This window comes from Staurois parvus, unplaced genomic scaffold (genome assembly GCF_062004578.1).
Source record: "Staurois parvus isolate SC_StPar_1 unplaced genomic scaffold, SC_StPar_1.0 ptg000106l, whole genome shotgun sequence".
NCBI classification, from domain to species: domain Eukaryota; kingdom Metazoa; phylum Chordata; class Amphibia; order Anura; family Ranidae; genus Staurois; species Staurois parvus.
In genome coordinates this window covers 9,012,423-9,151,353 of record NW_028317902.1, presented here as the reverse complement: position 1 = coordinate 9,151,353, position 138,931 = coordinate 9,012,423, and the positions used below count along the sequence as shown (strand labels likewise).

General features: G+C 41.7%; 1 protein-coding gene across 1 annotated transcript; it reads left to right on the top strand.

Moving 5' to 3' along the window:
• The first annotated feature begins 24,306 nt into the window (after positions 1 to 24,306).
• VAMP4 (vesicle associated membrane protein 4) lies at positions 24,307 to 103,677 on the top strand. Its single transcript, XM_089671560.1, has 8 exons — positions 24,307 to 24,381; positions 29,806 to 29,950; positions 45,013 to 45,059; positions 62,288 to 62,338; positions 90,204 to 90,304; positions 96,104 to 96,183; positions 97,691 to 97,742; positions 99,700 to 103,677. Exons 2-8 carry the CDS (start codon positions 29,885 to 29,887, stop codon positions 99,726 to 99,728), a joined length of 426 nt encoding a protein of 141 aa, XP_089527686.1. The 5' UTR covers positions 24,307 to 24,381; positions 29,806 to 29,884; the 3' UTR covers positions 99,729 to 103,677.
• Positions 103,678 to 138,931: the final 35,254 nt, after the last annotated feature.

Here is a 138,931-nt window from a genome sequence, read left to right as displayed (position 1 = left end):
AGTCCTAGGGGAGGCAGAGTTGACTAGAGGGAATCTATTACACCTGCAGTCCAATACCCCCCCCTAAAGTTTTTGATGGGCATGGCAGCATGATGAGTAACACAGGTGCCTTCAGATGCATTAGCTGACCTGAAATACTGCTTAGATGCTGGAGAAGTTTGAAACACATGCAATATGCTGGTATGCAGAAGCTGAGTCATAGCACAAGCAGAATGCAGCAAGAGTTGGGCAACAGAGATACCAATTCAGAAAGTAGAAGCACAGCCAGACCAAGTTTGAGATCTTACAGGAAGCAGACTAAAAGTAAGGTGTAAGGACACAATCCAAAATCAGCAACAGAAGATATGGATATAAGAGAAGGCAATGGGGTCAAATACAGGATAGCAAGTCAGGTCATGGGTAACAGGAATTGGCAACTGCTCAGAAGCTTTCCTAGGTTACCTGGAGCATTAAATATTATGATTGGCATCAAAACCAGCGCCAGACTAACATGCTCTTTTTGCACACGCACAGAGCATTTACACATACATGCACAGCTGTGTGACCAGCCAAAACCCTAACCATTGGACCATGGGCTGCAGTATGCATACACGCAGATCTTCAGGCACCGCCACGTGCCCAACCTTCCTGACATTGTTCCCTCTTCTCACGGGGGGCAGTAAAAAAAAAAAGCTTTCAGCAGTTTTGGTACATGCACATTTGCCTCTGGTAACTGGAAATTCTCTTCTGGTCAAAACCTTTCTTTGTATCAATTATTGGATGCAGCCATCCCTCTTCCTGCAATTGATGGTGGTGTTGACTTCATATTCCTCAGAACCATTCATCACAATTGAACTTGAGGTTCTGGATTTTGGTCTGGAAATTTCTGGTTTAGGCAAAGACACCTGAAAGACGGGATATATTTTATAAGAGCAATAAAAACAGTTAATATACTCCAGGTTGATCTTCCTGCTGACTACAAAGCATCCTATATACTGTATCTACTGAAAGTCCCAGCTTCTTGGACAGGGTGGTGATTTTAAATTTAGAATTGACAGCTGTAACTTTTCTCTTGAGTTGAGGTGTAGGTTTCACACCTTCTTTCTGTCAAAGACGCTTTTGTGGTCCTCTTGCGCCTTTGTAACAGTGAATTGTAGTCTCTTGTTAGAGTCTAAAAAACATGCAATCTGTCTTGTACTGTTGAGATTGGAGAATCTGGAACTGTACCTGGCAAACAGGACAGACTGAAACCATAACTAAGAAAACAAAACGGTAAGAGAAATGCCCAATCATTGATGAAATCAGGATGAAAAATATCTGAGGTGTACTGCTCCATAGTTTGATTTTTGTGTGGGGGATGCAGCACACAAATTATATGTGGCGAGGGGCATCTGCAGTATTTTACTGATTCTACAGCATGAAGGTACAGTAAGTATGTATGCTTGTTTTTTTGTATAGCCCAAACTTCTCCCTTTAAACCTAGAAATAAGATTTCTTGTCCTTCAAATTTGCACATTTCTGCTTTGGCATAAAGTCCATGTTCTTTTAACCTACTCAACACCTTCCTGTCGTGGACACAAAGCTTCAGTGAGGGGGACACGATCAGAATATTATCTAAATGCACAACTATAAAGAAGTTATAAAAGGTGCAGAATATTCAAAGTGTTGGAAAGTTGCTGGTGTATTGCATAACTCGAAAGGCATCACAAAACATTCAAAATTTTCAAAACGGTTCATCCCCATCCCTAGTACTGACCAGATAATAGGCCCCTCACAAACTGAACTTGGTTTAAACTTTAGCAGTTGTGAACTTTTGAAAGAGTTCTGGGACCAGATCTGATATTATTATCTTTTTAATTTCTCTGTAATACACATAGGGATAGAAAGTGGTGGTCCTTCTCAACAAAAAATAATCCCGCTACAGCAAGACATATGAACAGGCATATAAAACCCTTGTCCAAGTTCTCTGAAAAGTATGTATGAAGCACTTCCAACTTGGGTTCCGAAATTAGAAAAATCCAACCGTATTTTTGTTGATTGATCAATGACATGAGGTGGTGGGAGAGAGAGGTAGAGTATCACTCTTCTTTTTACCCAAAAAGTCACGATAAGGTGACCAGGGGATGCTGAAGCTAACAGGAAACAATGGGATGGAATTACATCCAACCAAAGGAATTCTTGATGACTGTTGTCAGATGATACAGGACTTAGGCCAGTTTTGAGAGTTACAGGCCCCAGTTTGAGACCTTTTAGTCTTTGGCTGCAAATAGATGAAGATCAGACTTCTTCGCTTGCCATCAGCTTGGCCTCAACCTCTGATGCAACAGGTGTACAGCTGGATACAGGCAGGGCAGTAGAAACTGGAACTCTAGATGGCATCTAAGTTGGAAGGTAATTAGCAGATCTTTCTGTTCGTTGTTCATGCAGCTTGTAATTTAGCTGTATTGACCAGTGAATTCGATTTTCTAGAGAACTGGATATTCCCACCTTGGCCAATTAATCTATAAATAATTCTAATTGGCCAAGAGGAAATTGGTAGTACAAGGCTACATCATTCCAGTCTGTGTCAGCACTCTGCAAAATTCAGAGACCTAGTCCTCCTCCAACCTACAGCCTTGTTGCAGTACATAAAGTGTGGCTTTGGCAGTAGCAGCCTGTTAGGGGGCTATGGCTATAACAAAAGGTTGGCATTGTGGCCTACACTTTACTGTTTTGTTTGAGCATGGATGCTCCAAGAACTGAGACTCTCTCAACATCAAGGAACTGACAAACACCACATTTATTTATTACAGGTACTTATATAGCGCTGTCAATTTATGCAGCACTTTACACACACACACACACATATATATATAGTTAGTAAGTACATTCACATCGGTCCCTAACCTTCAAGGAGCATATAATCTACGATCCCTAACTCGCTTTCATACATACACATACTGGGGCCAATTCAGACAGGAGCCAATTAACCTACCAGCATGTCTTTGGAGTGTGGGAGGAAACCCACACTGGCACAGGGAGAACATGCAAACTCTCGGCAGGTGGTGCCATGGTTGGGATTCAAACCAATGGCCCTAGTGCTGCCAGGCAGAAGTGCCAACCATTTAGCCACTGTGCTACCCAATACATATTGACTGCCTTTAACAACAAAATTCTTGGCTGGAGTGCAAAGTAGATTTATCTTGTGTGCCTGAAGACCTATGATCCCCTGAAAAGCACTGAAAGGTAGGTTCACAAGGCTTTAGAAGTGGAACTTCCATTGTAGGTGTTGGTGTGGAATGTTCAAGTCAGTAACAGCCAGACAGAGATCCTAATTCAGAAAGGAGATGTGAAGTCAGGATTCTGGCCAAGGTTGAGATCAGACATCAGAGGTGCCAAGACAACAGCCATAAACCAAATTACAGTTAAATACAATCTAGTTGTATGTTGAAGCTTCTACTTATAAAAAGCCAATTCCCTTCATGCAATTCTGTCAAGGATATGATAAAGTCTGATATGATTTCTTGTGTGGAAGCCTTTGTGTACTGTATATTGCTGGAATATAACTAGAATATTATATAAAGAAGAAATCAAAGTTGCGATGACATATTTCTCAAAGAATGCGAAGCTGATCTTTCACTTCTGAATTTAAATTAATGTACACTTTTCTGGGAGATATCTAGAGAAAAAGTGTTTTCTAGCAAAAGAGACTTACCACTATGCACGATTTATGTGTTGATTTGCAATATGACAATAATTGAACGTCCTAGTAACTTTCTTGATATATAGTACCTGCATTATGGACCAAGGACACCTTGCACTGGAAACAAAAAGTGCCTTATGAAAAAATCCTTTATACTTGACCTCAGAAAATGTTTATGTTCACTGTTTTCAGCAAGTGTCCTTAAAATAAAAAAGAAAGTTTCAGGACATCCATGTTGTTTACATACAATGTATAACAGCTTTATTGCTTTATGGTTCTACAGTGAAACCAGGGGAGCAATTATAATGCACTTTTAGGTGAAAAGGAGACTGTGTTAAGATTAATTAATTACAAGATGGGTTGAGATTGTGTCTGAAACAATAGTGGTTATTTTCTCAGTTATTGAAGTTGATGTCCTATTGCAGGAGTGTCAAACTCAATTTCATCACGGCCACATCCGCATTATGGCTGTCCTCAGAGGGCCAATTGTCTGTAAGATTAGATATCCAGAGCATTCCAGCCCCCCCTCTTACATCAGATGTCTCCTAGATTGTAAGCTCGAAAGAGCAGGGCCCTCGAACCCCTCGTGTATTGTTTTGTTACTGTATTGTCTCATGTACTGTCCCCCACTATAATGTACAGCACTGAGCAAACCTTTTGGCGCTGTATAAATACTGTATAATAATAATGTCAAGAGCCCCCCCCACCATCAGAATTCAGTTCCCCACCCTCCATTACATCACAGTGCAGCCCCCTTACTTTGTGCTTTTGTTGGGAAGAAGCTGGGAGCAGAGCTGGGAAGCAGAAAGTGTAGGGTCTGGAAGAGGACCAGAGGAGGGCTGCAGTCATCTGAAGAGTCTGCTGAATGCTGAGATCGGGGAAGGTGGAGGCTCGGTGCTGTGGCTGACAGGAGCAGGATCTGTAGGAGGAGTTCTGTCCTCTTCTCTGCTGCTGACTGGTGAGACAAGGTGAGGGTTGAGACGAGGGGGGTGCAGCAGGTGCATGGGAGATGCAAGGGCCTCCTGAAATGGCCTGGCATGCCAGATTCTGTCCATGGATCTTGTGTTTGACTAGTCTCCTATAGTGTGAGTATTTTGTTTTATGTTTTAAAATATACATATTAAAGTTTTTTTTTATTTATTATGCACATCAGGTCTTACATAACCTATTTCCATAGTAGTATCATTGTAATTATAATCTGTAGAAGATCTAACCACGCTATCCACAGCTAAAAAAAAATCTTCAATTTAATTTATTCATTTTAAATAGCTACCAAAGTTTATATATGATCTAAGCTGAATACACATGCATACATGGAAACTCGATTCATGTTACTTCAAGGGGACTGCAGAAAGAGACATAGGACGCCAGTGGTTATTTTAGCTCATCAGAATCCACTAATAAATATCATAATGTTTTGGGTGGACTTGCCTTTTTAGAATGCTTGCTGCTGCACAGAGTGAGATGCAAGTCTTCATTGGGTAACAAAGCCATCAGTGAAAAAACTTATGCAGTACACAGTATATGATATATACAAATAGAATATTTCCATATAAATACAAATCCATAAATTCAACTCTGTACCTGTGGAATACAGCTACAAGTTCTGCATCATGGATCTTGGCTGAAGCATGCACCTGCTTATGTACAAGTACTGACGTGACTTTAGAGCCAGACATATGAACCACCAAATGATGCCTTGATATTTCCTGAGTCGTAAGAGCTACCAGTTAATGTTTCCTATTTACAGTTTTTACTATGGGTACTGAGTCAATAGTTCTCAATAATCCACCCTATAAATTTTTATGATCATGGAGAAAAATTGTTCAGCTACATGTAGCGATCTGTATAAAGTACATTCATGTAAACAAATCAGCTTGGCATTAAGGGTGATAGGCTTGATTTCCAAAGCTGTTTTAAAATAGACTTGTTACTGGGAGTTATGAGAACAAAGCCTTAACAACTTCAAACCTCAACCTCCATACCTTGGGCTCTCTCTGCCACTAAAGGGGTTTTTCTTACACCACCACGGTGCTGGATTTCCCTTCTATGCCATGTCATGGCCCATGTCACAAATGGCTTTTTGGTGTCTGCTCCCACTCAACCATCTGTACTTCAAAGGTTACTTCTTTCCATAAGTGCCTACCACGAAAATAATTTCTAGAACCTTCCTTAGCAATCACTCTTAGCACTGTTGACAGTCTAAATTGGGCACAGACCAGTGGTTCTGGACCTTTTTTCAGTTGGGTACCCTTGGCAGCCAATTACCATAAATTCTACTCCTCCAAGGGGGTGAGTCAGGAGCAGGGCTAACACTATCATGCTGTGCCAAAATGTATTTAGGAAGCACTAATTTCAGTGCTGAGGAGGTGACCCCAATACATTCACAGCTCAAGTAATCCAATTAAAGGAGAACAGGAGGAGACCCCAATACATTCAGAGCCCTGTCAAACCATGAGAAGGACACAGGAAGCAAACCCTTGTTAACCAGTCAGGAGAGGCCAGAAGGTGACTCCACTACATATCCAGATGCCAAGCTTAGGGTCCCTCTCCCATCAATTGCGTGGGGTCACACTCAAATCCCTGGCCAGACCTCTCTGCTCTGATAGTCCCAGGTACTCTTTGATGATCACTGAGACATTGCAAGCTGCTAGGAGTGGCCATTGCCAGTCTGACAGCACCCCTGATCAGAGCATGCAGCTCCCTCCTTTTATCCTCAGCATGACAACTGAAAGATTATCTTAGCGCCAAAGAGTTAGGCCATCACTGTAGGGTTGGGGACAGCCATCAAGTTAGGTGAATGTGTGGCATTGTGTATATTATATAGGGCGCGCTTGTTGGAGCCCAACCTCTGTAGCTGTAAGATAAAGGTGCCAGATGGATATTAGGGATGGATGGATGGGAGCAGTAACACTGAGGCAGCTCTTCTTAGAGTGGAAGCAAGGCTCTAATGCAGTAACAAGAAAAAGAGAGGAAGGTGCCTCTAAGTGCAGTATTAACAATTTATTAGTAGACAATGGAAAATTTGCACTTACAAGGTAAACGGTTAACAAGACTCATCGTGTGGTAATTGGATTCAGGTGGGACATCCAGCCGTCCAGCAGCAAGCTATGCCTATAGAATCAGGAAGTAGAGTCCAGGATATGCCTGTGCATCAAAAATGAAGCTTGGAGAGCAGAGTCAGATGTAGCAGGTGAAAGGGGCGGTAATGCATTTCGGAGCATGCTCAATAGGCTCCTTCTTCATTACCGCCCCTTTCACCTGCTACATCTGACTCTGCTCTCCAAGCTTCATTTTTGATGCACAGGCACATCCTGGACTCTACTTCCTGATCCTATAGGCATAGCTTGCTGCTGGACGGCTGGATGTCCCACCTGGATCCAATTACCACACGATGAGTCTTTTTAACCGTCTATCTTGTAAGTGCAAATTTTCCATTGTCTACTAATAAATTGTTAATACTGCACTTAGAGGCCCCTTCCTCTCTTTTTCTTGAATGTGTGGCATTACCTTGGGATCTTATCACTGCGGGGGGGAGGAGAGTTTGCCGCCATTCTTACATCATAAAGTTCAGGCACATACTCCAGGTTGGGAAACACTGGTCTCCAGACCTTGTATAAAAAGAGTAAGGAATTTCTAAATGGACATTTAAAAGGAAGCAAGTGGCAAAGAAAATAACTTTGTTTATATGGAAAATCCCTTTAGGCAGAAATAATAGAAATACCAGGCTCTCGAATTCAAACACAATTTTAAAGCCAATTCAACAGAAGAAATCAGAACAATTCTAAAACAATAATTAACACTTCAGTATTTTAGAGTTTTTAAAAGGCTGTTTTAAGAAGGATTTTTTAAATACTGTTGTGAATTCTGTAAAGATATGAAGCACTGGGATTCTGTGATATTGATCCCACATAGGTCTCCCTAGTAGATTATAATTTGAATGCAAATCTTAACTTGTCTTCCAATCTCAGAAGCTGAAAAATGTAACAGAGAGGAAATAAAAGGGGAACCACACAATCGTCACAATGCTTGTAGATACAGAGGTGAATGAGGGTTGTTTTACTGCTTGTTCAGAATATTTAAATATTATTAATATATTGCACAATCTGGGAACAGGTTTTATTGAAACACAAAAAAGAATCCACATTTTTAAATATGTGAGTGAACGATAAACACAATACCCTGAATTGTTTTTAGATGAGAGATGATGATGATACCACAAAACCAAACCATATGCAGGAAATAACATGACTTTTATGAGAAAATTCACATCCAAAAAGCTGGGTTTTACATTGAAATCAATTTGTTCCTATAATGTATCGTTTAAGCAGGTGGATTCTTTCACAACAGAATCTGAAAAATCCACAGGAGTGTTGATTTGGATGTTTTTACAGCTAAACAGCATGGAGGTGATGTGCCGGGCAGGATTTAGCTGGCACTGTAACAAGCAGGCGTTATACCTTGAGTTTCCCACTTGGCATTGAGCAATTGGAAGAAGTTTGTCTTGGGAAGCAAATTCCATTTTAGTTTCATTTGGCAGTCCAAGGAATAGAAAGGAATGATAGAACTGCAAAATCTAAAGTGTCCTAACTGAAAGGCACCAATGGAAACAAACATTATGATTTGGTTGATTTTATTGTGAATCTTGCTTTCAAGAAATGTATTGAAGGAGTAATACATAAGGGGTAACAGTATAGGAGACAAGTGTTTCATTGAACAGTAAACATTACACAAAAGATCATACAAATACAGTATAAACATTAGAAACTCTGTGGCCCACAGTTGGTCAATTTCCTGAACACTAGAAAGACCCAGGGCAGGGTGTATTGTGGATGAAGCCCCGTACACACATGCGGAATATTGGGTGGTATCGGCCTGTACAATATAAACAGGCTGACATTTGGCCCATGTATAGCAGCTGGTCCGACAGAAGCTGGCCAAACATATGGCTTCAGTCAAAGGGGCATGACCGAAAAGGTCTGCCGATCGGCATCTGCTCAGCGCTCTCTGTGAGAACACAATAGCTCAGTGAGGAGATTGCTGTACTAACTATTAGTACAGGATCTCCTCCCGAGAGCTTCAATTTTTTTCGTTCAGCCTGCTGTGTTGAAGGAAAATGCGGCCTGCTGCAAGATTTTATAGATGTAAGGGGAAACTCTGGTGGGGAATCTGATTTAAGGTGGCTCTGATGAGATCTCTGATGTAAGGGGGGCTCTGATGTAAGGGGAACTCTGATGTAAGGGGAATCTGATATAAGGGGGATTGTGATGTATGGAGGCTCTGATGGGGACTCTGATGTAAGGGGACACTCTGATGTAAAGAGGCTGTGAAGGGGACTCTGGCATAAGGGGAGATTCTGATGTAAGGCAGCTCTTATGGGGACTATGATATAATGGGAGAGTCTGATGTAATAGGGACTCTGATGTAGGGGGGCTCTGGTGAGGACTTTGATGTAACTGAAGATGGTGATGGGCTCAAGTTTATTTGGAATTTGTTTTGTTTCATTTTACTTGATTTTTTTTTCTGTTCTAAATCATATCATGCTGGCTAGAACAAAAATACTCTACAAGTAGAACTTATCCATTCATTTACCTTTAATTCATTTAAAAATGTTTTGTTTTTTTCTTGGCCCACAAAATATTTGTAAAATATACAATGTAGCCCTCATACTGAATACATTATAAAGAATTGGGAAGGAGGCTGCAGGGGAGCAAAGAGGCAAACACTGGCTGCTCTGGCAAAATGGCTGAAATGGGTTAACAACATCTATGCCCTGTAGAGGAAGACCACACAAAGTAAAACTTCCTGTCTATAACCTCCAGGATCTATAACTTCATTCTTCCAAATGTTGAAGTTGGCACTGTTACCAGGTAGTGGTTGCCTCTTTACTCCTCTGGGCCAGACTGTGTGCAGTTCATGTATTCATGACAGAACTTTGCATTAGTTCTCCCTGAAGAAGCGGGCCTTGTCCCTGTGAAACGCGTTGAAGATATCTGCATGAATATGAACATCTGGGGCTACGTCTATTTGCAAAGTATCAACTATATTTGCTACAGTCTTTTTTGTGATACATATATTGTTGAAATGTTATGCTTTTAGGCATCTTTAACAGAATTTTTGTATAATAAACATGTATTTTTTACATATAATCCTGGTGTGGTACATTTAAAGTCCTATTAGGTATAGATATTAGGGTTTTTTAGGTTTTCTTCAGTGTCTCATACTGAATAGTTTGTAGATCCCTGGTCTACACACACAGGGGAACGATTGGGAATAGGGGGTACATGTCAGGGTGTTGGCCCAAGGTAAAGCTTAGAAAAGGATGGGGGGGGGGTGGCAGTAGTGTATGGAAAGGGAGCAATGGAGAAACTGGGAGAGTAAGGGGGAAATATTTTTTTATTTTTATTATTAGAGAAAGGGTTTTATTGCAAATTTCAGTTGTATCTGCCAATTGTAGTTACAGCTCGCTTTGGCCACTTGCCTGAATTTCCTCTCCACTGATTTGTACTGGGATCACTGAGGAATGCATGTTGGTAAAATAGACCCATATTGGATCACACATGATCAATCGAAGACCATTGGTATATAAAGTGATCATCACCTTTTTACAAAGTGCATAGGAGATTAATACATTTTATAGCATGTTTCCCTAGTTTTGCTTGACTGAAAAATTCTATGGTTGAGATTTTAGGGCTCAGAGTCTCAAAAGCTTATTAGAATTACATTAACCTCTTGCTGACAAATTCTAATTGACATGAACCACTTAAAGTGGATCTTTAGTCAGAAAAATAGGTCTTGCTGGATCACTTCAGGCTGGTCTCTTATGCAGGTATAGCTATGTACAGCAATAAAAATAAGTGTCTATACTGTTTAAAATCCAATAATACACTGTCTCACCTTGCTGTGCACATGCTCAGTTGCTCTCCATTTTTAGGCACTGCTGAATCTGTAGAGGCTAATCTGCTGACAGCCTTAAAGTGGAATTAAACCCTCCTATACTTTACAGTTAAGAAAGCTGCTTCTGTTTGAACTGCAACTACCATTTTGCCACACATGTGATCAGTTATGACACCAGCCACTTGATGGTTTAACAGCTTGGCTGAGAGCACAAGCAAATGTGACAGTTAGGAATCCAGACATTGCAGGAATGTGACTGTTTTTTGAAACCGGTAAATCAGTGGATTTAGTTCCACTTCATGATTTACTTCTGTTCAAGGACTCTGGGCTTCAGAAAAATGGCAGCCTCCAGCAAGAAGAAACAGGAGCAATTCTGGAGGCAATCTACACCACACACTCATTTTGATTGCATAATTAATAATGTGGAATGTACGTTCCTTGCTAAAGAACATCTTTTTTATCAAGTTGTTATGGGCAAAGTTCCACTTCAAGTAACTCTACCACCAAAATGGTACAATAAAGGTCTCCCAGTAAAGAAATTGAACATTCAACTCTCTTTTGCCCACACCATGCCAGTCTCTGCTATGGTTGAGAGAAACTTCTGAGTAAGGATCCTGTGCAATCTGACCCTTCTGACAGTGTTGATTTCCTGGCTCCCCACTGCATGCTATGGTTTCTCCAGCCTTTGCCTGCTTTCTGTGTTTTGATATGTCAGCCCCTACATTATTTCTTTGTCCCAAATGATGGAGGGGCTGGCAGATCAAGCCACTAAGGACATCCATAGACCAGGAATCTGACAATATCAGAAATGTTGGATTTTGCTGGATCTTTGACCAGAAGTTTCTCTTCAGTTCTGCAAAGATAAGTGGAATGGGCAGAGGGAGAGGTGAGTATTTACAGTCTTCTTTGTATGATTGCTTGCCATGAGTTAATGCACTTTGCAAATACTCTACCCTTTAAATGCAAGTAAATGCACTCTAGAGCTTGTTTGATCCAACTAAACTACAAGTATGCTTTGGTATTGTTAGAGGCAACTGAGGCTTCCATAAGAAACCATGGGGTAAACTACAGACTCTATGCAGACAGTACCCCTTCTGGGATTCCAGCCCAGGGTCCTAGAGATAAAAAAAAAAGGTAAATTAGCCAGCAATTATATTACAGAATAAAAGTTGGTGATTTGCTCAGTATACCTCAAACTACACTATATTGCCAAAAGTATTCGGACGCCTGCCTTTACACTCACATGAACTTTAATGGCATCCCAGTCTTCGTCCGTAAGGTTCAATATTGAGTTGGCCCACCCTTTGCAGATTTAACAGCTTCAACTCTTCTGGGAAGGTTGTCCACAAGGTTTAGCAGTGTGTCTATGGGAATGTTTGACCATTCTTCCAGAAGCGCATTTGTGAGGTCAGGCACTGACGTCGGACCAGAAGGCCTGGCTCGCAGTCTACGGTCTAATTCATCCCAAAAGTGTTCTGTTGGATTGAGATCAGGACTTTGTGCAGGCCAGTCAAGTTGCTCCACCCCAAATTCTCTCATCCATGTCTTTATGGACCTTGCTTTGTGCACTGGTGCGCAGCCATGTTGGAAGAGGAAGGGGCCATCCCCAAACTGTCCCTACAAAGTTAGGAGAATTAAATTGTCCGAAATGTCTTAATATGCTGACACCTTAAGAGTTCCCTTCGCTGGAACTAAGGGGCCAAGCCCAACCACTGAAAAACAACCTACACCATCATTTCCCCTCCACCAAACTATACACTTGGCACAATACAGTCAGTCAAGTATTGTTCTCCTGCAAATGGCAAACACAGAAATGTCCATCGGATTGCCAGACAGAGAAGCGTGATTCATCACTCCAGAGAACACTGGAGTCTCCAGTGCTCAAGAGTCCAGTGGTGGGATGCTTTACACCACTGGTATCATTGTTTAAACATTACAAAGAATATAACAGAAAATGTAAAAAGGAAATCAAGGCTGCAAAAAATTGAAAATGACCGAGAGATTGCAAAAGCTAGCAGTACAAACCCCCCAAATTCTTCAAATACATTAATAGTAAAAAGGTCAGGTCCCAGCATGTAGGCCCTTTACAAAATAATCTAGAGTGGGTGACTGGGGACAAAGAGAAGGCAAATATATTAAACACCTTCTTCAGCTCATTAAAATTAAAATAAATACTTGTGAGCCACTAGAAGTATTCTTACACTTTAAATAATTATGTGCTTATATGATAATCATGTGATTATTGTGAATTACTGGGATACTATTCTAATTAATTAATCAAGTGTTTAAATAAATTCTTTATAAAATTAAAATATATTAGATCGCTAGGTACTTATTACACCCTCTCCAGGTGTATGGATGTATATATTAAATGTCAATACTGTACCGCGCTCCAATGTATACAACTCTCAATAATAATACAAATCCAATTTTCTATAATAATGTTATTAAATGACTCCGTGTATCTTCAATATATCAATAATTAAATCAACCAAAAATCATAATTGATAACACCATTAATTCATATATACAAAGTGAAAAAATGAAAAAATATATTGTGCATATAAACCAGAAAAAATATATATGGAAATGACAATTCAGTTCATCAGAGATGCGATGGTATTTAAAGTTCAAACTAATCTATATGATGGATCAGTGTTCACAGCCGTGAACCTCTCCCTCCTTTCTTCTCTCCTCTCTCCCCAACACAGCCTCCTCAATAGAACTTTCTCCACTGGCTGCTTATTCCTCCATGCTCGATACATATAAAGAGAGAAACAGAGACATAGTGTCTTATCCGGGATAAAAGTTATTTATTTAAAGCTATTGGTTTCCCACTCACATGCTCTAAACAAAAGTAGCGCTTTGTGTGCAAATGTATCCAAAAAGTATCCAAATCCTACTATACAACCAGCCTTGCAGGTGTGTCTGCCTTCACTGAATGTGCTTGCCGTTCCTCCGTGGATGCGTGATGACGTCACCGCCCCTCCCCTACGCGTTACGCTACAGGGACTCGTAGCTTCCTCTGGGGGATGTAGTTTATCATGTCATCATGCACTGAGGTAACACCCCCAAAATCCTTTCCTTGGAGTTCATTGAGAGACACAGGATTCAGAGACTATTGGGTTTTTGAAACACTTTCTTCAGAGCTTGTGCATCTCCATGAGCTGGCATCCATCTTCTATCTTCAAGATGGATGCCAGCTCATGGAGATGCACAAGCTCTGAAGAAAGTGTTTCAAAAACCCAATAGTCTCTGAATCCTGTGTCTCTCAATGAACTCCAAGGAAAGGATTTTGGGGGTGTTACCTCAGTGCATGATGACATGATAAACTACATCCCCCAGAGGAAGCTACGAGTCCCTGTAGCGTAACGCGTAGGGGAGGGGCGGTGACGTCATCACGCATCCACGGAGGAACGGCAAGCACATTCAGTGAAGGCAGACACACCTGCAAGGCTGGTTGTATAGTAGGATTTGGATACTTTTTGGATACATTTGCACACAAAGCGCTACTTTTGTTTAGAGCATGTGAGTGGGAAACCAATAGCTTTAAATAAATAACTTTTATCCCGGATAAGACACTATGTCTCTGTTTCTCTCTTTATATGTATCGAGCATGGAGGAATAAGCAGCCAGTGGAGAAAGTTCTATTGAGGAGGCTGTGTTGGGGAGAGAGGAGAGAAGAAAGGAGGGAGAGGTTCACGGCTGTGAACACTGATCCATCATATAGATTAGTTTGAACTTTAAATACCATCGCATCTCTGATGAACTGAATTGTCATTTCCATATATATTTTTTCTGGTTTATATGCACAATATATTTTTTCATTTTTTCACTTTGTATATATGAATTAATGGTGTTATCAATTATGATTTTTGGTTGATTTAATTATTGATATATTGAAGATACACGGAGTCATTTAATAACATTATTATAGAAAATTGGATTTGTATTATTATTGAGAGTTGTATTCATTGGAGCGCGGTACAGTATTGACATTTAATATATACCTTCTTCAGCTCTGTGTATACAAAAGAGCATGGGGGAGCTCTTGTCCACAATGGGCATGGTATTGACACAGCCCCAGATGATCCACATTGGCTCACAACTGATATGATCCAGATATATTTAGACAGAATAAAGGTGAGTAAAGCACCTGAACAGGATGGCATACACCCATGGGTCCTTAACCACTAGCCTACAGGGCACTTATACCTCCTTCCTGACCAGGCCAATTTCCAGCTTTCAGTGCTGTCACACTTTCAATGACAATTGCGTGGTCATGCAACACTGTACCCATATGAAATTTTTATCATTTTTTTGAGACAGAGCTTTCTTTTGGTGGTATTTAATCACCTCTGGGATTTTTATTTTTTCTTAAACAAACCAAAAACCACTGAAAATTGTGAAAAAAAACCCACTTTTTTTTAGTTTTTGTTATACAATTTTGTAAATAAGTGATTTTTCTCCTTCACTGATGTGCACTAAAGAGGCTGCAGTGATGGGCACTGATAGGCTGCACTGATGGACACTGATAGGTGGCACTGATGGGCACTGATGAGGAGGCACTGGTAGGTTGCACTGATGGGCATTGACAGGCATCACTGATGGGCACTGAAAGGCAGCACTGATACTTGACACTGATATATGGCACTGATAGGCGGCACTGACTGGCACTCTTAGGCAGCACTGACTGGAATTGTTAGGCGGCACTGACTGGTACTGATAGGCGGCACTGATGCGCACTGATAGGTGACACTTACTGGCACTGATAGGTGGCACTGATTGGCAGCACTGATAGGTGGCAATGATTGGCATTGATAGGTGGCACTGACTGGCACTGATGGGTGACACTAAAAGGCAGCTCAGATGGGCACTGATATGTGGCATTGATGTGCACTGGTATGCACTGATATGTGGCATTGATGTAGCACTGATGGGCACTGGCACGTGGCACTGACTGCTGGCACTGATGGACACTGACAGGTGGCAATTCTGGGGCCACACTGATCATCAGGGCACACTGATCATCAGTGCACATGTGATAGCTCGAGAGGAGATAAATGCCGATAACCGGCATTTCCGTGTTTACATGTGATCAGCTGTGATTGGACACAGCTGATCACATGACCGAGCCGACATCTTCGGCTCTTTCCGTGATCTGCTGTGTCCGAGGGACACAGCGCACCGACGATCGCCGCGCTGCGTGCTCCCTGTGCCACGCATGTGCGGTGAGAATGGAAGGACGTCATATGACGTCCTATCAGAACGAGAGAACCACCTTGCGCCCATCATTGTACTATATGGCAAGCGGAAGGTGGTTAAAGAATAGAGCTCTGAAATTTCAAAGCCATTGTTTCTCATATTTAGGGACTCTTTAATAACTGGCATAGTACCACTGGATTGATGTAAGACCAATGTGGTGCCTATATTTAAAAATGGATCAAATCTTTACCAAGTAATTACAGACCTGTTAGTTTAACTTCTATAGTTGGGAAGATACTGCAGAGTTTATTAAAAGACCACATAGATGAGTTCTTGTTGGAAAAAATATTTTAAGCAACAGACAGCATGGATTCATGAAAGACCAAAGTTGTCAAACAAATCTGATAAGGCGGTGAGCAAAACCTTGGACAGAGAGGTGGCTGTGAATGTGGTATACTTGGATTTTGCAAAAGCGTTTGACACAGTTCCGCACATAAGGCTAATGTGTAAGGTAAAGTCTACAGGCTTGGAAAATCAGTATGTAAATGGATAGAAAACTGGCTAAAAGATTGTACTCAGAGAGTAGTGGTTAATTATTCATACTCTGAATGGTCTAGGGTCATCGGTGGTGTACCCCAAGGTTGGAACACCCGGATCCAATGATTTGGAGCAATGTTCCAATACTTTTGGCAATATAGTGTGTCTTACCTATTTTATCTTGTGATCCCCACATCTTAGGTCCCTTGCACAAGAAGCCTTCAACTGCAGTGCTGGGCCATTCAGTTGCAGTCTTTCTCACATTGTACCAAGTGGTACCAGCGTTTAGGGTACTGTCTGCTCAGGGATGAGGTTCCAGAATGCAGGTCTTCTGTGTTCTGGAACCTCATCCTTGAACAGGCAGAGTCCTAAATGTTGGCAGCACTCAATACATTGTTTAGCCAGTCCAGATGCAGCGTGACTTTGACAGTAGAGCTGGATGCTACCCCTGTTCCTCCCAGGCACAGTAAAGCGCTGGGGGGGGGGGGGCACTGCAGCCAAATGGCTTTATTCACACTGACACTCTTGCATTTAGCTTTTTGAAGTCATCTGGGAGATATAAATAACTTTTAGACCTTGCAGATCACATTTTCCTGCATTTGGATGTCCGTACTTTAAAGCAGGTTTAGTGGAGTTTAGGTACGTTTAGTTGCATTTAGGGTGTCTAATTGGATCCTGGACGCACAGAATTCTATTTTCTCTAAACTCAGCTAAACTGACAGTAACCACATTGCATGAGGAGCACTATTAAAAAAGCATTACATTGTTTCATATGCTTTAAGAAACATCCTCTACACACATATAATCACAGATTCGACTACCAGTGTGAATGAGGCTTTATGCTTTTCACCTATTTCAGGTAGTGCCCGGATTTGCAAATACTGTATTCCCTGCTATAATTAATAATCGCCACTATCAGAAATTGACTTTTTCTTTGTGGGGGTAGTTGCACTGTTTGCCAATGCATGTGCTTCATGAAATCTGAAGAAATGTAAAAGTTCAGACATTTGCACTCTTAAAAGTCATCATTGTTGAACATATCAATCCATAAAAGCTGTGAACTCACAGAGGGGGTAGAGAGAGAGAGACATGGTTGGTGCGTTTCACGCTGTGCTTGCTCATAAGATTATGAATAAGTGCAGCTTGAAAAGCCTCTTTCTTTTACCCCATTGTCAGTTCACTGCTTTTTTGGATTGATATGTTCTATAAAGATGACTCTTAAGAGGATCTGAGGAGTGCAGCCATCTAGACCTTTATTTTTCACCTGATTCAGTTGAGACCGGGGCTGGCACCCTGTGCATGCAGGATGCAGAGTCCTGTAGTTTTAGTTTAAATCTAATACCGGAGTATAGTTTGGGTTTATTATCTTTCAGCTAAATGTTCAGACAGTGTCTCCTGTCCTTCCTTGTCAGCTCCTGTCACTATTTATTTTCAGGCTTCCTAACAACTGAGACAGTATCAGCCTATTATACAGAACTGAAGACTAATAAAAAACTGGATACTGCCAATGTAAAGAGCTGCTGAAATTACTTGGACCAACTCAGTGTTCGCCATTTATTAATTAAAAGGGGCCTCAAATACAGCCTCTGCATCACCAAAGGGCCACACATAATGTTTAATGCACTGTATGTAATGCTTGGGAGGACAGTCAGAAACTGCAGACCTAATAGAGGAAATGAGGGTCAGATAGTGTGGACATGCTACATTTTCAGCTGAGGTTATGCTGCAGAAAATAGAAAACTCTGAAATGTTACATGAGGCTAATAGAGATCAATGTTATTACCCTAATCAATGTTCCCAATACAGACCGCTGAGGTCTGAGGGCCCCATATCATATACCAAAAGGGCCACGCTGCATGTTGTGCACCAGAGATTTAACTACTTTCCTTGCAGTGCAGAAATAGCTAGGAGATGGTTGGGTTTTTGCACCCCCTTTTCCACTACTTAACACTGAATATAGAAGCAGGACTGGTGATGAGTGAATCAGCATCAATGGAAAATTGGTGGGAAATTGTGGTCTTTTGGGGAGCTGCTGTGCAAGCCATTACCACATAAAACACATGGGTAAAAAACACGCAGAGCTCAATGCCCAAACGGATGCATGAGCTTCTTTGGTGCATTTATCAGGTGTAGGGCAGCCTATTGAATTGAATGGGCTGCCCTATGAGTGTAGTGTAAAAGTGCACACATGCACATTCAAGGGATGCTAGGTATGAAACCTTAAAAGGTGTGCAGGGTGTTCCAGAACCAGCACAGTTTTCCAGGACAGTGTCACTAACAGTATACCTTGACAGCATATTTTTGGCTGGGCAATTACATTTCTGTTCTTTGACAATTTGATTTGCTTACTGACAGCAGCATCACCCCAGTGTGCTTTGATTGATATTAGGGAAAGATAGGCTTTTTCAGGAGGTTTAAAGGATAAATTCACCTTTTGGAATATGTTGAATGTCCCACCCACATTTAGGGTGGAACATGTAACATGTTCCAGCAGCTGCAGCCTCTTCCCCTCTCCGCCTACAATTATTCCATTCTTGGTCATTATTCATACAATTTTAGTACACTGCAATATTGCATGGTAGTGTATAACGTTCACATTTTTGCACTTGTATTAGTGCTGCGCCTTTTGTTTTATGTTCATTCACATGTTCTTTGGATGAATCTTGACAAGGGTTGATTTGTCTGAGAAGGTTCTGAGACTGCTGATTGGCAGAATATATGATCCCTTCACAAGGCGAGTGGAATCAACTCCTTTAGAATCTATTGACCACATGCTCAATGAATCTGATAACTTGTTAGGTGTCAACCTCTTTATCCCTGGCTGCTTGAACCAGCAGGGTTCATACAGACATGCTCATCTGACTTTTTTTGGAAGAGTCTGAAGAGGATCATTTGCCTGGAAGGCAATCTATCCTTGATAGAATAGATAACCTCTTCTCAGTGTGAGTGGAAACACTCCTTTACAGTGTATTAGCCTCATTTGATAACCTGTTAGGTATCATCTTTATCCTTTGTTGCTTGAACAAAGCAGTATTCATGCAGTCATGTCTGTCCACATTGTCCTCTTTGGAATTTATGAAGAGGGATGCTGGGAAGACTAGGCAGCTTCTCATTGCCAAAGCAGATAACCTTTTCAAAGGGTAAGTAGAAACCACTCCTTTAGAGTGTTTTTACAATGTGTTTATTGAATGTGACATCATCTCTATCCCTGGCTGCTTAAGCCAGCAGGATACATAGTCATGCTCGTCTGCATCTTCCTCTTCATAGAATCTGAAGAGGCTGTCTTGCCTGGCACGGCTATGAGATTACTAATTGCCAGAACATATAACTCTTTCACAGGGTGAGTGGAAACAACTCCTTTTCAGTGCACTGGCCACTTGTTTAATGAATGTGATAACATGTTGGGTGTCATCATCCCCATTTCTGGTTGCTTGAACAAAGCAAGATTTATATTGTCATGTTCATCTGTCTCTTCCCCTTTGGAGAGTCTGAAGAGGCTTTTTTGCCTGGGAAGGCTATGAGACTGCTCATTGGAAGAACATTTAGCCTGGGTTTACACTTGTGCGGTGTGGCATATCGCATGTGATTCACACAGGAACTGCACAGCATTCATGTGCAAATCACATGTGAATTCTGTGCGGTGTGATTTGAGCCATACATTCTGTATGGCTCAAATCACACCGCATCCCCACCAAAAAGGTGTAAAACCCTTTTTTTGGTCCGCACTAGAATCGGATCGGATGGGTATTCACACCTATGTGATCCGATTCTGCATATCACAGCACATTTTGTGGACCGATTTCGGGGTGTTAACATACACACCCGCAGTGATTCATATGAACGGGGTGCGATTTTGACACGGCGCAGAATTTGCACAGAAACCGCTGCGAATTCTGCACCACATCAGTGTGAACCCAGGCTTACTCTCATGAGTTGTTCATCTGTGTCTTCTTTTTTGAAAAGTCTGAAGAGGTTTGAAAAGTTTGAAAAGTTGTTTAACTTGGGAAAGCTCTGAGACTGCACATTGCACATTTTCCTTTCACAGGATTTTGCCTGCTGCTTAAAGCAGCTAAAAAAACAATAATAATTTAAGGAAGTAGAAACTAGCTTGCTTATGCCAGCCATAGATGGGTTGAAAATCGGCCGAAAAAAAGAATTGGTCGATTTCTGCACCCTTAGTGGGTTAATTGGTCAGCCGTTTTTCGCGGTTTTTGCACTTTTTTTATCGGGCATGTTAGAAAATTCGCTGCCGATTTTGATGATCGGCCGATTTTCCCAGCAATGGTGGGCAAATCGGCCGATCGTTTTACCGATAAAAAATCTGCGCATGAGCCGTGACCTGCAAGAAGAAGAAAAAGAAGAAGAAGAAGAAAAAGAATAATAATAATTATAATAATAAGAATTCCAGTCCACTATTATATTTTATATAAAAAAAGTCTTGCGGTTGCAACAAATGTATCCATTTGTATCCAAATTAAACCATCTGTATCCAAATAAAAACATTGTAATCCAAATAATGTATTACAATGTTTTTATTTGGATACAGATGTTTTTATTTGGATACAGATGTTTTTATTTGGATACAAATGGATACATTTGTTGCAACCACAAGACTTTTTCATATAAAATTTAATAGCGGACTGTAATTCTTCTTCTTGTGTATTGCTGTCACATTGTATGGTGTGCTTCCCTGTCTCTGCAAGGAACAGAAGTTATGGGGTAAATGCCGCCCATAGAAGGGACGAAAAATTTTTTAACGTTGGTGGTAACGTCAGCTGATCGAACGACCGGTTTTTTTTTTTTTTTTTTTTAGTCGGCCGATGTTCGACCCGTCTATGGCCTGCTTTAGTAACAAACCCTAAAGGGTTAACCACTGCTAGAGGGATGCCGATACTGTCGCTTCCAACCACAGCCCTGAAGTCACAGGTGGCTAGTGAACCTTGCCCTGCCAATAAGACATGATGAAAAGGTTTTGTTAAGAAGAGCAACAAAAAAGGTAGGAATCTGCAACAGAATTACAATAATGATCTGCAATATACACAAACTATCCAAGGGAATTGTTGACATCATGAAGACCTTCTCACTTTTTTTTTTTTGAGAAACTGGACAAACAAATACAAAAGGGATGTCCTGTATTCCAACAGACAATGCTGGCTATGGTAGTCATCTACAGGTGACTCCTCTACCTTCTTTGGGAATGCTGGTTTTTTGAGGGGGTTGGCATAATGGCACAATAGTAAAGCAAACACGAGAAGCCACCAACAAGTTAATGCCATGTGTGAGCAGACAAAGTATTACTTTGTACACCGGTTATGCAGAGTACTATCTGTGGAGGAGCTCAGGGTATGTACAGTGGCTGCAGGGCACAAGGCACAATACCTAGCAATGCAGCATTCATTTGGCTACAAAGCATTTTTAAATTTAGCAAACCCAACCTCTGCCATCCGACTGTAAACACTGGCACTGCTCAGGTGTGCGTGCCTAGAGGAGACTGCTGAAACCATTGCCCCCTTCACATGGACCCAGCGGACCCCAAACAAGGCTTTTAGCTGTGATGAAAGCCACCCCGAGGACCAGCAGCAGGGCTCCCTGGATTATGGGTCATTTAAGCATCACACCAGGGACTGAGTCCATCTGAAACCCACACGCATGGACGGACAGCCAGCCCTTTAGACCAGCCAGGTAGAGGAGCACACCTAGGTACTGCACATGGGAGGAACACTGAGATTGCAGGTTCAAATTTATGAGTTAGGTCCCAGAAGCATGGGGTGCGGGTCCCTTACCCAGCTGTGCTGACATGGAGTTCAATATGAGGATAGGAGTTGCCTAAATTTTCAGTATTAATGTCCAGAACAGCTTTGAAGAACTAAAGGCAAAGCTTTTTTTTTTGCATAGTGTAATGGAGGGTTATAACTCTTGTCAGATTTTTTTTGCCAACTCTGGCCCATTGGGGAGATTTCTCTTCACTTCCAGTTCCATAGCCAAAATACTAAACAAGAGGAAATCCCTACAAAGTGAGGGAATCTCCAGTTGTTACCAGAACTAGCGTCCTTATTGGAATATTTCCTGTGTTCTTGTTCTGGTGATAACCCAAAATTTGGGATTATATTTCACTTTCACGCTCGGTGATAACAGTAAGCATAACAAATAGGGTGACTCTCCTTAACGGGTCACAGACGTCAATAAAAACATGACAGGTGTTCTAATCCTTCTCAACTTTATCCAAAACCAAAAAAAACTTTTGCCTTTAGGCATACTTTAAAAGGTGCTGATATGGAGCTGTCAGGAAAATGTTATTAGTGCTGTGTGCACAAGGAATGCAGTGTGTAATACAAAGGAAAAGCATACAAAATAGAATACAATTTTATACAGAATTTACAAATTTCCTTTACAAAGTGGAACTAAACCCATCAATTCAAAGGTTTGAAAAGACATGGGCAGCACAGTGGCTAAGTGGTTAGCACTTCTGCCTGGCAGTACTCGGGTCATTGGTTCAAATCCCAACCGCAGCACCACCTGCCTGGAGTTTGCATGTTCTCTCTGTGCCTGCGTGGGTTTCCTCTGGGTACTCCGCTTTCCTCCCACACTCCAAAGACATGCTGGTAGGTTAACTGGATCCTGTCTAAATTGTCCCTAGTATGTGTATGTATGAATGTAAGTTAGGGACCTTAGATTGTTCGCCCCTTGAGGGTTAGGGACTGATGTGAATGTACAATATGTATGTAAAGCGCTGCGTACCTGAAATAAAATAAAAAAATAAGACAGTTACATTCCCAGCATGCCGGTAATACTGTCACATTTGCTTGTTCTCGCAACCTACTGTCAAACCATCAAGTGGCTGGTATCATAACTGATCACATATGCCACTCCATGGCAGCTGCAAATCAAACAAAAGATATTTTAGTTCCGTGGAACTTTAGTGAGAAAATGAAATCCTGCTAGATTGCTTCCTGTTGGCTTACTTTTCAGCTACAGCCAGGGGCGGACTGACAACTCATGAGGGCCCGGGGCAATAGGGGATCATGGGGCCCCTGTGTCCTTGCCCAAACTCAAAAAAGCCTATGAAAAAGGTACCAGGGGCATCTCATGGGGCCCCCTACTGACCCTGGGCCTTTGGGCAGTGCCCGAGTTTCCAAATGGTCAGTCTGCCCCTGGCTATAGCTATATAAAACATCTAGGCCTCATTCACACCATGTGCACAGACGTGAGTTTTTCTGCCCGTGTTCTCCAGGGGGACAAAGAAAACAATTGTTCTCTGTGTGTCCTGTTCACCCCAGAACTCTAGTGTCACATGTGGAGTTTTGAATCTGCAACATGTATAAGACTCACTGACATGCGCATGATGTATACTGATGTCTCAGCAAGTAAAATCTGCACATTTTTTCCATCAGTTTTTCTGAGCGTATGGTGTGAACAAGACCTAAAATAAGTGCCTATACTGTTTAAAATCCAGTCATACTTTGCCTCACCCTGCTCTGCATATTCCTAGTTGCTCTTTATTTTTAGTCACTAAGCAGAATTTGGAGAGGCTAATCTGCTGACAACCTAAAGATTTACTGCTGCTCAGGGGCTCTGGGCTTCAGCAAAATGGCAGCCTCCACCAAGAAGAAACAGGAACAATGCTAGAGGCAATTTACAGTACACACTAATTTTGGTAGCATAATTAGAAATGTGGAATATACATTGCCCGCTAAAGAACATTATTTTTTTATCAAGCTGTTCCACTTTGTCATGTTGGATATATTTGTATTTATGGCAGTTATTGTTTTTTGTGAGCATATGAACCTATTTAGAGGAAGCTCCAACATGTTGGGCTTTGGTTTTATGATTTTATATATACATATAATGTCTCTTTCTTCTTCCAGTTGCACAATCATGAACTCTCTCAGTCAGTGCTCTTTCCTCATGCTATGTCACGGCTTCTAAACAATGGCTGCGATATTTCCCGGCTCTTTGGAGCTCTAGCGTTTGGGTCTTGAGCATGCTCAGTTGAGCGCTCGGTGTCCATTTTTCTTTGGCTGCTGTGTCCTGCTGATGACGTCATCCTCGGGCCCGGCAGTGAGTGTTGTATAGAGGCACTGGTATGTTTATTATTTCGGATTATTCCTCTAAATCCTCCTCTCGTCTTTTCTATTCATTGGAAAGGCTCTCTGTCCGCCATAATGGCACACTGTTCTTTGTGTATGTCTGCAATCAGTGGGTGGTGTTGGCTGGCTCATTAATTGTGTACACATGAATTCACATGAAGGGCTGTGATGATGACCTCTCAGTGGGCATTGTGTGATGGGGGGTGGCTTTTGTTGAATGGAGTGTTTTGTAGTTTGGTGTCAGAGATCTGATTAGTGTCTTTATTTTTCATAGATGTCACTAACATTTCATATCATCTTTACCATGTAATTGTCATTTGAATCTCAATTCACTTCTCAGTCTTTCTACATTTGTAGCTTTTGATAAAACAGTACCCAGTGATCCTGCCATTGGTTTTGATTATAGCGTGACAACACTTTGCCTCTGTCTCCCAATTGCTCTCCTGTGTTGTCACCCAGTCACATGTGCTCCTAGAGGAGACTGTGAGTGCCTGTGCTGACTATCATCAATTTATTTATTTCAGGTACTTATATAGCACTGTCAATTTACGCAGCGCTTTTAAATTTTTTATATATTGTACATTCACATCAGTCCCTGAGCCACAAGGGGTGTACAATCTAAGGTCCCTAACTCACATTCATACATACACATACTAGGGACAATTTAGACAGGATCCAATTAACCTACCAGCATGTCTTTGGAGTGTGGGAGGCAGGGGCGGACTGACCATTTGGGCCCGGGGTCAGTAGGGGGCACTATGAGATGCCCCTTGTACCTTTTTCATAGGCTTTTTTTAGTTTGGGCAAGGACACAGGGGCCCCATGATCCCCTATTGCCCGGGGGCCCCATGAGTTGTCAGTCCGCCCCTGGTGGAAGGAAATCGGAGTACTCGAAGGAAACCCCCACAGGCACAGGGAGAACATGAAAACTCCAGGCAGGTAGTGCCGTGGTTGGAATTCGAAGCAACGACCCTAATGCTGCTTGGCAGAAGTGCTAACCACTTAGCCACTGTGCTGCCCAAATTGCTGTGCACATTTCTCATCTCACCCTTCATTATATAAATTAGCTTTGTAGTACTCTCAATGTGACTTTACGCTTCAACTCACCCCCCTTTACATGGATAGTCAGGGAGAAGAATTGCCCTTACATTGGTAGTCAGTGGCATGCTTACCTACATTAGTGGGAGAAGGCCCCCCTTAGGGCATGTGTAGACATACTTTAAACTCAAAAGTTAGTCAAATGCATTATGCCTTCAGATTCTTTTGAGATGTTTTGATTCTCTTTTGAGTTGTTTAGATTGGCCTTTTAAGTTAGTTGCTACAAGCTGCTTCTAAGTTGTATGCAGCTTTTTCTGTGTTGTATCAGACTTCTTTGTAATTGGATGGAGCTGCTTATGGTTTGCTTGGTGGTGCCATGGTTGGGATTTGAACCAATGACCCTAGTACTGCCAAGCGAAAGTGCTAACCATTTAGCCAATGTATTGCCCGTCAATGTCAGTACTCCCATTGCAACATGTTCCTTGTTTAGTCGATAGGCTCAAAGTATATGTAAACCCTCGCCTTGTAAAACAACCTATACAATTTAAAATAGAAATGAAAGGCAAAACATTTGTGTATACAGTGAAGAAAATAAGTATTTGATTCCCTTCTGATTTTGAATGTTTGCCCACTCACAAACAAATGATCAGTCTAAAAATCGAATGGTAGCTGTATTGTAACACTGAGAGACAGAGTAGCAACAAAAAATTCAAAAGAAATGCATGTCTAACAAATCATGCACTGATTTGTACTTATTTCCTTCACTGTAGATATCAAAACAATATAAATACCATGTTTTTTTCTTCTTTTTGTGATCAAGCACTCTGTTCTCAGCTGCATAGAGAGCTACAGGAGCACACTGGTCTTCCCAGTGAATGACAGTGCAGGGGGTGAGGGTGGGAATTTCAAAACAAGCAAGATCATTGGATTAGCTCCCAGCACAGTCAGAAAACTGACCATACTGAGCTCTTCTGCTTAAAAAAATGTGCATTTGTATTTTTTTTTTCATTATTAGGAGCCTGCAGAGCACTGCACCCGCAATCAAGAGATCAGGAGTGCAGTCTCATGCTCCTGCAGACTGTCGGTATATCTGTCTGCTCGTACCTCGTATGAGCAGGCAGTTTCACAGTGACAGGAAGCATCGATGAACACTCGTTCATCAGCACCCTGATAGTTCACTGAACGCTACAAGCGCGGCAGCAGCAATGGCTGACGGTAGCTGTTGTTCTACCATTGACAGAATTCTGTGAATGATGTGGCTGGGTGGGCAGAGCCCAGTACAGCCGTGGCTTTTTTTTAAATTGTGACATCTGGTGCGGGAAGAAGATCCCCTGCCCGCTGTCAAAACGAGGGATCCAGAGGGAGGGGGGGTGCAGAGCTGCTGCAACAGTAACATGTTACACCCTAAATACAGGTGTAACATGTAAGAAAAGGTGAACCTATCCTTTAATAGGAAAGCAGAGGCACTAGCAAGAACACCAGGGAATTCACACAAAGGAAGTAATACAAAGAGAACAGGTTACTTTTTCATACAAGTACATGGTACAGCAGGCACATATCAGGAATATGAAATGTTGGGTTTACATATTCTTTAAGGCAGCCCATACAGGATTCATGACTTCGTACTTGGTGGAGAAACCAAGATGTTTCTTGTAGTTGGTTACTGGGTTTGCACACATCTCAGGATGGACTTTTGTCCACTCTTCTTTACAGATCTTCTCTAAATCTTTAAGGTTTCTCGTCTTTAGCTTGGCAACTTGACGTTTCAGCTCCCTTCATACATTCTATAGGATTAAGGTCTGGAGACTGGCTAGGCCACTCCATAACCTTAATGTGCTTATTCTTTAGCCACTCCTTTGTTGCCTTGACGGTATGTTTTGGATCATTGTCATGCTGGAAGACCCATCCAAGTCCCATCGTCAGTGTTTTGGAAGTGAAGAAGGTTCTCATCAAAGATTTTACAATCCATGGCTCCATCCATTGGCCTCTCAATGTGGCAAAGTCGGACCATACCTTTAGCAGAGAAACAGCCCCAAAGCACAGTGTTTCCACCTTTACTGTAGGAATGGTGTTCCTAGGGTCATAGTCAGCATTTTTCTTCCTCCAAACACGACGAGTCGAGTTAATTCCAAAGAGCTCAATTTTGGTCTCATCTGACCACAGCACTTTCTCCCAATCCTTCTCTGAATCGTTTAGATGTACATGTGCCTTCTTAAGGAGGGGGACCTTGCCAGCACTGCACGATTTCAATCCATGGTGGCGTATTGCATTACCAATGGCTTGTTTGGTGACTTTGGTCCCAACTGCCTTGAGATCATTCACAAGCTCCTCCTGTGTAGTCTGGGCTGGTCCCTCACTTTTCTCATGATCATCCTTGCCTCATGAGGTGAAATCTTGCATGGAGCTCAAGACCGAGGGCAATTGATGGTTATTTTGTATTTCTTCCATTTGCGAATAATTGCTCCAACAGTTGTCTCCATCTCACCAAGCTTCTTGATGATGGTATTGTAGCCCATTCCAGCCTTGTGCAGGTCTACAATCTTTTCCATGATGTCCTTTGACAGCTGTTTGTTCTTGCCCATGATGGTGAGGCTTGAATGGAGGAAAGAGATTCTGTGGACAGGTGTCTTTTATACGCAATATCGAATTGTCGTTAGGAGCATCTTCTTAAATTGACAGGACTAGTCTGTGTACCACATAAGCACATAGCAAGTCTGTGGGAGCCAGAATTATAGTTGGTTGGTAGGGGATCAAATACTTATTTTACTCACTTAACTGCAACTCTGTTTATAACTTTTGTGTCGTGTGTTTTTTTTTCTGGACTATTGGCTGATATTCTGTTTCTAACTTTTAAAATACACCTATGATAAAAATTATAGACCCTTCATTTCTTTGTAAGTGTGCAAAATTACAAAATCTGCAGGGGATCAAATAATTATTTTCGCCACTGTAGATATAAAAAAAATAATTTTTGTATTTTATTTTTTTTCCCCTTAATTTTTTTTTTGTAAGTGATCTTTCTTTTCTCAGCTAAATAGGAGCTGAGGAAGGATAAACAGCAGTACACTGGGCTTCCCAGTGAATGGCTGTGCAAGGGGTGTGTGTCAGGACAACTGATAATTGGAGGAGAGCATACTGAGTTCCCAGCACAGTGAGATAACTGACCATGATGTGTTCTCCTGCTTAGTGTGGTCAGTTTTTAATAGGAAAGCAGAGGGACTGGTGCAAACACCTGGGATTTCACACAAAGGAAGCAATACAAAGAGAACAGGATATTTTTCATGCAAATACATGGTACAGTAGGCACATATCAGGAAAATGAGATGCTGGGTTTACATATTCTTTAACCCATTGATACGACGGTCGCCTGCTCAAGTCCTAAGTCTGCTTCCTGTGTAAGCTGTATGTTAGTCCGTGTTGACACATGCTTTGGGTTACTGGCCTTCTCCCCTCCCCCATCAGGCTTGGTGATAGACTACTAAGGTCCAAGCAATCTATCCAGGGAGGAATAGGTGAAGGTCATATTCTCTTATACTCAAATGTTGTGGGCATTTCCAAGGGTTCCTGCAGACAAATGGAACTATGGGACAGATTGGGAAAGGTGAGCATTAGTGGAAGGAGGGATGGCTTGTGACCTGGACAGGTAAGGTTCTTTTCAATGGCAGCCATACCAGCTGCACACATTCAACTTTCCTTTAATTTCCCCACCTCTTTATTTGGCAACCTGGAGCGAAGGGAAATACTAGATACCCCTAGGTATGTGTTATTGTGACTTCTTTTCTTTCCATGTGACGTTGCTTATGCTTGAGAAAAAATTTATCCATTTCATACACAAGCTTCTTGTCTCCAGGGTACAGGGCTAGCGGTGGCAACAATAGAGACTTGGTATGACGGAAGCCCAGCAATCCATGTAGGATAAAGCTCTTTTAGTGGAATCAACAATCACCAACACACATTATGAGGGCACTTTTTTTTAAGGCCTTGACAAATAGGACCTCTTGCACATTGAAACTGGCTGTTTGCAATAAAAGAGCAATATCTTACATAGAGTACTGGCCTTCCTTCATGCTAAGTGTTTGTGCTTGGCCACTCAAATGCTCCATGCTGTTACATTAGGGTGGAGAAAGCCCTTTGAGAGTTCCACAAGGACCTAAAGCTTACACAGGGCTAACTGTCTTTGCTCCCACCACCCAAATGGTGTGGTGCAGGTCAGAAAGGCAAGTATGTCTAACTTGTGGAGTCGCTGTTAAAGTGAACCTGTTGCCTTATGCTGCTGGTAGGCAGTAGGAGTTGGTAAAATATTGAACTAGCCTTGACTGTTGGCTTGTAGTACCTAAATGTTATTCGTTAATTATTATACTGTAATTTCTGTTTTTACAGGGCCCTATTGCTGGATAATTTATAAGGAAAGCACCTATAAAGCTCCTGTTCCGTTGCTGTGTTTTTGTAATTGAACACAATGCCTCCAAAGTTTAAGCGGCACCTCAAGGATGAAGAAGTTACAGGTTCAGTCAAAAGTGAAAGAGTAAGCTCTTTTTTTCTACTATATATATTCATTTTAAATGTCAACAGGATAAGGGCCAAATAGATTAGGTAACATTTTTAATTGTTGTTATGTATACAGTTCATTCATAAAGTATTCAGTCCTCCTTCACTTTATCCATTTTGTTATGTTCCAGCCTGATACAGTTGTTTAAACTGATTTTTTTTTCTCAATCTACACTCAATACTCCCAAAATGACAAAGTGAAAACAGAATATTAGAAAAGTCTGTGAATTTATTAAAAAGAAAAAAAATTAAATATCACATATACTTAAGACACTTTACTCAGTACTTTGTTGAAGCACGTTTGCAAGCAATTTCAATCTCAAGTCTTTTTGGGTATGATGTGAAAAGCTTTTCACACCTGGATTGGGGGATTTTCTGCCATTCATTTTTGCAAATCCTGTCAAGTTCAGTCAGGTTGGATAGGGACCGATGGTGGACAGCCATTTTCAGGTCTTTGCAGAGATGTTAAATAGGGTTCCAGTCAGGGCTCTGGCTGGGCTACTCTAGGACATTCAAAGAGTTGTCCCTAAGCCTTACCTGTGTTGTCTTGGCTGTGTGCTTAGGATCGTTGTCATGTTGCTGCTGCTGAAAAACACCCCCACAGCATGATTCTCTCATTGTCATGCTTCATTGTTGGGATGGTACTCGGCAGGTGATGAGTGGTGCTTGGTTTCCTCCAGACATAATGTTTAGAATTAAGGCCAAACAGTTTAATCTTGGTTTCATTAGACCAGAGAATCTTGTTCCTTACAGTCTGAGAGTCCTTCAGGTGATTTTTTTGCAAACCGCAAGTGGGCTTTCGTGTGTTTTGCACAGCAGAAGCTTCCGTCTAGCCCAGGGGTCTGCAACCTTTAAGACATAAAGAGCCACTTGGACCCGTTTCCGAGAGGGAAAAAAAGACTGGGAGCCGCAAAACCATTGCAACATTTAAAACAAATCCGACACTGCATATATTGCAAAAAGCGCTCTGGTCATGAAGGGGGTTTAAGGGCCCAGTAAGCAAAGGGTTAATCAGGGCCACAGTGTATCGTCATAATCACAATCATAGCCTTAGGTCAGTGGTGGGCAACCTTTTTTTTCAACTGAGCCAAATCTCGCCAAAACCACGATTGTAATTTATTTTGAGAGCCACATTTTTAAAACTGAAAATACATCCCCCATATAGTAATTCATCCCCCATAGTAATTCATCCCCCATATAGTAATTCATCCCCCATATAGTAATTCATCCCCCATATAGTAATTCATCCCCCATATAGTAATTCATCCCCCATATAGTAATTCATCCCCCCTATAGTAATTCATCCCCCCTATAGTAATTCATCCCCCATAGTAATTCATCCTCCATATAGTAATTCATCCCCCCTATAGTAATTCATCCCCCCTATAGTAATTCATCCCCCCTATAGTAATTCATCCCCCCTATAGTAATTCATCCCCCATATAGTAATTCATCCTCCATATAGTAATTCATCTTCCATATAGTAATTCATCCCCCATATAGTAATTCATCCCCCATATAGTAATTCAACCCCCCTATAGTAATTCATCCCCCATAGTAATTCATCCCCCATATAGTAATTCATTCCCAATATAAATTCATCCCCCATATTAAGTCCCCAAGTCCCCCCTGTGTCAATTCACTTACCTTTCCTCCGCGCGTTCCTCTCGCCGTGTTCCCGCGCCGTTCCGGTGTAGCATGAAAATCTGTCTCCTATGAGGATCTGTCCCCCTCGACGTATCTGCGCATGTGCCAGTTTCAGGCATTAGCAGCCGATCGGCGATCTCCGGCACATGCGCAGATACGTCGAGGGGGACAGATCCTCATAGGAGACAGATTTTCATGCTACACCGGTCTTCAGGGCAGACTGTGAGAGGAGCCTAGCTCCGCGGGCCGGATTAAAAGGTCCGCCTGTCACCTGGTGGGCAGTGTGCTCCGGAGCCGCAGCCAAGGTGAAAAAGAGCCGTGGGTTGCCGACACCCGGTCTAGCCACTCTGCCATAAAGCCCAGATCGGTGGAGGGCTGCAGTGATGGATGTCCTTCTGGAACTTTGTCCCATCTCCATACAGGATCACTGGAACTCAATTAGAGTGACCATCGGGTTCTTGGTCACCTCTCTCACTAAAGTCTTTCTTCCCCGATTGCTCGATTTGGCTGGGTGACCAGCTCTTGGAAGAGTCCTGGCTGTGCCAAATGTCTTCCATTTGAGCATTATGGAGGCCACTGTGCTCTTGGCAACCTTTAGTGCAGCAGAAATTTGTTTGTAGCTTTCCCCAGATCTGTGCCTTGTAATAATCCTGCCTCTGAGCTCTGCAGGTAGTTCCTTTGACCTCATGGCTTTTGGTCTGATACAGTATGCATTGTTGGCTGTGATGCCTTTTATAGAGAGGTTGTGTGCCTTTCCAAATCATGTCCAATCAATTTAATTTACCACAGGTGGACTCCAATCAAAGTGTAGAAACATCTCAGCAACAATCAAGAGAAATATGAGGCACCTGATTTCAAGTGTTGTTGCAAAGGGTCTGAATACTTATGAAAATGTGATATTTCCTTTTTTCATACATTTGCAAATATTTCTAAATTTCTGTTTTCACTTTGTCATTATGGGGTACCAAGTGCAGATTATTGAAAAACATTTTTTTTAACCCCTTCACACTGACTGTACGCAAATATGTGGCCCCACCGGACTGGGCTTTTTTCCATGGGCCCGCAGTCATTGTGAAGCCTGCCCCTCTGTTTTCCCTCTCTAAATGCGGGAGAGATATACATTTTATGTCTCTGTCCTTTCAAAGAGAAAAAAAGTGTGTAAAATAAAATAATTAAAAAACAAAAACATAGATCAACGGTTGATCTAGGTCAGTGCCAGGAGTTAGTGTTTGGGTCAAGGTAAGGGTCAGGGTCAGAATTGTTTTTTGTTTTTCTATTAATTTTAGTATCGGTGTCAGTTAGTGTCAGCGTATTTTAGGCAACAACTGACATAAACATATGTGGTATCGCTGCCTGCGATTGTCAGAAGCAGAATTTATTTTGAATTGTTCTTTGGTGGTAGGTTATGGTAGCAGCCAGAAATATACAAATAAATGTAAAATAATTTTTTTTTTTTTTTTTTACTGTTTTGGACCAGTTTTCCTTTGATAATAAAATCAGAAGATATCCACTACCATTCACCATCAAATGAAAAATAAAAGCCCAATTTGTCCTGAAACAATCCATCTGGATGCACAAAGTATATACAGTTTTACTCACACATGTCAAAGTTGGAAAATTGTGCTTGGGCATTAAGATTTGTTTTACCCTTAGGCTTACTTACTTGCACTTTGGCTGTCTGTTTTTACATCAGATTCTACAAAATCTGTAGGCACCAAAACTCCCAACATTCAGAAAGCACTATGCAATACATAGTCCCTTTTGTAAGTTAATAAAGCAGCCCAAAAGGCTAAAAGTAAATGTGCCGGCCCATAGTTGGGTTCAGAATAGGGATCCACAAACTTTTTAAACAATGGGCCAGTTCATTGTTCTCCAAGCTTTTGAGGGGTCAGACTGTGGTCATTAGAAGTCATAAATATGCCCCCTTACCAATGGCCAGTGGGATAAAAAAAATGCCCTGTTGTCAGTGGGAGTAAAAAAATAATGCCCCAGGGTCTGTGGTCAATTTAAGTGAAAACCCACAGTTGGACCTACAGGTAATTGTACTTCCAAGAATCTCCCAGGACAGCTACCTGAGAAATAATTGGCTCTACCGTGAACACAAACCAAAAAGAGTTTAACCATTTGCCAACGGTGCTATAGCCGAATGACGGATACAGCACGGTTGTCCAGTTCTGGGAGGGCATCATATGACGTCTCCCAGAATGCACCCTCCCACACACCCCCAGCGGCGCACACCCAGCGCACTCTGATGCTTATCACATGATGAGGTAAATGGCCAATCACAGTGGCCTTTTATCTTGTGATCAGCTGTGTCCAATGCAATGATCTGCTGTGTCACAGCAGATCACAATGTAAATACAGTTGCCGGTTATCGGCAGCACTTTCCTTATGCTGTCACAGTGTGAGGAAAGTACTGCCGATAACCGGCAAATGACACGGAGGACATCTGCACCGATCATCAGGGCACTAATGATCAGTGCCCTGATGATTGGTGCCTCCTACCAGTGCCCAGCAGTGCCGTCAGTGCCGCCAGTCAGTGTTGCTCATCAGTGCCCATCATTGCTGTATATCAGTGCAGCATCATCAGTGCCTCCTTATCAATGGCCACCAGTGCCACCTCATCAGTGCTCCCTCATCAGTACAGCCTGTCAGTGCTGCTTATCAGTGCAGCCTCATCAACGCACATCAGTGAAGGAGAAAAATTACCTGTTTGCAAAATGTTATAATAGAAACAAAAAAAAACTTAAATTTTTTTTTTTACATTTTTTGCTGTTTTTTGTTTATAGTGCAAAAAAAAAAACACCCAGTGGCAATTAAATACCACCAAAAGAAAGCTCTATGTGTGTGAAAAAAATGGCAAAAATTTCATATGGGTACAATGTTGCATGATCGCGCAATTGTCATTTAAAGTGTGACAGCACTGAAAGCTGAAAATTGGCCTGGGCACGAAGGGAGCAAAAGTGCCCGGTAGGCAAGTGGTTTAAACACCCTCCTACCCACCTCACCCTCAGTTTCATAAAAATAACAACCAGCGTGCACAAGGAAAAATCATGATAAACCAACCCCAATCAGAAAACTATCAACCAAAACTTATGGGTGGGTTTATAGGAGCTGTCCTGTTAGACTCCTGGAAGTACTGTTACCACTAAAGTTGGCCATAGATGGATCGAATCTCGGCTGGTTCAGCAGGGACAACACAACACACATCAACACAGAGTAATTTTTTTTTCCTAATCGTTCATCGAAAAAACTTTCTATTTAACAATAAATAAGCTAGCAATTCTGTTTATGAACTTTTTTGTGCATTCATCTGGTAATTGTAGCAAACAGCTTTCTTTAATATTTAAATATTATTATATTTTCATGCTGGTAGAACACTTCCCACTTCCATGGCTGGTCATATCTAAGGAACCAGGTAGTCAGCTGCCCTAAAAAACGTATTGCTGAATGTTTTTGAACCTTCTGCATTACTATAATATGTTTTTCATAGAAAAGAGACAGTATGTTCACTTTGCTACAATAGTACTGAATTTGCGTCTGGATTTTACAAGCTGGATGACCTCTGAAATAATCTGTTTACCAAGTAAAGGAGCACACTTATAAATCTTTCCATGAAGTATTGTGCCAGATGGGGCAGTCATGTTTTTGCTTCATACATATTCATTTTGGTTACAAAAGAGCATTTCTGTTTGGTGACTAGAATTGGCACATACAGTTGTGTTTTGGGTGGTGGCAGCTCAGCGTAAAAGCAATTTTAGTAATGTAATCCAGTTCATATTTTAGGTGTGTATAACTGAGGATTGTAGGAATTTACTATGACCGTTCTTCAACTCCTTTTCTAGTGTGTCTTTGGCTTTGCAGCAGGTAGAGATGGAACAGTCTGTAGACAATCCTTTTTTAACCTTTTAACACAGAGGAACCACTGAGAGACCTTTTTGGTCTCAGGGGCCCTCTGCCAATAATCACTAGAAAAAAAAAAATGGAATCGGCAAATGTAACAGCAATGGCCTATTACTACTGGAGACATGTGCAGCTCACGATCTGATCATCACCAATAACATCTTTCATCTGCCCACTCACAAAAAGACATCCTGAATGCACCCACGCACCAAGCACTGGCATCCTATTGATTATGTCATCATGCCGAGGAAAGACAGACAGGATGTAAGGGTGATCAAGGCCATGCTGAGTGCTGACTGTTGGACTGACCATAGACTCATCATCTCCAAATTAGGCTTTCACATGAAGCCAGAGAGACGTCCGCAGGGAAACAAAGCTGTGATGAAATGGATTAACGTAAGTAAACTGAGGAACCCCAACACAGCAGCTTCACTAGCAGAAGATCTTGACAACCAACTCTGCAATTAGAGGGAAATGCTGAGAAGGACTGGAAATGCTTCCGGTATATTGTGCACTCTTCTGCACTAAAGGTTCTTGGATCCTCACACAGGAAACACCAGGGACTGGTTTGATGAAAATGATGATGAGATCAAGGACCTACTTGCTGAAAAGCACCACCTTCACTGTGCTTATCAGAACGACCTGTTGTCAACAGTTAAGAAAAATGCCTTCAACAATACTCGCAGGACCGTACAGAGCAAGCTTTGCAAGATGCAGGATTCCTGGTTGAGTGCCAAAGCAGATGAAATACAGACGTTTGCTAATAGAAACGATGCCAAACGGTTCTTTGAAGCACTCAGATCCTTGTACAGACCTCAGCCCTCAGAGAACTCCCCTCTACTAGACTCAGATGGTGAAACTCTCATTACTGAGAAGATTCTAATCCTACAGTGTTGGGCTGAGCTCTCCCAATCTGTATTGAACCGCCCATCTTCCATTACCAACGAGGTGATCGACAGAATTCCCCAGGCGGATATCAACCACAGCCTGGATGCCCCACCAACAAAGACTGAAACCCTACAGGCTATTAGCCAGCCGTCCAGTGGCAAGGCCCCAGGATCTGATGTGATCCCAGCGGAAGTTTATAAGGATAGCGGTGTAGTGCTTGTCGACAAACTCATTCTGCTGTTCCAGTCCTTCTGGAATCAAGGATTCATTCCTCAGGAACTGAAAGATGCATCCATCATACACTTCTACAAGAGGAAAGTGAATCGACAAGTCTGCAATAATTATAGAGGAATATCACTGCTTTCCATCGAAGGCAAAATCCTTGCACGAGTGTTACTGAACTGCATGATTGACCACCTGGAACAGGGTTTATTACCCAAGACACAGTGCAGTTTCTACAAAGAGCGTGGCACTGTGGGCATGATCTTCACAGCCCTACAGTTCCAAGAGAAGTGTCAAGAGCAGAACCGTGAATTGAACACCACCTTCGTGGATCTCACCAAGGCTTTTGACACTGTCAGTCGCTAAGGTCTGTGGTGCATGATGTCGAAGTTTGGATGCCCTGACAGATTCATCCTAATGGTATGTCAGTTCCATGACAGCATGATGCCTTTTTGTTTTGGACGACGGAGAAGCTTCAGAGGCCTTTCCCATTACAAACGGCGTCAAGCAAGGTTGCGTGCTGGCACCAACCCTGTTTAGCATAGTTTTCAGCCATGCTTTCAGACGGCTTCCAGAACAGTTCTTTGGGAGTTAGCCTCAGATACAGGACCAATGGGAAACTGTTCAACCTGAGAAGATTCCAGGCTGTCACCAAGGTAAAGTAGATTGTGCTACGAGACCTCCTTTTTGCTGATGACTGTGCCCTGAATGCTTGATCAGAGCAGGAAATGCAAGCCAGTGTGAACAAATGTGCAGCAGCACGCAACAATTTCGGCCTCCTCATCAACATAAAGAAGACCGAAGTGATACCTCAGCCAGCTCCAAAAGCCCAACACCAAGAGCCTACCATCACAGTGAAGGGACAAAAGTTGCAAGCAGTGGACCAATTTATATACCTTGGCAGCACCCTATCCCCTGCAGTGACAGTTGACATTGAGGTCACCTGCAGAATCGCCAAGGCAAGCTCCTCATTTGGCAAACTACTGAACAATGTTTGGGACCGCCGTGGAATAAGCCTTGCTTCAAAGTCTACCGAGAAGTATTGCTAACTACCCTGATGTATGCCAGTGAGGCTTGGACTTTATACAGGAGGCATGCTAGGCAATTGAACCACTTTCACATGACTTGCCTCCGCAGAATTCTGAGGATCTGTTGACAGGACAAGATGCCAGACACAGAAGTCCTTTCCAGAGCAGGCCTGCCATCAGTTCACACCCTGCTGATGAAAGCTCAGACACATGGGCAGGCCATGTTGCAAGGATGCCAGACCACCGCATCCCTAAACAGCTCTTCTATGATGATCTGTCTCAAGAAAAGCAGTTGCACGGGGGACAAAGGAAGCGATACAAGACACATTGAAAGCCTCCTTCAAGTCCCTGGATATTGACATCACCTCCTGGGAAACCCTGGCACAAGATCGACATGGCGCACGTTGATCCACAAAGGCTGCCAGACATTGTAGGAGAGAAGAACAACCATAGCACAAGGGAAGCAAGCACTACGCAAAGCCAGAGCTGAAAATACTGCAACAGTGGTGCCCACATTGCCCCACATGTGGTAGAACATTTTGTGCCTGTATAGGCCTTACCAGCCACCTATTGACACACCGTGGACAGCCCACTACCTGTTAGATATCAAGGTCCTCTTTGAACACGATGGATGAACATCATCCGCAGCTCACAGTACGTTAGTGTGATGGTCAGTGGGAAGGATGCCCATTACATTGGTCATTGGGAAGAATACTCCCCACACATTGGTGGTCTGTGGGAAGATGCTCTCCTTACTTTTGGAGGGCAGCAGGAAAAATGCTCTCCTTACATTGGTGGGCAGCGGAAAGAATGCTTTCCTTGCATTGGTGAGCAGCGGGAAGAATGCTTTCCTTGCGTTGGTGGGCAGCGGGAACAATGCTCTCCTTGCCTTGGTGGGCAGCGGGAACAATGCTCTCCTTGCCTTGGTGGGCAGCGGGAACAATGCTCTCCTTGCCTTGGTGGGCAGTGGGAACAGTGCTCTCCTTGCCTTGGTGGGCAGCGGGAACAGTGCTCTCCTTGCCTTGGTGGGCAGCGGGAACAGTGCTCTCCTTGCCGTGGTGGGCAGCGGGAACAATGCTCTCCTTGCCTTGGTGGGCAGTGAGAACAGTGCTCTCCTTGCCTTGGTGGGCAGCGGGAACAGTGCTCTCCTTGCCTTGGTGGGCAGCGGGAACAGTGCTCTCCTTGCCTTGGTGGGCAGCGGGAACAGTGCTCTCCTTGCCTTGGTGGGCAGCGGGAACAGTGCTCTCCTTGCCTTGGTGGGCAGCGGGAACAGTGCTCTCCTTGCCTTGGTGGGCAGCGGGAACAGTGCTCTCCTTGCCTTGGTGGGCAGCGGGAACAGTGCTCTCCTTGCCTTGGTGGGCAGCGGGAACAGTGCTCTCCTTGCCTTGGTGGGCAGCGGGAACAGTGCTCTCCTTGCCTTGGTGGGCAGCGGGAACAGTGCTCTCCTTGCCTTGGTGGGCAGCGGGAACAGTGCTCTCCTTGCCTTGGTGGGCAGCGGGAACAGTGCTCTCCTTGCCTTGGTGGGCAGCGGGAACAGTGCTCTCCTTGCCTTGGTGGGCAGCGGGAAGAATGCTCTCTTTACATTGCTGTTAAGCGAGAATGCTCTCCTTACAGTTGGTGGTCCGTTGAATTCTCCCCTTACATTAGCCGTCAGTGGGAAGCCCCTCTGGATGAACCCCAGCGTTCCATAGAACCCTAGATTAAAGGCTGCTGTAAACAATCAAACCCAAGAAATAAGTACTGCTGTGTATGGTGGTTGTACTATAGATTTGCCAGTAGCAATTGATCAGATACTGGCTGTAAACTGGCACATAATAAAACACAAAATTTAACATCTTGCTGTTTGTGGAGCAAATCTGTTCTTGTTTCTTCCAAAATGTAAGATAAAGGTCTGTAATAGTAGTATACATGAGCTTTTTTAATAATGTACAAAACTGTGCAATGTGTACTTTCTCAAAGCAACCAGTTGTAATTTATCTTTCATTGCCCTGGCTACAGTGTACTGACATTCATTTACTGTGGGACACTATGCTTTGCTAATAATACTTTTGCTTTGGTATAAAGTGTGTCAAAGAAAGCAGGAGGAAGGAGACTGTGAGCATTTTCTTGAACCAAGAACGAAGTACCTTGATGTCAAAATGGGCAAAGCACAGGGTCAGACCATTGTGAACTACATTATCCTTTGGCTTTACGTCCCGTTCACATCAAACCCGACTTTGAAATCGTGAGGCTTACAGTGAAGTTGCACAATTTCAAAATCGGGTGACTTGCCAATTTCAGCTGCGATTTGCAAGACATCTGACACAGATGTCTATGCAAATCGCACCAAAATTAGTGCATGCACTACTTTAGAAATCGGTGTGGCTCCGACCAAGTTAATATAAACACTATAATTGCGGACAGTAGGGTGCAACTTGGCATGCGATTTGCAAGTCGCATGGCATGCAAGTCGCACCCAATTCGCATCCAGTGTGACCGGGGTGTCCTTCTGCAGGAATCTAATGACCTGTTGCATTTTTGCTGAAATATTCCAGATTTACCAAATTATCCTTTGATGCTAGTTGTCTATAGGAGCCTGAATTATGCCATATAGAGCTCAGAAAATAAAGGGTCTAATGTACAAGACTATCAGTTTCCATTTTGGACTTCATATTATGTTTGATCTATCGCAGTGGTTTGATTTTGACATTTAGTTTGCTTTATAGTAATATCTATATAGTATCTATGCCTCAACAGTATAGTGGTATCATACACAATGAGCACGGAAATAGAGTTTGCCATTGAATGAGAATAAATGGATATGAAATAGATTATTTTGACAGTAAAGATGGAGAACAAAGAATGAAATAACATATTGGCAGGTGGTGTAGTTTGCAGCATACAGTGCTGACCGAAAGCATAAAGGAATAACCATTTTGTATTGGCTTTATTTTGAACTGGCAGCATTTACAGAAGCAGTTTTGTAGAATATACAGAAGCCTCACTATAGATGAAGTGAAATATTCCGATACTGAAAGTTGTAGAGCCAGAAAGCGAATGATGATGAAGACGTGAGAAGACTTAGAAGTATTTAGGACAGGATGTGGAGGGAAATGGTTTGGAACATTTGTTACTTGTATATCATGTTGAAGATTTTGTGGTCTCCAAATGCCATTTGTACCATTCATTCCTGGCTGACCTTTCTTTTAATCGGTATATACAAAGGATTTTTATATTGGCTGTTGTGGTAGTAATAGAGCTTTTCACAGCTTAGAGAAGTCTTCTGTGGGCTCCTTATGTAGGTATTACAAGCATCTATATAGCACCAGAATAACAAAATAAGATGTCAATCAAATCCTTCTAGGAATGAATGACAATAACACCCAGTGCAGTGTAAAATAAAAGTCCAAATAAATGGCTTCAAATTTCCAACACAATTGTTGTCACACTAATTTTCACCATCTGTGCTTGAAGTGCCTCCACCAAAAATGAAATTGACATTCACTTAAACATCATGATGCCATTTAAGAAGTCTATGCAGATGAAACGCATCAGAGCGGGGCTAGCGGTGTTTGTGTCTGTCAGTCAAACTGCTTTGTCTGCCTGGCAGCGTTTACGTGTGTAATGCCGGTTGTGTGGTTATCTGGTTGAATATTGAAGTGATTGAATGTGGGGCCGAAAGGATAGTTCAGAGTCCAGAATTACACCTAACACCTTGACATGCGGGGACGGGTTGATCGTTGTGTCATTGATCTTGACAGAGTAGTGAGGAGAAGGGGCACGTGGGGGAGGAAATATTATGAGCTCGGTTTTGGATAGGTTGAGTTTGAGGAAGTGATGTGACATCCAGACTAATAAGTCGGTCAGTAAATTAATGAAGTGTGAGGAGACTGATGTTGTAAGCTGTGGGGTAGAGAGATAGATTTGGGTGATGTCACTGTAGAAATGATATTGAAAATCAGCTGACCCAGGGAGGGGGTATTGGAGAATTTTTGTGTTTTATAGAGCATTTTTAGCAAAGGCTAGGACAGTGGTCGGCAAGCCGCGGCTCGCGAGCCACATGCGGCTCTTTACACATTTTAATGCGGCTCTTCTGTGTGCCGGGCGCTCGCTCCCCTCCCTCCTCTCCCTCCTCTCGGGCGGCCGCTCCCCTCCCCTCCCTCCTCTCGGGTGGCCGAGGACTCTGCAGCTAGCCCAGCAATGATTGGCCAGTCTCGCTGCCACTCACATCCTGATAGCTAGTGATTGGCTGTCAGGATGTGTGTAGGCGGGGCAGCGTGACGAACGTGAGGGGAGCTAGGCTCCTCTCCTAGTCCGCCCTGAAGATCGGAACGGCGCGGGGAGCACGGCGAGAGGAACGCGCGGAGCAAAGGTAAGTGAATTGACACAGGAGGGACTTGACTTACTACTTGCTACTTACTTACTACTACTATATGAGGGATGAATTACTATGGGGGATGAATTACTATGGGGGATGAATTACTATGGGGGATGAATTACTATATGGGGGATGAATTACTATATGGGGGATGTATTACTATGGGGGATGCATTACTATACAGTTGCAAGAAAAAGTATGTGAACCCCTTGGGATTACGTGGAGTTTTGCATGAATTGGGCATAAAATGTGCTCTGAACGTCATCTAAGTCACAACAATAGAAGAACACTGTCTGCTGAACATAATACTACACAAACATTAGATGTTGCCATGGTTTAATTGCACATAACATGTAAACATTCACAGTGCAGGGAGGAAAAAGTATGTGAACCTTTGGACTTAATAACTGGTTGACCCTCCTTTGGCAGCAATAACCTCAACCAAACGTTTCCTGTAGTTGCAGATCAGACCTGCACAACGATCTGGAGTAATTTTGGACCACTCCTCTTCACAAAACTGTTTCAGTGTAGCAATATTCTTGGGATGTCTGGTGTGAATCGCTCTCTTAAGGTCATGCCACAGCATTTCAATCGGGTTGAGGTCAGGACTCTGACTGGGCCACTCCAGAAGGCGTATTCTGTGCTGTTGCAGCCATTGGTTTGTTGAATTACTTGTATGCTTTGGGTCATTGTCCTGTTGCCTCACCCATCCTCTGCAGAGCTTCAGTTGGCGGACAGATGGTCGTATGTTTTCCTGCAAAATGTCTTGATAAACTCTGGAATTCATTTTCCCATCAATGACAACAATCCGTCCAGGCCCTGAGGCAGCAAAGCAGCCCCAAACCATGATGCTCCCTCCGCCATGTTTTACAATGGGGATGAGGTTTTGATGTTGGTGTGCTGTGCCTTTTTTTCTCCACACATAGTGTTGTGTGTTCTTCCCAAACAACTCAATCTTGGTTTCATCTGTCCACAGTATATTTTGCTAGTAGTGCTGTGGAACATCCAGGTGCTCTTTTGCATACTTCAAACGTACTGCAATATTCTTTTTGGACAGCAATGGCTTCCTCCGTGGTGTCCTCCCATGTACTCCATTCTTGTTTAATGTTTTCCTTATTGTAGATGTGTCAACAAAAATGTTAGTATGTGCCAGAGATTTCTGTAGGTCTTTAGCTGACACTCTGGGATTCTTCTTTACCTCATGCAGCATTCTGCGCTGTGCTCTTGCAGTCATTTTTACAGGACGACCACTCCTAGGGAGAGTAGCAACAGTGCTAAACTTTCTCCATTTGTAGACAGTCTGTCTTACCGTGGACACATGAACATCAAGGCTTATGGAGATACTTTTGTAACCCTTTCCAGCTTCATGCAAGTCAGCAATTCTTGATCGTAGGTCTTCTGATAGCTCTTTTCTGCGAGGCATGGTTCACATCAGACAGTGCTTCTTGAAACCAGTAAACCCAAAACAGGTGTGTGTTTTTTAAGGGCAGGACAGCTGTCAGCAACACATCCAATATCATCACACTGATTGGAGTCAAAGTTGGCTCACTCCTTGCTCCAATTATCTCTGGGAGAAGTCATTAAGCTAGGGCTTCACATACTTTTTCCTCCCTGCACTGTGAATGTTTACATGTTCTGTGCAATTAAACCATGGCAACATCTAATATTTGTGTAGTATTATGTTCAGCAGACTGTGTTCTTCTATTGTTGTGACTTAGATGCCGTTCAGAGCACATTTTATGCCCAATTCATGCAAAACTCCACGTAATCCCAAGGGGTTCACATACTTTTTCTTGCAACTGTATGGGGGATGAATTACTATATGGGGGATGTATTACTATGGGGGATGTATTACTATGGGGGATGAATTACTATATGGGGGAGGAATTACTATGGGGGATGAATTACTATGGGGGATGAATTACTATGGGGGATGAATTACTATATGGGGGATGAATTACTATATGGGGGATGAATTACTATATGGGGGATGAATTACTATGGGGGATGAATTACTATATGGGGGATGAATTACTATATGGGGGATGAATTACTATGGGGGATGAATTACTATGGGGGATGAATTAATATATGGGGGATGAATTACTATGGGGGATGAATTACTATAGGGGGGATGAATTACTATATGGGGGATGAATTACTGTGGGGGATGAATTACTATATGGGGGATGAATTACTATAAAAACTTATTGAAACTAAAAACAGTGTACCATCCTATGTATTTTCAGTTTTAAAAATGTGGCTCTCAAAATAAATTTCAATCGTGGTTTTGGCGAGATTTGGCTCAGTTGAAAAAAAAGGTTGCCCACCACTGGGCTAGGATATATAGAAATCTATATAGCACCACTTTACACACTGTACATAAATATCAGTCCCTGCCCTAAAGGAGCTTACAATCTAAGGCCCATACTAGGGCCAATTTAGACAGTACCCAACTAACCTACCAGCATGACTTTGGAGAGTGGGAGGAAATCGGAGTACTCGGAGGAAACCCAGGCAAGCACATGCAAGCTCCATACAGATAGTGTTCTGGCTGCGATTGAAACTGCTAACCACTAAGCTACCATGTAGAATACCTGTGCTGTTACAGCAGTTTATTTCAGCTTTGTTCCGTATAGTCTTTATACCATTTGATCCAGAGAGTCTCTTCTTTCCCCATGGTCACTCCTTTCCTATCACCCTCTTAGGTCCCTGGTGCCTACCATCCCAATTCTCATGCAGATTCCTAATTCTTTTCATGAACCCAAATTGAGACTGGACCCCGCTCTTTCCTTGTACCAGTCTTCTAAAAATGAATGGGCTGAATTTGCACTGCATGTGAATCGCACAGGAACACTCAGCAAGTTCCTGTGTGATTGGGCCCTAAGGGTTAGGTTCTTAGATGCTCATGAATTGTTATTTTTCTTATTAGCCACACCTGCTTTTTTAGAGGTTGAGTTTATTCTAATAATTTTGTTTTCCTTTTTCCCACAGCGCAATTTGTTAGAAGAGGACTCTGATGAGGAAGAAGATTTTTTTCTGTAAGTCAGTGGTGAATTCATAGTCACTTTCTAGTTGCATGGATGACTAAATTATTGTTTGTTAGCAAAGAATTCGAAGCCTAACTAAAGCCTAACTGTACATTTAAAGTGGTTGTAAACCCTTATATCCAGTGAAGTCAGTGGCCTCAGATTATACACAGATTTGAAACAAATCTTCCTATATAAGTTGTACCTGTTTATCTGCAGTATTCTCTTCTTTACAGCTCTTAAAAGTCCAGAATTTATAAAGCTTGTCTGAGAGTTCAGAAAAAATGGGGTGGAGACCTGAAGTTGCATGCTGCAGAGCTCAGTGAGGAGAGCTCTGAGAGCTGAGTGGAGGGAAGAGCCACACCCCCATTCACACAGTTTTGTTTATTTGTTTTTTCTCTTGGTGTCAGGAAAACTTGTCAAAAGTGGTTCATGCTGATAACAGAGGAACAAAGCAGCAGACAAAAATGACACTTGGAGACAAGCAAACACTATAATAACATGCTTTGTTCATATTAAAGAGTTTGTGCCAAGGAGGCCCAAAAAAACTATTTAGTGCACTAACAGGTGCGCTGTGGTAACTGTATGTAACCTCAGCTACATACAGTATACAGAGCTGTGTTTCTGGAGTGGAATGAGAACTTCCTGTCTTACTGCCGAAACAAAATAGTCGAGCTGAGGCTTGCTTAGCTATAGACGCACACAGCCCACCTTGGGACCGTACCCACACTTCTACCCCAATAGCAAGTGCTTGCTATGAGGGCAGACACAGAAGAAGAAGATAATTGTATCATTGAAACCTTTCCCTTAAAATGAAAAGTGAAGAATGGAAGCTTGCATATTTCACTCCTTAAAGGTTACCTTTATACTATACATGCGACTGTCACTGCTGCACCCCAGATCACTGTCTTTGCAGTGTAAGGGGGAGCAGTAAAAATGTGTTTTATAAGTGCATTGTAAGGCCTCCCAAAAAGTGTAAACAAGCTCATGGCCGTTAGTAAGTATGCAATGGAAGAATGATGTGTGCTTCGTGCTGTTCATTTATTTTTTTAGAAATACATTGAAATGTTACAAGTGACATTTCATTCAGTTTTTTTTTTTGGCCACAGCACTGTGAATGCAGTCACCTTATTTCAAGACTGACACGCTGTGATATATATTTTATTTTTGATGTTGGAAAACCTTAAATGATTATACATTGATAATCTACACAGAGATCACAGCACCTATATGACCAGTATGGTTATATTCTGAAGTGTTAGATTTTGGGTATGTGATGACATATTCAGTCATATGTAGTGTTGGTTGTATGTAGTTTGAGAACTGCAACTTTATACTGGTCCTCTGCATATAAACAGCTGCTACCCCCAAAGCAAAGTGGATACAGTCTGATAGTATTTAATTGGTCTTCCTTTATAATGGACTTACTGGGCATTGTTGGTCCATCCATGCTTGCAGCATGTACCTGTAGTGTATATTCTTCTAGCAAACATTGCTGTCATGTTTACCTGTAATCACAATATTCAACCCTAGCTGCGTTTTTCCTTGACATCACATCATGTGATTTTGCTTTTTTTAGGCTTACTGATTACCGTATTTTTCGCTCCATAAGACGCGCCTAGGTTTTAGAGGAGAAAAACAAGAAAAAAAAATTCTGAACCTGAATTCTGAAATTCTGACTGCAGACATAGTACAGGAGATGACCAGAGACTGCGGACACAGTACAGGAGATGACCAGAGACTGCGGACACAGTACAGGAGATGACCAGAGACTGCGGACACAGTACAGGAGATGACCAGAGACTGCGGACACAGTACAGGGGATGACCAGAGACTGCGGACACAGTACAGGGGATGACCAGAGACTGCGGACACAGTACAGGGGATGACCAGAGACTGCGGACACAGTACAGGGGATGACCAGAGACTGCGGACACAGTACAGGGGATGACCAGAGACTGCGGACACAGTACAGGGGATGACCAGAGACTGCGGACACAGTACAGGGGATGACCAGAGACTGCGGACACAGTACAGGGGATGACCAGAGACTGCGGACACAGTACAGGGGATGACCAGAGACTGCGGACACAGTACAGGGGATGACCAGAGACTGCGGACACAGTACAGGAGATGACCAGAGACTGCGGACACAGTACAGAAGATGACCAGAGACTGCGGACACAGTACAGGAGATGACCAGAGACTGCGGGCACAGTACAGGAGATGACCAGAGACTGCGGACACAGTACAGGGGATGACCAGAGACAGCAGGCAGTACAGGGGATGACCAGAGACAGCAGGCAGTACAGGGGATGACCAGAGACAGCAGGCAGTACAGGGGATGACCAAGAGACTGCAGGCAGTACAGGGGATGACCAAGAGACTGCAGGCAGTACAGGGGATGACCAAGAGACTGCAGACAGTACAGGGGATGACCAAGAGACTGCAGACAGTACAGGGGATGACCAAGAGACTGCAGACAGTACAGGGGATGACCAAGAGACTGCAGACAGTACAGGGGATGACCAAGAGACTGCAGACAGTACAGGGGATGAGCAAGAGACTGCAGACAGTACAGGAGATGACCAAGAGACTGCAGGCAGTACAGGGGATGAGCAAGAGACTGCAGGCAGTACAGGAGATGACCAAGAGACTGCAGGCAGTACAGGAGATGACCAAGAGACTGCAGGCAGTACAGGAGATGACCAAGAGACTGCAGGCAGTACAGGGGATGACCAAGAGACTGCAGGCAGTACAGGGGATGACCAAGAGACTGCAGGCAGTACAGGAGATGACCAAGAGACTGCAGGCAGTACAGGGGATGACCAAGAGACTGCAGGCAGTACAGGGGATGACCAAGAGACTGCAGGCAGTACAGGGGATGACCAAGAGACTGCAGGCAGTACAGGGGATGACCAAGAGACTGCAGGCAGTACAGGGGATGACCAAGAGACTGCAGGCAGTACAGGGGATGACCAAGAGACTGCAGGCAGTACAGGGGATGACCAAGATACTGCAGGCAGTACAGGGGATGACCAAGAGACTGCAGACAGTACAGGAGATGACCATAGACTGTGGACCTTTGGGGAGGGAGCTGGAGCGGGTACTCCCACTTCCACGGAGTTGTCCTGCCTTTAGTGTGGGCACTTGGCTGTGACAGCCGGGTGTCCACTGCGCATGCGCGAGAAGTGCTGTGCTTTGTGAATGGCCCGGTGTCTTCCGGGACACATGACAGGTCCCAGAAGATGCCAGACCATTCACAAAGCGCAGCACTTCTCGCGCATGCGCATTGGACACCCGGCTGTCACAGCCAAGTGCCCACACTAAAGATGCTGGCGCAGGAAGGCTGTACAGCGCTGGACCGAGGAACAGGTAAGGTCCTGCTGCAGAGAAGAGCTGAGCGGCCGGCCTGGTATTCTGACACAGTGTCGGCGGCGGAAATAGCAGACCGGCCACTCCATATTCGCTCCATAAGACACACTAACATTTTCCCCCCTTTTTGGGGGGAAAAAAGTGCGTCTTATGGAGCGAAAAATACGGTAAGTTCTGAATTGATAGTTATAGAATTCTTACTACCAGAAGTTACATTGCAAGGTATATATTGTATTTCTGGGGTACTAGAAAGAAGTTACATTAGGAAGAGAAACTTCACTCTGTCTAGCTAAAAATGTCTAATATCAGTGAGCTACCACTGCGCTCCACAGTGTTGAACTACAAGCCGACAGCCGCTAAGGCTGTTAGGATTTGTAATTCATTTATTCACAGAACTCTGTGAATGAATGACTTGGCGATGTGGGCTGTTCACTTATTTAAAATGTGACAGCTAGTACGGCTGTCACAGGGCGGGGGGGGATTGGGTGACAGCTGCAGCAATGGGAACATGTTACATGTTCCACCCTAAAATCTGGTGGAACATGTAACATGTTACCATAGGTGAACTTATCCTTTACGTAAAAATTAAGACTCCGATTCTACTCTGTTAAACTGTAGAGCCAAGTTGTGTTTCCATATATTCGTGGAAAAACTGAGAAATTTAGAAAAGATCAACATCACTTTCCTGAACTCCTCATTAAGAAAATTATTTTACCATTTAAATTTTCCACTGCGTTATGCCTGTTTTTATTATTGTCACCTCATACAAATGAGGAGCTGTCACTGTGCTGCCAGTTTTTCCTTTTAGCTTGAAATTAAATTAAAACTCTAATGTTTACACATGTGGCTGTTACTGCTGTGGACTGTGGTCAGATCGGTCAGATCGCTCTTCAGAGATGTTTATCAGGTGGTAATGAGGCCATTAACTACTCCCCCCCCCATCTAAACACTTAAGCTTTTCAGGGATCCAGCGCTTTACCCGACTGCAGTCTTCTCTTCCCCTTTTCCTCTTCTCACAGAGACATGAGCCATTGGCTCTTGCTGCTGTCAGTCAAATGCTGTGAAAAAGCACCAGTGGAAGGACCACGCTGTGTGTATCTATGGAACATGGCTTATAACTTCCTGTACTTTCTTCCTCTGGACTGGTCTGGTCTTATCAGTTAGTATTGTTTCCTGAATCTCCATGAACTGCAAACCTCTCCTGTTATTGAGAACAGAGAGGTATTATGTAGTCCTAACAAACTCCCTTGCTTAGAGTGACAATGCGGCTCAGTATGGTTGTCACTCTTGGATAGGAAGTATGTTAATGATAGGATTACCAGTTTAAAATAAGAAATGTATGTACAAAAGAAAACTAATGCAGCTACTACATCTAAAGACCAGTAGGCTGCAATACTTTGGGTTTTTGTGTGTAGATACACTTTAAAGAAAACCTGTACTGAGACAAATATGGCACACTTATTGATGACCTTTTTCTAAAAATGCTTGTTGCCTAATTGCCACTTTTGATTAACACTTTGCAAGTCAGATCAATTGATCAGGATGCCTATTCAGTGACCTAAATATTGAAGTGCTGTGTTGAGCACCACAGTCAGACAGCTAGCATTTTCAAAAGAATAGTTCAGCATTGGCAGCCTATGATTCCCCTGTATATGTTTTCCATACACAGCATCTGATGTGTTAACATTTTGGTTGTGGCATGCAGAAATATGTTCATTTGAACTGTTAGTTCTAGGTGCGTAATTGTGTTTATAGCTTTTTATTATACTCTAGTATAGCAGGACAGCAGACAAAATTTAAATTATGGTCGCTCTGGATAAACGGCAAATACAAGCATTTCTTTTTTTTTTTTCAGTGTTTTTTATTTATGCAAGCACACATGGAAGAAAATGAGTACAACCTGCATAAAAATGAATACATACCTAGACAATCATGCCAACATACAGTTGTGTGCAAAAGTTTGCATACCCTGGCAGAAAGCATGAAACTTTGGCACTGATATTGAAAATATGACTGTTCATGTATTATTTGGTCTGCGTGAAAGGCATAGAGTCTACAAGCTATGGCACCAATCATTGAAAATTGAGCACACCTGATGTACTGATGACCTATCTCATTTCTTGAGACACTTATGCAGGCCATACATGGGTCGAATTCACAAAATCTTTCCTTCGAAAATTGTGACTAATGCAGGCCATAGATGGGTCGAAAATCGGCCGATTTTTTGGCCGAAAATAAAATCGGCCGATTTTCGGATCATTAGTGGGCTATTTGTTCGGCCGTTTTTCGGTATTTTGGCAGATTTTTTTTATCGGTAAAGTTGGAAAAAAATCGGCCGATTTTGCCGATCGGCCGATTTTTGCGGCAATAATGGGCAAATCGGCCGATTTTTTACCGATAAAAAATCTGCGCATGAGCAGTGACCTTCAAGAGGAAGACAAAAAGAAGAAGAGGATGAAGAAGAAGAAGAGGATGATGATGAAGAAGAGGATGATGATGATGATGATGAAGAAGAGGTTGATGATGATGATGAAGAAGAAGAAGAAGAGGATGATGATGATGAAGAAGAGGATGATGATGATGATGAAGAAGAGGATGATGATGAAGAAGAGGATGATGATGAAGAAGAAGATGATGAGGATGATGAAGAAGAAGATGATGAGGATGATGATGATGAAGAAGAAGAGGATGATGATGATGATGAAGAAGAAGAGGATGATGATGATGATGAAGAAGAAGAGGATGATGATGATGATGATGAAGAAGAGGATGATGATGAAGAAGAGGATGATGATGATGAAGAAGAAGATGATGATGATGATGAAGAAGAAGAGGATGATGATGAAGAGGAGGAGGATGAAGAAGAAGACGATGATGATGAAGAAGAGGATGATGATGAAGAAGTAGAAGAAGAAGAGGATGAAGAAAAAGAAGAGGATGATGAAGAAGAGGAGGAGGATGATGAAGAAGAAAAAGAAGAGGATGATGATGATGAAGTAGAAGAAGAAGAAGAGGATGATGATGAAGAAGAGGATGATGATGAAGTAGAAGAAGAGGATGATGATGAAGAAAAAGAAGAAGAGGATGATGAAGAAGAGGATGATGATGAAGAAGAAGAAGAATGAAAAATAAGAGGAATTCCAGCCCGGCAAAAAGTGTCCCTGCAGAGAGCTCCGCTATTTCTTTGACAGTTCCTTGACATTTACAGAGGTTGCAACATTGTTTCCGAATAAAAACATCTGTATCCTAAATGGATACAAATAGATACATTGTTGCAACCTCTGTAAATGTCAAGGAACTGTCAAAGAAATAGCAGAGCTCTCTGCAGGGACACTTTTTGCCGGCTGTAGACGGGATGAAAATCGGCCGATTTTTTTTTTTTTACCATTGCTGGTAACGTTGGCCGCTTGAACAACCGATTTTTCGTTTTTTAAAAGAAAAATCGGCTGTTTTTCTCCCCGTCTATGGCCTGCATAAGAATTTTCGTTGTAATTTTGCACCATTAGTGGGCCGTAGCATTGGCTGATTTTTGTGCGGTCATCGAATTTGAGTGATCTGGTATTTTGGAAATTTTTTAAAAAACAAGGGTATTTCTTATCAATGATGGGAGCATCGTGCAAGAAATATAGTCGAAAAAGAAATGAGCATGAGCTGTGACCTGGAAAGAAAACAAGATTTCCCTCCATGAAAATTATTTTCTGTAGGGAATATGGGGATACCACATGTGTGAGACTTTTTCACAGCCTAGTCACATAGAGGGGTCCAACATGCAAGGAGCACCATCACATGTTCTAGGGGCATTAATTACACATTTAATTTCCTGACTACTTATTACATTTTGGAAGGTCCTGGAGCACCAGGACAATAGAATTATCCACAAAATGACCTCATTTTGAGAAGCAAACTCCCCAATGTATATTCTATGAGGCTTAATGAGTCTTTTTTAACGTGTAATTTTTTTCCACAAGTTTTCAGAAAATGTGGAAAGTGCATGAAAACACTTCAACCCCCTCCTCCCAAAGTTGTCCATTTATAAGATTTTTTTAACACATAACATGTACATACCAAGAATTACAACACAAAATACATTCTTCTACTCCTCCTGAGTATGGCGATACCACATATGAAACTTTTACAAAGCCTGGCCACATACAGAGGGCCCAGAATCCAAGTTGGGAGCATGAAATTGTCCAAAATGTCTTGGTATGCTGACGCCTTAAGAGTTCCCTTCACTGAACTAAGGGGCCAATCCCAACCCCTGAAAAACAACCCCATACCATAATCCCCCCTCCACCAAACTTTACACTTGGCACAATGCAGTCAGGCAAGTACCGTTCGCCGGGAAACTGCCAAACCCAGACATGTCCATTGGATTTCCAGACAGAGAAGCGTGGTTCATCACTCCAGAGAACACGTCTCCAGTGCTCTAGAGTCCAGTGGTGACGTGCTATACACCACTGCATCCGACGTTTTGCATTGCACTTGGTGATGTAAGGCTTGGATGCAGCTGAAGTTCCATGAAGTTCTCTACGCACTGTTGTGCTAATTTGAAGGCCACACAAAGTTTGGAGGTCTTTAGCTATTGACTCTGCAGACAGTCGATGACTTCTGCGCACTGTGCGCTTCAGCATGCGCTGACCCACGCTCTGTTAGTTTACGTGGCCTACCACTTCATGGCTGAGTTGTTTCCAACTTGTTCCCAGTTGCTTCCACTTTGTTATAATACCACTGACAGTTGACCATGGAATATTTAGTAGCAAGGAAATGCCACAGATAAACTTATTGCACAGGTGACAACCTATCACGGTACCACACTTGAATTCACTGAGCTCCTGAGAGCGACCCATTCTTTCACAAATATTTGTAGAAGCAGTCTGCATGCCTAGGGGCTTAATTTTATACAAAAAAAGAAAAGAAAGTTCCCAGCTCAACTTTCCAGCCAGCTTGCCAACAACCAAATTAACCTGTCTAACAGTATGTATTAAAAACAGGGGTTTAGTTAGCACACATTTGCAAATACATATGTAAGCCATAGAGCCATGTCACGGCACCCTGAAATTCTGTGGTCCTAACTAAAATTTTGAGAGCCCCCATAGTAGAGGCACATGTATTTAATGGATAGACCAAGGGCAGGTGAACCTGAGGGAGCCCAAAAACTCCCTGCGTTTCCAGGTGCCATTTAAATGAATGCCACCTGAAAATTCAATCAGGCTTTTTCACACATTTACATTGTGCTTTTAAATCGCAGGCAGAATCGGGGCAATTCCATCCTCAATTTGGAAAAAACTAGTATGAATGGAGCCTAAGTGCCTGGTCATACCGGGTGCGACTTGCCATATGATTTGCTATGCAAGTTTCAAATCGCATGGCAAGTCTCACCCTATTGTCCTCAGTTGAAGTGGTCATATCTGTGCGATTCTGACTTGGCCAGAGTCGCACCAATTTTGAAAGTAGTGCATGCACTACTTCAGGTGCGACTTGCATAGACATCTGTGTCACACCTGAAGTTGGAATGACATCTGACTTTGAAATCCTGCAACTTCACTGGAACATTTTCCCATCTCACTTGTTTGTTTTTATATGTTAAAGTGAGAATAATAAACAACTCAAAATTTACAAATAAACATTTCTGACATTTAAAAAAAAAAATCAGTGACCAATATATCCACCATTTTTTCAGTAACAGTGATAAGCCTTCCATTCATGCAGTCTGTCAGTTTGTTGATCTGTTGGCAATCAACTTTTTGAGCAGCAGCAACCACACCCTTCCAGACACTCTTCAGAGAGGTGTAGTGTTTTCCTTCACCGTAAATCTCCCATTTAAGAGGGGTCCACAAGTTCTCAATAGGATTTAGGTCAGGTGAGGAATGGGGCCATGTCATTATTCTTTCATCTTTAAGGCCTTTACTGGCTAGCCACACAGTGGAGTAGTTTGATGCATGCAATGGAGCATTGTCCTGCATAAATATGGGCTTCTTGAAAGATGCAGACTTTTTCCTGTACCACTGCTTGAAGAAAGTGTCTTCTAAAAACTGTCAGTAGGTTTGGGAGTTGCTTTTGAGTCCATCTTCATCCCCAAAACGTCCAACTAGCTCATCTTTAATAATACCAGCCCCATAACAGTACCCCACCCCCATCTTGCTGGCGTCTGAGTTGAAGTGAAGCTCTGTGCCCTTTGCAGATCCAGCCACGGGCCCATCCATCTGGTCCATCAAGAGTCACTCTCGTCTCATCAGTCCGTAAAACCTTTGAAAAATCTGTCTTCAGATATTTCTTGTCTCAATCTTGACTTGTGTGTCTTGTTCAGTGGTGGTCGGGTTTCAGCCTTTCATACCTTGGTCATGTCTCTGAGCACTGAACACCGTGTACTTCTGGGCACTCCAGGTAGGTTGCAGTTCTGGAATATGACAGCACTGGAGGATGTTCCTGGTAGCTTCATGTTTGATTCTTCTCAATCTTTGGCAGTTAATTTGCATCTTTTTTTTTCTCAACACGTTTCTTGCGACCTTGTTGACTATTTTCGACAAAATGTTTAATGGTTCTGTGATCACACCCCAATACCTTAGCAATTTCAACAGTGCTGCATTCCTCTGAAAGATATTTTACAATTTTTTACTTTTCAGAGTCAGTTAAATCTCTTTTTTTGGCCCATTTTGCCTGAGGAAAAAAAGCTGCACACCTTGATATAGGGTTTTGATCTCCTTAGGCCACACCCTCCCTCATTACACAAATACACATCAAGTGATATGCTTAAATCCAATAAGCATTCAAGTTTATACAGCTTGGAGTTGAACAATATGGATATAAATGATGGTCTGGTCAGAATACTCACTTGCCTAATAATTGTGCACACAGTCTAGTCAATGAGTTTAATAGCTCTTGTGCAGAAAAAGAACTGTCAAAAGACTTGCGTAACAAGGTAATGGACCTTTATAAAAATGGAAAAGGATATCCAAAACCTTGACTATGTCTTTCAGTACTGTTCAGTCACTTATTAAGTGGAAAGTTCAGGGATCTCTTGATACCAAGCCAAGGTCAGGTAGACCAAGAAAGATTGCAGCCACAACTGCCAGAAGAATTGTTTGGTATACAAGGAAAAACCCACATGTAACCTCAGGAGAAATACAGGTTCTTTGGAAAAAGACGGCGTGGTTGTTTCAAGGAGCACAATACGACAATACTTGGACAAAAACGAGCTGCATGGTTGAGTTGCCAAAAGAAGCCTTTACTGAGCCAATGCCACAGAAAAGCCTGGTTACAATATGCACGACAACACCTTGACATGCCTCACTGGGCTTTTTTGTGGCATTAGCCTACGCAGTACATCCATGTGAGAGCTAACAAACTCATTAACTATGTATAAACAAACACTAATTGCAATTTAAACTGCTGCAGATGTGGGAAATTAATATTTAACCTCCCTGGCGATATTCCCGAGTGTAGCTCGGGGTAAAGTTTCAGTACCACAAGAGGCAACCCCCGAGCTACACTCGGTCTTGCCATGCAGCGCTGCTCCGCAATCTCTCGATCACTTACCTTGTCCTGCGCTCCTGCGATGTCCCTCCTGCAGTTTCCCCAGTAATGTAATCCGACGGATGCCGGTATCTGTCATCTGGGTTCCGTCCCCTGCGAGCGTCGGGATGTACGGGGACGGAACGGCGGGAAATTTGAAAATGACAAAAAGTGACATTCACTAAAGTCACATAGTAAAACATTACTGTATCAAAGCATTTCACATACATGTTGTCCCGAGTGCTTTGTCCTGTGCCCTGCTGCATTTTTACTGTTCTTTCTGCCTGGAAACTGAGAAACATCCATGGCGTCCAAAAAACGTCCCTGTATGTCAAAAGCGGTTTTAGACCAGCTAGAGAACAGCGATAGTAAATTAGAACCTCTTGCAGAATTGAGTGATGATTCGTGGGGAAATTCGTCATCAGACACTGAAAATGAATTTGCGACTTTGCTCAGTGATGTGCGAACTTGGCGCTATATTTCAAATTTCAGTGTTTTTGGTTTGCTTATCTTATTGAATTAAATGTATTATTATATTATTATTTTTTATGATTATTTATTAAATTATAATTTATGATTTCGTGTTTCAAATTTTATCATACCCGGGATGTTTACTAGACTTCGGACAGATTTCAGTGAGTTATTCCTAAAAATTACAGGCCTACAATAAAAAAAATACATATTTCCATGCAAAACAATGTACCGCTTTGAGCACAGAAATATGGACATATTCAGACCACTAGGGAGGTTAATTGCCATTTTAACCTGTGTGTGTCACCTTGTGTTTCTGTACCACGGCCAAACATTCTAGAGTATGTTAACTTTTGACCAGAGCCATTTGGGTGATTTCCATTATCTTATGATTTAAAAAGGAGCCAAACAACTATCGGATAATAAATGACTTAATATGATCACTATCCTTAAATAAAAGACTTTTTTTGGCACGATCAGTTATCAATATCAATGCCAAAACTTCACCATTTCTGCCAGGGTGTGCAAACTTTTGAGCACAACTGTATTTAGGCTAGTAATATTTGCTAGCAAACATACTTTCATTAAATTGTACAACTAGAGGGAGATCTACAACTTGCTGAAGTAAGCCAATAGGGTAATATGAAACTAATTAGTCAGGTGGAGGCAAAAGTGGAAGTAGGGATAATTGAAGCATAACAAATCCACGCATTGGAACCGCATGAATGTACACTCCGAGATGCATGTGGAGATCAATGCAGATCTGTGCAGCAAGCCACCCGTCACTTATTTCAACAGGCTGTCTGCACAAAACAACTGTGCATCCCGCATGGATAAAGACATCCCCTTCGCATGGGAGTACAGTTTGGTATGTTTGTGTGAAAGAGGCCTAAACTTCATGAGTAGACAAGTTCAGTCCAAGATTTAGGATCTTTTAAAATATAGGGCTTGTTGCCACTTGCTGTGTTTTTACCACCCTCCAGAACTGCAAAGGTCAGGCATACAGGGCTGCACCGCATATGCCCCAGAAATTACATGCAATCCACATTTTTGCATTGTGCTGGTGCAGGATTTACAGGGTAAAACTGTCAATATGTTCCTTTCTCACTGTGTGTCACACACCTCTGAAACCACATCTGCTGCTGGTGTAATCCTAGCCTTAAAGTGGACCTTTTCTCCCAACAGTCAAAAACAGTGGTGCATGCTCATATCAAATAAATTTTGAGTTTGACTAATACATGTAATTAGATTGAACTTCATGGTCTGTAAAGGCACTGGTGATGTAGTCCTGGCTTCACAGCTGCCCCCTGGGAAAGCTACATTGCCAATGCCATGAAATCTGGTGAGGTCTTGGGAAAAAAAGCCCATTCATTATTCCACACAGATCTGATGCTGGTATCATAGGTGGGCTGGCAACAAAAGCTGCGCATTCGCAGTGTGGTCTTTCCAGTGGCTCAGTTATGCTGAGATAGGGAAAGAGACTGCACTGCATTTGAAAAAAAAGCACACTACGGAGACAATGGAAATAAGTGCCCGATATCTGCAGTGTCAGTTTTTTGCCATCTGTGTCTCATTGGGGAGATTTTCTTTCATTTCTCGTCCTCATAGCCAAAGCAGGAAGTGAGAGGAAATCTCTCCAAAGTGAGAAAAATCCTTTGTTGTCACCAGAATTTGGAAGATGTCCTCTCTATTACTGTTCCTGGAGACAACCCGAAATTTGGGATTTTCTCTCACTTTCACTTGGTATTTATGGTAATCAAGACAAATAGAGAGGGTGGATCTCCCTAATTGGGGCACAAAGAGTAATAAAAAATGGGTTCTAATCTCTATCCACTCTGTCCTAAACTAGAAAGAAAACGTTGTGGCTGCAGCTGCACTTTAAGTAAGACAATACATCGTCGACATTAAGCCCTGTTTCACACTGAATGCGACTTTGAAACTGTGCTACTTTCAAAGTAGCAGACCAGTGCGATTTTTACCTTCGATTTCACTGTGGCCTGCAACTTCATTTAACAGAAGTCCATGCAAGTCGCAATGAAATTGGAAAAAAGTATTGCAGAAACTATTTTTGAAATCTCACTACTTCAAATCGCACTGATTAAGACAGTTCCATAGAAATACATTAGATTAAACTTCAGGTGCGATTTGTAAATGTCGCACCTGAAGTCGCATCAATGTAAACCAGGACTAAAGGGACTTTCACCCAAAATAGGATTTATTGCTCATCCTCTTCCTCCCTCCAGACTTTATTTTTGACAGGTACCCACTCCCACTTCCTCAATTCTCGCTTAGAGAGTTCTCGCCAATAGTGGCATGTGCTTGGCTGGCCCCTAGGACATGTCCCTTGCTACTGCAGGTCAAGTGTGGTCTCATCCCGGTGCTTTATGCATGCACAAGGAGAGTAAGCTGTGACATCATGAAGTCACAGCCAGCTCTCAAATCCAAGAAGGCGATGCTGGAAAGCAGAAGCCCAGCAAGAATTGGCAGTGGGGAAAACAATGCTAAACTACATAGACTGGTAAGTATTTCTTAAAAGTCCCCAGGTGCAGTATTCATAGCTGCTGACTTTTAATTTTTTTTTTTTGCAGAGTTGAGTTCCTCTTTAACCACTTCACGACTGGCCGTTGTATATAAACGGCCGGACGGTGGCACTGCAGGGTCGGGTGGCCGTTTATAAATGTCCTCCCCGCACCCTGTTTATAAACGGCCTCCCAGGGAGTGCGCAGCACCGCGATCCGGTGCCCGCTGTGTCCTCCGGACACAGTGAAACACCGATCGTCGGACGGGACCTCTGTATGAGGTCCCGATCATGTGATCACTGATTGTCCAATCAGTGATCACATTCAAAGTAGTAAGCAAGATGTCACCTGTGACATCATTGCTTACTATGTGTGAAATCTGTGAATAATCACAGAGGTCACATGGTACAAGGCTATTCACAACAGCCTTGTACCATGTGACAAGCTGTGACCAATCCCAGCTCACTCAGTAGTTCTCATTGGCTGCAAGAATGCAGACAGAGAGAAAGAGAAATGATTGCTTTTACATCCTATATGGGTGTAAAAGCAATCCGTGTAAAAAAAAAAAAAAATCATGCCCCAAAAGTAGTACAGTGTCACCATGGTGACACTGTACTGCTAAGGTGACAGTATGTAAAGAAAAAAAAAATATATATATATAAAATAAAAATGTAAAATAAAATGTTTTGGTTATAAACTAATTTGGCTTTTCTTTTAATAAAAAGATAACAGAATAAATTTTGGCCAAGATTTATGATGAAATATTATTTATTTGCAAAATGTTATAAGAAAAACACTTTTTTTCCAAATTTTTGGACATTTTCATTAACATAGCAAAAAAAATAAAAATCCCAACGGTGAATAAAAACCACCAAAATAAAGTTTTCTCTATCTCAAAAAAATGGTAAAAAATTCATATGGGTACAGTGTTGCATGACCGCGCAATTGTCATTCAAAGTGTGATAGCGCTGAAAACTGAAAATTGCCCTTGTCAGGAAGGGGGTAAAAGTGTCCGGACTAGAAGTGGTTAAAGCTGGGCATAGTTTTTTTGTTTTTTTGATCAGCCAGTAGGGTCACTGAAATAAAAAAAGAAGTGGTTGTAAAGGCTAAAGGTTTTTTACCCTAAAGTATTTCTAAAGCTCATTTATTTTTTCTTATATAACAAACATGGTATACTTACCTGCTCTGTGCAATGGTTTTGTGTAGAGTAGCCCTGAACCTCCTTTTCTTATGCGCCCCGCTAGTGCTTCTGACTCCTCTCCCTTCTGAGTACCCCCTATAGCAAGCCGCTTGCATTGGGGGCACTCATGGAGGCTTAATCCCAAGTTGCGCTCTGTGTGTACATTGACACACAGAGCGTGGCATAGCCCCGCCCCCTGCTCTCTCCTCACAGGCTGTGATTGACAGCAACAGGAGCTAATGGCTCCCTCTGCAGTCTCCATGGCCAATGAGGAGAGGGAGATAGCTGCTGCTCCTGGGAAAAGCAATGGATCGAGATTGGACTTGGATAAGTATTTAGGGGGTGCTGTGAGGGAGTAAATTTCAGGTTTTTTTTACCTTAATGCAGAGAATGCATTAAGTTAAAAAAATAATAGTCTGCTTTTTAGCCTTGGTTCACATTAGTGTGTTTTTTTGCAGGCTGCAGCACAGTAGCCCATTCATTGAAATGGGTTGCTGTGCCTGCAGAATGCTGGGAATAGGTCCCTGCACCTTTCCAGAAACCTGCACTGGGAACCGCACTACAGTCCGGTTCCAATTTCCAGTGCAGGCGGCTTGACATTAAGATGGCCCGAAGGCCCCTCGTTTTGTGTGCAGGTGGTTGCAGCTGCGGGATGAAGTGCAGGTCCCGCAGCGGCTTCTACTTGCACTAGTGTGAACAGAGCCTTAGAACCACTTTACTGCATTCTCTGCATTAAGGTAACAAAACCTTTCATGTTCAGCTTCCTCCAACACCCCCCTAACACTTACCTGAGTGCAGTCTCAATCCAGCGATCTGCACTTTCTCTCTTCTTACAGGACTCAGAAACAGCAGCGGGAGCCATTGGCTCCCGCTGCTGTCAGTCAAATCCTATGAGGAGGGAGTGGGAGAAGAGTAGCCATCGAGAGCGGCGGCGAGGGACCCCAGAAGAGTGAGATCTGGGCTGCTTTGTGCAAAAGCATTGCACACAGCAGGTAAGTATCATGTTTGTTATTGAAAAAGAAAAAAACAAAAACCTTTTCAAACATTTCAACAGATTCCTCAGGGACATTGTATTCTGCGAGCTGCTTCCTTGGCAGCCGGCCCCTGATCAACAAAACATTTCCAGCGTGTCTGTTCAACAGAAGTCACTCTAACTATCAACTTTCTGTTGAACCGAGATGGTCACACTAGATCAAAATTCGGCTGGTCCCTGGAAGAGGCCGAGTTATGATCCATCTATGTCAGGCTTATTTAAAACCATCTAATTCTATCCAGGAAGCTACTAAATCAGAAGGTCCAATACTTTCCTTTAATTCAGTGATTCTCAACCTTCCTAATGCCGCGACCCTTTAATACAGTTCCTCATGTTGTGGTGACCCCCAACCATAAAATTATTTACCCAGTAATTATAATTCATGAGTGTCGTTTTACCTCCAATACTGCTGCTTTCAACACAGTAGCTGCTTTCTACACAGTAGCTGCTTTCTTCACACTAGCTGCTTTCCACACAGTAGCTGCTCTTTACACATCGGAAATATGTGTTTTCCCGATGGTCTTAGGCGACCCCTGTGAAAGGGTCGTTCGACCCCCAAAGGGGTCACGACCCACAGGTTGAGAACCACTGCTTTAATTAGTTGTTATTGTTGTGACAGAAACAGCAAGAAATATCTGATGAAGGGTTCAGTCCTTCCCTACCAATGTATTATTGCTGGAATTGGGCTTTAAGGTGTAGCTGTACTTTTATGGTAAATTCCAACAACGCCTTCTCTCAGTACCCATCGGGTATAAGACCTATCCCTTCATTTCTGTCTCGCCAAGTGCTGTGCAGAGGTTCCTCACTTTGTTTGGGATCACAGTACTATCTGGTGCTTTGCAGGACATGGCAATGCCACCCAACCTGGATCTAAAGACTGTGTCACTATGTACTTTATTATGGCGTGGGGGAGCATAACTGACCAAACTAGTTTGTATTATGAGTGTAAGCTGCTTTGTGTTCTCTATAAAGTACTTCCCAATATCTTAGTGATAAAGGACAAAAAAAATGCAAAAATACAGATTATTATTATGATTATTATTATTATTCTGTGTTTGTGTGCTGTTTCCCCGCACTGCAGTGCATTTGCTTGGTTGTTGGGATGTGCAGTCACATGATATGTCACTGACTCAATATTCTTTCTTGCCAGGAGGGGACCTTCTGCACCTAAGTTTGGACCAAGGAATGACAAGATCAGACAGTAAGTCTGCCGGTGACAGCTGGAAATTGAAGTGTACAAGTCCCAGTGCTACTGAGTTATATTTAACGTTGTTCTGAGACTGTGTTTACGACTTTGTGTTTCTCTAGCGGGGTCCCTGTATCATGTACAGTACCTCTTACGGCATGTTTATTGCACCTTTGTCTGTTATGATTTACAGGGGAGAAGATGATTGCCTACAATACTATAGCACTCCATACAATTCTACCAATGGTATAAGAAAATAAATATTCAGATTTCAGTGTGAATATAGTGGGCAAAAGATAAAAATGTTGGTATGTAATGTGTCATACTTCGTAAAATATTTAGAACACATCTACTATTCTAAACAAAAGCTTGCGGTTTTAAATGCTGGTAGGGAAGCCTTTCGGCTGGATTCACACATAGCAATTTTAAAAGTTTTTGTGTGTTTATGCGCATTTTTATACAACGTTCTTCAGGCGTTTTTGAGCTTTGGCTTTTTTTATTTGCCAATAGAGAAAAATATAATCTGTTGCATCATCTGTTGCTAGGTTTTTCAGCTTTTTAGCTTTTCCATCAGCTTTTATTTCTTTTTTTTTTTTTATATTATTAATTTATCTTTTTTTGTTAGGGTAAGGGGTTAGAGTTAAAGTGGTGCTAAAGTCTTGTTTTTTCTTTTTTTTTTAATCACAAATATGTCATACTTACCTGCTCTGTGCAGTGGTTTTGCACAGAGAAGTCCAGATCTTCCTCTTCTCGGGTCCCTCGCTGGCTCTCCTGGCCCCTTCCTCCTGTCGGCTGCCCCTAGTACAAGCAGTTTGCTTTGGGGGCACCCGTGCAGGCGCTCTCCCAAGCCGCAGCTCTGTGTGTCCATTCACCCAGAGCATGAATTCGGCCCCTCCCCTTTTTTTCCTGATTGGCTCACTGTCTGTGATTGACAGCAGCAGGAGCCAGTGACTCCCAATGCTGCCTCAGCTAATCAGGAGTGAGAGTCTTTGGAGAGCTGAGGCTCTTGCGGACATCACTGGATCAGGATGGAGCTTAGGTGTTAGGGGGAGCTGGGGGGGCTGCTACACACAGAAGATTTTTTACCTTCATGCATAGAATGCATGAAGGTACAAAATCTTGAGCCTTTAGAACCACTTTAAGTTTAGGATTAGGGTTAGGGGTTAATATTTTATTGTCTTCTTATTATTTATTTATTTGTTATGGTTAGGGTGTTAATAATTATAATACCAATAAATTAATAAATGTAACATAAATACCCAAATAAAAATAATCATAAACAAACAAAATAAAATGAATGAATAATATATAATAATAATAATTAACCCCTAACTTTGACCCCCTAACCCTTAAAAATATAAATACATTAATAATAATAATAATAATAAACACTTATTATTATTCCTGACTTAATTATTAGTATTTTTTTTTTTTTTTTAGGGTTAAAGTGTTAACCCACAACAGTAAAATCAGTCTGTATATGCATTGATATTGATATACTCTCTGCAGAACCTAGGGGGTTGGTCCTCTGCATTGTGTAAAAAGGCTGTTTGATCCTGACTTCTGTGATCCTCCCCTTCTCCCAGTGTCCCCTTCTTATCACCTGATAAGACATATCGTGTGGAGACACTCTGCACATGCTCAGTTTGGTGGGTATTGCTAGAAAGGTGTTTTTTTCCCTTGGGAGAGTGCATGTGATCAGCACAGAGCCAAAGAGGGGTTCTGCATCCTCCTAGAGCAGAAATATAACTCCTACAAGCTTTAATAAGTGCTCTGCTAAAGACGGATAGAAGTCACAAGACTGCTCTAAGTGCTGATGAGAAAAGGTATTTAGCAGTTTATATTTGCTAAAATAATTGCACTTCCATGTTCTGTGTACTGAGAGACCAGATATAGTGAATGCAGGGTCCAGGGTTTAGTAACACTTTAAGGTTAGGGGTTAATTATTTATTATTGCATATTATTAATTTAATTATTTATTTGATTATTTTTCTTTATTTGTGTATTTTTTATTTATTTATTCATATATTATAACTATTTTTTAAAAACATTTTTTTAATTTTTTAATTTCAGCAGAAATACACTCAAAACAGTTGAATCATGTTTTTCCATTCATTTCTATGTAAATAAAAAGGCTCAAAATATGTGCAGATCTGCCCAATTTTGGGCGTCAAAAAAGAAGCTCCAGAAATTGTTTGAACTTCAGGCATTTGGCTTCCCATCTCCACTGAGAATAATTGATTTTTTTTTTCTCCTCAAGCGTTGTGGAGCTTCGAGCTACAAATTGCTCAAGTGTGAATAGGGCCTTATTGTATGCTGATATTTATTGGATACACAAAGTATAAGCTAGTGTTATCCCTGTGTTTTGAGACCTTGATTTGCGATTAAGCAGGCTTGCATATTTTGGGGTCTATATATAAAAATGTAAGCATGCAAATGTCATAAACGTTTGCACAGGTGCCATGAATTATCGCCATGTTGTCTGTGATATGATTATCTCCTATAATCATCATAGTGCTGATGATCATAGAAGGTTATCATACTGCAAAGAACACAGCAATCATTTGTGGATGCTGTGTGGCTGCTTAAGACATACGCACAGCGAACTTGTTATACATGACCCCTTTGTGTTTTTCACTATTGCTTTGTAAAATATATCAAACAGTATAAATTAAGTTTAGGCTTTTTTGGTGAAAGGGCCCACAAAATAGTCATTGTAAATATATGTGTCTCACATGTGTAGTGTTCCTAAACATATTTAATCATACATGTTTTTTAGTCCCATCGATATGTGTTCTGTTAATACAAGTCTAAACTAACATCAGTATTTCAAGGTTGCAAAGTGTAAAAAGAATGTCTCTCAAGAAACATCTGATCTATTTTACTAAAGGGTTTCCAGTAGTTAAATTGCTGTATTTTTTTTTTTATACCATCAATGAAAGAAGGCAATTTTTTATCTTTCAAAATCTAAATATTATATGTTTGACAAAGGTGGGCTGTGCCCCACCAAAATATTGGACACTCAGTTATGAAGTTAAAGTGTTACTAAACCCACAACCATAAAATCAGTCTGTATATGCAGTAAAGCATGCTTGTTATACTCACTGTGGTTAATCCTCTGCATTGTGTAGAAAGTCCATTTAATCCTGACTTCTCTGTTCTTCCCCTTCTTCCAGTGCCCCCCTCTTATCTCCTGATAAAACATATGGTGTGGAGACACTCTGTACAAGCTCAGTTTGGTGTGTATTACTAGAGAGGTATTTTTTTTTTATTGGGGGAGTGCATGTGATCAGCACAGAGCCAATCAGCATTGTCCAGACAGAGGTCAGGGGTTCTGCATCCTTCTAGAGAAAACTCCTCCTACAAGCTTTGACCAGTGTTCTGCTGGACACTGATAGAAGTCACAAGATTGCTCAAAGTGCTGATGAGAAAAGGTATTTAGCAGTTTATATTGACTAAAATAATTGCAAGTTCATGTTCTGTGTACTGTGGGAGACGAGGTATAGTGAATGCAGGGTCCTGAGTTTAGTAACACTTTAATTTAGCATTTTGTGGCTCCTCTTCATTCCTTGCTTGCGCCTTTCTCTCTTGGATGCACATATTAAACTACTTGTAAAGTGCACCCAGACATCGTCTCACCTTTCTGTGTGCAGGGATCACTGCTACAATATATATATATATATATATATATATATATATATATATATATATATGCCCCATCATTTGATGGAAATGAATCAACCTACAGAGGAGGACTAAATGCAAAAACACCCTGAAAATCAAATTGTAAGAATGATGCAGAAGGCTACTCATTTTGCTGAAATTTCATTGCAGCAACTCAAAATGGTACTCAGTGGTTTGGATGGCCCCCACGTGCTTGTTTTCATGCCTGACAACATCGGAGCATGCTCCTATTGAGAGATGGATGGTGTCCTGGGGTATTTCCTCCCAGATCTGGATCAGGGCATCACTGAGCTCATGGACAGTCTGAATTGCAACCTGGCGGCGTCAAATGGACCGAAACATGATATTCCTGAGGTGTTCTAGTGGATTTAGGTCAGACAAGCATGGGGGCCATTCAATGGTATCAATTCCTTCATCCTCCAGGAACTGCCTGCATACTCTTGCCACGTGAGGCCGGGCATTGTCATGCACCAGGAGGAACCCAAGACCTCCTGCACCAGCATAGGGTCTGACAATGGGTCCAAGGATTTCATCCTGATACCTAATGGCAGTCAGGGTGCCATTGTCTAGCCTGTAGAGGTCTGTGCTTACCTTCATGGATATGCCTCCCCAGACCATCACTGACCCACCACCAAAACGGACATGCTGAATGATGTTACAGGCAGCATAATGTTTCCACGGCTTCTCCAGACCCTTTCACGTCTATCACATATGCTCAGGGTGAACCTGCTCTCATCTGTGAAAACCACAGGGTGCCAGTGGCGGACCTGCCAATTCTGGTGTTCAATGGTAAATGCCAATCAAGCTCTATGGTGCTGGGCAGTGAGCACAGGGCCCACTAGAGGATGTTGGGCCCTCAGGCCACCCTCATGAAGTCTGTTTCTGATTGTTTGAGACATTCACACTAGTGGCCTGCTGGAGGTATTTTTGTAGGGCTCTGGCAGTGCTCATCCTGTTTCTCCTTGCACAAAGGAGCAGATATCGGTCCTGCTGATGGTTAAGGACCTTCTACAGCCCTGTCCAGCTCTCCTAAAGTAAGTTTCTGTCTCCTGGAATCTCCTCCATGCACTTGAGACTGTGCTGGGAGACACAGCAAACCTTCTGGCAATGACATGTATTGATGTGCCATCCTGGAGGAGTTGGACTGCCTGTGCAACCTCTGTAGGGTCCAGGTATCGCCTCATGCTACCAGTACTGACACTTACCCTAGACCAGGGGTCTGCAACCTTTAAGACATAAAGAGCCACTTGGACCCGTTTCCGAGAGGGAAAAAAAGACTGGGAGCCGCAAAACCATTGCAACATTTAAAACAAATCCGACACTGCATATATTGCAAAAAACGCTCTGGTCATGAAGGGGGTTTAAGGGCCCAGTAAGCAAAGGGTTAATCAGGGCCACAGTGTATCGTCATAATCACAATCATAGCCTTAGGTCAGTGGTGGGCAACCTTTTTTTTCGACTGAGCCAAATCTCGCCAAAACCACGATTGAAATTTATTTTGAGAGAAACATTTTTAAAACTGAAAATACATCCCCCATATAGTAATTCATCCCCCATATAGTAATTCATCCCCCATATAGTAATTCATCCCCCATAGTAATTCATCCCCCATATAGTAATTCATCCCCCCTATAGTAATTCATCCCCCCTATAGTAATTCATCCCCCATATAGTAATTCATCCCCCCTATAGTAATTCATCCCCCATATAGTAATCCATCCCCCATATAGTAATTCATCCCCCATATAGTAATTCATCCCCCATAGTAATTCATTCCCCATATTGTGTGAATTCACTTACCTTTGCTCCGCGCGTTCCTCTCGCTGGGTTCCCGCGCCGTTCTGGTCTTCAGGGCGGACTGTGAGAGGAGAGGAGTTCGTCACGCTGCCCCGCCTACATCTGGGCTGCCCCGCCTACATCCTGACAGCCAATGTTTGCCAGCGAGCGCCCGGCACACAGAAGATCTGCATTAAAAGAGCCGCGGCTTGCCGACCCTATTGCCTGTCACCTGGTGGGCAGTGTGCTCCGGAGCCGCAGGAAAGGTGAAAAAGAGCCGCATGCGGCTCCGGAGCCGCGGGTTGCCGACACCCGCCCTAGACAGATACAAAACTAGTGAAAAACAGTCAGCAAAGATGAGTAGGGAAAAAAATTTCAGTGGCCTCCACCTGTAAAACCATTCCTCTTTTGGGGGTCTTCTCATTGTTGCCCATCCAGTGCACCTGTTGTTAATTTCATTAACACCAGAAGCAGCTGAAACTGATTTACAACCCCCCTGCTACTTAACTGACCAGATAAATATCCCTCGAGTTTCATTGACTTGATGCTATACTCTGATTAAAAAGTGTTCCTTTAATTTTTTTGAGGTGTGTGTGTATATATATATATATATATATATATATATATACAGTTGCAAGAAAAAGTATGTGAACCCCTTGGGATTACGTGGAGTTTTGCATGAATTGGGCATAAAATGTGCTCTGAACGTCATCTAAGTCACAACAATAGAAGAACACAGTCTGCTGAACATAATACTACACAAACATTAGATGTTGCCATGGTTTAATTGCGCATAACATGTAAACATTCACAGTGCAGGGAGGAAAAAGTATGTGAGGCCCTAGCTTAATGACTTCTCCCAGAGCTAACTGGAGCCAGGAGTGAGCCAACCTTGACTCCAATCAGTGTGATGATATTGGATGTGTTGCTGACAGCTGTCCTGCCCTTAAAAAACACACACCTGTTTTGGGTTTACTGGTTTCAAGAAGCACTGTCTGATGTGAACCATGCCTCGCAGAAAAGAGCTCTCAGAAGACCTACGATCAAGAATTGTTGACTTGCATGAAGCTGGAAAGGGTTACAAAAGTATCTCCAAAAGCCTTGATGTTCATGTGTCCACGGTAAGACAGACTGTCTACAAATGGAGAAAGCTTAGCACTGTTGCTACTCTCCCTAGGCGTGGTCATCCTGTAAAAATGACTGCAAGAGCTCAGCGCAGAATGCTGCATGAGGTAAAGAAGAATCCCAGAGTGTCAGCTAAAGACCTACAGAAATCTCTGGCACATGCTAACATTTTTGTTGACACATCTACAATAAGGAAAACATTAAACAAGAATGGAGTACATGGGAGGACACCACGGAGGAAGCCATTGCTGTCCAAAAAGAAGATTGCAGCACGTTTGAAGTTTGCAAAAGAGCAACTGGATGTTCCACAGCACTACTGGCAAAATATACTGTGGACAGATGAAACCAAGATTGAGTTGTTTGGGAAGAACACACAACACTATGTGTGGAGAAAAAAAGGCACAGCACACCAACATCAAAACCTCATCCCCACTGTAAAACATGGCGGAGGGAGCATCATGGTTTGGGGCTGCTTTGCTGCCTCAGGGCCTGGACAGATTGTTGTCATGGATGGGAAAATGAATTCCAGAGTTTATCAAGACATTTTGCAGGAAAACGTACGACCATCTGTCCGCCAACTGAAGCTCCGCAGAGGATGGGTGATGCAACAGGACAATGACCCAAAGCATACAAGTAATTCAACAAAACAATGGCTGCAACAGCACAGAATACGCCTTCTGGAGTGGCCCAGTCAGAGTCCTGACCTCAACCCGATTGAAATGCTGTGGCATGACCTTAAGAGAGCAATTCACACCAGACATCCCAAGAATATTGCTACACTGAAACAGTTTTGTGAAGAGGAGTGGTCCAAAATGACTCCAGATCGTTGTGCAGGTCTGATCTGCAACTACAGGAAACGTTTGGTTGAGGTTATTGCTGCCAAAGGATGGTCAACCAGTTATTAAGTCCAAAGGTTCACATACTTTTTCCTCCCTGCACTGTGAATGTTTACATGTTATGTGCAATTAAACCATGGCAACATCTAATGTTTGTGTCGTATTATGTTCAGCAGACTGTGTTCTTCTATTGTTGTGACTTAGATGACGTTTAGAGCACATTTTATGCCCAATTCATGCAAAACTCCACGTAATCCCAAGGGGTTCACATACTTTTTCTTGCAACTGTGTATATATATATATATATATATATATATATATATATATATATATATATACATACACACACACACACAGTAGTTAGGTCCATATATATTTGGACACAGGCACAATCTTAGTTTATTTTCAGGTATGTACCAAAACACATTCAAGCTATGGTTATATAATGGATATGGACTGAAAGTGCACACTCGCAGGTTATATTTTAGGGTATGTACATCCAAATTGGAAGGAGGATTTAGCAATTACAGCTCTTAAGAGTAGCCACCCCCCCCTTTTTCAAGGGGGACTAAAAGTAATTGAACAATTAAATCAAAAGCTGTTTCATGCACAGGTGTGGGCTACTAATTTGTTATTTCTTCATCAATTAAGCAGGTAAAAGATCTGTAGTTGATTCTAAGTGTGGTATTTGCATTTGGAATCTATTGCTGTGAACCTACATCATGCGTTTATAGGAGTTGTCCATGCAAGTGAAACAGGCCATTGTAAGGCTTCAAAAACGGTTTGGTACATTCTGAAGAAAGAAGAATGCACTGGTGAGCTCAGCAAAATAAAAAGGCATGGACGTCCACAGAAGATAACAGTGGGGGATGATCGCAGGATCCTCTCTATGGTAAAGAAAAACCCATTCACAACATCCACACAAGTGAAGGACCTCCAGGAGGTGGGCGTATCATTGTCAAAGTCTACAATTGAGAAGACTTCATGAGAGCATATAGAGAGGGTTCACCACAAGGTGTAAACCATTCTTAAGCCTGAAGAATACAAAAGTCAGATTAGACTTTGCCAACAAACATCTAAAAAAGCTTCACAGTACAGATGGACAATGATCCAAAACACACTGCAAAAGCAACCCAGGAGCTTTTAAAGGAAAAGAAGTGGAATATTCTGCAATGGCGCAGTCAATCACCTTATCTCAACCCAATTGAGCATGCATTTCACTTGCTGAAGGTAAAACTAAAGGCAGAAAGACCCCCAAACAAAGAACAACTGGAGACAGCTGCGGTTAGAGCCTGGCAAAGCATCAGAAAGGAGGAAATCCAGTCTTTGGTAATGTGCATGGGTTCCAGACTTCAGGCAGTCATTGCCAGTAAAGGATTCTCAACAAAATATTAAAAATGAACATTTTATTTATGATTATATTCATTTGTCCAAGTACATTTGAGCCCCTGAAAATGGAGGGACTGTGTATAAAAATGGTTGCAGTTTCTAAAATATGTACCCCCTGCACACCAGCTGCAACCATAGTGTTTTTTTTTTTTGGGGGGGGGGCTATTGAAATGAAAGAGAACAGAGAGGTGCAGGGTTCCCCTTCAATTGCCAAGGGCAGGTCAATGCAGAGCTGTCAGGGCTCCGACAAAAAAATCTGTCACAGTTGGATCATTCACCAGGTCCTGACAACAGCTGTATAGAAACTGGCTAAGGCAAATAGACCTATAGATGTTGCTAAATTAGCCAAAGAAGATTGAGAACCTGCTGTATGGTAATTCAGTCCATAAGGCCACATTTACAGTTGCTGTTGGGGCGGTTTAAACAGGTGGTTGTGATGGGTTTTTTCCACCTTTCTACCCCCCCCCCCTTCCGTAAGGTGCAAGGGAATTTGAATGGAGGCAAGGGAGACTTATTCAAGCGAATGGAGCACCATTTACAGAGTTAAAGCAGATGGTGAATAAGCAGCATATCGCTTGCCCACCACCTGTCAAACGCATCTAAAAAGCAATCCCCTGTGGATCACTTTTCAGAGGTGTGGCAGTGTTAGCTGTGTGCCTAATGTATCATAAAAAAAGCGAATTGTCAGACTTTACTCATCAACCCCATGATCTTAGGTAGCCAGATCATTGCAAGCTGTGCTTGATTGGTGGGCATCACTTGTACACCCCTAATTCCAAAAAAGGTTACAAACCACGAAGAAACTGGAAGAACATTTTGTAACTAATTAGGCTAATTGGCAACAGGTCAGTAACGTGATTGGGTATAAAAAGGGCATTTAAGAGAGTCCGTGTGTTAGAAGTAAAGATGGGCAGAGGTTTCCCAGTTTCTGTAAAGCTGCGTCTAAAAATTGTTAGACTGTTCAGAATAATTTTCCTCAAGATAAAATTGCAAAGACTTTAAATACATCATCTACAGCATATAATGTCATCAAAAAATTATGAGAATCTTGAGAAATCTCTTGTGCACAAGGGACATGGCCAAAACACAATATTTAGATGTCCATGATCTTCAGGCCTTCAGACAGCAGTGCATTAAAAACCAGACATGATTCTGAGATGGTAATCACTGCATGGACTCAGGAATACTTGCAAAAATCACTGTCTGTGAACACAGTTTGCTGTGACATCCACAAATGGTAAAGCTCTACCATGCAAAGAAGAAGCCATATCTGAACATGATCCAGAAACCCCACCGTCTTCTCTGAGCCAAGGCTCATTTAAAATGGTCTGTTGTAATGTGGAAAACTGTTCTGTGGTCAGGAGAATATGAATTTGACAATCTTTTTGGCAACCAAGAGTAGAGAGACCTTACAACTTATCAGCACTCAGTTCAAAAGTCTGCATCTCTGATGGTATGGGGGTGCATTGGTGTGCATGGAATGAGCAGCTTGCATGTCTGGAAAAGCACAATCAATGTTGAGAGATATCCAGGTTTGCTCAAGCATATGCTCAAGCAAGAACAGCATTCTTCTTCCAAAACTCCAGCAACTGGTCTCCTCAGCTCCATATGGTTACAGAGGACATACTACACCATGGTAAACATGAACCTGTCCCAACCTATATGGAATTGGGGTTCTACTTCGCCAGCTTTTTGTTGCACTGTTGCTGCCTTCAATTTGAAAGTTATCTTGTTTTTTTTTCCTAAAATGGTACATTTTCTCAGGTTAAACATTTGATATGTTTTCTATTGTGAATAAAATATGGGTTATGACATTTGCAAATCACTGCATTCTGTTTTTATCTAGATTTTACACAGCATCCCAAGTTTTTTGGAATTGGGATTGTAAAGTCTGGCTCTTTGGGGTTCATTTACTAAAACTGGAGAGTGCAAATCTGGAGAAGCTCTGCATAGAATCCAGTCTCTTTCCTTTTTTTTATTAAAGCTTTAATAAACATGCTGAAGTTAGAAGCTGATTGGCTGCCATGCACAGCTACACCAGATTTTGCACTCTCCAGTTTTAGTAAATCAACAGCACTACGTCTCACTTGTTATTTTAGAAGTGCTTCCATCCTGCCTCACACATGGCGTATTGCCTTTGTTTTTTTTGTGATTTTTGTTTCAATGGTCCCTTTATGGGATATTGTATTTCTTCAGCTGTGTAAACAGGAATAGAGATGGTGATGATGATAATATTAAAATATGCTATATTCTCCCTGTGTTTTTTGGATGCAGTTAGTATCAATTTTAAGGGGATTCCCATAACTGTGGACAGTGAGCCCCCAGCTGTACCTGTACAGAGATGCCCTATTTCGGGCTGGCTGTTAAAACTGAAATCTGGGACAAAAATTTTTTGGCCATTTTCCATGAAAAAATAAATTACCTGTAATGATGGGTGTCCCATTACTGGCTGCTGCGGCTGTGCTTTGTAGGCTCTTTTTGTACAAAAATTCATTTGCTTATTCAAACAAAACCACATACACGGTTAGAAAATTGTTCATTTGAGGAAAAGTTTCCATCCAGCTCCTTTTGAATGTTCTTATCACGCTGTCAAAAAGGAACGTTGATTGGACTCCACTAACCATTAGGAAATTGAGTGAATGTTTACAAAATAAAAATTTTCTATAGACATTCTTCTAGTGTATGGCCAGCTTTACTTTTGTTTAGCCTGAACACCACTGTATATTCTGAACTTCCAGTGCACTGATCATAGCGGGTTTCTCGCTCGGCACCCCTTCCATTCACAAAATGTTGTCTTTTCATGGAATGCAGTGCATTCTGAGACTGGAGGAGGGAAGATTGGGACCATCATCCACATCACCTCCATTCTCAGAACACCTTGTCTGTTACTGTGTACAGCAAGTGACCCACTGTGATCAGTGTAGCAGATCCGGGACTGTACAATTCTGCAAATGTAAGTTTATTGTTGTCCAGGATTAAGAAAAGTAAGAGTTCTACTAAACACAGCAGCAGCCAGTAATAAGGCACCCAATCATTTCAGGTCATTTACTTTTACATGGTAAATGGAAAAAACACTTTTATCCCTCTAGATCAGGTTTAACATTACTTGGCGCAGCAGAGATTTAGGCATAGCAGACAAGCATTTGCCCCTTGTGTGTACATAAAACGTGTGGTGGCAAAGAGGGTGAGCTTTAATGCCCTCATGTTACACATATCGTCCATACAGTGAGGAACAGAAGTATTTGAACACCCTGCTATTTTGCAAGTTCTCCCACTTAGAAATCATGGAGGGGTCTGAAATTCACATTGTAGGTGCATTGCCACTCTGAGAGACAGAATTTAAAAAACAAAATTCAAGAAATCACATTGTATGATTTTTAAAGAATTTGTCTTGCACTGTTGAACACAAGTATTTTGAACATCAGTGTTAATATTTGGTACAGAAGCCTTTGTTTGCAATTACAGAGGTCAAACATTTCCTGTAGTTCTTGACGAGGTTTGCACACACTGCAACAGGGATTTTGGCCCACTCCTCCACACAAATATCTAGAACTGTCAGGTTTCAGGGCTGTCGCTGAGCAACACGGACCTTCAGCTCCCTCCAAAGATGTTCTATTGGATTTAGGTCTGGAGACTGGCTAGGCCACTCCAGAACCTTTATATGCTTCTTACAGAGCCACTCCTTGGTTATCCTGGCTGTGTGCTTCAGGTCGTTGTCATGTTGGAAGACCCAGCCACGACCCATCTTCAATGCTCTGACTGAGGGAAGGAGGTTGTTGCTCAAAATCTCACAATAAATGGCCCCATTCATCCTCTCCTTAATACAGTGCAGTCGTCCTGTCCCCTTCGCAGAAAAGCAACCCCAAAGCATGATGTTACCACCCCCATGCTTCACAGTAGGGATGGTGTTCTTGGGATGCAAATCATCCTTTTTCCTCCAAAAACGACGAGTGAAGTTTAGACCAAAAAGTTCTACTTTGGTCTCATCTGACAACATGACTTTCTCCCATGCCTCCTCTGGATCATCTAGATGGTCATTGGCAAACTTCAGACGGGCCTGGACATGTGATGACTTGAGCAGGGGAACCTTCCATGCAATGCATGATTTGAAACCATGATGACAGTGACCTTTGCATGGTTCACATCAGACAGTGCTTCTTGAAACCAGTAAACCCAAAACAGGTGTGTGTTTTTTAAGGGCAGGACAGCTGTCAGCAACACATCCAATATCATCACACTGATTGGAGTCAAGGTTGGCTCACTCCTGGCTCCAATTAGCTCTGGGGGAAGTCATTAAGCTAGGGCCCTTACACACTTTTTCCTCCCTGCACTGTGAATGTTTACATGTTGTGTGCAATTAAACCATGGCAACATCTAATGTTTGTGTAGTATTATGTTCAGCAGACTGTGTTCTTCTATTGTTGTGACTTAGATGACATTCAGAGCAAATTTTATGCCCAATTCATGCAAAACTCCACGTAATCCCAAGGGGTTTACATACTTTTTCTTGCAACTGTAAGTGATTTCCATTGTGACCATATGTTGTGTGCCACAATCATCTTCTTCTGAGTGCTTATATGTGCAGACTCTTGTTGTGACAATCACCACTGAAGTGCTCTGCCACCATCCATACAAACTGCTTACCTCTGGATTTGACCCACTGAAAAGTCAGGTCTAATAGTGCCTTGCCCTTTAAATGGGAAAGATATTCTTGCTTTCACCAGATATATTAATCTTTGTTTCAACTGTCAGTACCTCCTCTAGCTACATCTACTCAGAGAAAACAGAACAGCTCTCATAGTGTAATAGGTCTTAAAACAATCCCCCGTTTATTGAAACAATACAAAATAGCACTCACAAATATAGTGCACTAAACTCCAGTGCACATAGAATATTACAAATATTGCCCTCTTAAGTAGAAATGTTATTGATAATATGTGCAACAGCTCATTTCTAGTTCTGCCTGTATGTGATGACAGTACATGGCCCTGCCCCTGATGTGTTTCGTCACATGACTGTGACTCCCTCAAAGGAAGAAAAAAAATTCTCTACACGCTTTTACAGCTTCTCCCCTGTTTTACTTACAGTTTCTACTACATATACCATGGTACCTTGCTACCTGCAAACAGTGATTCCTGTACTGACTCCTCCCCCTGAGACTCCTCCTCTCAGCACCTCTGTAAGTCAGAAGGCAGGCTCTGTGAAATGTACAGGGTGTAGTGAATGTGTCACAGAAACAGGATGCTGAGATAGTATGAAAAGCAATTATTTCACCAATCTTTAAAAAGTCATACCAAAGATTTTATTTTGCCATGCAAGACTTTTATGGTTGATCCGATTTATTTAACCAAGCTTTCAGGTGTAAATTGTAGACAACTGAGTATTTTTAAGGCTTAATATATTTAAATGCTATTTTCTTTGGGATGTGCAGTTTAGATGCTTTCTGTCCACCGGCAATATTTCTTTATCCTCTTCCCAGCCAGAAATGAGCTTGCTATTGTGTTACAAATTCCTTCTTCGCAATCCTCTACGTGTGTCTTTTGGAAGAAGTTCATGGAATGCAAATAAAACCCATTCTGTGACTAAGTCAAAGCAGGATGTTTTTACAATTACAGAGCTGTGAAAAATGTGCTCCTTCAAAACATCTGTGCCACACTTAACCTGTTTCCTTGTGCTCCGTAATATTTTCATTAAAGATCTTAAAGTTCTTACTTCTGAGTATAAAACCGCACTGACACTGGAAAGCAAGCACCTCTGATGTTATGCAGAGTGCCCCAAACCCTTGAACCCCAGATCTTTCTAGTCTATAAACCAACTTTCTTGGTCACTGGGTCTGGGCTACCCCTTTTGCCTTTTTGACTCATTGCTATGATGGGTAGTCTAACTAAGCAGTAGTAAGGTGTATGTGTTGGAAAAGGTAGGCCAGTGGCAGTGATTATAGAAACTTGTTGGATGGTACATTTGAGAACAATTGAATTTTGCTATTATGGGTCACTTCCAGGAGCTTGATTTACAGATCCTCAAACCTTAAAACATGTATTTACAGTTGGTTAGGGTACTGCTAGTCCTGGTATGCTATTAGGACATACAATTCCACTAGGCAATCACTGTATAACACTGAGAATGTATTGTTTGCCAAAGGTTTGACGTGTCATCACTGTCTGAAATCTTCCCTGCTGGACTACAACACCCCCCCCCCCCCCTTTTGGCCGAAGATGGCAGAGAAGGAGGCGTTCTGTGGTAGATTTCAGAGAACCAGACACTATGTTGTCAGAAAACTAACTTAATTTCTGACAGGATCAATGGGTATTCTGTACTTGCATTGTTTTTAAAAAGACAACACATTGGCAACTGCACATGTATTGCAGGCATAGGCATGTACTGCATTTTTTGTGTTTACCCAGACTAGAATTAGCCAATAAACAGTAACCTCAAACCTTTTTGTGAAAAACTGCAAAAAGATGCAAATGTTTTCTTTCTTGCACACACAAGTGGTATTAGCTGTTGTATGTATTTACAGATAGGATTGGCATTTTAACAACAGTTAAAGCTTCTGTATTTATTACTCTAATGAAGTCAGGCTATATTGTAATATACAGTAATAAATATGCTTGTCTTTATTTTACTTAACGTGCTGCAGCAAGGGTTAAAATACCATGTGCTGGCGGCATGCTGGAGAGCTTGACTGCTGCTCTAACACACAATTCAGTGGCCTAGGTAAATGCATATCACCCCAACCACTTAACTCTAGGCCTCCCACCACCACTCTACTGACTGAAGGGTACGGGCTCAAAAATGGTCTGTGATCCACTAACCGTTATGGCACAAAAAAGCAAAGATGTAGCCAATTAACTTCCAGAAATCCAAAATAAATGTTTTACTATCCGATACAAAGAAGATCCAACTTCTACTCTTACATATTTCACCCCATCAGGAGCTTAGCTATAGATGCTCTCTAGAGAGTCACTCTATGACTAAGTTTCTGATGGAGTGAAATGTCTACGAGGAACAGGTGGATTTTCCTTGTATGGGACAATCATAATACATTGATTCAGAATTTTTGAAAGTTGGCTCCATTTTTTTTGTGCTATATTTATCACTGTACATGCAGTCTGATTGCATTACACTAATAAATATGGAAGCTTTGATTGGGCTTTAGTGCCTGCTATGTGTGTCAGGAGGGCGACATTAACCACTTCCATACCGGGCATTTTACCCCCTTCCTGCCCAGGCCATTTTTCAGGTTTCAGCGCTCTCTCTCTCTCTCTTTGAATGACAATTACGTTGTCATACGACATTGTACCCAAACTAAAATTTTATCATTTTCTTCACACAACTAGAGCTTTCTTTTGGTGGTATTTAATCGCTGCCGGGGTTTTTATTTTTTGCTAAATTAACAAAAAAAGACCGCAAATTTTGAAAAAAAAAAACACGCTTTTCTTTGTTTCTGTTATAAAAGTTTGCAAATAAATAATTGTTCTTCATAAATTTAGGCCAATTTATGTCTTTGGTGAAAATAACCCAAATTAGGATGTATTTTTTAGTTTGTAGGAAAGTTATAGAGTTCACAAACTATGGTATAGCTCTGAAAATTGATCAATCCTGAAGTACTGACAGCCAATCTAATTTCTTGAGGTCCAAGAATGTCAGAACAGTACAGATATCCCCCAAATAACCCCTTTTTGCAAAGTAGACAGTCCGACGTACTTCATAAGAGGAATGGCGAGTTTTTTGAAGTTTTTTTGTCATAATTTTTCGGAAAATTAAAAAATTAAAAGAATTATTTTCTCTATTTTTTTTTTTACATACTGTCACCAGTGCAGTACAGCGTCATCATATAACTGGCATGGCGGTGATCAGGGACACTGACTGTATGAAAAAAAAAAAATATATATATATTTTTTTTTTATTATTTTTAATTTTTTATTACTTTTTTTTATTTTTTTTATTTTTTTTTTCATATAGTAACATACCATAGTAACATTGTACTACTTTGGGGAAGTGATCAGTATTTTTTCTTTTTTACACAATTTGCTGATAGCAAAGAATTACTTTGCTATAAGCAAGCATTTACCTGAATGACATCGATTCATTCAGGGTTTTTTTTTTTTGTGCTTAGCTGTGATTTGGCCACAGCTAATCACATGACATGTGCATGTGATTGCTGTGACCATTCACAGCTGGACACTAGTATACAATGGATGGCATGAATGAAGCCATCCATTGTATACAACTGTCATGTGACCTGCTGTGATTGGTCACAGCAGGTCACATGGTACCGGCAATGGGGGCCGGTACTCAGATCTGTCATCGCCGTGTCCGAGGTACACGGCCGGTGACAGATCACGCCGCTGCGCGGCTCTGCAAGCGTGCAAACTGCACATGCCCGGGAGTACGCCATATAGCGTTCACCCAGAAATCTACAGCATTTTTCCAGCCACCAAATGGCTATTGGCCGGGTGGCTAATGGTTAAAGCGGAGTTCTACTCGACCTATCAAAAAATAAAAGTCAGTAGCTACAAAAACTGTAGCTGCTGACTTTTAAAAACAGACACCTGTCCCTCGGTCCCGTGGTGTGTCCCCCGCAGCTTGTTTTACCGGCCGTTCTGTATTCCAGGAGGCTGGCATCTTCAGTGTGGGTACCCGGCTGTGATAGCTTGCAGCTGCGCATGCGCAAGTAGAGCTGCGCTTTGTGAATGGTCCTGTAGTCTTCTGGGACCTGTCACGTGTCCCAAAAGACTACAGGGAGGGAGGACACTTTCCATTTCCGATCACCTAGGCAATCGGACTGGAAGTGGGAGCGGGTACCTCTCAAATTCAGGTACCCGCTCCCCCCCAGCTCCCCAAAGGTGCCAATCCTTAATGGGGAGCGGGGGAGCAGTCCTTAAAGCGGAACTTCCCCTTTTGGGTGGAGCTCCCCTTTAAGGGTTCATGCACAAAGACTATATTAGGCATTCTTTGTCTGGCATAAATCTCCCTGCTCTTTCTCACAGCCAGGGAAATGCACGTGCCGCATACAACCTGCCATTTAAGTGCATGGCTGTACATAGCCTTACTTTTGTAGACGCTGATACTTCTATGTGGAAGTTTCACTCAGGAAATACATTGAAAAGAAGCATCAGCGTTTCCAAGAGTATGGCGCAGTACAGTCTGTCATTCAGGTGAAAATGGCCAGGAGATTTACACAAGGCATAAAAAATGTCTAGTATACTTTGTGTGCATGAACCCTTATACATCTTTGTATTTTTGTATATAGGGAAGTGATTCCTAGATCCAGTACGTTACATGTTCCACCAGGTTTTAAGATAGAACATGTAACATGTTCCATCATCTGTAGCTTCTCCCCCCAAAACCCCCCTCATGACAGTGGGTGGGAGATCTTGTCCCCACACCTGCTGTCAAAATATGAAAACGATGTGGGGTTCTGCCCACATGGCTGCATCATTCATTCTCAGTTTCCTGTGAACTTATAGACTACAACTGCCTTCAGCCGTTGTGGATGATGGCTTGTAGTTCTCAATGAACTACAAGGGTGCTGGTAATCAGTCTCGTAGTTCATTGATCTTTCTGCTCTTAAGTAACTGCCTACTCGTATGAGGTATCGGCAGACCCCTACCCTGAGAATCTGCAGGAGCCTGTCTTTGCACCCGCAATCTGCTGATCATGGGTGCAATGCTCTGCAGGCTCCTTAGGGGAAAAAAGTAATACACGTTTTTACCTGCAAAAAATGTTGATTAATTTTTTTATCAAAAAGGTGAACTTATTCTTTAACAAAAAAAAGCTTCCATTTTCAATCCAGTAAATTGGTTAGACATGTGCATCACTTTCTGCTTTCATCAATGGCCGACACAGTTCATTTAGCCGCAGTTACTTAGGTTATGTAGTAGTGGCTATTTGATATGGTAGTCATGCCTAACAGTTGGTGTTTAAAGGAAACTGTGAAGGGTATAAATCAAAGGTCGGGATCTCCCCACTTTCCTTTTATTTAATGCTGGTATTTGACTTCTGACCCTTGGTCACAAATAAGTGTCTTCAAGCTCTGAGCCAGGGAGAACTAACTGCAAATTGCACTTAGGCAAATATTTCCTAACCTGGTTGAACTGATCTAGTTGCCAGAAATAGCATGCAGCATACATTACTCTTTATGTTTAGTTTAACCACTTCAGATCTGGAGCATTTTTTTCATTTATAGCACACACATTAAAATCTAACAATTACATATTCTTTGAAAGCAAAAAATGGTAGTTTCAATATTCTGTGTTACACAGTATTTGCTCAAATGTTTTTTAAAATGGAACTGAATTATCTCAGTTCACAGGAATAATTTTAAATCCTTAGGTCCCTTTTACACAACTCTTCTGATCAGGTCCGCCTCCCAGTTTTTCAGGTGGACCTGATCAGAAGGTCCATTCATCCCTATGGACCGGCTCAAGTTTTTCAGTTTGTCAGTTTTTCAGATGGACCTGATCAGAAGGTCCATTCATCCCTCTGGAGAGGTTGAAGTCCATTTACACTTGCCTGCCTCTGCATCCGGGGATCCATCCTTGTCAGTTTTGGTAGAGCAGATCGGAGGATAGTGGGGTGTAAATGGACAGCATCTGTGTACTCCATGCCTCCCATAGAGCAGAGAGGGCTCTGTCCGTGTCCGCTCTGCAGAAACTGAGCAGACATGGATGTGTCATCCACCCATTCTGCTCTGATCAGCAGTGGATCTGTGAGTGAATCCCCTGCTGATTGGAAAGTAATCAGCCCCGTGTGAAAGGGGCATTATTAACCACTTGCCCTCCAGAGGATTTACCTCTGTTCCTAACCAGGCCATTTTTTGCGATATACTGCTGCATTACTTTAACTGACAATTGTGCGGTCATGCAACACTGCACCCAAATGAAATTTATGTCCTTTTTTCTCACAAATAGAGCTCTCTTTCTGCGGTATTTGATTGCCTGTGTGTTTTTATTTTTTGCACTATAAACAAAAAAATACCCCCAATTTTGAGAAAAAAACAATATTTTGGACTTTTTGTTATTAAACATGTCCAAAAATTTTAAAAATCAAATTTCGTCATAAATTTAGGCCTAAATGTATTCTGCTAAAATACATTCTGACACTGGGGGGGGGGACTGTCACTGACATCCTCAGTGACGCTAATACAGTGATCAGTGCTAATAAAAAGCACTAACACTGTACTGATGGCACTGGCCAGGAAGGGGTTAACATCTGGGGCAATCAAAGGGTTAACTGCGTGCTGTGTTACTGTGTGTCTGTTTCACTGAGTAAGCAATACAAAGCAATGTGCAGGAGCTGACCGGAGAGATCTGTATTGTTTGCGTACAGCTCTCTTCCCCATCAGTGATACTTGGCAATCGCCGGGTGCCGGCGGGGAATCACCAGCCGGGACTCGGTGATTGACAGCCAATGGCGGTGTGAGTCGGGTGAGCACGACCCCTACCCGGTAATGCAAAATCGTGTGTGTGTGTGTGAGATTTTACACAGCCCTGCCGTCCTGTAGCAGTATTTTTTCTATAGGGTGGCGGGAAAGCAGTTAAATAGATAGGAAGGTTAATTATTTTTACTTGTTTTAAACTTTTTTTTATTACATATCTTCAGTTGCTTACTGGTTTCTGGCTCAGGCCAAAATCATGTCATACATCCCAGGAGTCTTCATGGGCATGGACATCCCGGGAGGACAGGTTTTCACACCTAAGTGCATCCTCCTGAGAGCATGTTTGAACTACAATCGTACTCAGACGTTAGCATACCCATGGAGAATATATACAATATGTACCATTTTTAAAAGAAAACATGAGTGAGGCAAAACACATTTCTTTTATTTCTTAAGGGATTCATATTCATTTGTAGGTCATAACAAAATGGCGCAATCATAAAACAAAACATGGCAACAAGTAAACAAATGAAATGACCGCTGTTCAAAAGTCTGCATACCCTTAGTTCTCCATACTGTGTATTGACCCCTTTAGCATCAATGGCAGTGCGCAGTCTTTAGTAATAGTTGTCTATGAGACCCTGAATTCTTGCAGGTGGTATAGCTGCCCATTCATCTTGGCAAAACGCCTCCAGGTCATGCAAAGTCTTTGCTTGCCTTGCATGAATCGCACGTTTGAGATCTCCCCAGACTGAATCGATGATATTAAGGTCAGGAGACTGTGATGACCACTCCAGAACCTTCACTTTTACTGCTGTAACCACTGTAGGGTCAACTTGGCCTTGTGCTTAGGGTCATTGTTGTGCTGGAAAGTCAAAGCGTGTCCCATGCGCAGCTTTCATGCTGAAGAATGCAAACTGTCTGCCAGCATTTTCTGATAACATGCTGTATTCATCAAAACATCAGTGAGCCACCACCATGCTTCGCAATGGGGATGGCTGTGACCATAAAGCTCTATTTTGGTCTTGTCACTCCAGATTACAGTGTACCAGAAGCTGTAAAGGCGTGTCAATGTGTTGTCGGGCATATTGTAACCAGGCTTTTTTTATGGCATTGGCTCTGTAAAGGCTTCTTTCTGGCAACGCAGCCATTCAGCTCATTTTGTTCAAGTATCCTTGTATTGTGCTCCTTGACATAACTACACCATTGTTTTCCAGAGCAGCCTGTATTTCTCCTTAGGTTACCTGTGGGTTTTTCTTTGTATCCCAAACAATTCTTCTGACAGTTGTGGCTTCAATTTTTCTTTGTCTACCTGACCTTGGCTTAGTATCAAAAGATCCCCAAATTTTCCACTTCTTAATAAGCGATTGAACAGTACTGACTGGCATATGCAAAGGCTTTGGCTAACTTTTTATATTCTTTTCCATCTTTATAAAATTCCATTACCTTGTTATGCAGGTCTTTGACAGTGCTTATCTGCTCCCCATGCTTCAGTATCTAGCCTGTTCAGTGCATCCAGTGCATCCACATGAGAGCTAATAAACTCATTGACTATTTATACACAAACTTCAATAGCAATATCCACAGATGTAGAAAATTAACCTTTTAATTGCCATTTTAACCTGTGTGTGTCATCTTGTGTGTCTGTACGAAGCCCAAACATTCCAGAGTATATAAACTTTTGATTAGGGCCATTTGGATGATTTCTGTTATTGTGATTTTAAAAAGTATCCAGACAACTATGTGAGAATAAATGGCTTCATATGGTCACTATCCACTTGCGTAACAGCGATGTATCCATATGTTACTGAACTTCAAGCAGTTATACCGGGATGATGCCTGCAGCTGCACGTATCCAACCCGGTACCATTTTTTATAGCTGCTGGTCGGCTCTCTTTGAAAAGCAGTCGGAGTGGCTAACTAGCCCCTCAATTGCTTTTACAAGCAGTGGGAAGGGACGTCAGCCCCCCTCCCGCCACCCTCTGTGGCTCTTTCATGCTCTCCCATGCCATCGGGAGACCCGAGAGAACAGCTGGCGTGTCTGCCAGCTGGCCAGACAACTGAACAAGGTCGGGACCTGACATCACTTCCAGTTTACTCTGAATTAATCTGCACCATTTTTAAAAACTGAAAGCATTCAAAAACACCAATGTTATAGATCCCTCCATAAAGAGTACCTGTCACATTCCTATTGCTGTCACAAGAATGTTTACATTCCTTGTGACAGCAATAAAAATAACATAAAAATTTAAAGCAACAGTGTGAAGATAAAAAATGTAAAATAAATAATTTTTTTTTTAAAGTTCTCCCCTCCCCCGGTGGTTTCGCGCAAAGGCGTACGCATGTATCAGGCCCGTACATGCACAAATAGTGATCGGCCCACATGTGAGGTATCATTGCAAACGTCAGATCATGGGCAGAAACTCTAGCACTAGATCTCCTTTGTAAATCTAAAGTGGTAACCTGGAAAGGCTTTTAAAGTGTTGCCTATGGATAGTAAAATGTGTGTGCAATTTTATGGTATCTATTTACTCAGCGTGACATTTGTAACTTTTTTTTTTAAAAATGTGGTTTTGTATTGTGTTTTTTTTTTTTTTGCTTTTAAAAGATAAGTTCACCTTTTTTACAAAAATAATAAATGCACATTTTCCTGCAGGTAAAAAAAAATGTGCATTTATTATTTTTGTCTACAGGACCCTGGAAAGTATTGCACCAGCAATCAGTAGATTGCTGATGCCATGCAGGTCTCCTGCAGACCTGTCAGAATATATGTAAAATAGGTAAATGTGAGCGCACAAATCACTTTAAAAGTGGAAGCAGCCAAGCACAAGGTAACCAAAATAACCCTGAAATTAATAATATAAAAGTGATGTGCGGCACTAATAAAGTAATAAACGTAACGTATGATGATAAAATAAGATCAAGTATCACTGATCATAATAAATCATAAATAGGTTCATCAGGTGACCAAGGTGCTCATTACTCCTGTGTCTTCCTGGAGAAGGTGAATATAGGTGTATAAGCAATGCGCACTCACCAAAAAGCTCAAATTAATGCGCGTTATAAATATATCCTGATGTCATCAAATGGTCATCATGGGGTGATAGCAGGGATCTGGTGCTTCTCCTCTGTGGGTAGATGGATTCTAAGGTGTAAGCTGGTTGTAATCAGGATACTCCAAAGTCCCCTTAAATTGGATAGGTGGGTGCAGTCCTCTGGGTCTAATGGAGGCTATACTGTCAGAATATCTGCTTGCCATACAGGATGTGCGAGCAAGCAGACATTCTGGCAGGAAGCTAAAAAGGTGAACTTATCCTAAAAAGTATTTTTGACGAAAAGTTGTGCTTAAAAAACCGCTGCGCAAATACCGTGTGACATAAAAAATTGCAAAACCCACCATTTTATTCTCTAGGGTCTTTGCTTTAAAAATATACTATTTGGGTGTTCTAAATAATTTTCTAGCAAAAAATAATGATTTTTATAGGTACACAAAAGTGTCAGAAAAAGACCTGGAGGTCAAGCAGTTAAATAAAAGACTTTCTGCCAGGGTATGCAAACTTTTGTGTACAATTGTAAGTACAGATGGGTTCCAGAAAGAAAATGCTACATTATTATCTGCTCTTACCATGGCTAGAAATTCTAGGGGAGGGGGGTTTTCAAAGTGATTTCTAGACAAAATAAAGCATGGATGGAAGAGTTAGTTTGCTTTGAATATTAGAAATGAATTAAATTAGCGTTTTTCAGCTTGTGGTGCTTAGATACAGTTTAGTTCTGCTTTGAATAAAATTTGTTTTAGGAAAAATCACATTAAAATGAATTGTAGTGTACACAAACACAATATATTACCCATTTTTTATGAAGTATAAAAGATGGGATGGGTTTAGTAAATAGATACCAAACGTCACACGACACATTAAAAACTTTTACAGCTTTAATTTAGAGTTAAATTTGAATTATGGCTGTACAGTGCCTTGAAAAAGTATTCATACCCCTTGAAATTTTCTAAATTTTGTCATGTTACAATAAAAAATGTAAATGTATTTTTATTGGGATTTTATGTGATAAACGAACACAAAGTAGCACATAATTGTGAAGTGGAAGGAAAATGAGAAATGGTTTTCAAAATTCTTTACAAATAAATATCTGAAAATTGTGGGTGCATTCAGCCCCCCTGAGTCAATACTTTGTAGATCCACCTTTCGCTGCAATTACAGCTGCAAGTCTTTTTGGGTATGTCTGTACCAGTTTGCACATCTAGAGTGTGAAATCTTTGCCCATTCTTTTTTGCAAAATAGCTCAAGCTCTGTCAGATTGGATGGAGAGCGTCTGTGAACAACAATTTTCAAGTCTTACCACAGATTCTCAATTGGATTTAGGTCTGGACTTCCACTGGGCCATTCTAGCACATGAATGTACTTTGATCTAAACCATTCCATTATAGCTCTGGCTGTATATTTAGGGTCGTTGTCCTGCTGAAAGGTGATCCTCCATAATATCAGGGTTAAGATGTTTGCCTCTTCTATTCTTTTTCGGAGATCACTAGCCTCTCACTCTCTGATTAAGACATTTGTATAGTACTCTCGCTCTCTGATTAGAACCTTTGTTCAAGTAGTATCCTATGTAGCTCCCCCTGTCCATTTCCATTTGCCTCCATAGAATCAAAACCTGGTTCTGTCTGTGCTTCAGAAACCACCGTCTGAGCCAATTAGAGATATTCCTTGTCCACAAGGTGGTGTTTGTTGTAGCCATCCCCTTTGCAAGATGAGTGTCTGAACTGGTGGCCATATCCTGAATAGAACCTTTTCTGGTTCCACCTTTTCTGGTTCCAGGCACAGAAATTACTTCTTGCTTAACATCCCTGGCGGTAATCCTGATTGTGGCTCGGGGGCTAATTTTCAGTACCAAAAGCGGTAATCCGAGCCACACTCGGAATTACACTGTAGTGTAATTTACCTTGTCCCCTGATGTCCTCCTGTGTCCTCCAGCCGATGCTGGCATCCATCTTCCAGGCTCCCTTCCCTGCGAGCCCCGTGATGCAGGGGGGCGGAACCAGTGGGAGAGTCAAAAAAGTAAATAAAACATGACATATACACAATACTTTGTAATCTGTTAGGATTACATTACTGTATCAAACCATTTCACCTAAATGTTGTCCCTAATGCTTTGTCCAGTGTCCTGCCTGCACTTTTATTGTTCTTTCTGCCTGGAAACTTGAGAACTTCCATGGCATCCAAAAAGCGTCCTTTAGGTCAAAAGCGGTTTTAGACCAGCTAGAGAACAGTGATAGTGAATTAGAATCACTTGCAGAGTTGAGCAATAGTGATTCGTGGGGAAATTCGTCATCAGACACTGAAAGTGATGACAGCGACGATTCTGCGACTGAGCAGCGCCTGATTGTGAGGTCAGACTTTGTGCAGTCCCATGTTTCAATATTTTTCATACCCGGGATGTTTATTAAAACAATATGCAGTGTCTAGTAATATTGTACCCTTGTTTCGTCAAATTTCAGTGCTTTTGGTTTGATTACATTATTTAATTAAATTGACTTAAATGTATTATTTTTTATAATTATTATATTATAATTTATGATTTCGTGTTTCAAACTTTATCATACCCTGGATGTTTACTAGACTCTTGTTTGGACAGATTTAAGTGAGTTATTCCTAAGAATTACAGGCCTACAATATAAAACATCAAATTTCCATGCAAAACAATGTACCTCTTTGATGTTCAAAAATACTGACATAATCAGACCGCCAGGGAGGTTAAAGAGAGAGAGAGAGAGAAAACAGGTGGCGCACACACCTAGTGCATTATCCAAGGTTTATTGTAGGGGTGAAAGAATAATAAAAACATACAGACGAAGCATGTATCTAAAAAGCATAGAAATTCCAGCAGCCATTTCCCCACAGGCATAAAGCACACTCCCACACCCTCCCAGTCAGGCATCAACAGCAAGGCTCTTACTTTCCATTCATCATACATCAGCATCAGAGGTTGGTCATCAGCTCTGAGGAAAGGGATTCGTCTCCGAAACGCGTCAGTCATTTGACCTCTCTGACAGTGAGAACACCTTGCCTGCCATTGTGGCCATTGTCATTTTTCTATGCTTTTTAGATACATGCTTCGTCTGTGAGTATGTTTTTATTATTCTTTCACTCCAAAAATAAACCTTGGATAATGCACTAGGTGTGTGCGCCACCTGTTTTCTCTCTATCCAGTGGCTGGTTTCCCCATCTGAGGAGGGCTGCACCCCTGAAGCATTTCCTTTAGTTGTCGCTGTCCTGGTACCCTTGGCTTCCCTTTTGGCTGTGCATATCCTGAGGCGCTGGAGAGTACATACAATATCCGGTTCGCCAGGGAGGTTAAGGTTGTTTCTGGCTTTCACCTCAACCAGGACTTTGTTTTTCCGTCTCTATGTCCAGCACCATTTCACCAAAAGTACCTTTCCATCTATTGGCTGGCTGTGTTTTGGGCTGTGTCTGTTTCTCTGCCACTGTCATTTCAGGAAGGACCGATTCCTTTTTAGTAACCCTGGATAGAACCCTTAAGGGTGCATCAACACCTTATTCTACCATTTCTAGGTGGCTCAGGAAAACCATCATCCAAGTTTATAGTCTCAAGGATTGGATTCCAACCTCTCTTGTCAAGAAGCATACTTCTAAAATCTGTGGTAGATTCTTGGACTTTTTGCCAGATTCCCCAGAAGTCTGCCACCTTGTTTCCTATTCACACATATGCTAAAAACTACCAGGTAAATGTTGCAGCCTAATCTAATACCATCTTAGCCATAATAGCCTTCAGGTGGCTCTTTGTGCTGCAGGAAATCCTTAGTTCTCTGCTGTTTTCTTGGGCCTGGTAGCATTTGTCTGCCCTGAACTGCTTGGATGTCTTAAAGGTTAAGAGTGAGGGAAAGAACTACACTTCATAGTGCTAGTCCAGAATATTTTTTTCATATGTGATATTTCTTATTTTCTAAAACCCACTGATAAATGGTTTAAATGAAGTTTAATTTTCCCCCCAATCAATTGTCCATTTTTAGTTTAATAAACATTAAAGTAATTATGGAGAATAACAGTAAATGCAAGATGTGTATCAGATGTGGTAAACCCTTTTTAGCTCTAACAGTCCATGCATGCCTAGATTTGGTTATTCAGGAACAGCTGGCATGTATTTGGCCCATACCTCATTTTCCCAAACTACTTGGATCCAGCTGTGGTACCCAGTTTTAATCTTTTCCTTTGCAGATTGTAATGAGGCAGGACAATCATGGAGCGACAGAAGGGAATCTGCCAAAAGTCCTCTTTTTGGTCAATGTGAAGGAAATAATTAGAATGAAATGATAAAATGGAAAAACAACCTTTTGTGTTTTCCGGGTCTTTTGTGTTGATCCGTGTCATCTGACAGTCATTTGTTTTTCATTATCTAAACAATTTCTGTTATAAAAAAAATTGTACCTTATGGGGATTGCATGAATGTTTTTAAGTCAATGTATACATTTATTAAATTATTTTATATTGACTGTTCTGTTTAGGATGGATAGCTTTAGGTTGTTTCAGAAAGACCATATAAATCAAAACACATGGAAACAACATATACCTTAATAAAAACAGATTATGTTGCAGCTCAAAGTCTCTAACTTTCATATGATTTATGTTGATCTGATGCAAACTGTGTATGTTTGCAGTGCACAGAACCAGGTGGATGAAGTGATTGGTGTAATGCAAGAGAACATCACCAAGGTGATAGAACGAGGAGAGAGGTTGGATGAACTACAAGACAAGTCAGGTGAGAATAAATGTAAAATATTAACTGCTATCTAGCAGTTTAAACATGTTCTTTAAACTAACATTTAATCTTGTTTCAGTCTCATTCCTTGCACCATTTAGTAACAAGGAAAGGGAATGTTGAAAGATCTACACCTGCTTCTTTATTAAAGCCAAAATACAGGAAAACAGTTACAAATACACGGATTTGTAATTCATTTCAGCCAGTCTTGTGATCCAGACAATGTAAACAATTCTTTAACCTCACATACTAGGGAGAGTACAACTGGGGGAATCAATGGTGGAGAACGATCTGGGGGTTCTGGTAGACCACAAGCTTAATAATGGCATGCAATGCCAAGCTGCGGTTTCCAAAGCGAGCAAAATCCTCTCTTGTATTAAAAGAGGTATAGACTCCAAAGAGAGAGATATCATATTACCCCGGAACAAATCATTAGTAAGACCTCATCTGGAATATGCAGTTCAGTTTTGGGCACCAATTCACAAAAAGAACATTGGGGAACTGCAGAAAGTACAGAGAAAGGCAACCAAACTGACAAGAGGCATGGAGGAGCTCAGCTATGAGGCAAGATTAGAGGAACTGAATTTACTCTTTCTTGAGGAGATTAAGAGGATATGATTAACATAAATATATCAGTGGTTCATATAGTGAACTCTGTGTAGAGCTATTCACCCTTAGGTCATCACAGAGGACAAGGGGGTACTCTTTACGTTTGGAGGAAAAGAGATTTAATCTCCAAATACGGAAAGGTTTCTTCACAGTAAGAGCTGCAAAAATGTGGAATAGACTTCCTCAAGAGTTGGTTCTGGCCAACTCAATTGATTACTTTAAAAAAGGCCTGGATTCTTTCTTGGATACACAGAATATAACTGGATACTAACATTTATAGTAAAGTTGATCCAGGGAATATCCGATTGCCTCTCAGGGGATCAGGAAGGGATTTTTCCCCCTGCAGGAGCAAATTGGATCATGCTTTGCTGGGTTTTTTTGGCCTTCCTCTGGATCAACTGTGGGTGTAGGAATATAACTTTTTTTATGGTTGAACTGGATGGACTTTTTTAAGCCAGACTAACTATGAAACCTCTACAGCAGCAGCACACTATAGTTACTAATATACCCCATCCTGCTGATTGTATAGTGAAGAAGTAGAAGCACCATTTTAGGGTCATAATTCTGCTTTCTCCCCCTATTAGCATCTTCACTGCTGGCACATTCATGTGGCAGATCCTAATTGGTGTCCGGTGCAGGTTCTACCTCTCTCGTTCTGAGTGCAGTTGGTCAACTCCTTACATTGGTTGCATTTACAGTGGGATTCCAGCTTGCACATAACTTGCCTTAAAGCTGTCCCTTTCCCACTCTTAACACCTATGCTAACTAACCTGTGTACAACCCCAATTGCAAAAGAATTGGGATGCTGTGCAAAATCTACAGAATGCAGGGGATTTTCAAATCTCATAAATCCTTTTTATGTATTTATAAAAAAGATAAGGTAATTTTGATGTTGATGTAGCAACAAGTTTCAAAAAAATTGGGACAGGGCAACAAAAATCTGGCAAATTAATTGGCACTAACAAGGAAGAGCTGGAAGACCATTTTGCAAATAATTAGGTTAATTGGCAACAAGTCAGTAACATGATTGGGTATAAAAAAAGGGATCTTAGACATTCTGAATGTCTCAGAAGTAAAGAGGTTATGGTTACCATGGTGTAGCACCCCCCCTAATTTTAACAAACTCTGTAACTGTCTGGGAACTGAGGAGACCAGTTTCTAAGTTTTGGGAGAGGAATTTTGTCTCATTCTTGCCTGAGCATATGCTGCTCTAACCCCTGGATGTATCTTTTAGCATTGATGGCTGATTGATTGCTGCCCATTCCATACATATTAATGCACCCCCATACTTTCAGAGATGCGGGCTTTTAAACTGAGTGCTGTAAACAATCCAGAAGGTCCCTCTCCTCTTTAGTCCGGAGGACACGTCACCCGTGGTTGCAGGAAAAAATGTCAAATTTCGATTCGTCTGACCACAGAACAGCACTTTGCAACAGATCATTTTAAACGAGCTTTGGCTCAGACAAGACAGTGACGTTTCTGGATCATGTTCAGATATGGCCTTTTTGCATGATTTAGCTTTAAGTTGCACTTTTGAATGGCACGGCGAACTGTGTTCACAGACAGTGATTTCTCTTACGTTCATTGACGGACACAGCTCTTCTGAATCTTGACCATAGGGTTATATCGCCACGTACAGGAAGAAGTAGGACACTAGGCAGAATAGAACACAGCACCACCTAAAGACAGTCCTAGCTGGTATAAAACCCCCTCTCTACTATAGGCAATCCAGCCTTTCTGTGGTGTTTAGGAGTAAGGAACTAGTTCCCTGCTTTGACCTGTGGTTCCACAGCCTTTTTCGTTTTATTTTTCCCTGGGATTTTTTCCTGTGGAGATCTTCTATCAACAATCAGACTGGGCGACAGACTGGATAATCTAGATCCAGTGATCACCCCAGTCTGGCCAACGTCAGACCTTTAGCTGAGTGCTGGGTCGGCTGCAACATGCCGCATCCTGGATCGAGGCGACCAGTGAGTAAAACGGCTTGCAAAGACACGTACGACCACTCGTCGGAGTCCGTGTCACAGTGTTACCCTGATCGACAGCCCCCCCCCCTACTTCAGTGCAGGAGGAGGATCTGTCTCTGGAGCATCACCCACAAGCTCTGCTTTATCGGTAAGTAGATGCCCCCCCTTCCAAGATGCGGTGTAGGATGCAGGTGTTTCCTGGGGTGGTCAGCCCTGTGGGGTTCCCGTCCTCCCTTTCAGACTTGGGCTTCTCTGCCTGCCCCCACCCCCTGCAATGGGCATTGGGCATCAGGGGTCCTATATTGGGTCTTTTTTCAGGGGCCACAATGCCACCAGCTGTCAGGTAGTCCCCAATGTACCCCTGTATAGTCAGGTGGCCCCCTGAACTCAGCCAGTGGAGGTCTGTAAAACCTTGGGTAAATCCAATTTTTGCATGCGGGCCCCTTCCTTCACACCTGGGTTTGGTTGTGGGCATGTGCTGTACTCCCTTCGACACTACCACCTTGGGGATGCTGAGCTCTGCCACTTGCTGGACCCCCTAGACGGCCTGCACTTTCATGCCTTGGGCCCCCCCTCTCCTTCACATGGAGCTGTGCAGTCTAGCAGGGCAGAGGTTGCACCCACCATTTTACTTAAAGGGTCCAATCTACCATTCTGCCTTACCGTCTCTGGCTTTGATGGCTTGGCTCTTGAAAGCAAAATTTTGAGGGATAGAGGGTTGTGGGGGTTTGGTTTTACCCGCGATGTTGAAGGCTCCCCAATATATCTGTTGGAGGATACATCATCACTCCTGAAAGCCGTATATTGTCTGGTGTAAGGCTTTGGGTGTCTATCTCACGTCTCAGTGGTTCAGGAGTTGGTCTTTCTTCTATGGGGCATTGAACATCCTCTTGCCTCGAGCTTTATTGGGAGTCAAGTTTCTGTCCTCACTATCTTTTTTTCAGAGCCTCTTGATCTGGGGTTCATCAACTGTTGCCCCCTGTGTGCTTACCGTGGGACTTAAATTTGATTTTTTTTTCAGTTCCACGGAAACCTCCCTTTGAAGATTATGTAGGATATTTTCTCTGAATTGAGGAAATTGTCTTGCCTTCCTTGTGTCCACAGCCACCGCATCCTAAGGAGGTTGCATTGCACTTCTTGGCTGTTGCCCAGGTAGTTTTGTTGTACCTTTCTACTACGGCTCTCTGCCAGAGAGCAGATTCACTTTTTATGCTCATGGACAGCCCATGGGAAGCCCTGGCAGCCTCCTCTGCCAGAAGTTCCTGTTGGATCCAGCAGGCGTTTGTTCAGGGTTACATTGTTAGGGGAAGGCTTCTCCCTTCCGCATAACAGCACTCTCCACTAGGGCGATTGGTGCCTCCTGTGCCTTCTGGCATCTGTGTCTCTGGTTTGTAAGGCGGGTACCTGGTCGTCTGTGCACCCTTTTAAATAATCTTGCAAAGTTAATGTTTGCATCCACGGATGCTTGTTTTGCCCACAAGGTTCTGCAGGCTGCTGTGTGGCGTTCCTTATTTGCCCCTTTCAGGGTTGTTTGGGTGGTTGGCATGTTTGCCTGGTTGCTTCCGTTATTTCTTTTAGTTTCCTGACCCCTCATTAAGGCACTGCTTTGGGACATCCCTATGGTCAAGATTCAGAAGAGCTGTGTCCGTCAATGAACGTAAGAAAAAACAAGATTTTTTGCTACTCACTTTAAAATTCCTTTCTCTGATTTCATTGATGGACACAACACCCACCCCTCAGTTGGAGTTATACTTCTGACGCTGTTTTGTTACTAACTGGATTGCCTAAATCAGAGAGGGGGTTTTATATCAGCTAGGACTGCCCATAGGCGATGCTGTTCTTTTCTGCCTAGTGTCCTATTCCTGTAGGTGTCACTATAACCCTATGGTCAAGATTCATATGAGTTGTGTCCGTCAATGAACTCAGAGAAAAGGATTTTACGGTGAATAACATTGTACCCATAAAAGATTTTTATCATTTTTTTTTACACAAATAGAGCTTTCTTTTGGTGGTATTTAATCACCACTGAGTTTTTTGCTAAATAAACAAAAATGAAACTTAAAAAATGTTTTTCTTTGTTTTCTATTATAAAATTTAGCAAATAAATAACCATTCTTTATAAATTTAGGTCAAAATGTATTCTGCTACATTTTTTTGGTGAAAATAACCAAAATTGGTGTATATTATTTAGTCTGTAGAAAAGTTATAGAGTCCACAAACTATGGTGTATATATCTGACAATCAATCAGTCCTGATATACTGACGACCAATCTAATTTCTTGAGGTCTGAAAATGCCAGAATAGTACAAATACTCCCCAAATGACCCATTTTTGGAAAATACAGTCCAAGGTATTTAGTAAGTTGTAATTTTTTGGCACAATTATTGGGAAAATGAAGAAATTAAAAAAAATATATATTTCTTTTTAACATAGTCACTAGTCCAGTGCAGAATTATCATATAACTGGTGTCGCCATGATCAGGGACACCGACTGGTTGGTGAGTATGTAAGAAAAAATAAAAATAAATTTTTTTTCTATTTTTTTTCTTATTACTTTTTTTCTTTTTTACTGTTTTTTTCAGCACACTGTGACCAAAGCAATACAATGTTACCATAGTAACACTTTACTACACTGGGCAAGTGATTTTTTTTTTTTACAGATTATAATTGCTTATACCAATGTAATTCATTGATATTCGCAATCATTTTTGCTCAATGAAACTGATCCATTCAGTATTTTGTTGTGATTAGCTGTGATTGGCCAAAGCTCATCACATGTTACAGATGAGCTGTGATTGACCCTGTCTGTACTATGTGACCAATCACAGCTAACAACACAATTGTATACAATGAATGGAATGAAAGGAAGCCAGCCATTGTATACAATTGTCATGTGATCTGCTGTGATTGATCACAGCGGTCGCATGACACTGGCAGCGGGTTTGTGTAGTGATCTGTCATTGGCATTGTCCTGTGGACACAGCCGGTAACAGATCATGCCACTGCGCAGCCCCATGAGTGGCGCGTTCTGACAGGACGTCATATGATGTCCACTCAGGAGGAGCGTTCCGCCCAACCATCAATCTGCTATAGGCCAGGTGGGAACATGTTAAACACCACGTTCCCTTGAAATGATCTTTATAACATAGAGCTGTTGCATTAAACCTTTTATTTCAGAATTCTTTATTATAATAATTTTTTGTTGGATTTCTATATCATACAGAAAGTTTGTCAGATAACGCCACAGCTTTCAGTAGCAGAGCAAGACAAATCAGAAGACAAATGTGGTGGCGGGAATGTAAGGTGAGCATTTATCGTTTTAAATATATAGCAACAAAGGCGTCACAGTTTCACCTAATATGAAGGTTTAAATAATATGTTACCTCTACATTTCATATTTATATTTGTCTGTTGTACCATGTACTTGTGTTTAAAATATCCTGTTCTCTTTGCAGTCCCCCTGGTTTCCTATTTCAAAATGATGACTCTAGGCATGAGTTCACATCCATCCTGGTGTAGTCAGTCATCTGGCTGTACTTGGAGAACAGCCTGCCTGTCCTCCAATGATCCGACTTGTGCTGACACACCCTCCCCACACACAGCCATTGACTGGGAAGACCAGTCTCCTGCTGTTTCTGCACCCCCACCTCTCTAAGCCCCTCATGCCGCTGTGAACTGAATGGATTATTTTACAAGGGTTCACATTTACATTGAAGTGCACTTTTCCTCACCACTAAGCTGAGTTCCAAAAGTTTTATTCTAAATTATCATTCTAAAAAGTGGATTGCCCTATTTCTTCGACATATTACAATCCCATTCCTATGTTCAGGCATCTTCCCACACATTTACTGTGTGTTTGACATTTACATATATGCCATATCATTTTATTCCAATGATTGAAATGTAGAATAAGATTAAAAAACAACACTCCTGCTGTTCATATAACCAATTAAAATAATGCTGCTGCTTGTCTAGTATGGAGGACCTTATTGTTCAAAAAAATGTTTGAGGGGTTTGCTGCAAACTTTTTGGATACATATACTATTTTGTTCAGAAAAACCTATGCTTTCGTGCAAAAGGGAGGAAGCTGAGCAATAGTTCTTATGTTTCTCAACAGATGGAGCTGTCTGTCTAAAATGTTAGTTTAAATAATGAGGCAGCTCCAAAATGTAAAAATTCGCTGTACTTGGGTATAATAGTTTTTTAGGGTATCAATGCTGAATCATGTGTTCATAAATGGACAACAAGCGGGAAAAACACTTCAAACTCAAGTTTGAAAATAATAACTGTAAGCCCCCTTTTTATACAGCGGGTCTGAAAAACTGACAGTGGGACCTGATCAGATGGTCCATTCACCCCGATGGACAGGCGGGTGTAAGCAGACTTGTGTCTGTTTATACCCTTCTACCTCTGGGTTTGATCAGGCCCACTAAAAAAAAACTGGAAAGGTACTGTCCTCTTCCATTTAGGCAGATGTGGAGGGCAGTCGGGTGTAGACGGACAGTGGAGTCCCAATACACCTGGCCTCCCATAGAGCAGAGTGGGCTTTTTCCGTGTCCACTCTGCAGAAACTGAGCAGACATTGGATGTATCATCCGCCCATCCTGCTGTGATCAGCAGGAAATCTGTGAGCAGATCGGGACGGCGCCTGCCTCGTCTGAAAGGGGCCTAAACCTTTTTTTAGTTTGCCAAAAGTTAGTAAAACTGTAGCTGTCTCCTTATTGCTTTAAGACCAATTCTGTACATTAAACTGTAGATTTAAAAGCTATATGGTGTGAAAACTAAATTTATATATGCTTTGTGCTTTTAGATGAAAGCCATAGTGGCCTTGGTTTTCATTCTCATCCTGCTAGTGATTATTGGTAAGTACTAAATATATCGTTTTTTGGTTTTTTTTATGATTTTCTTTTTTTTTTTTTTAATGGTATTTTATGTAGCTGAAAGCTGAATCAAATGGCTCAGCTTAATCAATCCATAATTTCCACAAAAAATAATCCAATGAAAACCGTACTGCTATTATTATTTAGATCTTCTGTATGGGATGCTGTTAACTGAATGACATCATGGCATATTCAAAAAGCTTCATTGAGTGGACTAAAGGTTAGCAGACTTCTCTTCCCAGTCTTCTGTAAAATCATCTGAAGACAACCTGCTGTTCTGTTAGAAAACCCCGAGGTTAAACTTGCAGCACACAAGTTTGTTTATAATATAGTTATGGCAATTATAACTCATGTAACGTCCACAGAGAAAACAGCCATTTTATCTTACAAGCTGGCTATTTAAAAAGTCAAATCAATATCAATGTTGAGAACTCCAGTAAGACGGACTGATTTCTGAAAAAATTAGTAAACTAGCTCGTCCAACATGGTGGTACTAGTCTGGAGGTTTTGTACACAGCTTTTCCTTTCAGAATTGTTTTCTCCCAATACAAGTAAATAGAAATAAAAAATGAAAATTGATATAGGTCAGTTGTACTTGTGAAGAAATTCTAAAGAATTTTCAGAAATATCATGAATGCACAGGAAGCATGCTGCATTTATCCATCTACACAAGACCTTCTACTTCTAATATTCTATTCATGAAACATAATAAAGCAGCTTTACAGCTACAGCAGATATCCTATCTGCTCAACAATTCATTTTTTGATACATGTTTAACTGCTGTCTTGATGGCCACTTCTGCAGCACCATGTACAATAACTGTTTCATCCCCTGCATGAGAAACACAGCAAATATTTGAATTTTGAATACTTCTACTTGAGTTTTTAAGTAATTTTAATTAAACCCTTCGAAAATAAACTCTTCATACTTTGGATGTAAACCATGGTCTTTGTATGCAAGTTATTAAACCATGAAGTTACAGCTACTACAGTATTTACAGTGCCTTGAAAACGTATTCATACCCCTTGAAATGTTCCACATTTTGTTATGTTCGAACCAAAAACGTAAATGTATTTTATTGAGATTTTATATGATAGACCAACACAAAGTGGCACATGATTTTGCAGAAGGAAAATGATAAAGGGTTTTCAAAATTTTTGTACAAATAAATATCTGTAAAGTGTGGATTTGTGCATTTGTAATCAGCCCCCCTGAGTCAATACTTTGTAGAACCACCTTTCACTGCAGTTACAGCTGCAAGTCTTTTGGGTATACCTCCACCAGCTTTGCACATCTAGAGAGTGAAACTTTTGACCATTCTTCTTTGCAAAATAGTGTCTGTGAACAGCAATTTTCAAGTCTTGCTACAGATTCTCAATTGGATTTAGGTCTGGACTTTTGACTGGGCCATTCTACTCTACTGGGCAAATCTGCTAGTCTATACCCAGCTTTAGCCCTTTCCTGTTGGCACACTGGTTATGAGATATTAAACAGTACAGGGCATGCAGGCTTATTTTTTTTTAAGCTTGTATAGCACTGTAGTAAACTTTAAGGGGTTCCAGGGACCCCCACAGGATAGCCAGCAGGAGAAATGCCATATGAAACCATTGTTATTTTTGTGTTTGAAACTAATGGGTAAAATGTGGACCTAGGACTGAAGGCTTTATCACATCCAAACCTCCTACAAAGTATCTGCACTTTTTTCCTAAGGCAAACAAACCCTGGAGCCCCTTACCATGTGTTGGTGAGAAACCTAGGTGACACATATATACTGTCCACAAGCCAGTGCTTCACAATAGGTATAAAATATGTTTTTGGGTAATAGTGCATAATTAATATATGAATGTACACACTAGTTTTCTTTTGCGTGACCACCTTTTCATAGGTTCAAGACATTTTGTGTGACAATCAGCCTAATTTATTTTTTGCTGACTTACAGTGCCCATTATCCTGAAGTATCGGTCCTAACCAGCTGGATCCAAGCCATGGTTCAGAAGGATGCCTGGAACTTCTGATCTTGGGATCACCTGTACAGACCTGTATTATTTTGTTTCTTTTAACTGCTAACTTGTACATCCCTTTCCTCAAACAAAAGGACCAGTTATCATTCCTATCGGACATTCTTAGCAGATCTAACAGACCTTAAAAGCCTGTAACTTTTATTTATTGTATTTTTAATTAATTCATATTTAAATTGAGTTAGGCTATGTTCTATTAGAATGCACATTTGCCTGGGTGCACCAGTATTCCAATTTTACCTTTCTAATGTACAGTATGTAAAGTGTAAAACCATTATAGCATCACATGAGATGCTTTATTCTCACTTTAATTTATGGGAAAAGCTTCAGCTATATTTATTGAAATTCACAGCGCTAACATATCCTTGCAGTTCACTTCTCCCACTATGCTGCCAACAAATGGAATACCTGTGACCTACCTTTATATACCACCAATTATTTTCTGGAATGTTGCAGTTTTTTGACACGTTAAACTGTGAGTAATCTTTAGCTGTTGGGTTTCTTGTGCAATTTGTTTATTAATGTACTTTGTCAGATTGTTATTCTGAATTAAAAAGAAATAGAGACTATTGCCGACAACTAGAATTGTCCATATAGTATATAATTATATACTAGGTTCTTTACAAGCGAGTGAGCTAGTTCAGTCACTAACTGGTTTTACATCCGAGAGGAATGCCAGCATCACAATGTTCTTGCCTCTCTCCCCTGATGAAGTAGGGCATTGCCCCCACTTTTCCAAAAGAGGGAATTTTAGTCCTGCTGCTGGTGCAGTGATGCATTAAAAATCCATCATGGCGTGTTATGAACGTTTTTAATGGCCCACAGTAGGTGTGCAGTACTGGGAACTGTGTAATATACCTCGTCACATACCTAAAATTGCATTGCCGGGTTAGTGTGGACTGACACTGACCAAAAAAAAAGTTTTGAAAGAAATAAAAAAAAAAAAAGAAACATTCTATACTGTAGTGGCCCTGCTGAATATTTTTTTCATGGTCACAGAATGCAAGTAGTCTACTACTAATCAATACTAATTATCTTTCGTATCTTTATTTAATATAGACACCAGTAGTAGAACCATTAGTTTCCCAAGGACTTTCTCAATCACGTAGCCTTTTTTTTATATACTGTTATTGTTTTAGCCAATGAAGGCTGCATGGGGTGTATAAAGAAAGCTTTGTGCATACATGACCACATACCTGTCAGGCAAACATGTATATGGCCTGGTATTTGCAATTGATGCCACTGGTTCAAGCATTGTATGACATTCAGAATGTGAAATTTTCCATTGATTGAACTGAGAGTTTTACCTTATTTATTAGAGAAGTGTTTCAGCAGGTCTCAGAAATGTCCTTTTTCACTTACCACGGGAGATGACTTTTGTTATTTTCAAAAGGATTGGGACACAATAACATGTCTATAGCTGGGCAGGTAGGAAAATCTGTCTGCCTGCTATAGTTTTCCTCCTCTTCCACCTTTTTCTGTAAAAATAATGATCGCAATCAAGCTGGCTATTGTCTCACGAAAGTTTGGCTGGTTCAGCAGGGACTGTCTGAATCTCAATCAGCATGCAGGTGTTCCTGGAAAACTAATGATCGCAATCAAGCTGGCTATGGTCTCACAAAAGTTTGGCTGGTTCAGCAGGGACTGTCTGAATCTCAATCAGCATGCAGGTGTTCCTGGAAAACTTTTTTGATCAGCAGCCGCAGCCGCTGATCAGTGTATGCTGACAATTATGCTGACAACAATGAGTCCCACTGTCCTAATACAATGTCCTGGCATGGAGGAAGGGGTAAATCTTCCATTCACCTTGCTAGTTTGGATGGAGGAATCTGTTAGCCAGCGGACTGTACGAAAAAAAACTACCTGTCTATGGCGAGCTTTTTCCAAGCCATTGGTGGTACATAAAGTTAGATGGGTTGTGCAGCACCGCTAACCACTTTAAATGGTCCCCTTTATTCTAGCTAATGGTTAATGGTGTGCAGATAGCCCAGCCCATACATTTCAAAGAGCAAACATTCTGATCTTGCATCATTTACATTACAGGCTCCTTCAGATCATGTGTGCATTTTTAAAGGTCTCTGCAAAGCTGATGTTAATGGTAAACTGAAGCTTGATACATTTAAAACTTTGCAAGATGCACTCAGGTGTTATAAATATAAAGGTATTTTCATTGTACCATAAAGTTGATGCCTGAGGGAATGTGAAGAATTGCATCTGATGAACATGAGTTTAGAAGATGATGAATGAGACCTAACTGAAAACAAAGGTATAGTGCAGTAATAGTTTTTTTGGTTTATAAGTGTCTCCATTTTCTTCAGTCACATACAAATAGTTAAAAGAGAAGTGTGGCCAAAGCTTTTTTGCCATACTACTTTTGTGGGTCACAGGAGTGCATGTACTTTTGCTTTTCTGTAACCCAGAATCAGCTGACAGCAAGCAGCCCACTGTCTGTTGACGTCACAAAGCCAGTTCAGGCTCTGGAATTATCCCGACCATATTGTTGGGATCCATCCAGCTGCCTGACTGAAAGCTGGCATCGGCTCTCAGTGCATGTTTGAAAGCTGAAGCCAGCTTCGTCTGCTCCCTCACCAGCCCAGAGCTCCAGGGAGTGCTGGAGAGGCAGAGCAGAGAGTAGTGACTTACATTCTCTGCTCTCCACTCCAAGTGAACAGAGAACTGAGCAATCAATGTTCATGTGATCACTCAGTTCTCGGGCTTAGAACCGTCGGGTGCAGCACCCTGAAGGTATGTGTGTCTTATTTTTTACATACATCTCCTTTTAGTGTTTTTTATCTTTTTTCTTTTCTGTTTTATTCATAAAGATGTCAGTTTGACTAAATTGACAGGCTAGTTTGGCATTTGATTTTCTTGCTGACTTGCTTGACCTTTACTGTGTGTGGTATATAGACAATCACAATAAAATTGTCAGACTGAGTCATGATATTTTATAGAAGAACTGTGCTGTGAAAGTATAGGTTGGCAACTTCCTAAGATCCAGGTGCCTGGCTGCATTTTTAAATAGATGGCTTAGGTTCTTCAATTTACTTGACATCAGTATGTAAATTAGGAATTCTGACTTCTGTCTGACTTTCCTGATCTGTATGCTTGTCCCAGCCCAACAAATTAATACTTGATGATTTCAGAGACAACTAGATAACTGGAAAATGCAGAGAATATCCTTGCCAACATTCTTCTGCCAATGCCAAATACAGGTTTCCTTTAAAATATGAGACATTCCTATTGTTAATGTGGAAAAAATTGCATCCTTTATATTTGAACCACCACTGTGCAGTTTTTGGTGGGGATAAGGATAGGATAGAAATGCAAATCTAATGAATTCTGTTATTTTGCTGGAATACTTACAGCACCTTCACTGTTCTTTCTTACACTGTGTATACATATGCGATAGATAATCCTGTCCTTAGAGTCATGACAGTAGTACAGATGTATATTCTTGTATTGACAACCATTGACCACTACTGTAGACTGTGTAAGATATAGTGACAGTTCTATTTTGTGCAGAAGGTGATGAATGGCCATCAGGGGTCATGTAATTACACACTAGTACACACTCAGAAATATGCATTGCTGTACATTCCTATATGTAGCATCATAAACTCACTCACATACATAAAATACATCTCATACAGTAAATTTTGACCAACATAGCTAAAACTTCACCATCTATGCTGCCGAGTGCCAAGATGTCAGAAAAAGCAAATCTACTAAGTTCAGCCATTTGTGAAAGACTTCTGCTTTCCCGTAATTCTTGGGTTTCTACCATTTTTGTGTTTTTCAAAATCTGTTATTTGTATATATGGGTTTCCTATGTTAATAATGCAGTATGTTGTCTATTTATATAATTTATCTCTTTAATTATACCATTCACATTTCTGCAATATGTGTTTGAGTGGTCTTTATTTAATCAATATATAATTCAGAATTGTGTTATCTGGTTAGTTACAAAAAATGTTTTAACTGCTTCGTTAGCTGCTGACTCAGTCTTTGGCCTAACAGTGTTATATTGAGCATGTTTTAACAGTATATTTCAATAAAAATGTGAACATTCGCTTTCATTAGGTTTGGGAGACATAGGATAAAGGTGGTAGATGTTAGATGTTCAGTACACAATTCATCCGATGTCTGTTAGCACTATGAAATCTGTGTAGTCACCCACCTGCCAACGAATCTCAGGAGAAAAATAGGGCATAACAAGAGGTCACCCTCAAGGCTGTCTGTTTCTGCATAAACATGCACTGATTGACATGCAACTAGCACTCCATAAAGAGGGGTCAGCAATGGCAGCCTCCACATTTTTTGTATAACAGGTGGCAGTTTTCGTTGAAGTTCTTTGGCCTTCTGCAATCCTTTATTGGCCACTCAAATATGTTCATTTTCTATATAAAGTTCCATTTTAATAAACATTATTGAAATGGGAAATGGAGACCTAAAGGTCTGCTAGTGATGGAACTCCTTTTTTAACTACCTGTGTATGTTCTACCCACCCATATTCAAAGGCAATATAGTGTGCATTGGGGGTTATTTACTAAAACTGAAGAGTGCAAAATCTGGTGCAGCTTTCAGGGTTTATTGTCAAAGCTTAATTGAACAAGCTAAAATTAGAAGCTGATTATTGTCAGCCTCCAGGGTTAATTGTCAAAGCTTAAGGCTACGTTCACACTAGCCTTGTTTGCAAGCGGCAGAAAGGCGTTTGGGAAGCGTTTTTACCGCTTCCCAAACGCCTCGGAAAATTCTGCCCATTGCAGCACATGGTGCTGTTCTAACAGGAGCGGTAGCGGTGCGGCAAAACGGACGACTCTGGTCAAGTCAGGAGGCGTTGAAGCCTCCTATTCTAGTCTGTGGTGCCGCTCCGCAAACGCCCGGCTGGCGTTTGTGGTGCGGTTGCGGGGCATTTGCGGAGTGGTAACACCATTCAAACATCATTATAGGCGTTTGTGGGGCGTTTTTAATGCTTGGCAACCGCCTAGCAACCGCCGTTGAACCGCGCATGCGGCGTTTGCGGAGCGTTAAAAAACGCTCCGCAAACGCCGGACCAACGCTTGCCAAACTCTATAGGGGCGTTTGGCAAGAGTTGGTAAAACAGTCAAGTGTGAACGAGCCCTAAAGGAGAAGTACAGACAAAGCTCTTTTGGCTATACTTCTCCTCTGGATCACAGGAGTGCGGTTCGTTCTGCACTCCTATAACCCGTTTTCAGCTGACAGTGGGCTGAACAGGGAGCGGTGACTGGCAGTCCTGCTCTCTACTCAGAGCGACTGTGAGAACTGCGTGATCGGTTGGTAATGTGATCGCTGAGTTCTCACTCTTAGAGCCCGTGAGGGACAGATGCAGCATTGGACCAATGCGGCATTCACTTAGGTAAGTATAATGGGGAAAAAAAAAATACTTCTCTTTTAACCATTTACCGTCCTTCCTGACCAGGCCATGTTTTGCGATATGGCGCTGCGTTACTTTAAGTGACAGTGGCTCGGTCATGCAACGCTGGACCGAAATGAAATTTACATCCTTTTTTTTTTTCTTACAAATAGAGCTTTCTTTTAGTGGTATTTGATCACCTCTGCATTTTTTTTTTTTTTGCGCTATAAACAAAAAAAGGCCAACAATTTTGAAAAAAAAAAACTATATTTTTTACTTTTTGCTATTAAACATGTCCAGTAAAAAAACTTAAATCAAATTTCATCATAAATTTAGGCCAAAATGTATTCTGCTACATGTCTTTGCTAAAAACAAAAATCCCAATACGTGTAAATTAATTGGTTTATGTGAAAGTTATAGTGTTTACAAATGGCGGTATATATACTGAAATCTTTTTCTTTTTTTTTTTTACTACTAGTACTGGCGGCGATCAGCGACTTATTTCGGGACTGCGGCAGGTATTCTGACACTGGGGGGGAACTGACTAACCCTCACTGACACAAATACAGTGATCAATGCTAATAAAAAGCACTGACACTGATCGCCCCAGATGTTAACCCCTTCCTGCCCAGTGTCATTAGTACAAAGGGTTAACTTTGTGCTGTTTTATTATGTGGGCTGTGTTTGCTTTACACTGCAGTGTGCAGGAGCTGATGGGAGAGATCTGTACTGTTTACATACAAGTCTCTCCCCCGGCAGTAATACTCGGAGATCGCCGGGTGCCGGCGGGGAATCACCGGCCGGGACCCAGTGGTTGACAGCCGAGGCCTCAAATGGCAGCACGCACCCCCTTCCGGAGATACAAAATCACACACACACATTATATATATATATATATATATATATATATATATATACACACACACACGTGATTTTGTGCAGCCGTGCCACCCTGTAGTAGTATTTCTGCTATAGGGCGACGTGGAAGCAGTTAATTGAACAAGCTGAAGTTAGATGCTACCATGCACAGTTGCACTAGATTTTACACTCTCCAGTTTTAGTAAATCAACCCCATAGTATAGTACTGGCCACATATGGATGTATGGGCAGCTGACTTGCTCAAAACCTAGTCTACATAAATGGATACAGAACACAAACCTTCTTTAATGTCATTTGAAGTTTGAAAGATGTTAGCGAATGCCATAGAACACACCACTCTGATTCTTATCTGTTATTTGCTTCATTTATATTTGCTTGCAGTTAAGTCATTTGTTAATGTTTCTGCACAAGACTGCTGAATATCTTCTAGTCTTACTGATTATTTTCAAAGGTGGAAAAAAGTTGTATTGGGGGGAGAGAAAATCTTATTTTGAAATTTTAGAGAACAAAAGATCTTTTTTCCTTCTTTCTAAATCATGTGCTTGGCAACTCTTCATATAATACAACAGGCTGAATTGGAAATTTGATAAAATCTTCTCCACAAGATAATGTGTTTAAACAGACAAAAATAATAGTGGTGTCATCTATGGCAACAAGTCAGGTTTACTGGACCAAGATGTATACAATATGGCTAAAGTTTTGGACACTTCACCATTACTCCATTATGAACTTGTTGGGTAACTCATTCCTTTGTATTCAGTCCACCTGAGTCAATACTTTGTAAAACTACCTTTCACTTCAATTACAGCTGCAAGTCTTTTTGGGGATGTCTCTACTAACTTTGCACATCTAGCCCATTCTTCTTTGCAAAATACAGTATCTCACAGAAGTGAGTACACCCCTCACATTTTTGTTAATATTTTATTATATCTTTTCACATGACAACACTGAAGAAATGACACTTTGCTACAATGTAAAGTAGTGAGTGTACAGCTTGTATAACAGTATAAATTTGCTGTCCCCTCAAAATAACTCAACACACAGCCATTAATGTCTAAACTGCTGGCAACAAAAGCGAGTACACCCCTAAGTGAAAATGTCCAAACTGGGCCCAATTAGTCATTTTCCCTCCCCGGTGTCATGTGACTCGTTAGTGTTACAAGGTCTCAGGTGTGAATGGAGAGCAGGTCTGTTAAATTTGGTGTTATCGCTCTCACTCTCTCATACTGGTCACTGGAAGCTCAACATGACACCTCATGGCAAAGAAATGAGGATCTGAAAAAAAATTTTGTTGCTCTACATAAAGATGGCCTAGGCTATAAGAAAATTGCCAAGACCCTGAAACTGAGCTGCACCACAGTGGCCAAGACCATACAGCGGTTTAACAGGAGAAGTTCCACTCAAAACAGGCCTCACCATGGTCGACCGAAGAAGTTGAGTGCCGAGCTCAGCGTCATATCCAGAGGTTGTCTTTGGGAAATAGATGTATGAGTGCTGCCAGCATTGCTGCAGAGGTTCAAGGGGTGGGGGGTCAGCCTGTCCATGCTCAGACCATACGCCGCACACTGCATCAAATTGGTCTGCATGGCTGTCGTCCCCGAAGGAAGCCTCTTCTAAAGATGATGCACAAGAAAGCCCGCAAACAGTTTGCTGAAGACAAGCAGACTAAGGACATGGATTACTGGAACCATGTCCTGTGGTCTGATGAGACCAAGATCAACTTATTTGGTTCAGATGGTGTCAAGCGTGTGTGGCAGCAACCAGGTGAGGAGTACAAATACAAGTGTGTCTTGCCTACAGTCAAGCATGGTGGTGGGAGTGTCATGGTCTGGGGCTGCATGAGTTCTGCCGGCACTGGGGAGCTACAGTTCATTGAGGGAACCATGAATGCCAACATGTACTGTGATATACTGAAGCAGAGCATGATCCCCTCCCTTCGGAGACTGGGCCGCAGGGCAGTATTCCAGCATAACGACCCCAAACACCTCCAAGATGACCACTGTCTTGCTAAAGAAGCTGAGGGTAAAGGTGATGGACTGGCCAAGCATTTGTCCAGACCTACACCCTATTGAGCATCTGTGGGGTATCCTCAAACAGAAGGTGGTGGAGCGCAAGGTCTCTAACATCCACCAGCTCCGTGATGTCGTCATGGAGGAGTGGAAGAGGATACCAGTGGCAACCTGTGATGTTCTGGTGAACTCCATGCCCAAGAGGGTTAAGGTGTGGTCAGTATTAAGGACTACATGGCTACATATTATGCTGTACTGTAATTAATTGGTTTTTAATATCTCCTCCAGAACCAACAGGTTTCTAAATGAAGATTTTACCTATAATAGTAGCAGTGGGGCTGATGTATGGAAATTGGAAAAAACAATGCAGTAGTTTTTGCTCATAGCAATAAATGTTTTGTCGTGTACTTTATGAAAATTGAAACATTCATTTTTTCCATTTAGTCCAAATATGTGGCTGTTTCTAAAGCCTTACCTCTCATCTATCCATTCTTTTTCTCTAATACCCATTGTTGTAGGTTTGTCACAAAAGGATGTTGTCACTGTACAATACCTTTACATCGAGTGTCTGAAGCGGCTGATGAACTTCAAAATGCAAACACTTTTTTAGGCTGAACGAAGTTCAGCTTAAAAGGGACACTGTCATGAGAGATTAATAGATGCCATCATTATTGAACGCTGCTTTGAGAATGCTAGTATTTACTAAAACATTTTAAAACCTGAAATTCTATAGAAAATGAGGTAGCCAAATGACTTAGTGTTAAGGCTTCTTTACGCTTGCCTTAGTCCCCTGAAGAGTGATCTATGGTAGAGGAGGGCATTTTGAAAGGCAGTGAGGAGGCACCTCCTCACCACCTGTTTGCCGTACCACAACTGCGTACATTGCACTCAGTTGCGGGACGGTTGCAGCTCAGCCCTGTTCACTTGAATGGGATGTGTTTGGCAGGCAGTAGTGTCTGCCGAATGGGAGGGGGGAGGTTCGTTTTATGTCTGTGTCATGTGTACACACTCAGCACCTTACAGGATGTCTTCAACTTACAAGCCGACCTCAATGCACTGTTTAATTGGGCAACTATGTGGCAAATGAGGTTTAATGTTGATAAATGTAAGGTTATGCACTTGGAGGCTAAGAATATGCATGCAGCATACATCCTAGGGGGGAGCACAACTGGGGGTATCAATGGTGGAGAAGGATCTGGGAGTTCTGGTAGATCACAAGCTTAATAATGGCATGCAATGCCGAGCTGCCATTTTTAAAGCGAGCAAAATCCTCTCTTGTATTAAAAGAGGTATAGACTCCAAAGAGAGAGAGATATAATTTTACCCCTGTAAAAATCATTAGTAAAACCTCATCTGGAATATGCAGTTCAGTTTTGGACACCAATTCACAAATAGAACATTGGGGAACTGGAGAAAGTACAGAGAAGGGCAACTAAACTGATACGAGGCATGGAGGAGCTCAGCTATGAGGAAAGATTAGAGGAACTGAATCTATTCTCACTGGAGAAGAGAAGATTAACGGGGGATCTGATCAACATGTACAGGTGAAACTCAAAAAATTTGAATATCGTGCAAAAGTTCATTTATTTCAGTAATGCAACTTAAAAGGTGAAACTAATATACTAGATAGACTCATTAAATGCAAAGTAAGATAGTTCAAGCCATGATTTGTCATAATTGTGATGATTATGGCTTACATCTCATGAAAACCCCAAATCCACGATCTCAGAAAATTAGAATATTGTGAAAAGGTGCAATATTCTAGGCTCAAAGTGTCCCACTCTAATCAGCTAATTAAGCCATAACACCTGCAAAGGGTTCCTGAGCCCTTAAATGGTCTCTCAGTCTGGTTCAGTAGGAATTACAATCATGGGAAAGACTGCTGACCTGACAGTTGTGCAGAAAACCATCATTGACACCCTCCATAACGAGGGAAGCCTCAAAAGGTAATTGCAAAAGAAGTTGGATGTTCTCAAAGTGCTGTATCAAAGCACATTAATAGAAAGTTTTGTGGAAGGGAAAAGTGTGGAAGAAAAAGGTGCACAAGCAGCAGGGATGACCGCAGCCTGGAAAGGATTGTCAGGAAAAGGCCATTCAAAAGTGTTGGGGTCTTTCACAAGGAGTGGACTGAGGCTGGAGTCAGTGCATCAAGAGCCACCACACACAGACGGATCCTGGACATGGGCTTCAAATGTATTCCTCTTGTCAAGCCGCTCCTGAACAACAAACAACGTCAGAAGCGTCTTACCTGGGCTAAAGAAAAACAGACCTGGTCTGTTGCTCAGTGGTCCAAAGTCCTCTTTTCTGATGAGAGCAACTTTTGCATCTCATTTGGAAACCAAGGACCCAGAGTATGGAGGAAGAATGGAGAGGCACACACTGCAAGATGCTTGAAGTCCAGTGTGAAGTTTCCACAGTCTGTGTTGATTTGGGGAGTCATGTCATCTGCTGGTGTTGGTCCACTGTGCTTCATTAAGTCCAGGGTCACTGCCAAAAGCACCAAAATCTGGTTCAATGACCGTGGGATTACTGTGCTTGATTGGCCAGCAAACCCGCCTGACCTGAACCCCATAGAGAATCTATGGGGCATTGCCCAGAGAAAGATGAGAGACATGAGGCCCCTATTGAAGCATCCTGGTCTTCCATAACGCCTCAGCAGTGCCACAGGCTGATAGCTTCCATGCCACGCCGCATTGAGGCAGTAATTGCTGCAAAAGGGGCCCAAACCAAGTACTGAGTACATATGCATGCTTATACTTTTCAGAGGTCCGATATTGTTCTATGTACAATCCTTGTTTTATTGATTGCATGTAATATTCTAATTTTCTGAGATTGTGGATTTGGGGTTTTCATGAGCTGTAAGCCATAATCATCACAATTATGACAAATCACAGCTTGAACTATCTTGCTTTGCATGTAATGAGTCTCATATATTAGTTTCACCTTTTAAGTTGCATTACTGAAATAAATGAACTTTTGCATGATATTCTAATTTTTCGAGTTTCACCTGTATAAATACATCAGTGGTTCATGTAGTGAACTCGGTGTAGAGCTATTCACCCTGAGGTCATCACAGAGGACAAGGGGGCACTCTACGTCTGAAGGAAAAGAAATGTAATCTCCAAACATGGAAAGGCTTCTTCACAGTAAGAGCTGTGAAAATGTGGAATAGACTCCCTCAAGAGTTGGTTCTGGCCAGCGCAGTGGATTGCTTTAAAAAAGGCCTGGATTCTTTCCTAGATACACAGAATATAACTGGATACTAACATTTATAGGTATAGGATTATAACTTTTTTTTTTCTATGGTTTTCATCCAGACTAACTATGTAACTGCCTTTGCAGCTTAAAAGGGAGCAGTTGGGGCTGTAAAAATGCTGTTCAGGGTTGTCATGAAGAAAATAAGGAGGCTGTCACTGCTAATTGCCTGACTGTTAAGCAGGTTCATTTGTACCTGGGCTGATACAAGTAAGCCGATCAAGAAAGTAATATAAATTACAATTCCTAATCTGCGCACTCACTCCATCCAGGTAATTCACTCAAACTATTGAAGAAAAAAGGTCCACATGACAGCCAGACAATTATGATTTTCAGAATCCAAGATTGAGCAATGGCAGTCTCCATGTTTCTATCATAATCTACCTTTAAGAAAATAGGGATTGAAAGAAAAGTAAGACAATACCTTCTCTGTACTGCAGTAGCCTAGTTCAACAAAGTCATTTTATCAGGGGAAATCTCTTTTCAGTCCATGTGCCATGTAGAATTTGTATCATCAGCTGGAATCTTTTGGTTACATCATACCTTAATTACTTTAATATATGTGTGCTTCTCTGGAGCCACTTAGTGAGGCTTCTTCCAAGACAAAAACATGTTTGTCTGCTCAAACTTTCTGGGGATTTTTAACTGAAAGCAGCACTGGCTGTCTCAGAGGGAAATCTGCAGGAAAAAAAAGGTTTAAAGTGTACCTGTCAGGATGACTGTTATATGTCACAGCTGAGTCTTTTTACAGTGCAGAAACATGCCATTGCTTGAGTGCCAAAAGTTATGGCAAGACCCAGGGGCGGCATGTCACTGTGAATGATGATCTGCCGTGGAACTAGCTGAAGATGAAACAGGAAGGCACTTCTAAGTGCAGTATTCCAGGTCAACGTTAATAAAAAGCGGTTAAAAACACTTACAATGTAGTAGTACAAACAGGCTCTAATGTAATCTGTCAGTAGCAGGGCTCTGTCCTCTAAGCGATGGAGCCGCTGTGCCAACCAGCAGCTGCAGAGGGAGTTTGAGAAGAGGTGCTGAAGATGGCCGCTGCTCTGTTCGGACCGCTGGAATGCGCGCTGTCCACGGACCAGAAGTGACGCGAGCATGGAGCGGTGATGCATTTTGGAGCATGAGCAGAGTTCCTTCTTCAAGACCAATGTCCGGGCTTAGGGCGAGCCAGTTAAAAAGGGTAAAGAGGCGGGAAAAGGGGCAGTCAGTGGGAAGGAAGGTACACACCTTCCAAAGACCAAGCTGGATGTAAATACGGAGCGGACTGTTTGGTGTAAAACAATAGGAGACTGGGAAAGCAAAAAATAAAAAACAAAGAGAAATAAAAATGGAACTATGTAAGGACTGAGTGGGGGTATATAGCATATTGAAGACTAGTTAAAACAAATGGAATTTGAACATCATCTAAGAAGATATATAAAAATAATGATAAAAGTAAAGATAATAATGTAATTATAATTACAATTGAGAGATGGGTAAGAATGAAAAGAAGAGGAGGGGGGGGGGGGGAGGATTGAGTGTGAAAAAGAAGAGGAAGGGGGGGGGGGGGGGGATTGAGTGTGCAGATGGGTATCTGCTGTGGTGTGACAAATGATACACATAGGTAACTTGGAAACATTAGAATATAAGGCCCCATGTACACGGGACGTTTCTAAACGATGGAAACTGACTGCTGGAAAACGTAGGTTAAAAAACCTCTGTTTAGCCGCGCTTGCATAACGCGTTTATGCGCGTTTGCGTTTAGAAGCAGTTTTTAAAGATAAGCACAGGAGAACCTTCCAAATGCCCAGAATGCACTGAAAAGTGGTAAATTATTAACTATTTCAGACTGTTTCAGAGAAATACAGAGAGTAGAAGCAGACACAGCAGTATGTGTTGAGATAATTAGGCGTGAGTTGCTCATTAACATTTCTTTTGTTTCCAAAGGTGGGAAGGTGTCTGGTGGAGTGAGTCAATAAGGCCACCTGGCAGGGGGTCTTCATGAGGAATTTGAGGTGTGAATGGTCATTAACATCATTTGTTTCCAAGGGTGGGAGAGGTCTGAGGTGTGAAATGGTCATTACAATGTGTGACAAGCTTGGTAGGAACATCCTGTGTTAAGTGTTTTGTCCATCTGAGCACCTTGAAAACTGTTTGCATACATTTTTCATCATGAAAAAAGGCTTTGAACAGCATTGAGAACTGGAAGAGTTAAAAAATAATTGCAAATGCTTATAAATGCGGTTTGCCGTGTTTAGCCGCATTTACAAGCGTTTTGCATTTGAAACGCTGATAAAATCGGCGTCTGAATGCTAGTTTGTTGCATTAAAACAAAAACGACTGTAAACTCAACTGCTTGTAAACGACTGTAAACGAATATGTGTACATGGACACATAGGAAAACATTAGGGTGAGTTCAGGGGCTGCTGAAAAAAACACTGAACAGCTTTTAAACGTGGGTTTAGCAGCTGCAGTGTACATGAGCCCTAAAAAATAAAATATAAAAATTATAGTCAAGAGGTTACAACATAATCATGGCACATAAGTACAGTCTAAACAAAGGATAACTACATAAACGCGTGTGTACAGCCGCAGGCAGAGGTGAAACAATATATGTGTATGTGCATAGACGCACACAAAAGCACGTGCGTGTATCCACACACACAAACGCACAACCCCATATAAACATGCATTCACATGTGTTGGAACTAGCAAAGCTTCTAAAATTGGGAACATATATCAATAAACTCAGGAGTAGAACATCAACCCTCGTATATAACAGTCATCCCAACCATTTATTTTAAATGCTGGTGCTATCCCTAAGAACTTTCACACCTGTTGTAATCTTTATTCCTGTTCATTTCAGTTATGTAAAAATAACCTAAAATTACAACCCTGCACTTAAAGGACTGTAACTTTGGACAATGTGCTTTATATTGTCAAATATTTCTATACAGAGTTTTTTTTTTTAAATCTATTGATATACACCATATCTATACCACTTGACACAAAAAATGGGAGACCTAAACATTATATATTTTACATAAATGCAATATCTGAAGTCACTTTTCCTTTAACCTATAGTATGTGTCACTAGAAAACACTAAAGCACTGGTAACAGGGAGTCAGGAGGACCTCTCGATGATTTTCCACCAGGGATCAAATGCCTTTTGCTATGCTAGTAAATTTTAGGCAATTCATACTAAATAAGCCTATTATTGACCTTTAAACTAACAGGCGTCCTCTCTTGTCACAGAACATGCATACAGAGCACAAAAGGGCATTCAGTTTGTTATTAAATGGCACATATGCAAGAGACAAAGAACAAGGTACTTACCTAATAACATAGTACAGAGGCCAATTATTTACATGTACATAAAGTAAAGTATCAGCTTTTGGTTATCTAATAAAACTAAAGGAAGACTATACATAAATATCTGCTGTGGGTGGTGAGTTCCCCTCATTGTGATCCATATCTAAGAGGACTTCAAGCGGAGTTCCACTTAAAAGCGGAAACCCTGTTTATTTGCCCCCCCCTCTCCTCCACTGCCATATTTGGCACCTTTTGGGGGGAAGTGGATACCTGTTTTTGACAGCTACCCGCTCCCATTTCCGGCTCAGTTCGCTGCAGAGAAGTGATCCGGGAGTTCGGCCCCCTCCTCCCTCCTGCAGTCTCCTGGGAACTTTCCTGTTGCTCTGGGAGGGCCAGGGCCGGCATGACATTGACGCCATACTGGCATCTGGCGTGTGACGTCAGCTCTTGGTACAACTGCGTCTGGTACAAATTGTACTTCCTGGTTGCTGCCTAGTGGGGGAGTTGAGCTCCTGGTGCCATCTTGTCCATGTGGCAGTAAACACTAGTTCGTTCACCTCCCCCTATTGGCTGCACCTACCGGCTTTGGTCCCTCGGGGATAAATGGGAAATACAGGTGAGGGCAGGGGCGGACTGACCATTTGGAAACTCGGGCACTGGCTGAGGGCCCTGGGTCAGTAGGGGGCCCCATGATATGCCCCTGGTACCTTTTTCATACGCTTTATTGAGTTTGGGCAAGGACACAGGGGCTTCATGATCCCCTATTGCCCGGGGACTCCATGAGTTGTCAGTCTGCCCCTGGGTGAGGGTCACTTTTCTCACCAGGAGTTTGTGTAACAACACATTTATTTTTCATTTTCTGCTACGTAAGACTCACGGTGGTCTTTGGTGCGTGCAATTTGATTTCCCAACTGCTTTGGGGACTTGGTGGTCTGTTTTTTACTTTTCTGATGGATTTATATGTTACATAGTTACATAATTAGTCTGCCTAAAAAAAGACAAAAGTCCATCCAGTTCAACCATTAAAAAAAAAGTTATAATCCTATACCCACAGTTGATGCAGAGGAAGGAAAAAAAAAACAAAGCAAAGCATGATCAAATTTGCTCTTGCAGGGAAAACATTCCTTCCTGATCCCGCGAGAGGCAATTGGATATTCCCTGGATCAACTTTACCTATAAATGTTAGTATCCAGTTATATTGTGTGTATCTAAGAAAGAATCCAGGCCTTTTTTAAAGCAATCAACTGAGCTGGCCAGAACCAACTCTTGAGGGAGTCTATTCCACATTTTCACAGCTCTCACTGTGAAGAAACCTTTCTGTGTTTGGAGATTAAATTTCTTTTCCTCCAGACGTAAAGAGTGCCCCCTTGTCCTCTGTGATGACCTCAGGGTGATTAGCTCTACACCGAGTTCACTATATGAACCACTGATGTATTTATGCATCTTGATCATATCCCCTCTTAACCCTCTCTTCTCAAGAGATAATAAATTCAGTTCCTCTAATCTTTCCTCATAGCTGAGCTCCTCTTATCACTTTGGTTGCCCTTCTCTGTATTTTCTCCAGTTCCCCAATGTTCCTTTTGTGAATTGAAGCCCAAAATTGAACTGCATATTCCAGATGAGGTATTACTAATGATGTGTACAGGGGTAATATGATATCTCTCTCTCTGGAGTCTATACCTCATTTAATACAAGAGAGGATTTTGCTTGCTTTAGAATATGTATAGATTCCTTTCTTTTTATTTGGATCAATACCTGTGATATGGGTTTTCTTTTCTTTTGCTTCATATACCTTGGCACAGTTTTTAGTAGTACACATTTACAACTCATTTTTTTCCTTCTGTCCACCATTTTACTGAAGCCACAACCCCACTTTTTTCTTCTGGATATTCATGGACGCACATGGGGGCAACAGGAAGAGAAGATTATGTCACCGGTAACCTAGACAATGCGTTTTGGGTCGTGGCCCCCTTCTCAAGTCCTGATGGCCGGTGGCTATCTTCTTCTACTTGTGTTTAGCAGCTGATTTCCACCACTTGCACCAGATATCAGGACCAGCATTATCACTACTGCTGCAGCCAGATACTAATATTATGCAACCTATGTCTATTTCTGCCATGCTACCCTCATATAACAACCAAGTACTATTTACAGTAAGCTGTAATGTCGTTATGGTATTTATCTGTTATTGATTCCTTTTAACTCCTTTAAATACATTTCTTTTCTGGAAGTTATTGTCTCCATTTTGGGTTTCAAGAGACTTTTCCTTGAGATATATTGATCATTTATAGCTGACAATTGGTTATTATTTTGGAGTTCTCTGAGTGCCTAATGTGTTCCAAGACTTTTTCTACTCCACCCTCCAAGTGGTGTCTATTGGCAGCCGGAGAACTATTTAGGCACCTGACTCTGCACCTGGCTCACTTACTGCACATAATATGATGTTTATATTGGGCTGCTTTTTACAACCATAGCTGCAAACTTCATTTGCCTTGTGTAGTACCTCTAACACTACCATCTCCCCAGATTGACAGTGCTGCTGTCCAAAGGTGTCTCTGTTGCTCCTCCATCCAGAGTGGAGACACCCAAATACAGGAGGTGTAATGCTGGCCAGATCACCACAGGAAACAAAGAGAAAAACGCCCTAAAAATAAAACAAATGTAGACACCACATTTAAGGAATAATAAGTTACAATATAATACATTTTTGTTTTTTAGTTTAAATACTCCACAACTAAAATGTCCAAGTAAAATCATTAATCCATCTCTTCCGCTGATGCTGAAATCAAGGATGGGTTTGTGACCTCTGGGCACTTTCATTTTTTTTAAACACAGTTCAAAGGTCAATAATTGAAGGGACAGTATACGACCTTCACAGTCGCATGACCTGTCTTTAGGAACCAGGCAGATAAAGAACTTGTTTGCTTAATTCCAGTCCCCAGAAAGTGTCCAGTGTCAGCTGAAATTATTATTTAATTAATCTTCCATGCTTAGTTTCCATTTTGCTTTGGCAGTAAAAAATCATACTGTGTTTTGGAACACTATTACCATGGGGTCATCTGTAGACTGTTTAAAATTTTTTAATGGTGATGTTACTAAATCTGCCAAGCAAAAGCTGGGAATCAGTTGGAATGACTTGTCTTGTAACTTTACCATTCATGTGTTGGAAAAAAGATCCAAAGGGAGCCAGCATTATTTCCACTTTATATTCCATTCTCTTGTAGGTCCCAGAAGAAAACTGAAAATAAATTTCATGAAAATTATTTGTCAAACATCTGGTAAAACCCTTATCTTGCAATGTTAAAAACAGCTTTATTTTCTACATTGCAGACAGTGGAAAAGGAGGTAAACTTATTTACTGTGACAAAAAAAATTATTCTTCCAATCTTCCTAAACAAACAAGCAAATAATGTTTTATTTAAAAGAATATCTAGACTGTAGTTGGGTGTTGTATGAGTTTTCATAGTGTTTACTTATTTTATAGAAAATTATAGCAAACGACTCCCTATTCAGTTGCAATGTGGTTCACCTTTTCTTTTTTCTTTTTTTTTTTTTTTACCTTTATACCAATGTTCTTTTTGTGATCTTTACTGGTTACTTTGAATGCATAAGAAGCAGGTGGTTGAAAAAAAAATTAACTGTGGTTTTGGGGTGACACTAGTAGGCAATGAGGAGCTACAGCATAGGTGAAAGGCCAGTAGGAGGTGATGGTCATCGAAGGTGGATAGTCTGATCATCTAAATTGACAACAATGATATCTGGAACAAGTGTCAATATGCTCTTTTTTATTTATAGTTTTGCATGTTTGATGGTGAATCAAGCACCTGCCATGCTTTACATACATTTTGATAGGATAGTTGGTAATGGGCAGCTGAACACCTTTGTATCAAACTGCCAGCACAATCTATCTTTTCAAGATGACTTTGTTTTGAGTATGCCAGTGTGGCATGTTTGAAGTTTTAGTTAAAGTACAACAGATGCTACTATTCCTATGGATTCATTTCTGGTAGTCATAATGACTAGAGGGTGATCAAACTAATGCCTGGTATATACACTATGTTGCCAAAAGTATTGGGATGCCTGCCTTTCCATGCACATGAACTTTAATGGCATCCCAGTCTTAGTCCCTAGGGTTCAATATTGAGTTGGCCCACCCTTTACAGCTATAACAGCTTCAACTCTTCTAGGAAGGCTGTCCACAAGGTTTAGGAGTGTGTCTATGGGAATGTTTGACCATTCTTCCAGAAGCGCATTTGTGAAGTCTAATTCATCCCAAAGCTGTTCTGTGTTGAGGTCAGAACTGTGCAGGCCAGTCAAGTTCCTTCACCCCAAACTTTCTCATCCATGTCTTTATTGACCTTGCTTTGTGCACTGGTGCACAGTCATGTTGGAACAGGAAGGGGCCATCCCCAAACAGTTCCCACAGAGTTGGCATCATGAAATTCTCCAAAATGTCATGGTATGCTGACACCTTAAGAGTTCCCTTCACTGGAACTAGGCCCAACCCCTGAAAAACAACCACACACCATAACCCCCCCTCCACCAAACTTTACACTTGGCACAATACAGTCAGGCAAGCACCGTTCTCTTGTCAGCCACCAAACTCAGACACATCCATCGGATTGCCAGACAGAGAATCATGATTGGTCACTCCAGAGAACAATGTCTCCACTGCTCTAGAGTCCAGTGGCGGTGAGCATTACACCACTGCATCCAGTACTTTGATGATGTAAGGCTTGGATGCAGCTGCTCGGCCATGGCAACCCATTCCATGAAGCTCTCTACGCACTGTTGTGGCAACTTCTGCGCAGTGTGCACTTCAACATGCGCTGACCCCGCTCTGTCATTTTATGTGGTCTATTACTTTGTGGCTGAGTTGCTGTTGTTCCCAGTTGCTTCCACTTTGTTATAATACCACTAACAGTTGACTGTGGAATATTTAGTAGCAAGGAAATTTCACGGATGGACTTATTGCACAGGTGGCAACATACCACGCTTAAATTCACTGAGCTCCTGGGTGCAACCCATTCATTCACAAATGTTTCTAGAAGCAGTCTACATGCCTAGGTGCTTGATTTTATATACCTGTGGCAATGGAGGTGATTGGAACACCTGAATTCAGTGATTTGGAGGGGTTTCCCAATACTTTTGGCAATATAGTGTGCATTGGGGTTTATTTACTAAAACGGGAGAGTGCAAAATCTGATGTAACTTCGCATAGAAAACAATCGGCTTCCAGATTTTATTGTCAATGCTTAATTGAACAAGCTGAAGTTAGAAGCTGATTGGCTACCATAGACAACTGCGCCAGATTATGAGTGCAACGGTTTTAGTAAATCAAACCCACTGACTGGCTTCTGTCAGATTAACAGCTGTAAACACTGTCTGAATATCGTCCAGTTCCTACTAAACCAGCCGATATTCGGACTGTGTGTATGCAGATTACAGACCAGAAATGAATCATTTTGTCCAAATTTCAAAGGCTATGGCACATATAGAATCTATATCTATAGAATCTAGATATTTACTGAGATCTATAGATAGATGCATAGAGAAAGATAGTGATATGCAGATAGATCCTATTTACTGATAATAGATGGAAGTGATCTGTGAATGGAAGACAGGCAGATGATTGAAAGGTCCATGTCCTGCATTCATAGATCGCTTTTCATTGATGAAAGCTATAGTACAGCTTCTATGAATGGGGGGAGGTTAAGGAAAGCCAGAAGATCACAATTGCCAGTGTGTGTTTGGAGATGATGGGGGGAACTTCAGATTTCACCTAAAACAGCAGACAGCAGCACAAGGGATACTTTGAATTGAAGCTATGTTTTTTTAATTATGACATACACCACAGTCCTTATGCCTACATAATATGCTTTAATTAGTGTGCCACAAGTGAGAGTCCCACAGACACATATAAACCCCAGCACAATAATTTCTAAAACAAAATAAACTCTACCAGTAAACCTTTCTCTCTCTGGCCGGAGGGGTGGCTGGCGTATGGGGAGCGATGGTAGTGGAAGGTTGTCTTGGGTGGGGGAGAGATGGGGGGGCAGGGGTATTGTTAGTCAATCAGGGGGGGTTGGTCAGTGTCAGACACTCAGGCTCTCTCCGCTGGGGGGTTTGTATTGCCTAGGGCATCACAAAACCTAAATACACCACTGCCCACAGCTCACTTCTGCACTCCCTGCCCACAACTTACCTCTGCACCCCATGTCCAAAGCTCACCTCTGTACCCCGATCCACAGCTCACCTTTGCAATCCTGTTCATGGTTCAGCTCAGACGCCCTGCTCATAGATCTCCATTGCACCCCTTTCATCAACAACTCACCTCTGTACCCCCGTCAACAGCTCACCTCTCCACTCCCTGTCCACAGCTTACCTTTAAAACCCTCGTCCACAGCTTACCTATGTACTCTCCCATCCACAGCTCAACTCTGCCTGCATCCCCTTGTCAACAACTAACCTCTGCATCCCATTTCACAGCTCACAGGCTCACCTGGCATTGGTAGTGATACCCATGCATGAGACAGTGACACCCAGGAACAGTCCAAGCAGTTTTTACTGCACTTTTATTCAGCAAAGCGATAACCTAACATAGCATCAATGCAAGAGGGCTTTATACAACAGTTCAATAGCTTAACCTCCCTAGCGGTATTCCCGAGTGTAGCTCGGGGTAACATTTCAGTACCAAAAGCGGTAACCCCGAGCTACACTCGGGCTTACCATGCGGCGCTGCTCCGGCATGTGTTCTTCACTTACCTTACCCTGCGCTCCCACGATGTGTCCCCTGCAGCGTCCCCGGCCATCTCCCCTGTCCGATGCCGGCATCCGGCTTCTGTGTCCTGTCCCTGTGACGTCGGGACGTACGGGCGCTGCCGCCGGCGGCGGGAAATTTAAAAATTTTAAAAAATGTCATTTTTTTTTTTTTTACATTTTACATAGTAAAACATTGCTGTCTCAACCAATTTCACATACATATTGTCCCTAGTGCTTTGTCCTGCGCCCTGCCTGCATTTTGTCTGTTCTTTCTGCCTGGAAACTGAGAAATGTCCATGGCGTCCAAAAAGTGTCCCTTTAGGTCAAAAGCGGTTTAGATCAGCTAGAGAACAGCGATAGTAAATCAGAACCACTTGCAGAATTGAGTGATAATGATTTGTGGGGGAAATTCGTCATCAGACACTGAAAACGATTTTGCGACTGAGCTCAGCAATGTGCGAACTTGGCGCTATATTTCAAATTTCAGTGTTTTTGGTTTGATTATATTATTGAATTAAATTTTTTATTATTTTTATATTATTTTTATGATTATTTATTAAATTATAATTTATGATTTTGTGTTTCAAATTTTATCATACCCGGGATGTTTACTAGACTCTTGTTCGGACAGATTTCAGTGAGTTTTTCCTAAAAATTACAGCCTACAATAAAAAAAATACATATTTCCATGCAAAAAAATGGTACCGCTTTCAGCACCAAAAATCTGAAATAATCATACCGCCAGGGAGGTTAAAACAAACCAAAACATATACTATTCTACACCACTAACTAAACCCAAGTCTGTTCTTTACTAACTTAGTGTTCTCTAATGGGTTCTCTGAACAAACAGGCAGCTCTGGTATCTTTCAGTGCTCTGTCAGCACTGGGCCTTTATATGAAGCAGCATGTTATAAAAGCAGAACAGTAACCGAGAAAGCATCTGTCAGCTCAGATATTAAAAGTCCGGTGTATGGCTGAAACTAATTAGTGAGGTCTGGCTAACAGGTAAAACGTGGACCTAGGATTGTAAGCTTTATTCCGCCAAAAGCTCTATAAAGCCTCTGGGCTCCAGGACGCAGCCCAGACTACAGTATTTCTAGTTATGAAATGGGTAGATTTCATAATAATTTACATTATGAATACATTGATTTATAACTGCACTGAAATTGATACTTATCAAAACAAAGCACAAATTTTAAGACAGAGGTTTCTGGATAAGGGCTATACGGCAGACACTTTAGATGCAGAGATTGATAATGTTGCCCATATGAACAGACAGGACATGTTCTCAGGACCACCTACCTTGAAAAAGAGTCTGTTCTGCCCGTTCATTACTCCATATTCTATTCAACATAAAACTATACGCAATATAATGAAGAAAAATTGGGAGGTACTCAGAGCGGATCCTATCCTTGCTGGGGTTTTACCTACCAATCCAGAAGTGGTTTTCAGGAGAGTACCGCCTTTACGCAATACGATTGCACCTAACATAACTGACCCCCCACCTCGTCCGAGCCTATTTAGTAATCTAAAAGGCTTTTTTCCGTGCAGAAAGTGTCAGATCTGTCAACACAGCAGAATGTCAAAAAAGAAAATCGAATCCTTCACCTCGACTACAACAGGCAAAAATTACACCATCTCCAACTTTATTTCTTGTAACACCCGGCACGCGGTTTATCTTCTGGAATGTCCTTGTCGGAAACAGTATATTGGCAGGACGACCAGAAGACTGCATGACCGGTTCCGCGACCATGTATACAATATTAAAAGAGGGTTCCGTGAGCACTCACTTTCAAAACATTATAAGGAATTTCATCATAAAGATCCCTCTTCCCTTAAATTTATGGGGATTGATATTGCACAACATCACTGGCGTGGCATTAATAAATCAAGACAAGTCTCACGTCTAGAAACGAAATGGATTTTCGAAATGAAATCCATGGTCCCTTTAGGACATAATGTTGAAGTGGACATCAACTGTTATATAGATAATAGCTGATCTGACATAGCATATATACCCTGCACTATGAGAAAGGTCTTTTTTCTGACACACTGCACGTACATATGTAGTAACGACCCAATTTTGGCAAAAGGGACGCATACTAGATAGATGTCTACATGATTCATTTAACCATGCGATCATAACAATACTTGTTTAAGTTATTATGTCTACATGATTTTTTCAGTATTTTTTTAGGATTTAAATATCCATTCACTATCATTATGTGCTATATATATATTTTTTTCATATGATTTTTTATATGGTTTTATATGATCCATTGAGTATTATAGCCATATCGATTTAATATATTATTATTATTATTACTAGGGGTATATAGATATATTTTTTAAGACAATATGCTAAATATTTACTGATCATCACCAGGATATAGTCTTTCCACTCACATATCTGTTTATTTATGTGTGGGGAGACTTTATGCCTGCTAATTGCTCGGGTTCATTTCAGATCCCCAATAAAATGGCGACCACCTTTTAATTAAGGCATAAGCTTCCCCCTTTTTATATGCACATTCCTATATGCATTTTTTCATACTTTTATATTTTTATATTGGTACACCTGCTAGGGGTTTATATCCGTCACTATATTGATCCTGGCATTGTCCATTTGCTAGGAGTGATACATACTGGCCATCAGCTCAGTATGATACCACCTAGACTGTTCTTTAGCTTTAGCTGCGATCGTTCGGCTCGCGCATGCGCAGTTGAACGTCGGCAGCAAGCTTTCAAACCAAGAAAATGGCCACCGGAACTCTCGCGCATGCGCAGTGTACCGCGCCCCGACCATTTTTAGATGTTCACAATATCACCGGTAATATGGCGCCCGCGCATGCGCACGAGGCCAAATAGCCGACAAAATGGCACCCGCGCATGCGCAATAGGCCGAAAAACGGCAGAACGGCGCCAGGACACTTTTTGGCGCAATTTTAGGCTACAAATAGCAGTAAGGAGACGTCAGGCATGCATGGCATCACTCCTACAGGAGACGTGTTATTACACGAAGCGCGTCTAGGAGGAGCCTCTGCACGCCTTGACGTTAAGCCACCGGATCAGGAGGTCCGGTGGCCATCATTTATATTCACTGGTCAGTGTATTTAAAGAGCTCATTTACACTATACCTGTATGGGTACTCCAACCCTGTACGTTTACTGTTTTATCTTAATGATATATACTCAATAAATACTTTTTATAATACTACACTATGAGCATTCTCATCTCTACTACCTGGCACTGAGCCTCCACATCTCAGCCCAGCATTCTAGGAGTCCACCCAGGCAGGACAATTTGGGAAATTGGTCCAGATCAACTTCTCTGGCAGCCGTCACCCTATCCACCACCAGAGGGCACCTTTATCATCAGGCTATACCTTCATGGGACCTCCGGCTTCATGGAATTTCTATGTGCACATTAAATTGCACTTCCGGTGAGTGGGCAATTTTTCTACACCTTCATGTTAGGATGCTGGAATATACCCATTTGGATTGAAGTCGTTTATACTCCATCACTGGAATATACCTTTTTGGACTGATATTATATTACCTTGGACTGTTTAACATCCAGTTTATGGGATTTTTCCATTTCTGTCATATTTCGTCATACTTTAGACAGTGTGTTTTATTTATATAGCGCTGCACACCCTATTTTTATGTCATATTCTTAGAAAGGCTTTGTGGTTCCTTTTTGTGCATCAGCAGCTTTTTATTGGTGCGCTCGCTAAACTCACACATTTATACTACATTTGATTTATGGCTCTTTGAGATAAGAGAGTAGCAAACAAATATATTTATTATTTTTTCTGTCAATTGTGTTTGAAGATCTAGTTAGAATTAGGGAACTACCAAAGTATTCAATGCCGGGTGCAGTGCTGACACACGTTTTAAAGCATATTTAATTGTTAAATTATATTCCTTAAAAGAAGAATTCCGGGATAGGCAAAAACAAATCACCTATTAGTACACCCCCTACACAAAACACTAAACAGTAAATAAAATTTTGAAAATCCTTACCATTTAGGAGAAATGTCTAATTGAATTTTCAGGACTTAATATCTGTCATTCAAAAGCTAACAGCATCTGCTCTGCCAAGGAGGATGTGTAACAGCAGGGATTACATCATATCCTCTCTTTTCTCTCTGCACTAAAGAGAAACTATAGTTCCCATCAATCATAAGGCACTGTAGTGAATGTGGGTGGGTACACTAGGCCTGTACATGTTAAATGTGTCTGAGAATCTCGGTCCGCCTCCCAAGGCAAGTGTGGCTGCATCACATCACTGCTTCCTGGAGAAAGAACTACAGAAGGGATGTGCCAAGAGCAGTGGCTGGGAGAACAGAAGCCATAGCAGCCACTGGTCTTACAAACAGGAAACCAAAGCGAATTAACAGTTTAATTTGAAAATGAATAGGCTATTTCAGAGCAACTACTGAGTGAAACAGAAGATGGATGACATATTCAGTGAAGGTAGGAAATCAGCAACAAGGATATGTAAAGACGTTTTTGCCCAAAGTTCTGCTTTTATGTTAGCATTAGGTATAAACAACCTCTATTAGGCTTACATTGGATTTTATTCCTGCTAATGCTAAGGTTCTTTTGCTGCTACTATATCAAATATTTCTAGCACTGCATGTTTTTTTTTAATCTTCATTTACAACTACTAGTGCTACTGCAACTACTACTAGCACTGCATATTTCTACGGATATCCTCCATACCAACCACTACTACTGCTACTAACAATAACATCTAGCACTGCACAACATTTACTATCACAACTATCATTACTAATCGGGGCAGACTGACCATTCGGGCATTGCCCGAGGGCCCGGGGTCAGTGGGGGGCCCGTGAGAGTGTGGGGAGCGGAGGAGGAGGAGGCAGTCTCAGATTCCAACCCAGAAGTAGCTCACCTGTCACTTCACGTGGTGGCAGAGTGAATTGGGTGATGGTCCGGACACTGTGCTGGTGATGGAGCCGGTGGGCAGTGGGAAGGTGAGAGGCATATCATCCATGGGTGCCGAGTGTTCACCGCACACACCCTGCACACACCCCTCCATGGATGATATGTATCAAGAACAAAGTCGGAGGTGATCGGTGCAGTGGAGGGACAGTGACAGCACCGATCTCCCTGCATGGATTTCAATGAAGCAGCTGAAAGCCGCGTGAGGGAGAGACTTCCAGCTGCCTCCTTGAAATCCATGCAGGGAGATCAGTACTGTCACTGTCCCTGCACTGCACCGATCATCCCTGACTGTGCATCAGATTTCCCTCCTGCCCCCCCTCTGTGCTCCTCAGCCACCCCCTCTCAGGTCTCTGATGCCTCGTCTTCTCTGACAGTGTCCAACCCCTCCTCAAATCCTCCACGGCAGAGAAGAGGAGAGAGGATCTGCTCTACCTCCTTTGTCCAGATTAGCCGGCAGCTCTGTGATTCCTTCTCTCCCTCTCTCTCCCCCCCTCTCTCTCTCCCTTCTCTCCCTCTCTCTCTTCCTCTCTCCCCCTCTCTCTCCCTCTTTCTCTCTCCCCTTCCTTTCCTTCCTCCAACCCCTCCTTTTATTCTTTCCTCCCTCACTCCCCTCCAGAGGTCTGATGAAAAGGCAGGTTGCCTAGAAACGCGTCACCGCCCCCTTGGAGGATTCCCAGCAACGTTCTGATGTCATTTCCTGCCCGGTGGCCATCTTGGATGTGCCTCAAGCTGGCTACTGTACCCACGCTGATGTGAGAGATCAGCAGTGCCTGCCCTGGATCCCGGTTCTTATCTGCGCCGCGACTCCCGGTTACTGCGCCTGCCATCCTCGCTTCCTCCTGTGGGACCCGCCTAGAGCGCCAGCCACGCAACACCTTGACATTACAGCCATCCATTTGTGAGGTGCAGCACAGATGACATCCTCCTCCTTATATATTGATGCCTGATATCTACCCACGTCTTGTGAGTTTTTATAATCTTGTGTGCAATAAACTTTTATATTCCTACTGCACTTAGTCTGGCGCACTTCTCTTTCTTCTCTACTAAGCCACAGAAGTGTTCATAAATTATTTCAGAAATGCCCAATTGTTATCAACATATTATCATCGTTGCCTGTTTTTTGCCCTTGTATTTTCACAATTGCCTACTTGTTGCTCATGTATTGTCACATTTTGTCACGGTTTTTTATATTTGTCCTATTTGTTGACATGAATGCCAGTGTATTGCCATGTCTGCATATGCATTGCCACAGTTTTGTGCTATGATGTAGTCTGTGTAGGCATGGGACAAGGTAAGCGCAGTTTTTTGGGAGTCTTATTGCTATAATATAACCACACTCTTCTACCCCAAAGGTATGCCACTATCAAACCGTGCCCCTTAAAAATCCAACATTCTGTCCGGAGCCTTAAATTGGCACAGCAAACTATTCACCACTGAAGAATCTCAAGTTCATGCCAAAAGTTCCCATGTATGTTTATTACTGAACATAAAGTGTCCATTTGACTCACAAAACTTACATTTCTATATCGGTCTGAACTTTAACCCCTGGGCTTTTGATGTTCTCTTAATATAGTTTGAGTTTAATAAATGATTTAAAGGGTTTATGTAGTTTGGTGGTCTTAAAGCACACCAGCAAAGCCCAATAAGTCGATTGACTAAAAATTAAATATGATAAACAGTGTATACACGGTGTATATATACAGTATGTGTGTGTATGTGTATATATATATATATATATATATATATATATATATATATATACACTGCTTGAAAAAATTAAAGGACCACTTTGAAAACACATTAGATCTCAATGGGGAAAAATATCATGCTGGATATCTATACTGGTGTGGACTGGGTAATGTCGGAGGAAAGTAAGGATGCCCCATCATTTGATGGAAATTAAAATTATCAACCAACAGAGGACTGAATTCAAAGACACCCTGAAATTTCATTGCAGCAACTCAAAATGGTATTCAGTAGTTTGTATGGCCCCACGTGCTTGTATGCATGCCCGACAACATCAGGGCATACTCCTATTGAGACAATGGCTGGTGTCCTGGGGTATTTCCTCCCAGATCTGGACCAGGGCATCACTGAGCCCATGGACAGTCTGAGGTGCAACCTGGCGGTGTTGGATGGACCGAAATATGATATCCCAGAGGTGTTCTATTGGATTTAGGTCAGGCAAGCATGGGGGCCATTCAATGGTATCAATTCCCTAATCCTGCCTGCATACTCTTGCCACATGAAGCTGGGCATTGTGCACCAGGAGGAACCCGGGACCCACTGCACCAGTGTAGGGTCTGACAATGGGTCCAAGGATTTCATCCCGATATCTAATGGCAGTCAAGGTGCCATTGTCTAGCCTGTAGAGGTCTGTGCGTCCCTCCATGGATATGCCTCCCCAGACCATCACTGACCCACCACCAAAACAGTAATGCAGAACGATGTTACAGTCAGGATATCATTCTCCACGGCTTCTCCAGACCCTTTAATGTCTTTTACATGTGCTCAGGGTGAACCTGCTCTCTTTTGTGAAAAGCACAGTTCTGGTGTTCAATGGTTAATGCCAATCAAATTCTGTGGTGCCGGGCCATGAGCACAGGGCCCACTAGAGGATGTTGGGCCCTGAGGCCAATCTCATGAAGTCTGATTGTTTTGTCAGAGACATTCACACCAGTGGCCTGCTGGCGGTCATTTTGTAGGTTTCTGGCAATGCTCATCCTGTTCCTCCATGCACAAAGGAGCAGATACCGGTCCTGTTGATGGGTTAAGGACCTTCTACGGACATATCCAGCTCTCATAGAATTACTGCCTGTCTCCTGGAAACTCCTCCATGCTCTTGAGACTGTGCTGGGAGACACAGCAAAACTTCTGGCAATGGCATATATTGATGTGCCATCCTGGAGGAGTTGGACTGCCTGTGCAACCTCTGTAGGGTCCAGGTATTGATTCATGCTACCAGTAGTGACACTGACCCTACCCAAATGCAAACCTAGTGAAAAACAGTCAGAAAAGGTGAGTAGGGCGAAAAAATGTCAGTGGCCTCCACCTGTAAAACCATTCCTACCATGGGAGTCGTCTCATTGTTTCCTATCTAGTTTACCTGTTGTAAATTTCATTAATACCAAAGCAGCTGAAACTGATTAACTACCCCCTCTGCTACTTAACTGACCAGATCAATATCCCAGCCCAGGAGTTCAATTGACTTGATGCTACACTCTGATTAAACCGTGTTCCTTTAATTTTTTTGAGCAGTGTATATATATATATATATATATATATATATATATATATATATATACTATATGGCCAAAAATATTGGGACACGAAGTACCATGAAGTGGTAGGCCATGTAAAATGATAGAGCGGGGTCAGCGCATGCTGAAGCACACAGAAGTCGCCAAATGTCTGCAGAGTCACTAGCTAAAGACTTCCAAACTTCTTGTGGCCTTCAGATTAGCACAACGACAGTGCGTAGAGAGCTTCATGGAATGGGTTTCCATGGCTGAGCAGCTACATTGAAGCCTTACATCACCAAGTGCAATGCAAAGCATCGGATGCAATGGTGTAAAGCACACTGCCACTGGACTCTAGAGCAGAGGAGATCTGTTCTCTGGAGTGACAAATGATTCTCTTTCTGGTAATTCGATAGACGTGTCTGTACTTGCCTGACTGCATTGTGCCAAGTGTAAAGTTTGGTGGAGGGGGGATTATGGTGTGGGGTTGTTTTTCAGGGGTTGGGCTTGGCCCTTTAGTTCCAGTGAAGGGAACTCTTAAGGCTTCAGCATATCAAGACATTTTGCACAATTTCATGCTCCCAACTTTGTGGGAACAGTTTGGGGATGACACCTTCCTGTTCCAACATGACTGCACACCAGTGTACAAAGCAAGGTCCATAAAGACATGAATGAGCGAGTTTGGGGTGGAGGAAGTTGACTGGCCTGCACAGAGTCGTAACAACAACCCAATAGAATGCCTTTGGGATGAATTAGGGTGGAGACTGAGAGCCAGGCCTTCTTGTCTGACATCAGTGCCTGACCTCACAAATGCGTTTCTGAAGAATGGTCAAACACTCCCATTAACACACTCCTAAACCTTGTGGACAGCCTTCCCAGAAGAGTTGAAGCTGTTTTAGCTGCAAAGGGTGGGCCAACTCAATATTGAACCCTATGGACTAAGACTGGAGTGCCATTAAAGTTCTTGTGCGTGTAAAGGCAGGCGTCCCAATACTTTTGGCAATATAGTGTATATATATAAATTTTGTTTTCTTTACTGTTCTGGGGTTTGCAATGACTTCATAAGAGACATTAATTACACAGACTGTAGTTTGTGCAAAACAGCTCTTGTGGAACCAGTTCATGATTAAACTTCAGAAGTTGTTTAAAGAATAACAACAAATGAACATACCAGGGAGGATTATACACCCTATGCGTGGTCTGTTGCATGTCTTCAATGCTGTTGATGATTAAATCTTAGGCTGAATTACAGCATGTGGTAATGCAGTGATGTGTGCATTCCTCTAACTCAATAATACAAACAAATTTCTCATATAAGCCATTCCCTGCCAAGTTTGTCATATTTTTTCTCAGTTGAGCTGGTAATACAGAATAGCAACAATGAATAATACATATAATGAACATTATCATTACATTGAAAGTGGACCTTGCACTCTAAGGTCCACTCTTCTAGTGTGGCCTCTCTGCTGAAATCCCAGATAAAGAGTAAAAAAAAACCTGCAGGAAAAATGGTAGATAACAAATGCACCTTTTTTTCCAGCTTCCATAATGCAGGAAGTGATGTCATCATCCTGCCGACATTATCCCAGAGAAAGTTGAGCACTCCAAATTTTTGTGGTGACATTTCACCACATTGCAGGATCATCTTCTAACACAATCTGGGTTACTCAGTATTCCCCAGGATCTGCACATGGAAGCCAGGGGAAAAGTAAGTATATTATCTATCTTACCTTGTTATTTAGGTGTAAGGTTCACTTGAATAACTTTACCAAACCCCAAACATTTCATAGAATACATTTTCCATATGAGAGCTCCTTTACAATACATCTGTAGCCACCCTGCCTAAAGTAGGAGTGTTTAAATTCAGTTCTGCATGGCTGCAGACAGCCAATGCCAATTTATAGTTCGTGTCTTGTCCAGTTTCCCCTAAGTCCACCCTTGTGGGCAGTTTTCGCTTCTGCCAATAGGTGGCGCTGTCACCTATGCCATTAGTGTGATTTTAAATATGCGTATAATTTCCCAGCCAACCACTTGGAGTTTCCTGTGCCTATGGTGCATTATAGGAAAGTGAATACATATTCTGGGATGGCTGATGCAGGCTGTCTTTCTCACAGGCTGTCTTTCTCTCAGGCTCTTGCCTGGGGAGGGTGTATGTGCTGGAGCTGCTTCTGTCTACCTGAAAGGGTCTAGATGTGCTTAGGTCTAGAACTGAGGTTCCTTCCTGGATACAGCATCAAGTCTCAGAGGAGGATCCTACTGGAGGTGTTAGAAGGGCTTTTTTTGCTGGAACCTCCTGAGTAGGAGATGCTTGACTCCCCTAGTGAAGAAGGATGCTGTTGGACTCTCCTGGTGAAGAAGGATGTTGTTGCAACCGGTGATGTCTGCTAAAGAGTTCTAGCACAGGAGTGTCAGTCTCAGGCATAAAGTTATGCTTTAGTCTGACTGACTTCACATTTTCCCCGTGGCTCATCATCAGCTCAGCACCAAATTGTCCCAGGAAGTGTCCTTGTACTCATTACTCTTTTTAATTTTTTCGTATTCATCAGCATACTTTCCCTGGAATACATGCGGTTCATTTACTAGAGGGTGCCCAGGTTTAGGAGGTCCTTTTAGGAAACACACCTTCTAAATCTCTAGCAAATTAATCTCTACACATGCTCAGTCATATTAAAGGTTCCCAAAAAGGTGACCTTGAACTCAGGGTTCCCCTTTCTAACATACATCATGAAAGAAATGTATAAACTCTTGGATGATCAGCTGCAGTGTACTTCTGTGCCACCTTCTCTGATTTATGGACTGGTAGTTCAGATGGACTAGTGTGTTAAAGGCTGTACTCAATAAAGATGGACAATATTTGTTAAGAGTGATGAAATCCTACAATCAGCCTCGGGTTTGTTTCAAGTTAATTTGGTGTAGGGATGGCACCCTAGAAGACTGTTAGTCAATATTAAAATGGATCTTCACCTTGAAAACAAGTTCATTCCAACCTCCTTCATTCCAACCCTCCTCCCCTCTGTTACACAAATATCTGTCTCTGTTTTGTTTACTTTTTTTTTTCATTGCAGTGGTTTCAGTCCCACCCCCCATGCTGTATTAGTGCTTAGACAAATCATGTGCACTGTGCTCCCTGTGCCTTCTGGGATATGTATGTCACACCACAGGAGGCATAATCTTCCATTCCTAAAAGAAGGAGGGGGCATGCCTAGCAGAACATCATTGGGAGGCTGAATCCAGAAGAGATGGCAGCCTCTAAAAGATGTCACACATGAACATGGCAGTGTGAGACCCAAGTGGTGGCAACAGAGAAGTGGATCTCAACAGGACAATGCTGGATCCACTGGGTGGGTAAGTGTCTGAACTGTGCTTAACCTGAAACCCAATAAGCAGGGATTAAAAAAAAATAAATGGGTGGGAGGATGAAGTTCCTCTTTAAGGTAGCAGATATATTGGAGGCCACCCTGTGTAATGGTGCGATGGAATGGTGTGACAGAACGGATATCAGCTATGTCAGACCAAGGTGCTGCTGGTCAGCTAATAGCGCGTGCTCGCTGTGGCAGCAGACAACCTTTGCAGGATAAAATGACCCAAAAATGATCATATTAGAAAGTAGTGGAAATTATTCATGTGACCCAGGAAGGGGTTAAGAAGTCTGTGTTACAAGAGGCATTGGTAAAAGTGTTAGAGTACACAAGTGTGAGTAAAGAGATTGGGGTCACTTCCGCCTGGCAGTACTAGGGTCGTTGGTTCAAATCCCAGGTTCACCTGCCTGGAGTTTTCATGTTCTGTCTGTGCCTACATGAGTTTCCTGCGGGTACTCAGGTTTCCTCCCACACTCCAAAGACATGCTGGCAGGTTAATTGGTTCCTGTCTAAATTAGCCGTAGTATGTGTATGAATTAATGTAAGTTAGGGACCTTAGATTGTACACTCCTTGAGGGTTAGGGACTAATGTGACTGTACAATATGTATGTAAAGCGCTGTGTAAATTGACGGCTCTATATAAGTACCTGAAAGAAATAAAAATAAATAAACACAATAAAGCCTCTGAAGTGCAGGATGGAATGGTAGGTGTTGCTCTTATCAGGTAGAGGTGTGGATAGAAGCCTGGTTGCTTATAGTAATGTCAGATGTCAGAATATTTGCCTGAACAGTATTCAGTAACAGATGAATCAGAGCAGCCAAGATCGCTTTTGGAAATGTAGACATTGCTCTTGGAAATGTATTTGTAATAAGCCTTTGTAAGGATAGTACTAGGAGAAGACATATGGGTACCCATGTTGAGGGTGCTGGATGTCAGAAATGTTTGAAAACCCAAGGGTTACTGTCCTTGTGTGTGTATGGTGAGGTTAAGAGAAGCTTAATATTGCTGTATAGATTTCTATGCTGCAACCCACAGGTTGGAACAGAGGGTCAGCTATGTGATAGATGGATAGTCCAACACTGCCTAAAGATGCATAAAGTGCCAGTTTCAGCAGGGGAAGGGTACCTGAACAGATGTGAAGTTGTTTGATAATTAGGTGGGTGTTGACAAAGGAGAGTATTTTCTAGTCATTCTGTAAGGGGAAGGGTGGTGGTTGTTTATCACATCCTCCTTGTTTTCCCCTCTTCATTGGATGCCAAGAGGCCTACCCCTGGGGTGGGTTCTTCTGGGCTACGCTAGGCACCTTGTACAGGGTCTCTTTCTATTTCACAGACATGGGGTACCTTTACTTGGTGACTTCAAAGACATGCTGGTAGGTAAATTAGTTTCTGTCTAAATTAGCCCTAGTATGTGTATGTATGAATGTGAATTAAGGACCTTAGATTGTAGGCCTTTGAGGGTTACGGACTGATGTGAATGTATGATATATATGTAAAAGTTCTGCGTAAACTGACGGCGCTATATAAGTATCTGAAATAAATAATAATAAATAAAACTTTTTCACCAATGCCCTGGGACAAGGCTGAGGTTGCCGCCAGGGAATACTCAACCTTAAGGTGAGCCTCTACTCTTAGAGATGACCATACACCATGTACACTTGCACAGCAACTGTTCTCCAGTAACCTCTCAGGTCCCTATGTAAATGTACATCTTCCCACTTGCAATTAGGCAAGCCATGCTAAACACTGACCACCATCACCTGTCCAGGGTTTCCCACTAGAGAAAAAGCATGGAACTCCACTGTGCACATAGCTCAGGCTCCATTGTGCATTTGACTTTATCTCTTGAACTTCAATACATCTGTATTGGATGGGGACTTCTGCAATGCAGTTCTGTTACGATTGCTATGGAAGACAGAATGCAGCATAGGGGGTGCCGACAACATCTCCCTCGTGGCAAGAGGCAGTTCCACCTATAACAGGTACATGTTTATGACAGACTGTTTGCTGACTGTACCTTCTGTTTCTCGTGGAAATCACATGTATATCTTGAATTAAGGTGACTCTTAGCATGTTAACTCTTCATACCCCATATGCTAGCGACCCAAGCTGTAGACCAAGTGCAAAGTTGTGGCGGTTACCTACAGTACACCCCTTTGAGTAACATCAGACCAGGCAAAAGGCAAAGTTTCAATGCTTTATTTAATAAGGCGTACACAGTACAGAGTCCAACATAACACAGTGTTTTCCTAAGTCCCTAATCCTGCTCAGGCTTTGTGCTACCCCAGCATACCTGCAGAGGTAGATTCTGTATAAACACGAGTCCTTCAGAGACATTCTCCAGCACTGGTGTCTTCAGGATGAACCCCCGATTCTAACGACTTTACATCTTGATGGCAGACTGTGACATCTTTGTACCCCTCTCAGGTGCAGCTCTCATCGGGGAACCGGGAAAATGGGCAAGACCCCAAATGAAAAAAAGAAGCAAGGCCAGGCAATCATCTTTGGACTCAGTCCACTGTCCCCTTTTATATCACAGGTTCAATAGATCGGACCCAAAGATCCAGCCAAAAAGCCAAACAACAGAGAAAGGCATTAACCCCTACCTTCCCGACCAGGGCAGCACCTAGCTACTTTCAACCTGCTTACAAATCATTGCTCCTAGGTGCTATGAGAATCACATGTCCAGGTCTGTTTGGCCTACACAGACAGACTGTTGAGGCAGACTTACATGGGAGAAAGAACGAGACTGAGGCAGCTTAGTTCAAATCAAGTTCTTGAACAATTCTTCATTTAGAGTTAGATCTCACAGGTTGTTGTCTTGACTTACTGCTTTACTCTTTTGGCTGCTGGGCTGCTTATAAATCACTGTGGGGTTGATTTACTCCAGAGCTTAGTATATGAGGGGAAGCTCTGCTGACTTCCATCATCCAATCACGTGCAAGCAAAAATGCTGTCTTTTAAATGTTCTTTGCATGTGATTGGGTATTTTTTGCAAAGTGAAGTTTCACCTCAATTACTAAAGTCTGGATTCTTTGGCCTTGCAGAGTGCAACTGCACTTGCAAAGTGCACAATCTATTTGCCTTTAGTAAATCAACCCTTGTGTGTTTAGACAACATGTTGTAAGAAATTTCTGCAGTTTCACGTAAGCATGTACACTGTTCTTGTTTTCTACAGGTATTCCCTACTGGGACCCTAACATTTTTTGTTTGCTTTAATGTTCTTTACTGTTCTTTCATTCCTCCAAAACAAATATTCTTAGGACCCTTCATTTTTTTGGTACATAGGTTTATTTTTAGAAATAGCATTGCAGTTTAGGATGCCACTGATGGAAGTGTGGTAGTCCTGAATGCAGCAGAGATTATGCCAGCTCCTCCTGCTTACAAAGTCCAAATGTCTAGGATGGTGTGTGAGCTAGCAAGTAGACCAGCATTAGCAAAATTCAGCAGCTGCTCCCATTATTTTTGCGATTAAGTCACAGGAATCATCTCAGATTGTTAACTACATGATACTGAAACTGTGTCTTGGAGCCAGGGCAATACTTAATCTTCCTCCTTAACCCATGCAAGCACTGCCTTTCATCACAGTGTATGTTGTGACTCTTCATATCACTTAACCTTGACTAGTCTGTGTTCAGCTCAGATATATTTGGTTTGACCTTGGTATGTTAGTCTACCCAGACTCCTACTAAAGAATAGCCCAGCCAACCTGTTATAGCAATCCACCCGTAACAGGCAAAGGAGGACATCTAATGGGTTGTGAGTTGAAATAACTGTTGGTGAGAGCTGCAGTGACCCGAACCCTGTGTGTACTACTGTTCAGGCTTCTTCAATGATCTTCCACAGTACAAATAAATTGAGTGTTGCATGTTACATGGGATTGAGCTGTCACTTTTCCCAGGGGTCTCTTTGGCTCTTTCCTTCTTGGAGCATCTTTTCCCTGCTGGGATTACAAATACCCTCAGAAGGGTGGGGTTGAGCGCTCCACACCAGTAGGACTGGGTTATAGATAATGTGCCACTGTCCAGTGGGGTAGGTAGGCCAGTTTTATGCCGAGTGTGTAGTTGTGTCATAAACTGCTTTTGTTTTCATTTTTGGGGACTTTTTTCTTTTTATTTATTTATTTATTTAATTACTTTATTTACTTATTTGTTTTCTAGTCTTTCTTCTACGGGGCTATAACTACTTAATAAATGTATTTGAAACTTTTTCTAGGTATGTCAGTGTAACTTGGGTCAAGGTTAGGGTGGGTCTTCACTGGAGTAGGACCCAAGTACCCAAGCAATCTAAAGAGCTTCCCTTGGAGCAGTGCTACTGTTGCTAAAAGTGAAAAAGATCAGTTGTATTGTGAAACATTGTACAAAAAGTTATCATAACTGGAAGAAGGTAAGATTAGATGTTTTGTTGCAGTTACAGGAAATCACAAACATGTGCAGACTGAAATGAAATGGCAATCTTAATATGATTACATTACATATGGTATGTTTAGCATGTTTTAACTGAGGCAGGAGTTGTACTTTAAATAAATACAGTTACTTGAATGAACATACATACGGCTGATTATGCTCACATGGAGCGTATGATGAGGTCAACAATCTGTGTCCTTTAAGTACATTTGACTTTACAAGTTCCAAATAATGACAGCAGTTAACAATCTAAGATCAAGACGTGAAATTAAGTCAGAAAGAATGCCTTTATTGTATATATACAATGTTATAAAAATATACAGAAGATAAAGAAAATACATATTATATACTGTGATTACCTCAGGCTATCCACTGCCTTTCAAACATGAAATTTCTAGTTAATAGCACACTGAATATTCTTGTAATTTTTGCCTGCTGAAAAACACATAGCCCCCTATGTCCAAAGAAAGATTCCTTGATCTAAAGCTTACTAACTTACAAATGAGCCAAAGCCTGTCATAATTTTCATGGTATACCATGCATTAGTTGTATAACCAAATACAACCAATATTGGAGTGAAAAACTACATTGGCATTAGTAAGGTGGACATCTCCCCATTAATTTCCCTACAGGGTGGCATTATTTCTCACTTTTAATTTGTTATGGTCTGGGTTTGGAAATTGGTAGCAACATATCAAGTTTAGGTTATGGGGTAAATTCATCTATTAAATAATTATTCCTTAGATTAGAATATGTTTAAATGAATATTAATCCTTATCATCAAAAAACAAAAGTGAAAATATACAGGTTAAAATGTACTGTACATATTGTTTGTTATAAGGGGAGAGGATATTTTCCACTGTTTAAAGTAGAATTCCATGTAAACCGCCAAATATGTGGTTGTAGCACGTGTGTGTATATATATATATATATATATATATATATATATATACACACACTGTGTGCACAATTAATAGACAAGTGAGTTTTTTTACCAAATCATAATTTTTATGCACATTGACCAACTCCAAGCTGTATAAACTTGAATGCTTATTGGATTTAAGCATATCAGGTGATGTGTACTTGTGTAATGAGGGAGGGTGTGGCCTAAAGAGATCAACACCATATATCAAGGTGTGCATAATTATTAGGCAGCTTCATTTCCTCAGGCAAAATGGGCCAAAAAAGAGATTTAACTGACTCTGAAAAGTCAAAAATTGTAAAGAGTCTTTCAGAGGGATGCAGCACTCTTGAAATTGCTAAAATATCAGGGCGTGATCACAGAACCATCAAATGTTTTCTTGCAAATAGTCAACAGGGTCGCAAGAAACGTGTTGAGAAAAAAAGATGCAAATTAACTGCCACAGATTTAAGAAGAATCAAACTTGAAGCTACCAGGAACCCATTATCCTCTAGTGCTGTCATATTCCAGAACTGCAACCTATCTGAAGTGCCCATAAGTACAAGGTTTTCAGTGCTCAGAGACATGGAAGGAAGGCTGAAACTCGACAACCACTGAAAAAGACATCATTTGAAACGTCAAGACTGGGCCAAGAAATGTCTGAAGACAGATTTTTCAAAGGCTTTACAGACTGA

Bases quoted from the DNA above. Each gene is read 5' to 3' on its own strand.
- VAMP4 (XM_089671560.1), top strand. From the start codon at position 29,885: ATGCCTCCAAAGTTTAAGCGGCACCTCAAGGATGAAGAAGTTACAGGT. The intron at 62,339-90,203 runs GTAAGTCTGCCG...GTATGTTTGCAG, and splicing joins AGGAATGACAAGATCAGACA to TGCACAGAACCAGGTGGATG. The intron at 90,305-96,103 runs GTGAGAATAAAT...TATATCATACAG, and splicing joins TGAACTACAAGACAAGTCAG to AAAGTTTGTCAGATAACGCC.